General features: G+C 36.9%; 6 protein-coding genes and 1 long non-coding RNA gene across 8 annotated transcripts in view; 4 read left to right on the forward strand and 3 right to left on the reverse strand.

Annotated features, from left to right (window-relative positions):
- Positions 1-20,090, forward strand: part of LOC103519362 — a 21,645-nt gene extending 1,555 nt beyond the window's left edge. The window contains exons 2-5 of the mRNA XM_026830902.1: positions 9,550-9,653; positions 13,066-14,517; positions 17,318-18,001; positions 19,394-20,090. Of these exons, the coding sequence (XP_026686703.1) occupies positions 9,550-9,653; positions 13,066-14,517; positions 17,318-18,001; positions 19,394-19,991 (2,838 nt within the window). The 3' untranslated portion in view covers positions 19,992-20,090. The remainder of the gene's footprint in view (positions 1-9,549; positions 9,654-13,065; positions 14,518-17,317; positions 18,002-19,393) is intronic.
- Positions 20,091-34,275: 14,185 nt separating this feature from the next.
- LOC103519259 (protein lingerer-like) lies at positions 34,276-38,795 on the forward strand. Its single transcript, XM_008484348.3, has 3 exons — positions 34,276-34,404; positions 36,349-36,529; positions 37,853-38,795. The coding sequence occupies exons 1-3, from the start codon at positions 34,396-34,398 to the stop codon at positions 38,596-38,598; spliced, it is 936 nt and encodes a 311-aa protein (XP_008482570.1). The 5' UTR covers positions 34,276-34,395; the 3' UTR covers positions 38,599-38,795.
- Positions 38,796-48,776: 9,981 nt separating this feature from the next.
- Positions 48,777-80,073, forward strand: LOC103519268 (mRNA decay activator protein ZFP36L1-like). Its single transcript, XM_008484356.3, has 2 exons — positions 48,777-49,108; positions 76,926-80,073. The coding sequence occupies exons 1-2, from the start codon at positions 49,052-49,054 to the stop codon at positions 77,601-77,603; spliced, it is 735 nt and encodes a 244-aa protein (XP_008482578.1). The 5' UTR covers positions 48,777-49,051; the 3' UTR covers positions 77,604-80,073.
- Positions 80,074-84,446: 4,373 nt separating this feature from the next.
- On the forward strand, positions 84,447-85,629 carry LOC113471599. The gene is made up of 2 exons (XR_003394233.1): positions 84,447-84,742; positions 85,251-85,629. It is a non-coding gene; the product is annotated as an uncharacterized LOC113471599 (long non-coding RNA).
- A 647-nt stretch (positions 85,630-86,276) lies between these two features.
- Positions 86,277-91,979, reverse strand: LOC103519280 (sialomucin core protein 24-like). Of its 2 annotated transcripts, none has more exons than XM_017448248.2 (5): positions 91,564-91,979; positions 90,474-90,512; positions 89,972-90,031; positions 88,834-88,974; positions 86,277-86,959 (listed from the first exon to the last, which is right to left on the reverse strand). In XM_017448248.2, exons 1-5 carry the CDS (start codon positions 91,616-91,618, stop codon positions 86,865-86,867), a joined length of 390 nt encoding a protein of 129 aa, XP_017303737.1. In that variant the 5' UTR covers positions 91,619-91,979; the 3' UTR covers positions 86,277-86,864. The 2 variants fall into 2 exon arrangements, with proteins under 2 accessions (XP_017303737.1, XP_008482587.1); XM_008484365.3 differs by lacking the exon at positions 90,474-90,512 and adding an exon at positions 90,603-90,641 and having other exon boundaries at positions 91,564-91,977.
- A 12,770-nt stretch (positions 91,980-104,749) lies between these two features.
- LOC103519373 (protein jagged-1b) lies at positions 104,750-109,566 on the reverse strand. The gene is made up of 3 exons (XM_017448178.2): positions 109,024-109,566; positions 108,518-108,679; positions 104,750-104,903 (listed from the first exon to the last, which is right to left on the reverse strand). The coding sequence occupies exons 1-3, from the start codon at positions 109,503-109,505 to the stop codon at positions 104,771-104,773; spliced, it is 777 nt and encodes a 258-aa protein (XP_017303667.1). The 5' UTR covers positions 109,506-109,566; the 3' UTR covers positions 104,750-104,770.
- A 1-nt stretch (position 109,567) lies between these two features.
- LOC108253708 (prolow-density lipoprotein receptor-related protein 1-like) lies at positions 109,568-115,549 on the reverse strand (the record flags this gene model as incomplete). Its single annotated transcript, XM_017448183.2, is given in 4 exon segments — positions 109,568-110,080; positions 110,254-111,233; positions 111,236-114,490; positions 114,610-115,549. Coding segments are annotated over 4 exon segments (5,634 nt in total), but the record flags the coding sequence as incomplete, so codon positions are not given.
- Between the last annotated feature and the right edge of the window lie 7,211 nt (positions 115,550-122,760).

The following is a 122,760-nucleotide window of genomic DNA, read 5'->3' on the forward strand; positions in this document are numbered from 1 at the left end:
TGTATCCTGCTTTAAATGCTATTACTTACGAATAACAAAACAACTTATTTAGTACAGAACTTGGATTTAACAGCAGCCACTTCATATTGGGGCCATGCCCATGGCTTGATTAGGTACTAATTTTTCATATTCCGCCCATACCAAGATCTGACAGACCAGTATGCCAAAATGTTGGCATTCATTTATTAGGGGGAGGGTCCGCATTATTAGGTTCAAGAAATTGATATGAACTGTTCTAAATATGTGTAAGCTTAATGTTTGTTGAAATAATTGGAGCTAAATTTGGACTTGATTACTGTGCAATTTTTTAATGTTTCAAGAGGCTGTTGTACCTACTGTTTATTTAAGCTGATTTTACTGTGGAGAAAAGTAATTTTGTTTGTTCCATTGGGTTTTCTTTGTCGGGTTTAGAAGAGCAAGTTTTGAGTTGTATCTACAAGAGATAAATAAAATATCTATCTAACTATAATTTTGAAGCCACCAAAGTCGACAACAAGGTCACTTTTAAAGATCTTCTGTGTCCTCTTTTTCATCTAAAATAACTTGAGCAGACAGTATAAAATAGTTGACATGCACATAGCATAGTCTACTGATGTTTATGTAGGTACATTAATTCTTAGCACCCGCCGCGCGCCGCACCGTTTAAATTGTGGTGTGCAAAAATGTGGGCTCGACGGTGTACAACAGACCCATAAAGAAAGTAACCTAATCTTATTCAAATTAGCACGATGATTATTAAATTTAATATCGAAAGAAAGTCTACCACGCTCTAGATTATTTTGCACCCCTGGGGCGATTTCACGGCAAAACCTTGACAGTGACCAAGGCAACTTTGAGCTTGAATTCCTCAACTCCTATCTTTCAATTATAATTATCTCAAAATTTTTACTCAACCGGTCTTGAAGGTAGGTTGATTTTTTTCTCTTTTTTTATGTTCTTTATCAAAGTTCTAAGTTGAGAGTTCTTTAGACTGAGTACTTCCAAGTTCTAGGATTTCTGGTCTTTACATGGTGTTTTCTCGGTGTCTTGACATTGCATGGCTGTGATTTATTTCATCGGACTGTCTTGTGCCTTTCTTGAGGACTGTCTATATTAGTATTTCTTGTGCGTCTGAAATGCTGTGATAGTTTTACTAGGTTGTCGTATAGACTTGGATTAGTTACCCGATGTGTGTGGGCCGTCAGCGCCAGCTATCTGACTCTGAGGGACAATAAATTGTCTATGCTAGGGTTGTACAAATGTACAGTGTGAAGATATCAGTAGGATGCAATTCGTCAAAGTTAATGCCGGTCTGATGCATTTTCTACTCACTATACCTTGTTTTTAGCATTTTGCTGGTGTCGGACCGCAGTTTTAAAAAATTGATGTTATACTCAAGAGCAGAAAATACATCTTTTTTTTAATTTTCCCTGGGACCGCAAAGTACTTCCTCACTTTTCGCACACACACATTTCAAATTACAAAGAAGATACAAATTCGGGAACATTTCGTACACGAAAACAAAGTCCCGGAAATACAGCCATGAATCGGTTTGAAATCTCATCCCGATGACAATGACCCGAATATAATCGCATTACACAAATCCTAACCATGTCCTCCATACAATTTGACGTAAGGCGCAGGACTTGAGGTCTTAAATATACGGAACTTTTAGCCTCTTAAGTCGGACATTCAGTGATAAGAGGTAAAATATGTGACCAAGATACTCGCGAGACTCAATAAATAACCTAGGTACCTCTCTAAACCTAAGTACCTATCTAAACCTAAGTACCTATCTAAACCAAGATATCTAGGTACTTGGAATGAAGTTGGACATTCTTCATAGACCCTCCTTTTTCTTAGAGTTTGAACTTGTGAATTTGACGAGACTCAAGTAAGTGAAGTCAGCCAACAATAATAATTTATTATAATAATAGACTCTTGAGTGGAAGGAAACCGTTGGGCAGTGTTGACGCCTGAGGCGTTCTCTACAACCTAACCCTTAGTAGTCATGTATCTATTACGTGGTAAAATTCTTGAATAAATAAGGATAAAATGGCTCGGTTAGGGTTTGAACCTGTGTCTTCCGATTTACCAGTCCAACGCCTAACCACTTGGCGTTTTGGACAGGCTTATATCTACACAACCCAGATTCTGGGGTCCCAGAAATACCTTATACGTACTTTAGGTACTTTGTAAAAGTTGTGGTCATGTAATTACTTCTTTATTATCATAGAAAATGGAAGTACGGAATCTGGAATAAACCGAGGGGAATACACGATAAATCATTGTAACGCGCCTTAAGGACTGAGCAGGCAAATGTAATTCCTTTATCACCGTGATGAGATTTTTAATGTGAAATAATACTTGGGCTAAATGAAAGATAGGATATGAACAGAGCCTATGGCAACCAACAGCTGACCGGAAGAACAGTTAGAATATTGATATGTTCTGTCAATAAATAACTCAATCTGCTGAATGACATTAATGAATGGAATAGGTGAATGAATTATGTTAGTAAAAATGTTCTTCACCTCTTCATGAATGAAGTTTGACAGAGTGTGGTGCCAGATATAAACATAACGTATTGGATAGTTGATGAGCATAGTTTTATAGTAAAAGAAGTTTTAGATGTCTAGGTCTTTCAATCATTTTTCTAAGGGGTATTATTCGTATTGTGCATCTAGATTTGAGAGAGAAAGAACTATTTTTTAGTAAATGAAAGAAATGTTTTCTCCCACAGATTACTTCTCTAGAAAACCGACAACTAGGAAGGGCTTAACGGCATTTTCTATTTTCCTAGTACCTGATTACCCCTTTCCCTGCTCTAAGTTCCTACGTAGATCAGATCTGAAAGACTAAGACTATAAAACAATATAGATACCGGTACCGTCTACCGTATATGAGTTGTGCGGTTGTGCCTGAGTATTTTCCAAAACGGATTATTCAGATTTTACTTTGCTGAAGATTTTAAAGCCTGCTGAGAACTCAATTAACAAAGTGAGAAGCTGAGACGTTCAATAATAGTGAAATGTTCGATATTAATAACAAAATCAGTCCAGGTATCACTTGACAGCTGCGGTCGGTTGACTATTTTAATTATCGTCTAAGTGTAAAATCTTTTCACATTTCCGACATATTCATACTTGTAGTAATAGTAATGTATATTCGTATTATTTTTAGTAAAATTGCCTTCACCAATGGATCAGCTTAGCAGACTCGATAGATCTTAAAATAGGTATAAATGAGAATATAATGTAAAAGAAGACTAACGAATGTTTTACATGAAATCATATTTTGAAGTCTGTATTACCTTCCAGATTGCAGAAATAGCGTACAACTAAAAGTTAACTTGAAAGTAAAAATCTTTAGCTTTGAGCAGGCTTGAATTCAGGTCTAAAAGCGAGGCTAGTTTTAGGGTTTTGAATTTCAGTTTGATCCTAAATCCCATTTGGGCTGGATTCGGGCTTTCAAATCTTTGAGTTCAGACTAGGTGTTTAGATTCAAGCCTCAAAGCACGGTCAGAATCAGGCTGACATCCTTTATTTGTGCTCACTAACTTTCATTTTAAAACCTGCAAGTCTTCAAGTTCAAACGATTTTCTCCAATAAGACACGTATGCTAACTGATACCCTGACGTTGATTAATGAAGTAATGATACCAATATCATCCAATAGTTAGGTATCTTCCAATAAAGAGTCTATTATTATTGGACCACGATAACGCGTATAACGAGGTATGAATTTTTTTACGCATAGGTATCATATTCAGAGAATTCTTGGCCAATTAAGAAATGGATTTAAAACGTCACTGAGTTCAGTCAACTTTGTGCTATTTGGATTTGAGGAAATTAAAGAAAGTTTAGTTTATATCGTAACCAAAGCAGGCAGATACCTTTAACTAGTCTATCTAAATGCATATAAAATGCCTTGAAGTAATGCCACACTGCGCCTAGGCACTCTAGGCAGTATTAGGAGTTCCATAAAAATAGATACATAATATAATATTAATAATATTGTGATTTTTATTTATTTTTTATTCCTGCGGACAACGGGACAGAATCAGTTATTTTTTCGAAATTTTGATTAGTCGGATTTTGGATTTTCAAGCAAGCTGTATCCGTGTTTGACTCTCGTAGCGGCTCCAGAAATTCGAGCATTAAAGAACTTATTATTTGGCCGAGAAAGGAAGAATAAATTTGACCAAGTAGGTGTATTCCGTACGGTCAGAAATATAAATTTCAAATCTGGGATGGTAGAACATCGTACGTAAAACATTCTCAAATAAGGAGAAAAATGTAAATCTAAATTTGAACTCAACCAGAGAGACACTCTGGATATGGGTTTATATTTTATGCATACTGGGTGACAAGAAAAATAGCACTTTTTCTTGGAAATTCTAAATTGGTACGTTTTGGAGATCTGAACTTTCGTGTTAAGAAAGAGATTTTCTGAGTAGTTAATTCAAAGTCGATCCACAATAAGACAATAGTCCATGAACAAAATAGATGGGTATTTGGGCACAAATGGGTTAAATACACACCATTCTGTAGAATTATTTAGAAGGCTGGGATTGAATACCTCAATAGAGCTCTAATTAGTTCTTTTTTTTTCACCCTGTAAATAAATTCTACAAGACTTTATGCTAATAGTCTGGAATATTGACTGGTGCTGAACTTTGATCAGAATTTCTTGATTTCTTGAAATCAGAACCAAACTCTCCTGCAGTTTATTCTGTAATTAAGTTTCAGTTTATAGAAAACGATGCAGTGTTTCAATATTACTTTAAAGTCAATTTTCAACATCTAGGTACCTACGAAAGAATATCAAAGGATTACGAAATCGAAAAGAATAATTATTACTAGATATAACCTAATCTAAATTATTATCTTTCTATCAAATATATATTAGAGATATTTTCAAAAAGATTAGCGGTTCTATTCGAAAATTTTACCATGTTACTCTATTACCCAGATATGATTGAAAAGTTCCTTTCGCCCTAGATGTCCACATAGGATCGCTTGTATTTCACAGATAAAAGTAAATACCTAGGTACAAAGTTTACCTATAAGAAGGTAGGTCTGGTCGATAAACTTTGTATCTGGTACCAAAGTCATCTTTGCGCGGGATTATAGCTGTATCTTTGACATTTATACAAAAGACTAGATCTAGCGATTTGAATGTGATTCATAATAATACAGGGAGCAATGTCCATTTCATTTGCTCTTGAATATTGTAGTATTTTGTAGATGTTGTTTTTTGGTCACCTTGTATCGAGTACCAACAGAAGTCATAGCATAGCACTCTAGAACCTGATGATATCATTGGAGCTACTCTTATATGCTTCAGATGCAGAGGATATTATAATAAATAGTGTATTTATCACAATACCTATAAGGAGATTAAATTGAATTCTGGGTAGGTCACTGGTTATATCTACCCACAAACTTACTGTTATTTTGAGTTTTTTTTCCACATTCAGAATGTTTATGTTTACGTTGAATAGTATTATGTTTATATTGTTTATATCTGTTTGGTTGAATCATTTAAATTTTTGTCATTGTGCGTTCCTATGTTACTAAAAGTGTAGAGTCTGTAGAGGTTTACCGGTCAAGTCTTTGCCATTCATGTGATCTACATATCAATCAAAATAACCGCTTTGAGACAACGTTGTCGCAAACGGAATCATTTTAGGAATCGGTAAAAGAAATAATGAATTTGGAAACATACATTATTTGTCCTTATTTCAATTGTTGTACATACCTACTTGTTAATGTTGATCGGTCCATGTTCAATGAAATTGTTAATATTCAATATGTTTCAAGTTCAATTGTAAATGTACCTAATATCCTAATAATCTTAATAGTTTCTACTTCATATTCTTCTTCTTCTCCTCCTCCTCCTCCTCCTCCTCCTCCTCCTCCTCCTCCTCCTCAGAAATATTTCTCCATATTTTTTTTGTGGTCAATATTAACCAAGATATAGGATCAAAATCGACAGGTGTAACCTTTTGCTAAAAAGTAATCTTGATTTTGTGTTTTTGTTATCTTTCTGAGCTTCCTTCTTGTTCCATCAGTCAACTTTGTATTTCTTCTCCAAACACAAACGTCATCTTGACACAACACACAAACATTCACAAAATAAACAAATTTATAGTTTATGCTTCTCACACATTTCAACTTACAGTGCAAGAGCTGGTTGCTTTTAGTTTTAGACATGAGCAATTGAGCGCCCGTTGCTTTAGTTTTATGTTTTCTGGTCGTATAACCATAATGATAAAACAATAAACTTTAGTCTTCACCTCTTTCATTATTTACACTTTATGCTTCTTGTCTTGTCAGAGAATAATTTTTATTTCAGGAGTTTCTTTTATTGTTATGAACGAGTTATCACAATGTATTGCCAGTAGAAGTCTCAATTTGTATCAGTTGGGTCTCATATAAACCAGACCAACTAAATTCCATTCTGCGAACTTTCAGCGAATGGTATTGTGTTCTAAAAATCCCGAGTCCCAGTACTAAGATGTCTTTACAGTTAGCCTTGCTTTAAAATGTCTTTTAGAAGGCAAATTAATAAATCTGTAACGACCAATGATAGGGACGAAATGTGAATATCAAGCAAAGTAGTCTCATAAAAAGTAAAATGTCTTGACACTCTCGACATACAAATCAGTCACATACGATTCTAGACATGTACGATGAAAGGTACTCATGTAAAAATAAAAATTATGCTCATACTTGTACAAGAAATAACTTTGTTCTAAAAAATCCCATGTTCACTGAAAGTCGAACGATATTCTTTTGGGATTTTGACGAATTTTATCTCTACGAAGGCGATTTTGATCTGTACGAGTAAAGAAAAAAGTTGAATACGAAAACGAAGAATAATTATAATAAGAATAATGGTTTATTTCTTGTAGGTAACTCAAACAATCTCTTTCTGATGTTCCTATATAAGTACACATTAGTACTTTTCAGGAATGTCCTAAATTACATAGATACCTATTTTTACTCGTACACATAGGTACTCCTAGATGTGGTCCAAATTGTTTAAATTTTAGCAGAGTATTTGAGTGTATTGACACCGTAGGTGAATACCTTTTACAACTTGGTGAACTTGGGCGGTAGATTATTAGATCTCTATCGATTAAAAATTAAAATGATAGAACTAATGATTTTCTTCATCTGCCTACATAGAAGATACATAAATTTTGTCACCAACATTCAAGATACCTTACAAGCAAAATCTCGTGCAAATTTCCTTTTGTAGAAAGTGAACTTAGAAAACAGAAGATTTTTTTTTTTCTAAATTGAAAAAATAACGGACTTTTTAATTGAAGGTTTTAAATTTAAAGAAATGTAGGAAGAACCTGTCGTATTTCAATTAGAAACTTTACAATGACATTGTAGATTGTTACAGCTGTGCTCTGGGTGCCTGAGGTTGATGCTTGTGATGAAACAATAGACCCAAAGCTCCATGCCGGTAAAGCTATTGCTATTAGCAAATTGTCATTGTGAATATTGCAAATTGATAATACTCATTGTGATGATGATGTTATTTCTCTTCTTATTGTTGTTGTTCTGCTCCTTCTTCTCTTCTACTTCTTCTTCCTCTTATTCTTCGTCCTCTTCTTCTTCTTCTTTTGCTTCTCCTTTATCTGCGGCGAAATGAAGTAAAACAGTTATAGAAATGAAAAATAGCTTTGTAAAATATTAGCGGATACTTCCGAACATTCGAACATCTTTAGCTGCATGATGCATTTTTTTCTTTGATGTTTTGCTCTTTCTCGGATATTTGATTTTTATTATTTTGATCTTTTACGAGTCAATCTTAACTGACATTTCGTATTACTGGAGTTCCGGGATCTTCGATTCGCCAGCGGTTGAAATGCCCGAGTAATCTGCAAAGTTAGTGTCTTTTACTAAAGGCTGTGGCCTGTTGAGATGGTCATTGTTCTTGTAACTTTGACCTTCATTGTTGTGTGTTGACCTTCATCAGGGTCATCAAATCCTTCAAGTAGGTCACCTATGAAGATCTGGGTCTCTCCTAAAAAAATTGCTAGTACGTCAACAATATTTCAAGATCCATTCAAGAATGATGTGACGAAATCTGGCGTTTTGAACAGAATTCTTTTGAAAACAGGAGAACACTGTAAACAATCTACTATCCACATCTTTCGAAATTAATCTTGGTTCAAGCACAGGTATCATAGAAACATCTTTGTTTTTTATGTGATTTCTGTTGGGCATGTACGGGATTTGTTTTTAATGGGAACTTTAATGGCTACGATTGAAGTTTCTTCATAGAAATGCCTATCTTTGAATCCGAAAGATGGCTTTGTGTACCCCTCACGGTATTTTTATATGAATGTGAAGTATGAAAACAGTAATTAGAAAGCTAATATCTGACCTCAGGCTTACAGGTTATTCAGTTCCTTCGGTTTCATTTCGAGTACATATTTCACGTAAATGTCGCTCTTTATGTTTCTGCCTAGTAACCGGAGTGTTTGAACCATTGCGTGTTCGCCTACAACACCTTATCTATGTCAGATTTCACTAATTAGTTCTTTAGTAGAAAATAACGCATAGATCACAAACTTGGAACTTTCCAACTTCTTGAGCTCATTGAGAGAGATTTTTTGCAGTTAAAGATCTGCTCTATTAGATTCGTTACCTGTGGTATTGGTAAACCACGCTCATAAGAAGGGCGAGAAAAGACACAATAAAATTGTAGAAGGCAAATTGGCGAGATTTCTAAAATCTAAGGATATGGTTTCTCCTGGGATGATGAAGAAGAAAAAGCAGAGAAGAAGGATGAAGAAGAAGAAGGAAAAAGAAGAAGAAGGAGAAGAAGAAGAAGAAGAAGAAGAAGAAGAAGAAGAAGAAGAAGAAGAAGAAGAAGAAGAAGAAAGAGTACGATTAGTACGAAGAAGAAATTATCAAAAGGAATTAGTATGAAGAAGTGATTAATCTTGTTGGTATTGGTTATGCACGCCGAAGCCTCACAACCTCTTGGGAGCTAATGTGCTGATTATGTTCGAGATGATTTATTCATGAACCATTTGTAAAACCTTTATCAGGCTGAATTTTTGGGTTGGGCTGGATCTGAAATTTTTAAAGAGCTTATGTGGTTCTGAGCTTGTGTTTCAGAATGGTTCTCGAGAATCATGTCATAGTCAGGACAAGATGTTCCATTATGCGAAAAACATCCGATGAATCATGTCATTGACCCGTCCCTTATTTTACATATTTTTTATCGAAATAATCGAATAAGTAGCTGCTTTTCTAGACTTTTTGTCTGTATCACATTAAACTCTGTAACATGTCCCTCGTCAGTTGTTCATGTCAAGACTAATACAATCAGCACCAGAAAGTAACCCATACATATTCGGGCATTAATTGCTATCGAAAAAGGTACGATTTTTTTTTTTGAAGAAGAAGAAGAAGAAGAAGATAGGGTAGAGTGGTGGTTTGTTATCTGTGCTATCAAACTACATCTCACGAGTGCTATCCAAAAGAAGCGGATTGCAGCAAATTTCATGGTCTTGTCATTCATTTTCTTCCTGTTTCAGATATACTGTACTCTCTTAGTCATCATATTCACAGCCTACGTCAATGCAAAGCCCGTAGAACGAAACTTCGACAATCAGGTCAATGAGGACGTGAGATTCTCAAAGTAAGTCAAAGAGAAAATGTTCAGGCCAACAAATTTGGGGGTTCGAGATGGTTTTTCTTTGTTTATTTCGCCATCAAGTTCCTATATCTTGAGGAAGGAGGGAGGAATGACGAAATGAAGCTTGGAATTTTGTAGTGATAGTCGAATGTTAAAAAAAAAGTTCTGAATTAGATTTGATCTCATCAATTTTAGCAATTTGAAAAGGAGAACCAAAAGGCATCTATATTTTACAGAACTTCAAAAATATTATAGTTTATTTTTAAATTAAAAGCCTTCATGTTTCGGAGGCGCTCCCTCAATCATCAGGGCTACACAGAACACTTAAACAACGAGGTACACAGAACACAGAAGAGACTAGAGAAAACATCACAGAAAGAGGGTAGGTATAAAGTTAAAATTATTAAAAAATATTAAAATCTGAAAAATATAAATCTGGAGATAAAATTTTGAAAGACATTTTAGCAATCCGAAAGTACAAGTAGGGTTTGTAACCCTCTTACTGTCCCAGTAAATGAAATGGGCTACGGACCTGATTTTCGTCTAGCGGGTTTTGCCCCCCAAGAGCTGTACAAGAAGACAAGAGCATCCGCCTAAGAATGAATAGATTACGCAAAGTCATAAATAAAATCCATTCGGCTTAGAGCAGAAATTGGATCTTAGATAGGTATCCCTTCAGTCTGATAGATAGTAGAAAGAAATGCTCTAGGCTCTGAAGTTGTCACATGTGGGTTGTTTATTGTAGGTATAATGGATATTTAGAAGTCCATAAACCTATAATAAACAGGAGTTAGGTGCGCTAATAAATACGTATCTTAGAATCGGGTTTAATTTTATTTCATAGAATTTATTTCCTATCTTACCATGGGATCTTAATAGATTTGATAATATGAACTTAAAACGTCCCGCATGTTCAGGTACAAACGCTGGGAAACGGTTAGCTTAGCGTAAAGAGGGAGGGGCCAGAACCTACAGGATATGTTGAACTGTCCTGAAAATTGGTTGAGGTTATCAAACAAGACTACGAGTATAATCCAAAATAACTCACGGATTCCAATGAAATCAAACAGACAATATATTAACTTGGCCAATAAACTTGTATCTTAACAAAACTTAGAAATTTGCCTTAACAATGACAACAATAACACCTTAACTCTATAGTTTTATACCCTTAACACTGCAATAAATAGGAATTAAATGTACCTCATTAACAATTAACCCCTAATAAAACTTACTAAGTAGATACCAAAAGTTATGAAATTATCAATAATGTTTGTACTTTTTGATTGATTTCTTTATTATTTAAATTTGTTTTATCAGGTCACCTATTTCCCTGTCTTAATTAGGTAGGTATGATCATTGTATTCTCTTAGAGGACTCCGTATTTTTGTACTTTAGCTTTAAGTAGGCTGTAGACACCTAGAGATATGTATTGTTGTGAATTAGGGTTTTGATTGGAAAGTTAGAGTACCTACCTATTTTGAACACTTTATTATTGTATTGTACCTACTCCTATATTGCCTTGCCTACACAAGTACCTACACATACATATAATAATATGAAGAGTTAAATTATACATTCAAATTTATTGGAGAAGTTTAAATAGGTACCTGTACCAAGTGTATCATAGGAAGAGCAAATTTTCGATTGGTGAGAGAACCGAGTAAACATAACACGTACAGTAGGTGCCTATTTCATGATTATAACTTGTAATCATAAAATAAGCACTTACTGTAATTTAGTTTTTTTTTTGCCTGATGTCCCTAGTACCTACCAATTTATGTACACTTTATTATTTTCTTTTAGCTGGTTAAAGAGGTTTTCATGTAAAAATGAAGATCTTTCGTGAAAACATAATGTTAGTGGAGATGTCAAGTCTCCACTTTCCTGTTGATAGTTGAGACGCCAAAACTCTAACTTAATACCCGTGGAGTTCAAGTTGTCACAATTCGGGCGTTAAACTTAAATCTCTGAAGGAAGATCATGCATCCCATCCATAATATTTCCTCCAACGCAATGAAAAGTGACCTTAATCCTGCAATCCTTTTATTGTAAGACCACGACCTGACCTATTAGTTACCTACGGTTCTTTCGTCCTGAATATGTTATTATTTCTATTTTATTTCTTCATCCGGTTTGCTTCAGATCTAATAAAGTTATCAAAGAAAACGCCAGGCCTGTATAAATCACTATAGGCTCTAGGTTGAAAGCGATGTGTGTGTAATTGTATTATTATAATCATAAAAAAATAATTTGTTTTATATGTCTACAGCAAACTTTTCTGTAATAAATTTATTAGTGGAACATTAACTTTATGCTCCAGTATAAACCTGTTAATAGGAAAGTAAAACTTTTATAATAGTTATTCGGAGAGGAATACTCAATGTTTCTGTCTGCAGCTTTGCTTTACAAAATAACCATAATTGCAAAATTACTCTTTTACGCTTTTGGGTAAGTTTTCACAATATTATTATACATATTTTAAATTTAACACTAACTCTGGTTTGGTTTGAGGAAACATATTATATTTTCCTAATCTTTATTGTTTTTATTAAATACAGACATATTTATGTTTATAGCTTTCTGAAAATGTGTCACAACTTTCATTTAAATTTTATTCTCGCGTTGGAAAAGAAATTGAGGTTGTCTTTTTTGACGTGACTTGGTGAATGATGAAACTAGTTAACACGTCAAAGAGAGTCAGATGTCAGATGGTGTTTGTAACTTATAAGAATGGTCATTAGGAAGTAACCAGAATTGTGATGATCTCTGAGGTCAAAAGTTATGTTCAAAGATTTGCATGAGTAACATATGGCATGTACGTTTATCACGTGATGACTTTGACATCATATTAACCGAGAGTGTAGACTGTTGAACCGTTTTTTTAATTGTCCTAATTTGGATATTTCTAGGAGTGTAAACTTTAACAATAATTTGCATGCTTTAGCAATGACCTTCTTATCGTTCTTACTCTCCTTTTTACTCTAACCATTAGTTTGTTAACCGTATGCTAAAATTTGATCTGTTTGTTTGTATATTGCTGACATGATCATCTCTCTGCTTAATCAAAATTAGAAGTTGGAATATTAAATTTTCTCTTGATGTAACACTTTTTTAAAACCCTGTATTCCTCTTCGAATAAAACACAACATTTGGAAATAGACTACAAATTTCGACATTATGAAAGAAGACAATATTTAGATTCTAGAAGAATTCAGGACCAAAATTCAATTCCCCTTTCGTAATAAATAAACCTGGAAATACGGTTAGCACTCAAAATCGTGAGTAATCTAGTCCTGTCATTTACATTGCTTGAAAGTTTGAAATTAGTTTTAGTTCTGTTCCATCAATAGAAAATGTTTGTTTCATTCAACCGCGACACAAATTGATAATGTTCTGAACTATTTTGTTTCAGAATGAACTCAAACACAAGAAAGTCCACAGAAAACACACCACCTCGGAAGAAATTTTCGGAAATGCTAGATGCCCTAAAATCTCTCGCCAACACAAGAGTTGCGAAAATTAAACATCAAGAAGAAGATAGTGAATCTTTCAATAATATTATGGGGAATGTTGATATGAATAACGTCAAATGGATAAACATGGACAAAAATGATATGCATTTAAACCTGGGTCAAGACGGAGAAAAGCCTTTTCAAATTGTGTATGATGCTGCAAGGAAACCAATCGGGTATATTGCAGAAGCTCCAACCCCTCCTCCAAAACCAAACAATGAAAACTATTACATAGATTCCATTTTGAATTCTCTAAACTCGAAAAATATGATCAGACAATCTGAGAAAAATCAACTGGAAAAGCTGAAGAGACCGAATGAATTTAACGTGAAAACAAAACGTATTGTAATCAGGAGGGTTCCATACAAGGCAGTTGACATGAATCCAAGCCTTCTGGCAAATGCTCTTGGAACTCCTGAAGTTCAAGAAACAATCATAGATCCAGTGAAGAGAACTGTTACAACCATATCGAAATATCCTCAATACAATGAGAATGACATTATGAGTGCTCAACTCAGGAATCCATTCGCGTCATTTTTCAACCAATATTTTCCGATAGTCATTCACGATCCATTCCAATCATATTATGACTCGTTCAGCAATTTCATTGAATATGGAGAAGAGGCTGATATTTGTTCTAAAGCCAAAGATCATGTCAGGCAAGGAAAAGACGCAGTCAGTGATAGCCAAACTTATGAATCTAGTGTAACTGAAAATAATCCAGAGGAACTAAAAGAACAAGAAACCAAACACATTGACAGCCATAGTAATGAAGATCAATCTCATATTTCTCGGAAGCGGAGAAGTACTTATGCTTATTTTCCAAGCAAATTTGACAAAGACCCTTATTCCAAGTCAAGGCGAGTGAACACCAAAGCTGCCACGAAGTTTAATATTAAGAAACCATTTGGTCACCCAAATAGGCACAAATTAACAACATCAACTCTAAATAAAATCAAGCAAAACAAAGAGAACTTAGTACAAAATTCTGAAGCACCAGAGGGTTATTCAGGCACTAATATATCAACTCTTAAAGTCAGGAAAGGAGGTGTAGCCATAGCAGGACCAGGAGGTATTGCCACAGCAGGCTCAGGAGGAACTGCCATATTGGGAGCAGGGCAATCTGCTTACACCACGGCAGATGGAGAGAATGGCCGTAAGTCAGGTGGTGTTGCTGTCGTGGGGCCTGCTCACAAAATGATTTCCGTTCCTGACTCTCGGGAATCTCATTTATTAAATCTTCCCCCAGGAGCCAAACTCTTGACAACAGGGCCCATTGTGTACATGAATCCAGTGGACAAAACTTCATCCGAAGATTCTTCGTCCGAAGATTTGTCAACGGAAACATCTTCATAATGTAAAGGCACATCAAATGTGTGACAAGAAATGAGATCCGAGACTGTATTTCTAGAATATAGATATTATGTATTAGATATTCTGCCTGAATTATTTTCCATAAATGTTTATAGTCATCTTGGAAGGAATTTTAAAAGTATCCTCTGCGAGGAATTTTATTACATGGAGTTAATTATGTTAATCGTGCTATCTGTGTAATGTGTACTCCACCTCCGTAGTAAAGGTGTTTCAAACTTTATTTATTATATTTCTCGTCTCTACAAGTACAAGTACCTATTTCAATGTCTTCAGTCTACATGAAGTCTTCAGTGCATTGAAGCGCTGGGAGGTATTTGTCTATTGTTTTATATTGTCTTTCTAATTTTTGTTCCTAATTTACTGTTTTCAATATTAATAAAAGATATTAATTTAATTTTAACTTGTAATTAAAACACAAATGTATTTGTTTTGTTATGTTTGTTGGATTACGTACCCATCACTCTCCAAATGATTTCGTGGCAGAGCATATTGGTGGATATGTCAAAACTCCATTGCTCACTTAATACCTATACGTAAATCATTAGTGGAGATGCCAAAAATACATTCCTCTTATTTTCCAAATTGATTTAGATATTTATAATACCTTCCTTCTAAATTTACCAAAGTCCAAAGATTTTATCACAGTTATTATTATTATTCTCATCTACGTAATTTAAGTTCACTCTTTTAACCAGCTATCAGAAAATAATTTAGGTATTGTGTGGGTATGAATGTCTGTATGCTTGTCTCTCCTTCCCTTTTATTTGTAAATATTATTTTATTCCCCACATAAGATTTCTTTGCTGTAATCAATCATGTAACCAACGCTTTATTAATTATAATATTCGTAGTTATACTCGTGAAAAGGAACTTTGCAGTCCTAATATAAGCAGGAAAAACCGAGTACCTACCTAACGGATATTGTTTATGGCCCTCCGTCACAAAGCATAAAACATTTTATGAGGCCAAAATAAAAGCCATTGTCGATGTCGGTAACTATTTTTTTGGCACCTAAATATACAGTTATTCTATTGAAATTTTGGTACTTCATCTTAACAAAATGAGTTCTAAGTTAGTTGGCTCCGAATAAGTGATGAGTGTAACATTGGGTACTTGCTAAATAGTGAGCATACGAGTAGTGTTAAGATAATAGATACCTAGGGATATGTAGCAATTGATTATGCGTGTAGTTTTAGAAGTACGTGAATTACAATAACGTGAATGTCTAAAAATTCAAAACATGAGTAGGTGCCATTAAGAACGTCCAAATCTCTTAAAAAAGCAGGAGCTACGTATATAATAAAAATCGAAATTCTCCCAAAGATTTGAAAAATAATACCGAAAATGAAACCAATTTCCTAGAGTGTTTCGGACAACAAAAGAACCAGAAGGAAATTTCTTTGTTGTAATCTATTTATTCAGCCTGGATCGATTTTTGGATTATGAGCAAATCAATTTGTTCTAGTTGCTTTAGATGGGTAATACGTGAAGACGTAGGATCAAGGTTGCCTGGCGGTTCATGACAGGTATAGCCATGCAAATTTTGTTTCGTGTCCAATAATATTCAATATTCCGTGATCCAGGATCCTGTCCAAAAAAAATGAGAAACAGAAAGTAGCTAACAAAAAGGTGATAGTGAGTGTAAATCAAGCCCTGAGGTCCACTTGAACTCACCCTGAGGGGATTGAAAAAAAATCATTAGTCATTTAGAAAATAAATCCAGTCATACTCGAACTTTATCACAATCTATACTATACGAAAAAAGTAAAAATGTTGAATGGGATATTGAACAAATTTCTAATACCTCTAGTTTGTCTTGTAAAATGCCCAAATCAATCAATACAGGGTATTTGCCTCAAGTTATCAAGAACGTAAAGTATGCCCTTCTGACCAAAAGAATTTCAGTCCTTCAAAGAGTGTCCATTTGCCTGTAAAATTGCATACTGTTAGTATTACTAGTTACGTATAGATTACGAGTGCTAATGTCCTGTGTAGTAGGTACGTGTGTCTACATACTTACTTTTTTTATTATCTACTAACTGCAATGCTACGAGTATATCTAACTACATACTATGTGTTCATAGGAAATAATGTTTATTAAATTTAATAGAAACCAATACCGTACTTTATAATCCATAAGACGTTATTATGTACACATTTTGAATAAATATTTACCGAGTTTTCTCTCAATGGAATATCCTCTTGTTATAATTTAATGCCTGTCGAGTTTCTAATAGCTTAGATTGATCGTTTTAGGATCATGTCCACTGAATGGGAAAAAGTGTTTTTCTTTAATCTCCTCGTTCCATTGTGTGAGAATAAGATGTTATTGTACGTGTAGGTAGCAGGCATCACTCATTAGGTTCTTTATAGTTCACAATATGTTACTGTTACTGTCGCCACTTAAGATTAGCATATAGGATCAGAAGTATGTTACTAAAATAACAAGGGTCAGTTGCAAAATGGTTTTTAGAAAGGATTTGACAAAATATCACGTCCCACAAAGAGTTTGAGGACGTTGTACGAGTAATGTTCATTTGTCTTCATTGCATAAATAATTTCTTTGCAGCTTTCTTTTCTTCCCTTCACTTGAGCAAATTATTTTGGTATCATTTTATCATTAAGCTTTAAAGCTCTACAGAATACCAATAGATGTTTACCAGTGTAGCGAGCAAGGGTTTTAAGTAGCTCAGATTTATCCTATAGATAATTAAGATTAGAATTAGCCAAGGATTTCTAAATGAAAACTGATAAAACTGAATTAACGTTTATCAATAGGTGGATGCAATGGTTCTGGGTTCCCATCACGTTAAATTCTCAACAAGTGTCAGATTCCCGTGCTTACCCTACAAACAGGCAAAGGTCTTGGGAATATCATCATCCTGCTGGGAAACAAATGTTCTACCCAATATTACCATTACCTTTGTACAAGGTTATGATTCCAAACACGAGAAATGAAGAAAGTAAAAATGAAGAGTTTGGCGAGAATTCTAATGAAGAAGAGGAAGACGCTATCGATGAATCTGCAGAGGCAGAAGAAGAAAGCAAAAGAGAATTACTGAGAACAACTGTCAAAGTGAAAAATCAGAAACCCATTAGTAATGAGATAGTGCCAACAGTTGCACCTAAACAAATGACACATGTTAAGAATAACACAAGTGGGCGACTTATTATTGAAAACCTGGGCAGAAGTCACAAGGTTTTGATCTATCCGCTGTCGGATGATCCAGAAGTATTGAGAAAGAAACCTGTGACAAAAATAATATTAAAACCTGAGTCAAAAGCTATAGCAGGAACCAATGGTACCGCAATAGCATCTCCCATATCCAGAGCAGTAGTACGACGAGGTGACTATGTAGAAATTGACTATGCACCCAAGTCTATGGCTGTTGTGGGTAGTGGAGGTACAGCCCAAGCAGAACCTCAACTAGTGATAACATTTCAAGATAGAAAACGACGAAAATGACCTTTATTGTCACGCTCGAAATTCAAGAGGTAAACTTTTAAATTTCAACCATAGTAGATTTGAATTTATGAGTCGTATGAATAAAGAATCAGCGCGTAATAATATTCTAGCAATGCATCTCTACATTTTGATAATCTCTTAAAAGTAGTTCTGTTGTGTCATGAAGGGTCTGCTATTTTATCAAGAAAATTTCTTACGAAGAACATAAATCATGAAGACAAATACGCGACTATGTTATGATTTATTGGTAAAAGTTCTGAGTTACAAATCTGCCGATTACACTGTCAAGCAGATATGTAGACTTAACGTTATTTCCACATTGTTTTGAATGTGAAGATGTCAATAAATCATTGAGTGAAGTGATCACTTGTAAATATGAATCTTGATCACCTGTCATCTCACAAACGAATTCAATGTTTTTAACATTACCAGCAACTAACCTGCTAATCAAGTATGGATATTTCGTATGAGCCGTTTGAATAAAGTCATGTCATTATTTTAGTTCATTCAGTGTTAGTAAACTCCATTTTATCCCTGAAAAAGATTCACGTATCAGAGACAACATCTTTACCAAAACCAAACCAATTTTGAACCTGTTTTATTGAAAACTTACGTGACTCAAAGTTTAGAAGCAAAGTACTAAAGTTCAAAGCACTTAATCACTATTATTTATCTAGCTAATACTCAGGTAGTCGTAATAAATCTTTATTCATTCGACTCATAATTCATTCTCTTGCATGATCAGGTGCTAATGGGATGGGTTATCTGAAAATTTGCATGCTTAACTTTGACCCTTTGTAAACTCTTGCCTGTATCTACTTGAATTTACTAATGAATAATGACAGTAAACATGTAACTTCTCAAGTCCGATACACCTACCTGACTTTTTTTTTTTTCTGCTACATATCATGTGCCTGTCATATTTTGTTATGACAGATAGAGGTTTATAATATTTTATAAGCTTTATTGGTTATCGGTTTTTTCTTGCTTTTTGTTGAAGAAAGAATTCGATTAAGACAAAATTATTAACAGTTTATTCCCATGATACCTACGAAGTTTCTTCTTCTTCCTGCTATTATATCCAATAAATCGAACGTTTTATGAAAAAAGGCTTCATATTTCTTCCGTCTTTCTAGACTTTTAGCTCTGTACTACTGCTCACAGCTCAGTCATGTTTAGGCACCTAGTAGCTACTCTCATTTCTGCTAGCAACTTTCTTGTTATTGTTTCTTTTGTTTTTCTCTCAGACGCGATGCTAGGTCACTATCAATGGTACCGATGCATATCTGTGTCATGTTGAACCAATTTTATTTGCTGTACAGGGCATACGATATTCTAAAATGTATGTTAGTTGAAAACCCTATAATTTCGTGTTGTTTTATTTGCAGGAGTATTGAAGTACCAGCGGACTCCTTCCAATACTATGGTGGTGCTAACAACAGGCGTTACCTGTTGATTCACCCGTCAGGCCGTACTTCAATCTCATCCAAGAATCCCGTCCTGGATGGGAAGAAAGACGACAATGATGAGAATGACGATGACGTAGGAATGGAAGAAACTCCTGAAGAGAACAATGACGGGTCAAGCAGTACCGATGACGGAGTTTCCGTTCAACTTCCGCCAGATAATGCTTCCGTCGCTGAAGCTAAACCAGTGGGTCTTGCCATCGCTGGAGTAGGTGGCGTAGCCTCTTCCAAACCTACAGGAACCGCAGTTGTAGGACCAGGAGGACTTGCCCTCTCCCGACCGGTAGCCACTGCCATTGCCGGGGTAGATGGAGCAGAGGCTCTGGTTGGTATTGTTGGAAGCAAGAAAGAGAAATTAGCGGCTGCTTCGGCGTTGAAACCAACCACAAAGCCCACTAATAAAGCCGCCACCAAAAAACATTCTGACGAGCAAATTCAGTTGTACAATTTGGCTCTACAGAACGCCATGAATCAAAACTCGAAAAAACAATTGATATTTTATCCACTCAATGAATCGTAAAATCAGAGAGAAAGAAAGAATAACAAAAACACAAAGACGTAACTTTTTTATAAAAAGAAATCCAATAAATAATGTATGATTATTTCTATCAAAGAGAATGTTTTTGATGTGTATTAATTTGTTCTTTATACTAGAATGGGTAGAAGTGATTATAGGAACCGAATTCAAAAATAAGCGATTCTCAACTTGATCACAATTAAACCTGGGGGTCATTTCGGTGTTTCGAATAGTAAAATTCATAGGGATTTTCTACAATACGATGGAGAAAAGAGAGAGTTTTAAATACAGACGAAAGTTACGTAAGTAGGCTCCCTCAGGGGCATCCTTGATTGATTTCTAATTTAAATAAAGCTAACAAGAGAAGATAACTAGACTAACTAATTCGGGTTATGCCTAAAAGAAATTAAAACACTAATATTGGCTTTGAAGTCATTGTTCTTTAGGTACAATAGGCACGATTTGATCATAGGCTAGTTATTTATTGTTGTCCACAGCTCTGCATGCCGATTGTTTCCAGCTATATCACAGCAGGGTAGATAATACTGAATGGAGTCTCAGGTGCTCCGGTCTTGAGTCTGAAATACGAGATGATAATATCTTTCTGAAATGGAACACTTGGACATGTCTTACCAGGAATAACACTGCTACTTCTTTCTACACTTAGCACTTACATGTACATAAACAAATAGGTAGTTTAGTTTAGTATAGTTATTTAAACTGTAGACTTGGATCAGATTTACGTTTGGCTATTACTTTGACATTATACCTGTTGATCATGCCAGTAGACCTTACACAGGCTCCAGGCGTACATTGAAAGGATGAGGATCTTGTACTTACTACAAGATTTTCCTGTAGTTCATGAAGAGGCAGGATTGAACTGAAAGCAAGTATAGATGAACCTATACTTTTTTTCGAAAGACTTAATAAAAACCTTCTATTTCATTTAAGACAAAATTTCCTTTTTGACTAGGGAAAATTACAAAAGCATTTATTTGAGCTGCAGAGCTCGGGTGGCCTCTAATGGACCGATAACATGTTATCCTAACCAGAATTCAATAAACATCCAAAGTTTATTCCAATGTCTTTAATTTAGAATTATCGAAAACTCAAACTGCAGACAGACGAAATCCAAAATGCTCCATTTTCAAAAAGATCTTCACTGGGCTCTCGGGTAAATTACTCTCAAGAGATACCTCCTCTGAGAATACTACTCTAGGCTACTCTTCTCTTTTTCTTCTTCTGGTCAAAAATCAAGCGTCCAACTTGTATTCTGAGGCTCACAAAATGTAGTCTAGATTAATTTTCTTTATCCTATCTCCCCCTTAGGTGGAATCCGCACTCATTATCTTCCGTTAACTTTTAAACCATCCTTCTTTGATGTTTGCAGAGAGAAAGATTTTAAATAGTTGCAAATAAAATATAATTATACTTCCCAGGCAGATTATGACGGTATTTTATTAACATCATAAAAAATTGGATAACTACCTATTAGTCCAGGCAAACCTGGTACATGGTTACTGGTTGGTAATCTAAGAGCACCTATATATTGTACTTGTACCTTGTTTGTATTTTACATGAGGCAAACATAGTCAATTAATAATAATTGTTACAACCGATACATGTGGGCATCGATCCTCGTAATTTTGTATTATTATGGCAGTTGTTAGTTTAATAGCATTAAAAAGTTGTGTACATAGTACCCAGTTATTGGAAAATGTGCTCTCAGTCACTCACAGGTAGCATAACACGGAATAGCTACATAACTATTATAATACTCGGAGATTGTATGGTGGGAAGGAAGTTGGAGTCTGTTTTATTGCTATGAAATAAAAAAGACAACACTCCTCTTCGAATTTGGTGGAACATGTTCGAGCTACGTGGTGAAGGGACACCATTTTGGAGATGTAAGGGTAAGTAAGAGTAAGTATTAGTTATAAATAAATAATTATGTATGATTATAATCATCGCCAAAGCCATATTTTCTCGAAAAATTGTGTTCAAAGGAATGAGTAGAAACAGGTAACTCTTTTGGGGTGCGCTAAGTCAATAAGTCAATCGTCACAAGGCTAGATGCACCCATATTCCAGGCACAGAGCCGGAAAACTTTGATTCTCCCAGGAATCGAACCCGTGATTTTCAGTGTACATGATAATAGTCAAGAGCATTTTTGGGTGACAATATCGAAGTCAAACTTACCTATACACGGAATGGGTAGAAATAACTCGTACATTGACGTTTTGTATTCAAATAAAACGCCTGATAATTCTACCATGAATGAAACCAGTTGTCCTCCAGGCCCGACTATCTTCGTAAACAACCGGTTTTCAAAGATATGCAATGTGCCGTGATTATAAGATCGAATAAATCTAGCGTGTAGTCTACTTCTTAGGCGCAATTATGGGTAGGTAACAGCTAACAGATTATGTGATGCTGATTTACAATTCACCTGTCAATTATTCAGTATACCAAATGATTACTCAGTCTCGGGATCTATTCAAATAAGATATTGGAAAGTTTTAATCCCTGTTTGCATATTTCTTTTTCAGATCGTTCAAGATTTGATCAACTTCTTGCTTCAAAAAGAGGAGGAAAATGAAAAAGAATATAGTAGTTTGATTCCCCGAGATGAGGTAATGTTCCACCCGTACTTTCTGATTCTCAAAGGTCACCCGTTCACGTTGTATCCAAGCTCGGCGTTTCTTGAGCCACATGAGGGCCGATGTTTTCAAAATGACATGAGCCAAGTATTGAGAAAAGTCTATGACCTGAAAACCAGAATACGCAAATCTCGGGTGAATCACAATCAGGTTTTCAAGAGAGAAAAAAAAGTCACCTAAGAAATAATCACTAACCCCTTCAAGCCCAAGAGGCCAGATCAATCAATTTATTTATTTATATTTACGACTTTTTCTGGATGACTGAGAGCAATAATAAATGATTTGCCTACTGGCAAAAATCATTACTAGTGGGTAAAAAGCCTGGATAACCTGGATTCAAATTGGAAATTTGAATTGGAAATTACTCGTACTTTACATCTAATTGTACCCAACCCTATAATAAACTAGACTTTATCGAAACTGCTGACGAAAAGGGGCTCAGTCCTTCGTTGGCAGTCTAAATAAAGAATTTGTAATAATTGTATTGAAATCACAAGAAGTAAACACTTTGTGCGAAACACTTTATCAGAAGGCATTAAGGTTTATCTGATAAACCTGATATAATGGGTTAATCAGGCAAGATTAAAATATAATAGGTACCCATTTCTTATATCCCCTTAATTTGCATAAGTAGAAAAACACGAGATCTTTGAAACTGATGTTTTTTCCCTGTGTTTATCGGTCTCTCTTGAGACCAAGGGAAAACAGGTTTTAGCCACTCGTGGAAAGTTCTTTTCTTTTCTAAACCAGACATTATGGCGACTTTAAATCTTGAATTCGAAAGAATAATATTGATTTTTTTTCCATGGGTGGTTCTGTAATCCTTGATTGACAGGCCTTCTGAGCAGATATTTTGTTAAACAAATATTCTGCTAAACAGACATTTTCTAAGTTCAGATAAATCGTACAGTATCTGCCAACATTTACAAGGTTCCTAGTCCTCTAATCCTTTTCAATGCTCTGGTGTTGGCACAAGAAGATGTTCGAAAATACATAAAATACCTCATAAATAAATGAAATCTTTAGCGTCCTCGAATGTTAGCCTACAAGAAGGTTCCTAATTAGTTCTCATGAAGCTGAGTGGGTCTGAAATTTAGCCTAATCCCGGCACTTTTTGAGCTATTTTACTTTAAACTACACAAGTACCATTCACTTGGTATGGTAATTATGTGACGTATATGGTATTGTTACCTGATATTGTCGATTAAGGGCCTTTTTCGGCCTACTAAGGGCGATAAAGGGATTGAGGTCTCAATGATGAGACACTTTGTCGTTTTGCAAGAATTAGAACTAGCTCCTCGGTTTTTTTCGTCGTCAATTTTTCAATTTTTATATTTTTTCAAAATTTTGGAAATTTCATCAAGTTTTATTACCATCATCTTTCTTAGCAAATACTGGTTTGCATTTTGCATAGGAGTCAAACATTTGCATGAGTTTCTTCTTCTTCCTCTTCTTCTTCTTCTTCTTTTCTTTTTTGTCTCTTTTTGTCCGATCACTGCCTTCCACGTGACTTCTATGCTCTAACACAGACACATGTGCGATCATTTGCATAAGATTAAAACGGATTTATTTCATTTGATTTTTTTCTTCTAAAATGTACTTCTGCAAAAACATCAACAATAATTAACCCCTTAATTAAATTTTCTCAGAGTCAGTCCTTTTCGGTTTCAAAGCTTAACACACGAATTCACCAATCAGCCTCATTAGGCGGTTTGAATTTTCCATTGGCGGAAAAAAAAAACAAGACATTGAATCTTTTTAGAGGACAGCCTAATTTTTCAAACCAGATTCTGGTGGTCCATGAAACCAATCAAACGATCTTTGTAAATTGTAAACCCGAAAAACTTTGTTTCTGTTGGCAATTAAACAAATACCAGTAATAAGGAAAAACGGAATAAAAATCAAAAGACCTTAGAAAAACAACATTGCTAACCACTTGGTCTAACATCTTCCAGAAGACAACATACTCCTGATTCTCCAACAACTGCCCCTTTGGATGGCCAGAGAAATTTTCTGAAGCTATAACCTTTTCTTGGAAAATGAAAAGTTCTTTTTGTTTGGCCTGTTGAGCTTTGAGCTAACGTAACTTTTGTGGTCATCATCATTCCAAGACGTTCCAGTTTCAAATAAGTATCTCATTTTCCCATTGTACTAGGACCATAAAAGGGTGAGCCAAGTTCATTGACTTATCCTTTCGGTGAAAGATAGTGATTTTCATGAAAGATACTAGTAAGCCTACAACTCTCAGCACCTGTGGATCTTCAACCTTGACATTCAGCCCAACTGGTTTGTTGTGATAAGTGCCATAGAACTGGTTACAGTGGTGGAGAGATTGGTCCAGAGTTGTATGCCGAATCAAATTCGTCCTTTCTAATATCTGGACGTATGACGGATGACACTGTGAAATTTTAAGTTTTTTTTTTTTTTTTTTTCAATTTATATTCCTCTTTTAATATACGTAGGTACCTATAGGTATTATATCGGATTCACTAAGGCCGGTACTTCCGAAAATCCCTTAAGAGTTAGTCTAAGCTTGAGGGCTTTCCCTATGCTTGTGTACAGTCGCTTAGTCCAGTAAAATCAGCCTGAAAATTTTCATTCCTATTATCTATTACGGTAGATAGTAGAGGTACCAACTAAATCAAAATATGTAACTAGATGGTCGACTATTCTGGAACAGATTGGCACTCTAAGAAGAAATTCCCAAGTACGCACTGAGTTTTGTACACCTTAATAAAACAAAATTGGATCATTAGTAATTTAGTTTAATGATGGGAGATTTTACAGCTAATGGTAGAAGGAAAATAAAAGACGATTCTGCAGGTAGCCAAATGACAAACAAGGAGCTTAATTAAAGTGCCCACTGATTTTGGTTTCTGAAGCTTTATTAGCTTTTCTTATATATGACCGCTTGTTGCCCCATCCTTTTGTTCCTACTATCTTGGTTTATGTGGGTCTACACTACAGCTGAGCCGATCGAAGCCCGTCGACTGGAACCAATATAAAGTAGGTAAGATCAAAGGATTCTTGTGCAGTGGAAAAAAAAAAAAAAAAAAATGGTGAGGGACGTGTTTTAGGCGATGTCCATCGACCACACAAAGACCATTAATTTGCCGTTCTGGAGCTAAAAAAAAAAAAAAAAAAAAAAAAAAAATCATGCCTCGATCAGGATTGAACCCACGCCCACCCGTTTATCAGGCAATCTACCATTAAACACCCAGGCGGGTAACACCTAGTTGCCAATATGTACCTATTCGCTTTCGCTTATCTCGTAGGAAGGACAAGCAGAGGTCTAAAAGTGTCAAAACTTTCTCTCTCACTTTTTTCACCAAAAATCACCAAGCTGATTTGCATAAGTTGTCCTCCGAGAATCATCATAAATTGAAAAGAAACGAATTAACAAAACTAGAAACACACAACCAAGTGTTGAGTGGACAGTTCCTTGTTTTTTGTTGCCATGGCACTGTTACGTCCAAAGTTATGACAAAGTTACCGTAGAAAAATTTCAATTGCCAAGGCGCGAGGCTAGATTTTGGAACTTAATTTGCGGCATATTAAGTTTGGTTAAGGATCTATGGACTAATGGGACTATTTATAATGGAGAGAGATAAATATAAATAGAATGATAGAAGATAGAAAGAATAACTATCACTAAGGTTCCTATAATATGTATTTCTGGTGCGCAATATTGAACTTTTGGCGTAGCAGGGCTTCTAGTCTTACCTGCGCGCTGTAGTAAAAGAAAACACAATATCATGATAGTTCCAAGCATTATTATAAGATTGTTTAATTATTATAGAGGAGTACATTATTATAGAGGAGAGGTTCTTCAGCCTTATTATGTGAGTTTTCAAGGTTTATTTTTTATAGGTACCTATTCTTTTTTTCCACCTTTTGAGCGATTTGTTTTTTCTGCTTCTGTTTTTGAATGAGCTTCGAAGTGCAGGTTCGGGAAACACATCTCCAGACTTCTCCAGTGGAATTGATAAGGAATCTCCAATTTCCAGTTAGTCATATGTATCTGACCATATTTTATTGAATCTGTCCAGAGAGTTCGGAGGAAATCCAGTTTCTCTGTAGCATGGGATGATTGGTTAGAGCTTGCCAAATCCTGTGGTTTTATTCCGCTCCAACATGTATCAAATGTAAGGGGTAAAGCTGTGTGCTAGGCCAAGTTTGAGGCGGCGTCCCGCAAAAGGTGTACAGAGTGTAGCATGGCGTAACAATAAGATTCGTACCTAGATCTCTAACTTTCAAATGTTTAAAAATTCACAAAGCTCAAAAAAAAAAAAAAAAAAAAAAACAAAAAAAAACAACATTTTACAAGCAACAATCATAAAACGAATACTTTCATAGTTAGTGTGCTGACTGTTTGCCACTCACCTAAATATCGGATGGAAGATTTTAAGAACTGCTGAAAGAGTGATCTTAATAAAAATTTGACTGGGTTGGTAGGTGCCAAGTTAAAGACTCAGGAGAATCAACTTCAAGAGAACAACCAAATCCTATGCAAACGTTAGCTTGTGACGTTCTGAAATGAAAAATAGAATGAGTGGAAAGTTTTGAAGATTCGATTTGAAATTTAATTTACAGAGCTCGTCCTTCTGTCATGTTTGTTATTTTAGCAAGCCCAGGATACAAACCTTAAATGTTTTGGACGCCTCTCAAAATCCAATTTTATTTTTATAATTTTATTATTAGCGATTTTTTTCTTGATTGCGGACAAGAATATTCTCTAATGTGTTGTGGTAAATGTTCTTGGCACACATCATGCATATTCTGACAAGGAGATATTGCCTTCAGCATCAGTAGTCTCCCTCTAATCATCTTCAATTGGTGGATATCCACCATATTCCACTGTTTTGACATTTCAGTTTTATGTGTCCACTAACGTTCTTAGCCTTGTATTTTGAAAATCAGATAAAATGAATAAAAACTCATATAAAACCAGGTTTCTAACATTGATATATCCTTGCAGTTCCACAATTGTCATGGATTTATATTTTAGCTCTTTGGCCTGCCTGCCCTCACTCTGCCGAATTTTAAATTGTGCATCTGAACATTACCATTACTTTTCTGTAAATTTAAAATTAATAAAATTTACCCTAAGGGTCAAAGTCGTGTTAATGACCTAAGAAGCAATAGGGATAGCGAATGGATATAGGCTCACACAGAAACTTGTTTTCTGCTCGTATCTGCTTTATTAACCTAGAGTTTTCTCAAATGATTTTTAAAACTATTTAGTTGGTTATAGGTATATTATTTCGATGTTGTTACAGTTTGATACTTTTAGGGGCCATATAATGTCAAATTTATGATTATTGTCCGAACAAAAGCTGGAAACACTTCACATAATAGCCATAGTGGTTACCACCACTAGTAATGGCAATCTATCAAAACACAGGCCATTAAAATTTGAAATTTAGTATAAAAAGAAACATCGCCTGCGGCTTATTTTCTTTGGATGCTTGCTTTTAAAGGACTGAACTCATATTCTTTCCTCTGTAATTTATATCCTTCTAGAACAATTTTTACAAAGACACATCTGCTGAAGTTGGATCCTGATATCTGATATATTTCTCGTGGCGATTAATGGTCAGGTAGAGGTTGCCTCGTGTAGATATCCCGCCGAGACTTGCAGGACATACCAGATTGCAGCTTCATTATGTCTGTTTCCAATGAAAGGAAGATAAATGTTACATAATTTTCACATCTGTTGCACGTTGGAAGGCTCATTTTTCTTGTCTCTCAGTTTCCAGGAGATTGGTAATGTCCCAACTTCTAGAAAGTCGATGGGCAAACTATCAGCAAGACTTACTGATAGTAAAGGTAGCGGCAAAAACACCACTCCACCTACTCCAGGGGGAATTGGGCCTACAAAATTATACGTCCGTCTGGCTGGATGCCCCTTGAAAATAAATCCTTTGATTAAATTTTACAGGGCTTTACTTTCTTGGCGATATTGGAGATATTAGACGTATATTAGAGCTAACAGAATGTTCCTATTTTCTACTGTTTCCTATATTCAATTTTTATTTATGAGATATTTCTTCGTTTTTTTCCCCTTTTCCTACACAATGTTCCTGTCCTGAATACAAGCCTGCATGCCACACAGACGACAAATCTAATTGATCATTTAATTAAAATATTCTCGATTTGATAATTATGTCATAAGTTGAGCTGCTTCTTGTTATGTTGGTCCCAAGCTTCGCAACTTGTTACAGGTATTGGAACTGCCTACAAATTCACCCTTAGCCATTCGTTCATTCTGCCTACAGATTGTGCCTCTTTTCGCCCATCTGATGAGGGACATACTACGGGATTGGCATGCTTCGACATAGACCACATGAACCTAATCTTTATCCGAGTCAGGTCTACACTTCACTGAATGACTAGTAAACCCTCTGCCTTCCCTTTTCGTAGATTAGTATAGGCTTAACCCATCTTTCGAGGCTGTTTGCCTACCTCGGTGGTGTAGTGGTCAAGGCGCTCGCCTGGTAAACAAGAGGGCGTGGGTTCAATCCCAGCCGAGGTATGGAATTTTATCCTCAACATAATTTGAGAATTTGACCACAATAATAGTAGTAGCCTACTGCTGGAGTAAAGGGACTTTACAGTCCTAATATGCGAGCAGTATAAATAAGCACTATTATTATTATTATTATTACACCTAAACCTCACGTATGAAAACGTACTTCCTTAGGCCAGCCACTCACTATCAGGTAGTCCTGACAGGTACACCTGATCAGATTCGCCTGTCAGGTCTACCTGATGCCTGATAGTGAGTGGCTGGCCGTACTTCAGGTCCTCTAGCCCATGCCTCTCTCTCGTCAGGCCTGATCTCACATGTTTACAAAACTAAATTGGTGTTTAAACGGTTGTTTGCCTTTAAACTTAAAGTTGCTTCAAATTCCGAGCACAGCATAACATAGGACAAGTCTGAAATCTAAGTTCTCATTTCCTGTTCCTACTCTGACATAACCAGAGATAACTTTACGCTACAGATCTAGTCAGGCGCACTTCAGTCGAACGGATTATCGTAAACTTCCTAGCGTGCTAAAGTCGACAGCAGAAATGAGTATGAATCGCTTGAATAGCCTGCTGAGAAGAGGTTACCTAATTATGTAGTTATGAATAGGAGATTAACAATTTGGAAATAGGGTTCTAACATTAGGTATGGGTTTAGGCCGAATCTGATCAATTTTCAATATATTCAGGTAGGTTGGCCGGTTTTGTTCGTATTTTAAAATTTCAGCAGATTCTTTGGTTTGGTTTTTGATTTAAGCTAAGGATTTGGTTTAAGTGGTTGGCTAAATTTCATATTTTGCCAGGCATTCCGTTTACGACACCACTTACACTAATGTTTAGTCAGATTTTACCTTTGTCCATTAGATTTACGAGCAGGTATTTATTCTGTCGTGCTATTTGGTCTTACCTTCAAGCCGGTAAAACCCTGATGGTTCAAGAACAGACAGAACCAATTTGATTCGTCTGAGTGGAAAAATCAACACCTCCCAATCTTCAATCCCCCCGTTTATCTATTATTAATGATAATTACTAGTACCCCTAGCTAGGTTCTGTTCGGTAGTTATGCTCGCAGAATACATTAAGGATCTGAAGTTCACTCTACCCTTGAACTTAGACTTAAGACAAAACTTGGTTTACTTGGCAATCAATTTTTACTATCTTTCACAATGTATTTGAAACACCCATCTATGCTTAACATCGTGAAGTTCTCTGTACTTCTAATAATGTACGGAAAAAGGACTTCTTAGGCAAAGGCGGAATGAATTATGAATGAACAACAAATTTACATCTATCAATATTAATAAATCAATAGTAATTATTTTCATCAGGTTGGATAGAGAAGTTCAGGCCTCCTTATACCTTATAGCAGTCATAGCCAACTTAAGTGCTGGAATATTATTATGACTTGACACAAAAAAGCTCCCGCCAGCCTAATTAGCTTGGTTGGTGGCGCGTCTGCCTTGTAAGTGCTAGGCCGGGGGTTCGATTCCGGCCCAGGGCGGATTTTATCCTGATGGGATAATGTTCGTTCTCGGTACGGCTGGCTTTCCTCCTATCCTGTCTTCCTTCTCTCTTCGATTTCGGGACGATAAGACCCTAGCAGTTACAGTTCCCCTCTGTCAAACCTCTTTAAAAAAAAGCTTCCATCAATGTCTCTATCGATATCTATGTAATCCTACTCATTAGTGCCCCAATGAATTATATCACACAGTTGAATAGCCAGAAGATACATGTGCACTTTATCTTCGAGTACATCTGTTGGAAAGTGAAGTAGGACTTTTTTTTTATTCTAAAATATTCCGAAACAAATTGTGTCAATATGAGTTTGATGAACAAAAGTAAAAGTTCCAAGTTCCTTATACTTCAAGTAGTCAATTTTGATCATAAATAACAGATTAAGAACTAAATTCTCTTGGTGGTGCGGTGGTCAAGACCCTCGCCTGGTAATCAGGAGGGCTTCGGTTCAATCCAAGCCGATGGACGTAATTTTGTCTTCAATATAATTTGAGACTTTGTTCACAATAATAGTAGTAGCCTACTGGTAGGGTTAAGGGACTCTTTTGTCTTATTGAAGATGTATAAATAAGCACAAAGTATTAATAAAATTATTACTATTCGATTTGTTGCAGATTGCATAGCTCAGAGGAGTTAAAGGCCAATCGAGAGGTACCAGAAGACCTCATAACTCAGTTAATACAAGAACGAAATCAAGGAAAAAAGCGTTTATAAAAAAAAAAAATCTTGATAAACTTTTATCACGTCAATATACAGTTAGTTACGTCAAATCGTATATGAATGTCACGGATGTGTGGGTTTGGAGAAATTTGTGGGTCTTCTAATTGAAAAGAATAAAGATCCAGAACAAGTTTTTTTTTCTTCTTCAATTATTTATTGTTCCGAAAACTTTACGAATCGACTGGAACTTCGGAACAACATAAACAACTGTTATACTTCTTTGTTTTGCACGGTTAAGCAGTCATAGAGCAAGCTGTAAGAAAGATTTTTGTGCCCAGCTGCAGACCACAAGCATTGTATTGATGGCTACCATGTATTTTGTCTTTTTTTTTTTTTTTTTTTAAAAATAAATGTTATTAAAGTTCTGCTTTAAAATCAGCATTTTTCTTTGCGAGCAATTAGGTATACGTCGGTACTAACAGTTAATTATTTGCTTCTTCTTCTTCTTCTTCCTATTAAACGATTAGATCAAACTTTATTTACAGAATAAATATTTACAAATGGTAACATAATGTACATATAAATACAAAATAAAGTTTGATCAAGGGTGGGGTTAATGCCTATGGCATTCTCTTCTTCTTCTTCTTTTTCTTCTTCTTCTCCTTTTCCTTTTGGAGCAATGTTCTTGATTTGGAGATACAAGAAAGCTCTCTTTTAGGCTCAATACTTGGACCAGAATGTAACCCTTACAAATAAGTGCAATCGAATTATTACAAATGCAATTTTTACTGACTGACCGAAATCTGGTACCTGGTAAGCGAATCTGATCCTTATGTGAGTGAAGCAAGCCTGATCTTCATGTGAGTGAAGCCAGCCTGATATCCTCCTGAGTTCGGAACCTGCGGTACAGATGTAGATCACCTCTGTGATTGACAGTCCATCGGAAAAGGTCATGAAACAATGATTTATAATGATGATTTATCTCTCAGATGTCGCGCAGTGTGATACTATCACTACTATCTCCAAACAAACATACAATGTTGCTATTGTTATACATCCGGCTGGAACTTTAGCCGGACCTTGTATATACATACGTAATATACGATCTCTTCATCAAAACCGGTTCCACTTTTTATGTCAACTTAAACGGTGCTGTACTTACAAGTTCCTTTGAACTTTAGTGCTTTCTGTCTATTTCTTTGAACTTCCAAGTACAGTGTCGAATAAATTGAACCCATCGTCCGAGTACTTTCTTTGTAACGTGATATACGTACTTAAACAGTTTCTGCAACCAAAGTTCACGAGAGCAATTAATTTTTACTGATCAGTATTTTTCTCGTCTGTGAGTACTGGTACTGTCAAGGAAAGATTCTGTCTGATATCGAATCTCAGTTGACCTTACAGTGGATTATGTAAAGGGAAATGGAACTTGAAACTTCAACCATGATGGTCGAGATAGCCTTATAGCCTATGTAACTTAAAGGGCGTTAGCCTTGCACGCAGGAGGTTCAAGATCGATCCTCCACATTTGCGACAAACTTTCGAAACCTGACGGATCTCTTTTAATTCTTCCTGAATATTCTCCCCAAAATTACCAGCAGGGGGAGGCCCAGGGTCTTTTGACAGCCCTAAAAACTGGTACTGATCGCAAGGTACCCTCATAACTTCACATTTTCTGTCCGTCTGCCTCTTTGTCTATTTATGTGTCCTGATGTAGGTATGTCTGTCTTTCTGTTTGTCTGAAGATCTGAAGATTGACTCACACCCTCATAAACATAATTTAATTACTTTAACACACATTAGTACCAATATCAAATTCTCACATAATTTCAATACAGAACGCATTTAGGTATTGTGCAATAGCCAATCCTACCCTTATCAATGTATTTTATTACCACCAATAATACCCAAAGTAGGTATGTCAATACCAAAATACTTGCAGGTATTGTTTACTTTGCTGATTTTTATTCGATTACTCACGTAGGTACAAATATAAGTTGACAGATATACCTACCTACCTACTTACGAGTAAATATTTATATGTGTATACCGTACGTATATGTATACGAGTATTATTAATCTTAAACTTCAAAGACTTCAAACAATGTAAACGTTATGGCTTCTCGTAATGTAATATTCACGGCAACACGTGAAATACTCGTTGTTGTCTGAAGCAAGTGATTGGCTTGGATTAGGTCAAGATCGGAAAGTCTGGGTCAGAAAATGGGGTCGACATTTCTTACTCCGAGAAGTGAATGGCCGTGGGTTTAGCATGGCCTGCGCAGGCCGGCCTCTGGGCCGAGCGTAAGGCCAACCACTCACTATCAGTCTCATTCTGGCAGGATAAACAAGGTATATTCTATTCTATCAGGTAGACTTGGCAGGCGGACCTGATCAGGTGTACCTATCCGGGAACCGGTGTAGAATCAAAATTATTTTAGCCTGAAAGGCGATGAGGCCTTTAGGGAAATCCATGATGAACTGAAAACACTGACTGCTCAGCGGAGCGTCTATATATGGGGGCATCATGAGGCCTTTGGCCTTTGTCTTACCATTGGGAACGATCTAAGAGTCAAGCTCACTCCTTCTTTAAAGAAATCGAATGGGAAACTGGAAACTAACAACGATCTTCGTGAAGAAACAAATAAACAAAAGATAAAGTATAGAGAAATCGTTTTTATCTATGGAATAAAGACGATTTTATTTCTTTTGTAAATTAAACGTAAACATCTAAATTGAACTAAATCCTAAGTAAAATGTCTAAATAAGGATGAGTGTAATAATTTAATTTATTATAATTTTGATGATACCTACTCAATGTTGATAACACAAACAAATAAATAAGTAAACAGTAAAAAAAAGCAAGCTTCTGCAGTTAAAAGCCTGAAAGAAAAACATGGCTATAAGAAACTGGTTATTTTGCAAAAACTTGGAGAGTATAAGTAAGGTATATAAAGTCGAGCCCCCAATTGATCACTTCATTGTAGTGGGATCAAGCGTTAAAGTATCTTAGTCTTAACTTACAATCCATATCAAATCTCATCATGAACTCAGTAAGTTTACATTTTTATCAGTGTTATCACAGAATTTGATTTTTAAATTTAATTTTAGCTTTTTTTCGTAAATTTGTTTACTTAGACAGTAATTTTATTATTTTCTTAGTTTTATCTTGTCTTGTGTTTGAAAATCTCCTTTTTTACTTTGCTTTCATCCTTTTTCTAGTCTTTTAATAAAACTCTACTACTAATACCCATTTCCTGAAACCTCAAAAGTCATTGCCTACCTAAAATCACAGCTAAGCTTTTGTGGCACTAGGACCAAAACTTCCCATTTTTAACAAAATTTGTGAAAACTGCATAAAAAGATCGTGCTTCCAATAAAAACTTTATTATTAAAATATTCGAAAGCTCCAACGCTACTTGCCAGCGATGAATTTCCGTTCTCTATTTACAAGATTGGTACCTAAATTGTTATGGTCGTAACAATTTTCTTTCGTCTAGAAAATTTCAAATAAGATTTCACAATAAAAAGCTAATGCAAAATTTTACGTAAAAGGAACCAGAATATGTCTCAAAATTCAAATGAAAGCTATAGAATCCCATAAATTCTCGACTCTCAGTCCAAATCGCCAACCGAAAAAAATTGTCAAACCTAACAGGTTCGTTAACATAAATTCAAAAATCTTTGTAGTTACCCGTTACTTCTCCTGAAAAAAAAGTGCAACACTAGCTACGGGCTAAGAATAAAGTTGGGAAAACGGGCGGAAAATAAAACGAACAAAGAAAAGAAAGTCTATTGTTTACTTTCTTGCGTAGGAGCAATATTCTTACGAGAAAAAGTACTCAAAGCTAGGTCAGTGTTATAGCATTGGCATTCAAGTTTATAAGTTCATAAACAAGCTGCATAGCTCAAAGCGAAATTATTGTTCCATAGGTACTAAAAATGATGAGTAGAGTAAGTGAACTTTGTTTTTCATTGAAATTATAGGTTGTGAAGATCAAAAATAATTTGCTGGTCGTCCAAGGATGGAGCCATCAAATATCTTTGATCTAAACATAGCTTTAATGAGATTTTATCTACCGCGGCCTTCAGCAAACAAATTGTTTTGAACGTAAAATTATCCGCAGTAAAATTTATTTCCTAATTAGAAGTCTCGTCTTTATACTAAAAACTGATAAGTTCTGCATTTAGGAACAATCATTGCGAGATTATCACATTTAAATGTGTTGAGGAAGATATTGTTAGGCAATTTTGAATTCTCGCTGAAGTATGAAATTGACTATGATGAATTCGTCACCACTTTCAATTTGTCCCTAAATATCCAACAGGACTGCTTCCCTACAAATTTCTCAATAAATCGGACTGAAAACAATACCTACTTTCCCATACCCCATACCTACATCCCTTTCCCCCCCCCCATTTTATCCCTTTAGAAAGAGTCCCTTACCTACATACCTAGTAGTCCTAAGTTCGATTTATTAATAGCATTTATCAGGTTGTTAAAGTTATGGGCTTGTTAAATTAGCATTGATTCAAATGTGTTTTAATTGGCTGATAATTCCAATAGCCCCATAAAAGCATTGATAAACCGAATCCTAGTATCCTTCGAGTATTTTTCGGTTCAGCTCTTACAATCATATTTATGGACAAAAATTCTCGGTCTCAAATCAGTCTTAAGCAAAATTTGGCCAATCAGATGTTTGGAATTGATGCTTGAGCTCTTGAGCACTTGCTGAGAGCCAGTATTTTTTTCATAAATATGGGTGTTAGTTTATCACCATCCATTTCAATACGTATTTCCACAATTTCTGTTTCCAGTTCATTTGCGTTGCCCATATCCTATAATATCCCCCCCCCCCATATTTTATCCTTTTACAAGGGTCCCTTACATACAAACCTAGTAGTCCTAGTATCCTTCGAGTATTTTTCGGTTTAGCTCTTACTTTCCCATTATGATCATCAATTTGGATACTCATTTCCACAATTTCTGTTTCTAGTTCATCTGCGTTGCCTTGGCTTTGGCCGTAGCCTCCGTTAGCGGAGACGTCTCTCACCTGCCAGGTATCAAAGACGCTTACGTCCACTCCACCACCGCTGCCCCCGTTGCCTACACCTCCAGCCCAGCTTACAGAGCTCAATACTCTCCGTCCCCAGTCATCTCTAACAGAGGAATCATTGGTGAGTAAAGTGGACCGCTAATACAGCTAAATTTATTTTTGGCCAGGCAGAAAAGTCGGTTTGCAGAAAAATAGGACTGAAATCTATAGAACTCACCCAAAAAGGGCCCCTATATACAGTGCTCTTGAAGTTCCAAATTTCCCATTTGGCCCCAACACGACCTTCTAAAGCTCAAATGACCCAAACTTTTTTGTCAAATTTCATCAAAATTGGACAAACCATTTGAAAGTTATGGTGGAAAAAACAGATGAAAAAGTCATATTGGGCTTTATCAGGATATAATTATCAGTTTTTGTCACCTTGCTTTTTTTTTCGCTGAGACTTAAGCTCTTCAATTATCCTCACGAGGCTGAGTGCACCCCGAATTGCTGGTGAAAGCGAAAGCGGAATTAGTTATGAAACAAATTAATGAACCAGATAGCTACTAAACGCAACAATCTACCAAAACGCCAGATCAAGCTACTAAAAAAACATCAACTCAAACAGTTTAATAACTAGTTCCTTGTAATTATACTAAAATCCTCTTCCGATCTGAGAAATTGTTAATCATGTGCCAAAAATTTACCAAAACTTCCCTGGTATTTGCAAAGTAAAATTTTACCTCTTAACAAACCATCAAAAAGGGTATCTTAAAGATATCTCAGACACCCTTTTCTCTCAGGAATATTTTTTCAAATTGTACGCAAAACTTCCTTTGAGCCAAATTTCGTCAACTTCTATAATTTTATTTTTTTCTTGAATCATTTTGTTTATTTTTTTTTTCTTGAATCATTGGGACTGAAGAGGGAAACTTTGAGATCACATAACAATCAAGTTTTATCAAATCAAGAGCAACGGTTGTACTCCGGACGCCAAGTAATTTGGACCATTTAGTCATAAGCTCAGACGGGAGAATTGAGCTGACAAACTATTTGTCAAATCAAACTATCAAGCTATTTTATTTGATTGGCATAAAAATAAACTCGAAAACATCAAAACAAGAACTCTCGACAGTTCCTAATTTCATTGCTTCACGTTCTTAGATCTTGACACTACTTTTTTTTTCGCACAAAATGTTTTTGAAGGCACTTTTATTTACACTTTAAATTATTAATCTTTACTACACTTTAGGAGGTGTAAAAGTACAACTTTCTTCTCTGATTGGACAAACTACTTCTTAATCACACAAACCCAGAGACTAGATAGTTTGTTACTTATGAATGAGAGTCAGCTTTTTATGGACAAAATTATTTAAATGATATTTCTTTATTCGATTGTTCGTAAGAGTGGTTTAGATATTTTCACTTTTGACTGGTTGCTCATTTGTATTGTTTTATGTTCCAGGACAACAAGTGCCAGCTTCTTACTCCGCCTACTCTGCCGGAGCCGCTGCTCCAGTTGCCTACAACCAATACTCCTCCGCTGCCTACCCATCTCTGTACAACGGAGCTTACAACTCTGGCGCCTACAAAGCTAGTGCTTACAGCGCTTTCCCCGCTGCTGGAGCTTACTCTTCCTACGCTGCCCCATACTCTTACTCTGCTTACTCTGGTGCTTACCCATCTGCCTACTCCGCTTCTTACCCATCTCCCTACTCCGCCGGCAGCGCCTACCAAGCCGCCTACCCAGTCAACTCTGTAGCCAGCTACCCAGTCAACGGTGTCTCTTCCTACCCAGTCAACTCCGTGGCTTCCTACCCAGTCAACTCTGTTGCTTCCTACCCCGTCAACGGCGTTTCTAGCTACCCAGTCAACTCTGTAGCCAGCTACCCAGTTAACGGAGTCTCTAGCTACCCAGTCAACTCTGTTGCCAGCTACCCAGTCAACTCTGTTGCTTCCTACCCAGTCAACGGTGTCTCTAGCTACCCAGTCAACTCCGTGGCTTCCTACCCAGTCAACTCTTACCCAGTCGGATCTTACCCAGTTGAGACCAGCCAAGTGTCCGGCCAATACACCCAGACCCAGACCTCCTCTGTCAAGCCCCATGGATACTCCGCCGGATACTCTGCTGGTAGCTACAAGGGAAACCAATACAGCGCCTCCAACACCCATGAAGTCACCACCCCAAGCCCAAGCTACAACAAAAACTAAATCTCCACACAATACCAATTGAGTAACAGTTCTATCAGCTCCGGGGTGAAGATCCTCGCGCAAGCAAAGCTTACACAGCTTATACTCAATGTTTGATGTTCTACATTACGAACAAACTATGTAAATGTATGTAATACACAAATTAAGACCAAATATACGATAATGTTTGCCCATCTGCATTAACAAAACACAATAAATCGGCTTTCTTTATTATTAAAATAGGTAATGTTCATATTGTAAGGTTCAAAATATGAAATTCTCCATAATTTAGCTATAACCTATAACCAATCAGTTACTGAACGATTTATACTTGAAGACGTTTTATCTTTTTCGATCCACAACTTAAGGCCACTAAACCACTATTTATGATGATGATGATGAAGACAAGTCAATAATATTTGGTCCTTTGGCACAAGAATGATATCCTCTCTTCCTTTTTCTCTTCTAAAAGCCATAAAAAAGAGTTGAAAAACAAACCTTGGCGGCTTCTGATCAATGAGATCAGAGGGTAAGAATATTATAATCCCGAGTAAAAAGTTAAAGAATTAGCATTGGAAATCGAGAGTCTAGTTGGGGGGAAAAAAGTTACTAGACGGACATTAGAGAAGCACCTAATCCTGTAGGTACTTACCCTGTCGTCTTATAATTTAATCTTAATACAAGGAATTGGCAGCTTCGTAAAATGTCGGACTTGAATTCAGTCCTGGCATGGAATTTTATAAATGAGAATAAAATTCCATTATGAGAAAGCAAGTAAGAAGTTGACAAAATAAATCTTCAAAGAGTTTAAGTCGTTCGATATTGCCTATAATAAGTGATGCAGCCAATACAGTTGGAGAGCTTGTTTTCTAAGCAGAAGAAAATGGGTCTATCCCGACCAGGATATAAAATTCATAATAATATACATTATACAATTATCTTTACCTATTTATTTTAGAATTTGGTGATAAATGTCCGAATAGATGATAGATTTTTCAACGCCATTTTGAGCTAAGGACTATAATGTTGTAGAAAATATTAAAATTATGTTGGGCAATCAAAAGCCCCATGAAGGCCAAGATATATATAATGAGCTAGTTTTCTGTTGGACATTTTTGCCAAATTTCATCAAATTTGAGCGAAACCATTCGAGAGTTAATAATATGATGAACCAAACAAACTAAATTCAAAATCGATTATATTAGGTACATCCTAGTAGGATAAGGAAAGTAATAGTCGAAGTAAAATTGAGAGCTCACTTAGTTCATTTAATTTAAATATTACGTGATATTGCTTTCTATTATTATCATTACAAGCAGGTAGGCAAGTGATATTTAACCAAATCGTCACCATTCAGGTAGGCAAACTAGATTTGATTACAAAATTATTTTCTTTATATTAATAAAAATATCTAGCTAATATTCCTCTCTCTCTGACCAGCCACATAATAATTAGCTATAGGTAATTATATAATTAGGCAGATATTACATAATTTTAATAAACTAGTACCTACCTAGTTTTGTACGAATTGGATGGACAGGCTGCATAATCTCTGACGTTTAAAAGAGACACTAATTTTTTTGGTCGGCCATAAAAGATAACTTTCATAATCATTTTCCTACTATCTAAATCCACAGAATAAGGATTTTCTACAACAGAAAATAGTGAAGAAATTTGAAAAGTGGAGAATCGTAAACCCTCTGTTAAAATAGAATAATCGATAAATTATTATTTTATTGCACATTGCATACCTAAAATAACTACACGGCTTACATACAAAATTTACACACATTTCTCATAAAGCAACTAACTTTGCCAATAAAATTATGTGTACGCCGCATTATCTGATCATGTATGCAATACGCTAAACTTTTGGGATCGGAACCTATTCATGCCATTTTTCTTCAAGGCGTTTTAAGAAATACTAGTAGTCAAGTGCTCAGAGATCACTTGGAAGCGGGCCCCCTCCAAAGAACTCGAAATACTATAAGGGCCCAAAAAAGTAATGAGAAAATTTTCTTCTTGTGGGAATCATCATTATCATTAGCAGATAAACTTTAGAATCTTGATATATAGACAGACATCTTGGACCTAATTTTGGGTAAAAAAAAATGTAAAAATTTTGTGGTCTGCTTTCAGATAAGCGGTGAGGCATAGGAATCATTGGATCGGTTTAGTTCAGTTCTGTCACCTCTTGACCACCAACCATCTCCCAATGTCATTAGCAGCCTCGAACCCTGACCCCCAGATTTGGAGACCACTATTTCACTCGAGTTTTTTTGACAGAGAACGCGGAAAACAAGGTAGCTCTGACATAGGTATACTTCCTAGTTGTAGAAACAATGTATATATTTTCCTCTTCTGCTTCTTCTTCTTCCTCTTGTGGGCGGAAAATGAAATAATGGAAAGTGAAAAATTCGCGCAACATGTCCGTCATCGGGGTGTTAAATTTAAAACGGGGTCAATGTTTTTTTTTTCTTTTTTTTTTTCTCACAAGACTCCGCGCGGAAATGAAACGCCAAAAATAATGACATCAAATGACCTTTGTTTCGAAATTTGTTGATGAGTTTTCGTTTTCGATTTTTTTCTTCGAACTGCCGACGCTACGTGCCGACTTTTACCAGTTCGCTTTGCAGAGCTTTCAATTTGTTCAAGCCAAGCTTGTAATTTGATTACGAAAAAACTCTTACAAATGTCTACCTCGGAATGGCGGAACTAAATTTCATTTTGCCGCTGGGGGGCTGGGGATAGAACCCAAGCTCCCGGATTACGAATCCCATATGTTTTACCTCCGAGGACTAAAAAGAAAAGGAAAAAATCTTTCTACTTTATTTTCATATTTCATTTTCAAGATCGAGACCTATTTGATATTATTCTTGTATTCATATTATGTATTAATGTATTCTTGTATCATGTCTGAGTGTGTAGGGGCGTTACGTTCATTTCATTCTTTATTGGATCCCCACGAACATTCGTCGCTCTGAGTAAGCCATGAGGTTAAACTTGAAGATACAGTTTTTCCTTTTGCCAACTGAAAAGCAGCTCAGTTTTGGTAAGGGTCAACTTTTGATCGGGTTTGATTATGCTATGGCAGTAATCTTCCGTAGCCTTCCGAATGGGACAAAGTGAACCAAAAGCTTTACCAGAACACAGGACGATTTTTCCCTTATAGAAAGCCTCAGGCTTTTATTGTAGAAAAGTTTTGCCTGCGGCGCAATAGATAATTCTTTACTCTCTTATGAAAATGAACAAAGCGAAACTAAAGAGAAAAATAGAAAGTAAAAACAGAAACCAAGTTGATTTGGCCAAACGAAAAATCGACTTTGAAAATGAAACTTGAAAAGAAAGTAAAACATTACTTTCCTTCCTATAGGATAAGGAAAGTAAAAAATGTCCATTCACATTTCGCGTCCACGAAAACCTTTCCTTACGACTAACGAGTCGCCAGCTGCGTGCAAATCGTTTTTGGCTTGGAATGGAAGGGTTATTCAGAATTGGCAAAGGACATTGGTATTGAACTTGTGAGTGATGAGGAAATGTGACATCTAACCTTGACTGACGAGGAAGTGTTGTGAAATCAAGGTAACGTTCTAGTGCAGGGGTTCCCAACCGGGGGTATGCGTACCCCTGGGGGTACGTGAGAGACCTTGGGTACGCGAGAAAAAATTGTGTAATGGCGGACAGAGGCAATTTTTGAATTTTGATGGGTTATCAATGCACTACAGTCCTGAATTTTGACCTCAAGGTATAAAGTACTGATTTTTTTTTTTTTTTTTTTTTTTTTTTCATCATTTACTGGCAACCCAACTGTGGACCCCACTAAGAATAAGGGACCTTACGGTGTCCCGTAGGTTACGATAAGGGTCTCTGCTCAGAATAAGGGTCTCCTCTGGGTTGCAAATTGCAAAGTCTCTGAAGGAACAACGGGAACGGGACCCACAATCAGCTAATATCGTTCGCGTGTTGAAAATTTTTGCCAAATTTCATCAAATGCGTTTCAGAAAATCAGAAACCGTGGGGGGAACGTGAGAAAATTTGCGTTGGGGCTTATGAACCATTTGGGAAACAATCAGACAATCTAAATGAAAGATAGTCGAGTTACGAATTTGATCGTGGATCTCTCTACGTTCATTCTGAAAGCTGAAAGTGGATTTAATAAAAGACTACCAATTAGATACCTCTTCTACGTATCTGGAAGCTGCTCCCTATTTCAATTAATAAACTTGGATGAAACTCGTTTTTTCTTTCGCGTCATAACATTTGCAATTCTCCTGGTATCGTTATTTATTTTACAGAAAAATATCGAAGAAAACTAATTTTATAGTTGATCAACGTATCTGAATACGTCTTGAATCTCACCCAACTTTTTAGCCAGCGGCAGTAGCATGAACAATGGTTCTCTGATAGCTACAACGCTCGCCTTGGATTACTCAAGTTTATACAACATTGCGAGAGGAGAATTTGGCTCTACTTTACTGACCAATTAATTCGAGAAAAACTCACTCCTTTGGAAACAATCACAACCCGTGTGTCTCCAAAGCTGTGTACACACATAGTCGACCGGCCGTCGATCGATGTCGACTGAACTGTCCACACAACCTCGACAACATAGATTTATCTCGTCGATCGACGACCAGTCGACTATTTTTTTACACATCTTAAAGCTGTGTCCACACATAGTCGATGGCCGTCGACTACGTGTGGACACAGTGTAAGGCACTGACGTCTCTGGCTGATTGTCTCTAAGGCACTGACAACTGAGGTTACTCAGAGGTAAATAGATATCGGAACGTATATTCGTACATAGGAACTGATCTGTGCAAAACATTAGACCGATGACCTTTTTTGGCCAACAATGACCCTGATCAAATTTGACACTTCCTGAAGATAAGAGCGATACTCGAGCGAACAATGTGAAACTCAAGTACTAAACGTCTCAACCTTATGAGTATCTACATTCACTAGCAACTCACTTCTGGTCATTCTCGTGTTTTCCATAAGACATTTCATAAGTGCAAGGTGTCTCAAGACACTGGGAGTTGGTTCGTATAAGATCAATCATTATGACCACCCTAAAGCTATGATTGTCAATGTCATGGGATATAATTAGTGGTACTTCTTGGTCACATGTGTTGCTTGCAGCAGGAGTGACCAGGTTGGAGTGAATTTCCAGTATTGTTCTAAGGTTATAGTACAAGAAACCATTTTCTTGAAACAGTTTCGATAATTGGTTATTGGTTCAGTGCCTGTAACTGTGGTTAGTTGAGTAAATAAATAGGTTTCTTGCACTAGTAGTATGTTCAGCTATTTGTGGCTTGGAGATCTTCATATCCAAATTCTTCCTGCCTTTGTGTCTTCTCGGACGGGATTCAGTTCCTCAACGTGATCCTCAAAGCCCATAGTAAAGAGTAATCACTAATCACGTATTTCCTACCCAACAACAATCATGGTTTCCGATCCACACAATCACCAAGCTCAACGCTCCTTATCTCCTGTGATCCGACAAGAACAAATGAAGAATCCAATGTGGTACCTAGAGATTACAGTAGATGTTAGTTGATTGAACTTTCAAAGAAGACATAACAGAATGAATAGCTCGAAGACATAGGCGGTTCTTGCCTAAATTTTTGGGGGGGCTTGATTTTGAAGGTACACCTGATTTAGCTTTATGTAAAAAATCTGGTGTGAACGGTACACATCAACCTAGGTATGTGAAACCGGTACTCATCATGATGGTGGCGGGGGTACGTGAGATTAAATTCGGGTGCCCAAGGGGCACGCGGGCGAAAAACGGTTGGGAACCACTGTTCTAGTGTGCCGAGCCTTATGCTGCCGCCACCGTACATAATAAAGAGCGGTCGTTCTGTTACGCCAAGGCGGCCAAGGGGCGGAATATCGAGAAATACTCGGGTGGGTATTGTTTAGTTGAGGTGTCTGGAATGAGGTCTTATTTGGGCAATAGAAATGAAGGACATTTTATTATCTTTATGACTTATAATTCTGACTGTAGCGGATAATATTTTCTATTTTCATTTCTATTTTCAAAATACTTTTCCTTTTTCTTCTTTTCTTGGCGTGTCACATTTTCGCTCCATTGATTATGGATGGAAGGGAAGTCAGAATTTTCCAGAGGTTATCTGTCCTGACAACATCAAAAACCCTTGAGAGAAATCAGTGAACTGTGGAGTCTAGGGTTGCCAGATCATTTTCAGCCCAAAACGGGACAAGCGACCTAAAACGTCAAAAAAAAGGGATTTTGGATGAAAATACGGGACAAGCAGCTTTTTAACCCCCCGCCCTAGCCCTCACCCTGCAATTTTTGGAAGAAAAAAAAAACATTCAATTTTTAAAAAATCAACTGTTTTTTCTTCACTCTCCTGTCTGTACTAAGTAAATAGTGTAGGTATATTTATAACTCTGTGGTGGAATGGTTGGTTAAGGTAAGGAAGAACAAACTAATGATATGATGATGATCACGATGCGCCATGATCGCAGAAACAAACACAGAAGTCGGAAGTTGAATAGTTTATCTTTGGCGAAAGACAATATTAATGATCTACCTACATAGAACATGTTGTGATAGTGTGTCCCTTGATCTTACGGTGTTATTACGTCTTGGGTCAAAAATTATGAAGCAAGTACTTACACAACATGTTAGTTCTATTGAGTATACAGTATACCTATGTAGGTATACGTAAGAACACATTTAATTTGAATACCTAGTTAAAGCGTTTTATACTCGCACGATGCAAAAGCAGGGTTCTTTGTGACGACATCGTTGATGAGAGACCAATGCCATTGAAGATGTTCTCGAGAATATTTCTGTCCATTCCACTAAATTTTAATTCGTGTTCCTCGTTAATTTATATGTTCATTTCAGTGTCAAGTGTCATATCTATTATGTTTTTGTTTGTTTTCATTTGTCTCTGTTATTTCGCTCAAAAGGGAGACATGGTTTTCTAAAAATACCAAAATTGAGGTCAATCTGAAAATAAATGAGTAGATAAATAAATAAAGTTCTTTTATTAAACGAGGAAGACACTCGTGGCCTTGCCAATGAATCCAATGATTGTGGAATGTATGTTTTTACATATGTTCAGTGTGTAATTCATATATAATTTCCTGTTGGTTTTACATATGTATGATCCAATGAATGGTGGAAATTGAGAATCACTATCACTCCTACTCTAGTCATGGGTACTTATGCTTATGCCTTTACCATTATGCTTATGGCTCATATCAACTATGCTATGATTAATATTATAAATAGCATGTTATGGACAATGTATTGAAATCATTCTACATGAGGCCCATACCCCATATATTACTAGTGTAATGCCTGGACACTGGACAAGACGGATAACAACTTGATTAATATGTTTTGACTTTATCTTTATTTATCACTTTGGCACAGCACTATGGTTCCGGAAGTGGACTAAAGACACTAAAGTATCTCGCGAGAGTAGTTAAAAACTGACCGGGTTTGGTCTGGGCCAGATGATACAGATTAAAATTTGGCCCCTAGCAGTTGGCTTTTTTTTCAGACGGACCTAGTTCAAAAATGCTCAAGTCCCTGACTAATCTCCAGGGCAAGATGTTTCCTCAAAATTGGAAACAAGAGAGCAGAACAACAGCAGTCACACTGAGTGGCCATATATAGGTAGGTACTCGTTCTACCTATGTTCCTTTAAAAATCGCCATTGATAATAAGTTTGACCTTTGATCAAGTTTTCTGAAAGTAAATCGTTCACACTCAAACTACTAGTGGCTTACCTTATTTTCTATTTGACTAGGGCCTCAAATTCCGTTCTAAACCCACCCATTACTATTAATGGGTGAGATTTAAGATACGGGTGACCAAGGTCCAAGCACTAGCTAATAAAATCTTGATTATCATAGGACTATGAACCAATATTGATCTTGAAATGGAATATAAAAATCAATCACAATACAATATTTATAGCTGAAGGCTGACAATCAATAAGTAGGTACTTAACTACCAATATGATAACTGAGCATAGTCGATATAGTCGTAGAAAAGTGACGTTTGACAGGTACTGGGAGAGAGTGATCTAGAGCGAAAAGATTTATATCTTACAAATTTTATTTGTTTGACCTTGAGCCTATCAGAAAACCTTCTTCCTAGCCAACATACCCTTCTATGGAAACTTTGGACCCTAGGTTCCCAACCTAGGGGTGATTCCCCCCACTAGGGGTTATTTTTCCCACTAAGGGTACAAGTGTAGTGGCGTACATACTTTCTTTTTTGGAGCCCCCACAATGTTCCACCTCAGGGGGCCTCTTGGTCAATCAAGAGGACAGGGGGAGATAGAGGGATGAATATTTCAAATTGTAGGCATTTTGGGGCCCCGGATGTGTCCCACTGTCCCTGTGGGGCCCATAAACGGGCTTAACGTGTGTGGTGAAAAAAGCTAGAGACTAGAGACCCAGGTCCGTCAGACAATCTGAGCGTGAGAGGCGGGCACAAGTGGTAAAACTCCTAAACGAATGGAGTAGGTTTCTCATAGACTCTCTACTTTAGCCATGGTGTCCTTCTCGTTTCGACCAACCCCAAGTGGTATGAGGTGTGATAGCTAGCGGGTGGTTAGCGACCTGGAGGTAGCAGTTCGAGTCCAAGTCAAGTCATTAAATTTATCAAGGTGTATTAATGCGAGGGACATTTGTGACAAGTATCTACCTATTCATGCTTAATCCAATTCAAATTCCTTTCTTTCTTGCTTATATCCAAGTTTCAGTAGGTACCTACTCATTACTTACGTATTACTTGCCCCTTTGGAACACCTTTGTGACAGGAAAAATTTGGGTGTGCCAGAAGCTGGAAAGGGGAGTGTGTCTTTCCAATCGAGTTATGTAAGCCCTTAAAATTAGGTGAATATTGGTAGTTTATTTGAGTTAAATTAGGCGTAACATACCATTATACACCAGCATTGTTTGAACTTTGAAATGCAAGTGACCGTAAGTAACCAAGAAGTAACTACCTGTGTGACCTTCTGAAGGTATGTACCTACAGTCTCGGAACCTATGTTTATGAGTTTATGTCACTTTTGTCTTTCTTCTATTCTCCCCCTTTGAGTTGGCACAGGAAAATTAAGGCAGCAAAGGAATGTAATCTGTTTGGTATGACCTTATTAACAATTTCATTGGTGTGGGTGGTGTAACCTCTGGCCCTGAAAAGGACCAAGTTTCCGGAAACCTTACTCCGAAATATCGGCCTGTAGAAGGAATGATTTCTACACATAAGTACCTACCTACACATTGGGGGATTGAGGCAAAAGCCGGCAGATGTCCCCTTTCAATCGTCCACCAGGGGTGGATGGAGGGACTAGCTACTTTAAAAAAGTACCTACAGACACATACCTACCTTCCTACTAAGTTTATTAAGAGCATATATAAAAAGTAGGTACCTATATCTACCTACTATTTGTAGGTAGATATGTATTTGTAAATTTAGTAGGAACTGTGTAGGACTTTCTAGGTAGGTACCTACTCTACTTTCTTTTAGCCCCGAAAAATCGACCTGTAGAAGTAATGAACTTTACAGACCCTATATGTATTGTGTTTGTGAGTTTGTGTCTCACTATTTCCTCATTTTTGGACGAACATAAAATCGGAAGTTTGGTCGGTAGGTTCCAAATTTATTTCCGTAAGCCCCTGGCTCCTGGCCCTGGATACTCAAAAAACTACAAACAGCACAAAATCTCCTCCCAATATTCTAGAGCAGGCTTGTCCAACCCGCGGCCCGCGACCTCATTTTTGCGGCCCGCCTAAAAAAAAAAAAAAAAAAAAAAAAAAAAAAAAAAAAAAAAAAAAAAAAAAAAAAAAAAAAAAAAAAAAACGAAATGAGAAATAACAGTAAATATACTAAATAAAATAATTAATGCATGAAAATTTTTCTAATTTATAAAAATTATCCAGTTTACCTTACAAATTTCATAGTTAGTTTTCATAATAAATTATAATTATATTATAATTACATTACACCAGGCCATCCCCCCCCCGTGAGTTGAGTTTTTGCGGCCCGCCAACTCTCTACCTTGGTCTCTTGCGGCCCTCGGGTGCCCTAAGGTTGGACAACCCTGTTCTAGAGCCTGACCAGCCCCAGCTTTCTGTGTTCACGATCAAGCATGTTTGCCAGTGGTTCCAACTTCCCAGCCTGTGTATCGTGTACCTATTTGATTCAGTAAATTCAGTTACACAACGCACGCTGTACTGTTCGCTTCGCAACCACGTATCGGAGGAAATCAAAAGTCAGTTATTTTATTTTTTTGAAAAAAATAGAATAAAATCTGAGAGTTTTTTTGTTGCCTTCGATAGCTCTATTGTTTTTGCTAAAAGTAAAGAAATTATAGAATTTATTTTACGCTTTTTGATCATCCAAATTTTCGTGTTTTTCTGTGTGTGATAAAGAAAGTGTTTTTTTTTTTTTTGTCACCTGCAAAAATTTGATGAAAAAATGATGTCTTCCAAATCTATTGTTTCCCTGAAAAATCCGAGCTCAATTTTGAACCAGGTAAGCTTTTGTCATACTTTGCCTTATTCATTATTCTCTTGGATGGATACCTGTGCATGGGAAAGGTGAACTTCCACAGTGCCAAAATTTGGGGGGTGTCTGGGGTTCAGGGACAGAAAATGTCTAACAAAACCAGCTTATCACTTATCACGTGGTTTTTATCCCCCCCCCCTCGTAATAAACTATTTTATCATAGGCCTTTTCCTGATCCATGCGTATTATTTTACACTTTGAGTTCTTAGTTTAAAATAAAATTGGTGTCCTGTGACCTAAAGATGATTAAGCCAGCGACCTACCTCAAAACGTGTTTTGGAAAATAAAGTCTAAAAACTGACCATCCAAATTTTCAGCTGATTACATTACTTTTCTCCCAATAGGGTCAGGGAAGGAAAAACGTGTTATCAGAGATCCCCGTGAAAAATGGTTCAAATTGAACCAAACACTAAATTATTGTAATTCTGTGGATTTGTCATCAGAAAGTAGGTACCTTTTAAATCTCCCTAGTTGGGGTGTCACTGTCCCTTAAGGACAACAAAGTCCAGGAAAAAAGGCGTGCCCTAACGAGCACTGGAGCAGTGATACCACAACCCAAGTTAAAAGGCATTTCACATGCCTTGTGGATATCACATTATCACGAGCCCAATTCTTCTCCCCCTGGTTATCATCAAATTCAAAGAAGTTGTCCTCACGAGGTTGAGTCGCTCCGAAGTCCGAGCTCAGAGCCGACAAAACTTCGACCCTTCCGGGAATCGAACCCGGGACCTTTGGTGTTCATGCTTCCTAATTTCCTTTCCCAACACGTAGTCCCTGAGTGTGTTTCAAGAATGGAGGGAATTTGCTAAACACATTTGTAAAAAAAAAAAAAAAAAGTGTGTTTAAAAAAGGGGGGAAATTTCTAAAAAAAATTTTAAAAAAAAAAAAAAAAAAAAAAAAAAAAAAAAAAAATACAATATGAGTATGAGCATGTCATAAGTCGTTTTGTGTAACATATTGTAGTTCTGTCATTACGCAATTTGGCTTGATTATCCTGTGAAATCCTATGTCTGGTCGAACAATATTATCAGAGCAGCCTAGAGTAACAATAGGTTTACATTCTAATAACGTTTTGTTCCAATTGTGATTTTTTTTTTTTTTAATTTCCTCTTTTTGTAATAGACTTTATCTTGAGTGGAACTTAAATGTGCTGAGGTTAATGCCCGAGGCATTTTCTGCCACCTAATCCCTAGAGGCCTACAGTTTCATGATTGGCTGGCATTCAAACCCGCGCCCTCCTGTTAACACCTTGTCTATTGAAGTCCGAAGTAGCTCCCAGGTCTACAGTCTCATATTGAAAGGCTCTTTGGGTGTATGCGCCAAAGTAGACGCAAAACCTCCAAAAATTAACTTTTACATAGAGGTAACATGCAACTGTAAGCCTGGTTTTACATAGAGGTAACATGCTACTGTACCTCGTAAGCCTGGGAGTTACAAGCAACAGCTGATATGCAAACATTGATTCTCGACAAGATGAGTTGGTCAAAACCCTCTTGAAAGTCTTAACAAGCTAACACCATGTACCTAAACCTATCTCTCAAATACGCTTGTTAAACGTTGAAAATTGGCTTCATAATATTCCAAGCATTTCTCACCCACCTGCTGACTTCAATATTTGCACATTCCAGCCAATACCCGGGCATAAGAGCTCTTTTCATAAAGGTTTAGAAGCACAAGTAGTGCTTTATTTAGACCAGGGGTGGCCAGACTTTTTTCGTTGCGGTTCCCTTCTTAACTTTCAAAAGTGTTCGAGGTTCCCCCCCCCCCACCCACACCCAAAGAATAAAAAATAAACTCACCAATTTTTGTTGCTAAGCCATTTTTCTTTAAAATGGCATCTGCCAACTTCTGGAAATCCACTTCATATCGAACCCTCGAGCGGTCAAGGGTCAAGCGAAAACTAAAGTAAAGGTAAACCCCTTCCTCCCTCTCGCTTTGCTTTCTTCTCTTTCCAAGAATCAGTGAATTTCTTTTTACAACTTGTTTCCGTATAGCTGCGTTTACCACACTTCAAACCGATGCCGATGGATAATAATACCTATGCAGTAGGTACCTATGTACCTACCAAAATATTCAAAATATCTCCATTAGGTACTCAATAAGGTATATTTACACTTTTATTTTTTTCCATTTTTTTTTTGGTTCCCTCAAAATAAGCTTGCGGTTCCCTTAAAATGGGCTCGCGGTTCCCAAGGGACCCGCGGTTCCCGGTTTGGCCACCCCTGATTTAGACTGTCAGCTAAGAACAAGATGTCCCATTATGCCAACAGTCGAGCAGCTCTTTATTGATATAATTTTCGTTACGACATCATTTCGATTTGCTGATAAACTCAATAACTTTGCTTAATCCTTATCAATTTCCCTCCAAATCATGCTGATTTTGCTAAATCTTGTTTTGTCTGGGAGTTTAGCTCTGAATGAGATATTGAGATGCTTGTCTCGGACTCAGCCAAGTTGATTATTCTTGTGTCAGGTTTCTCGTATTGGTTTTAACATAACATCACAATTAAATCGTCTACGTGATGATCGATGATACCAGAATGAATTGTGTGTTGTAGACAGTACTTATATTGTTTCGATTGGGAGTTGCACTCGCAGCGAACGCACAAATTGCACATGTTCCCTCCACCAATGGGGAACCGAATGGTTGACTGCAACTGTTCTATTATGGAGATCAGTGTTTCCCAACCTTTTCCCCTTTTACCTCCACGCTAGGACTGAAAAGGCACCTTTTGTGATAACGTGGAATTTTAGATGAACTGTCATCTGCATTTTGCGCAGAAGTCGTAATGCCAACATCAATTCAGACCCGGGAGTGAGTGTGAATGTTCACAATCACAAAACTCTGGAGGGTTTCTGTTTCACCATTATCACAAATTTTTCGTGATTTGTGATTTGAATCGCATTCATTTACCGCTCCAGACTTTGTCTCATGAGCAAGCAAGTTTAGAAGGAAATGAAGGAGCCAGTGACTAGTTTTCTTATCAGTGATAGGCTGATAGCATGCAAAATAGCTAAGTACTTTTTACTTTCTATTACTAATGTATAGTGAAGCTATATGTACTAGTTTCTTTATTTAATCTAGTCACTAGATTCTAGTGCGGCTCGGAGGAAGAGCAGTTCTACCCTAGCAATCCTTGCAAAGTGAGCCATTGCCTCAAGCACTAGGTTTAGGCCTGAACAGGTTAAAACCTTATGATTGAGCGCAAGCAAAATTAATACATCCTGAACAAATTTTTGCATGTGATTAATCCATCATTAATCACTACGTACATAAAACTTAAACCCCTTGGCCTCACATGAGTGAGAATCGCATTCCTTGACAAGTGATTGCATCATTTTAGTTATTGCGTGGACAAAGTCTTCGAGATCTGAAACTTACGGCCGTGTCTGCAGTCTGATGGTGACATTATGTGCCAGGAACAGCACTATAAAAATAGTAAAATAGAAAGTAAAAATAATGCATCTTGAGCCAAAAGAATTAGGGATTTTTGACCAATCAGCTAGCTAGCTGATCCGATATAGATTTAACCACTGAGATTGTAAACCTGGGCGTAAGTGCTCAGTAGGTCTGGTCCCCATGAAACACCGAAGTTGAGCACCGTTGAGCCTGGTGTATACTTGGATGGGTGACGGAATATGTAGCATATTCTGTTGGCTGAGTTGGCTCCTTCAACGTGCTTTTGGTACAATCCGTATAATGTACCCTACCTACATAACTGCATACTCATTACTTGCTCGTAAGTGAATGGTTTTAAAACATTTACTTAAACGTCATATTTTGAGGTGAATTGGTAACATTAGATGTTAAGCCACTGTTAGCCACAACTGAAACATTCGATGACAGCGACCAAGGGTTACACTTGGTTTGTAACAACTGGATTGTGACAGTTAAATTACTGGTCACCAATGTCAGATTTGACATATGACTATACATAATACATTTATTGATGACAATAAATCATAATGATACCTACATCTATTGATATCGATGAACCCTTGAGTGGAAGGTAACCGGGTGAGGTTAATGCCTGCGGCCTTTTCCATCACCTAACCCTGATTTTACACCTCTTTAACACCTATAGTTCTATTGTGCGGGGAAAAAATCAGATATAAATGCGTATAAAACTCCAGTCTCGACGGAGTGTGAACCCTCGTCCTTGGAATTACTAGGCTTTCGGTCCTAAAGTGAAGACCACTTTTTATGGAGCCTAAAGATCTTTTTAATCGTGTTGTATGGACATTGCAAAGTTAGCTCAGTTCTCAGTTATAGTTAGATACGTTTATTCGTACATATTACGTAGGTACGAGGTATGTAAAAGTACATACAAATTCTACATATAAGTAGGTAACTGGGTACCCACTACTCTGTTAATTAAGTACCTACCTATACATATTTTTGTAGTTTTAATACATAGTTTTCCTTAGAATCGAGTGATCTGACGTTGTTCATACCTATGTACCACTATGTATATTTTGTGCAAAAAATTATTTATCTTATCTAGCAGGTAGATTCTAGACTCTTCTAGTGAGAAATAATGATTCAACCATTGACCATTGTCGATGACGGTCAATAATTGTGGCGATAATAAGATTGGTTTTCAATGTATTCTTAACAATAGGTTCAAAATCCATATTTTTTTTACTATAATTATATTGCTAGATTTATTCTTCTTGCCTACGTTTTGTTCAGTCACGTTGTCTTAGCATGCAGGAGGTCCGGGTTTGATCCCAGACATCCAGTATGACATTTTGGCATACCTTTGGCATATCACACATAATACTTGAATTCACACAATGCTTTTTCTGCTTGTTCATCATTGTCGTTGCTATCTGCTGGTAGGTAACTAAATTTTTCATGCTCACTTAGCGACTTAGCGACCAATTTGACGGTCCACTACTAATCATTTGTCTCTCTCAACATGTTGTCTGTTACCAATTCATATGTTAGTCTTGGTTATGTGTTATGTAGTAAGTAGGTACTAGTAACCTCCTTAGCTTGGCACACAGCAATTACTAGGATATGAGGTTCAATTCCGGTTTGTAAAATAGTTACTACTTCTGGTCAGAAAATATTATGTATTCATCTTGAACCTGATCAATGTGCTGGCTGAATGTGATTGTGTAATTTTGTTATTTGTTTCATTAAAATGACCCTCATTCACTCTCACTATCACTTTTTATTAACAACCCAAGTCTGATGAAACGAAATGTCTCGAATCTAATTTAATTAATTGTATTATTATACAAGTTTCGTGATGCTGGAGGAGTATTGTCACTACCTACGTACCATGGAGTTCGTGGTGTAACGTTGCTGGCATTTAGTTGGATTTCATGCCCGTATTTTAGCAGTTGCATATCGGGGTATATCTCAACGACTTGTGGTTATCTTTTGCGCAAGGACAAGGTCTTGTGTCAAGTTAAAGTCACTTGAGATATGCTTAAATAGCTGATAAACAATAATGTGATCATCTTTGAAACGAATGCCCACATGAAAGTAATAGAGGTCGCAATTTTCCCCGCAAATGTTCGATAATTACCTACCTTACCTAGCAGTCTAACTACAGAATTTAACAATGAAGCGAATATAAGCTAAGCTGGGAGTGTTGGGTATCATTAAAGGTACTTACTTACCTAGTAAAAAATAAACACAAATTAATTTGTGTTTCTTGGTTATGGTCTGTGAGAATGTGGTGTCCTTATCTAAAATGCTTCGTAGGGGTCACAAATTCAAATGGCCAATATTAAACGCTCATTTTCGCCACAAATTAAAAGAATTTTAAATTTTCGAAAAAATATAAAGATATATTGAAATGATCATTACCACGTTGACCATACCACAAGAAGCAATGATATTAACCATCTTGCAAGGTTACACCTGGTGAAATGTACGCAAGATTCATAAAGTTAAGATTCTGTACGAAACTCCTAGTGTCAGACAAACCACTAGTTAGTGTCTGGAAATTACAACACCTAGAATGTTTTCACAATTTTTCATCTTGAAATAGACTCAATAGCTCAATACCGATTAGTGCGAGGTTAGACTTTACCCGTGCTAAATTATTGGGCTCTTTCAGTAACCAAGTGTTAAAACTAAATGAAACAGCTTGTTAACTCAGCAGTTGCAGCAAAAACGGACTGAAATCTGAAACATGCCTATAACTGGATCGAATTATTGTGTTTTTATGACGTTTCAGTTTACAGATATACTTTTGTACCTACTTAAAAGGTTCATTTGTTTGCTAACTATGACCTCCATGTCCCTATGTTGTTAAGTATAAGTTTCTTGCTTATGTTTAAACGGTTTAACTTTATTAGATAAATTAATATTTTCTTTAAAATCATTTCATTTCATCATAAATATGTAGAGAACTATTCAAAAAGCTTCAATTAATTAAGATACTAAATCTAAAAAAGTAGGTAGGTACCTAAAAAAGAACAGTTAAAAACAAACAAACAGATTTGTTGAATGAACGTACCAAATCTAGGAAACTACCTAGAAAGCTTCAATGAATGTACGATTGACTATTCTATGAAGGCGGTTGTAGGGAACCCCTCTGTGTTAAATAACCTCACTTCTCTCATGATGCGACAGAACACAACAATTTCATGAGAGTATGAGAGTCCACACTGTGCAGTAGATTAGATAATTGTTATTTTACATGACACTTGTCATGTACAGGGTGTCATGAGGCACAAAGTTTTAGAGTGAACTGAACCAAAGTTTGCACAAAGTCAACATAAGACTGTAGTCCCGACCGTGAGATCAATTGCATAATGCGCGATGTTTATCTTAGCAGAACCTCCGGTACTCCTGAGGATCTTGGTAACCCACGCAGTGTTTGGTTCAGAGGTTAGCCACCTTTGAGGTTGACAGAGGGAAATGAAGAGAGGTTATTAGTTAACACTTGTAACGAGATATGTTCAGTTGTTCAGGGTGGGACATAATCGAAAGTAAGGGACACCGGTGGGACGTTTTTATTTCGTAGCAATGAAAGAACTGCTACATTAGACGCATGTGGTCTGTGTCATAGTATGCCCCTCGGTGGTGTAGTGGTCAAGACGCTCTTCTGGTAAGCAAGAGGGCATGGGTTCAATCCCGACAAAGGTGTGGAATTCTGTCCGATATTTTCAGGGTGGAACATGAATTACGGTCCCCAGCAGGCCGAAGTTCCATCGGATAGTACTAGATAGATACGATTTCTGGTCTTACAACGACGCGCGGTCGAATCAAGGAGTAGTCTAGTAAAAACAGGATTATTGAAGCATGGTTATGTCAGCCAGTGTAGGATTAAGCACATGCCCACATGTGCTAGACTTGTCATCTGGTTAGGTTAAGCTCAGGACAGACTACAGAAACGTTTTACTTGTACACTTGTTGTATTATGTTGTATGGATGCGTTTATTTGTTTATGAACAAGTAAACTAGACAGAATAGATGTGTGTGTTTAAAATGTACAATTGTACATAAGGATAACTAAGGTTGTTTAAGACTTGGAAGTCCTATTACTCCAACATAATATCAATTGAATTTTATTACTTGGCAAGCTAAGTTTAAGTTGGTGTTCATGGATTTTTTTTTCTTATCTACAGAACCTTTACCGAGGTAAATCTTTATTACTGGCAATCTTGTCGTTTATAATTTTCATCCGTATTCTATTGAATGGATATTATGTTAAGCTGGGGCATCATTGTCTCATAAGAGCAACTTTGTCCATCTCCCTTTCCCTTATTTTTCGAATAGGTATGCCCCAAAGTCGTACATCATTGATCCTTCCTTTGAAAATATTATGTATTTCTTTGAAAATATTATCTAAGTATTTAATGTGAAGTACGAGTATTTACCTACTTAAAACCTGGATTTTGCAGAAAGACTTCTAGCGTTTTGTTATAGCGTCCTTTCACCAAATCATCTTTTGTAGGTCCAGCCAGGCATATTTAGGTAATAAGGAGCACTTTTATGTAACTATAATTTGCCTGTTGGTTGTGACCACCATATAGGTACGAGTACTTACTGGTTTTATACCAATAGGTGTCTTGTGGTTGCTAGGATACCTAACAGGAGTACGAACCCGTCGTTTTATAGTCAAATACCAAGAGCGTTCAGCGCCAAAGTACTTAATTACCTAACTTAAACCGCTCGTTATAAAATAATAAAAAACATTCACATAGAATACCTACATAGATGCATGGAATCTTGAATCTTCCTTGTGTCATTACTACATAATACTGTACGTTTTACACCGCAGGCAAATTACCTGTGGATTCCCATTGTGAAAATAAACTCATAAGCGTGACCGGAATCACTTGGGAGGTTGGGTGGAAGAGCTACAGGAGTTTTTTTGTTACCTATTACACAATAATAGTGAAAAGTAATAAGGAACTAAGTATCTATATCTTCCTAATACCGATATTAATATATGGGAGAAATAACAAGAAAATAGAAAAATGTCCGGTGTTACTCAATAAGTAAGAATCTAGAATTATTATAGAAAGTAATAAGTGCATAATAAAAAGGAGGAAAAGTTATACTTAGAAGGATTTAAAATGAGCCATAGCCTGTAGCGCTCGGACACTGGGCAGAAATTTTGATTTTCACTACTAAAAGCACCTCAAGGCTAAGCTCAAAGAAGATTTTGTATCAGGCTTTAATGAAATGCTCGTAACATATTCTCGAACTCTAAGCAAGAACCTGGCTTGGAAGTTACTTTTCATTTCAAACCCCATTTCACGTTCTCATAATAACAAGACTCAGCGAATTCTGATCGCGCCTTAACCAAGACCTTGAACTTGGTTATGCCAAAATCTTGTTTTCATTCCATGCTTCCTCGATGTATGTAATAGCTGTGGCTTTGGAACGTATAATTGTTGCGCCTTCCACGATAAGCATAAATTATGCTGACAGTGGTAGGAAGTTCTACTACGTTTTCCATTCACTTGGTTCGTTTCGCGGCGTATTTTTTAGCTCTTTCAATTGTGATGCCTTCTAGAATGCGAAAAATGCGCAACACTGACAATGTCCTCGGATTTGTTGACATAATGCTCGGGATTCTCGGGAATTTCTCGATAGGTACTTGTCCAATCCAAGTGTTGCAAAGTAGACCTTGGTCATGGATTGCGAGGGTGAAGGGACTTGTCAGTCCTTAGTCGTATAGGTAAACAGGGTGCCTTTCTCTATGAAATTTACATAGTAATCTCATGTTACCTCCGTCAGTCACATGTTACCTCTGACCATGGTCGGAGACTTCTCCCGAACGTTCTCAGGACATTCTCAGAGGTAACATGGGAATGTAACATGAGATTGTAAACCCTAGGACAGGGTTTCTCAAAGTGTGCACCAACCGCGAGACATTTCCAGGTTTTTTTTAATATGTAAATTCAAACTTAAGAATTGAAAAAATTCAGGAAAAAAAGTACCCCCTGCCCCACCCCAGCTCACATATAAGTTAGGCATTGTAGGGGCACCGCACAACTTTGAACGGTCATTTAGGGCACCGCGGCCCAAAAAGTTTGAGAACCCCTGCCCTAGGATATTCAAAGTATGATTGTTACGCGATTTAACATTTTGATTAACAAATTTGGTCGTGGTCAAAGGCTATCATTTCAATTTTGGTAGCGATAAAAAGAAATCATTAATTTATTCATTACCCTTCTCCCGTCACGTGATAAGTGATACTGATAGTGATAGGCCACGTAACTCCTAAACGGCCATATAGAGACCTTCTGAAGTGACTTTGAAACTTTCTGATACTTGCCTGCCTCGGTGGTGTGGTGGCCAAGACGCTCGCCCGGTAATCAGGAGAGCGTGGGTTCAGTCCCAGCTGAGGCACAGAATTTTATCCTCAATATAATTTTGATACTTTGCCCATAAAAGTCGTATTTAAGCTTACTGCTGGAGTGAAGGGACATTTCAGTACTTATCGAGAATTATAAAAAGTAAAAAGAACCATTATTATGTACCATTTACTACTCACCTAATTGATAAATAAATATTTGTATCCTATTCTGCAGGGGTAAAGGGACTTTTCAGTCTTCTCCTAGCAGTATAAATTATGTATTTTGTGTTCTATTATATTGTCAATGATAGTTATCAATCACCACAAGGTTCTATTCTGACGTTGATTCTTCTCGGATTGACTAGTTAGTCAGTCAGTCAGTCTTTTGTCTTATTGTGTATACTGAAATGACGAATGCCTAGAGTCCTAGACAGTAGGTAGGTAATAAAGCAAGAGTTATATCACATTTTTTATAGGCCACGTGGTTTGAACTAAGTGGTCCAGACAGCCGCCCGGCAATCTAGGGTCCCGAGTTTCAAACCCCAATCGAGGTAGAAAATTTATGTGGGAACTTATGTTTGAAATTCAATCTAGGTAAATTATGAAAACTTTTTCCTACAAAGTAAGTGGATGTACCTATTAATTCTATTGAGCGGGAAGAAAAACTTGTGAGTAAAAAATTAAAATATTGCATACTTTATTTAAATCTTTTACTAAGAAAAAAATATTTTGTACGTTTGTAGGTAGGTATCAGTAAACAGATAGTCTGTTTTGATCGTTTCGAGTTGAAACAATTAAGTGGGTCTAATTATCTCAAATTAGCGAACGCACTCATGATACTTAAGAGATAATTCAAAAAACGATCTTGAAATATTCTGTCTGTTCTCGTGGATATTCATAATGACCAATGACGAAAGTGCTTGACGTCACAGCATCTAATGAGTCCAGATGTGAACCTAATTGATAGCCAACCTGTTGTATTCACAGCCAACCTGTTGTACTCACGTGGTTCAATTCGCGTCATTCCGTACGTGGACGATTGTTAAATCTGGTGCACACCACATGTCTCCTAACTTGGTCTTTCGACAGATCTTCTAATCTGGTCTTTCGATAGATCATTCCGTGTGTCTGTGATATTTTGGCAAATTTCTCGTGTTAGGCCGGCCACTTACTATCAGGTAGACTTGACAGGTACACCCGAACAGATGCGCTTGTCAGGTATACCTGATCGTGTATGGCAGCAATAATAAGTCTCTCAGGTGACATGTCAGGTCTACCTGATATTGAATGGCCAGCCTTGGGTTTAGGACTACCAAGTTCCCTTAGGTCTCATCTCTGCTGATGAGAGCCAAATGCTCGAAACATCTGTCCAGGGATATTCTAACACTAACCCAGGGGTCAGCAATCTTCTCCTTCACTCGAAAACCTTAACTCGGGCCACTCGGTCGAAACTCGCATCAGATTTTCAAAATATTCACTCGGTTCATTTCGCGCGTCTGACGATCTTTCCCGATCCACCCTACTCCTTTTCTTCTTCAGTTATTTCAGTGTATTGTCGATGGTCACGATGTCGACTATAATATAATATATTTATGTGGACACAGCTTTGTCTCTGTAGTCCCTTCCCTATCTATAGTTCACTCGTACAATTGATTTACTCTCGTGTGGTTATTGTTTCTGATGGAAATAAATTCATAAACGTGTTAACTGTTCGAGCTAATAGAGACACACGGCTAGTTTGTTGCTGATATGCCTGCCAGTTTAGACTCAAAACTCTTCAGTCACTTCAGTAAGATTCGCCCCCATTTATCGTCCCCCTTTTCGTTTTTTTTTTGATCGTGAGCTCACGTACCGTGAGGGCGGTGTAGCTATCGTGAACGAGAGGACTTTGAACCACATCTTTCCGACTCCCCATGAGTTCACGTGACGTGAGGGTAGTGTAGCTATCGTGAACGAAATCACCTACTATACCATTATGGGACAACTTTGAACCACATCTTTCTGACTCCCCATGAGGTCACGTGACGTGCAGTTGTGTTTCAAAGTGTGAGACATGAAGATTTCTGCTGCTTAAAGCTAGCGCAGTAGGTTTTTAAGCTGCGTCTGTAATGCTCTACAAACTCGACATTGAATGAAATGTCTTCGATAAAGAGGAAGTCCATAAAAAATAGAGGAACACAACAAAGAAAACGGATAATAATGGTCCAGACCAAAGAAAAAATATAAAAAAATAATTTAAAAAAAAGGGGGGGGGGGAGTAATGGAAGAGCGAAATGATAATGTTGCTCCTAGGAAGAAGTGTAGATTTCAAGGCCGCTAAATAATTTCCGTGTAAAAAAACAGTAGAATGACCATGAACAGCCAGAGCAGAAATAGTCATAATGAAGTAAATGTGCTGGCTGGTGGGTAGGTATTGTATAGGAGACACTTGTACCAAGTGACTGACTGGTAGCTCCCCAGATTTGATTGGAAGATAACCAATCTGCTGGGGGGTAAAAAGAACGTACTGGAAAGGAAAATAGGTTTGTTCGAGAATTTGAATAGAATATACCTTGTTTATCCTGCTCGAATGAGACTAAAAAGTCCCTTCACCCCAGCAGTCTAAACAAGATCTCGTATATTTTATGGGTTTAAGAACATAGTTGCATAATGAATTTGGTGTTTTGAAAGCTATTTTTTTTTCTGGTTAATTTTAGTTAAATTGGATTAATCATAGTTTCTCAAAATTTTGGAATGAAAGTTTTGGTTTACCTTTGTTGAAAACGTCCCTAGCTCCTGGGTTTATAACCCAGATTTTGACATCTGTGCATGTGAAGAAGTGCAAAATTTTGACAACGTATGACTGCAGAGCCAAGGGACTACTAAATGAAATATTCGAACGTAGAAAATGATTTACATGTGTAGTTAATTAGTTATCAATAGTTTAGTAGGTACCCACCATTATTTGACCTTACAAAATAAATTACAAAAAATTACTGTGCGATTAGGCACGTCCGCAAAAAAGTAATATAACAGTTTGATGGGCAATATAATTGGCGGGATTCTTATCGCAATTCAATATTGACCTTTTTGCAATGAATTCGCGCCAATCAATATTCCGGAAGTCCCGAGGGGGTTTTGGGTGCAATTTTTCTGCTAGGGAAATAATCAATTATTATTATTATTTTAACTCTGATAAGTTGTTTTTTTTTTTGCAATGTCTAGCAGCAGAAACTTTGTAGAAGGAAATACTCATGTAGTAGGAAATAAAAAGTGAAAGTGAATTCAAGTAGCGCAATAATGATATCTACCTGAAAACCCAAACCTATGAAAACTGACCTCTCTACTTGAGATCAAGTTGGTCGTCTTTAGTGCTTTTAAAAGTCCCTCCACTTTGCTGCAAATATTCCAATATGCGAGAGGCCTAAATTACTCTTCATACTTTCTAGTAAAGTATACATAACTCATGTTAAATGGACCCATTCGTCTTTCACGACGTTAGTCTAAACTGGGCGTTATCGCTTGGGCAGCCTTATCACTGTTGTTATGAGCTTTTTTCATTAACACGCGGTCTAGGACGTTCAAGTTTTAGGTTATCTCTAGCTGCGTATTTTCTGTCTACAGAATCTACAGAGTGATAATAAAAATGTCTCCACTCGATTTTTTTCGATTTTGAAATCCAGCATTCAGAAAATGTTGACCGATTCCAATACCTACCTGGGCAGGTAGAGTTTGTCCGATAGGTAGTGTGATAGAAAGTTATGCTAACCACTCATACTCAGACCGTCCGTGATCTGGGTTTGTCAGACGGCCTGATTGAGGCTGGCCTTAAGCAGCGTGCAGACTGATCATACACTTCCAACACTTCAGACATTTCCGACAAATTTTGTATTTTGCTTCTTATATTAAGTAATGGTAGTATGTCGGAAGTGTTGGAAATGTCTGATACGGATAGGTGTGCGGACTACCATTACTTAACATAGGAAGCAAAATACAAAATTTGTTGGAAATGTCTGAAGTGTTGGAAGTGTATGATCAGTCTGCGCGCTGCTTTAGAAGTAACAGGCTTTTATTCCAAGAATGGAATTTTACTGTCTAGTTGTCATATCTTCGAAGAAAAAACTGCAACAATTATCTCTGCGGCCTTTATTCAAATCTACTGTGACGAAAAAAAGTTCCACAGTTGAGTCACTCTTGTACTTTCCCCCCAACTGTTTTTCTACCGTTGTTGTCGACTTATCAAAGTCCCTTTCTGATAAGACGGTGAACTTTTTCAACTTTTCCCATTTTACAACACAGTTGATTGATATTGCGAAATGTGGATTGAATTTGGGCGATGAAACGTTGTAACTCGTGTTATGAGGCTCCAGGATTGCAGTGGCGTAGACTGAGATGTCCACAGAATTCGTATAAGCTTAACCCATCCTTTGGGGGCCATTGTCTCAGCCTGAGAGTGGGATTTTTGTGTCTGGAGTTAAGCTGTATTCACAGGATTACAGGACGTCTACAGGAAATTTTCAAAGGCAGCTTCAAATGTTGGGGTCGAGTGGATTGGAACACATCACGTTGCCTTCAGGCACACTCCATTTGTCAAGGGTCTAGGATTACCTTGCCCTTGGGATCAATTTACTTCTTGTCTTGGCTTGGACTTCGATACCTCAGCGCCTTAAGTAGTAGGGCGTAGGTAACGAAACATTGTTGAAATTTTCTCCAAGGCCCTCAATACGTTCACATTCCAGGAGGGCACGGCCATTGGAGAGGCCTGGATTAATCCAGGCCTTTTCGGCGTAAAATTGAGAATCTGTTTGAAGTACCATCAGCAAAAAAGGCAAGGTGGCATTAGGGCCAATATGACCTCAACTGTTGATAAAGTTGCCCTTACACGCTATAATGAGAAGTAAACAGTTAATAAGTGAGTAATTGAGTATGTTAGTAAGTATGTTGTAATTTGAATGTTCGAGAAGTATGTATGGTGTTTGTACGAGTAGATATCGTATTTGATGTTTGCTTGTGCACTGATATATTTGATGCAAATCGGTCTTGACTCTTGGCATGACTGATAAGCGGAATGTTCTAATTTCAAGGCTTTTGATTTAATTTAATAAACATCGGGAGTCTAGTGTCTAACTCTACAGTCTACAGGGATATCGGATAACGTGTGTCAGGATCTCCAGGTTTGTTTCATTTTAAAGACTTGATCCATCCCATTCTATAATTTTTATTTTTATTTTAGGGACTTGATTCATTCCATACAAAAGAAATCTATTAATTCTTATTCCAGGGACTTGATTAATCGCGGTAGGGACCCCCTACCGCCCCCAAGGAGGGGAATCTTGGTCTGGGAGAGTTACTGTCAGTAACCGATTGTATTTTGATACCTGCCTCGGTGGCGTAGTGGTCAAGACGCTCGCCTGGTAATCAGGAGGGCGTGGGTTCGATCCCAGCCGAGGTATGGAATTTTATCCTCATTTATTTGAGAATTTGACCACATAATAATAGAGCTCTAAGGGTTAGGTGGTAGAGAACGCCTAAGGCGTTAACCTCGCCTAGTGGTTACCTTCCACTCAAGAGTCTATTATTATTATTAAGAGAGAAGGAATTCGGTCTTCTACTCTCAAAAAATTTGACGTCATCGGTACCACAACTATATGACAACAGAGGACTTTTGGATCACACTAAATGAATTTCTGCCTTCGATTGTTACACTCACCCAAAGAAAGAAGAAGAAGAAGAAGAAGAAAAAAAATCGTAATCAGCATTTTGTAAACACGACGCATTTTGATATGACAGCTCATGCTTGAAGGCAACATGACGTGTTGGGTTCGTACGTGAGAAATTTAGGTGATCAAATGAACTACCTGTCCTACCTAGATTAGTCGATTGTCTAAATAGAGCACTTACCTACTTGGAAACTATGCCAGCCACTCACGTTTAGACCGTGTGACAGACCAGACCGTCGAAATGGGAGGAAAAATCCCGGGCGAACTTTTTCGTTTTCAGAACGTCTGACTTTCTCCTAAACTGTCTGTCCTCTCTTCGATTTCAGGACGCAAGACCTGTTGTTACAGCTCCCTCTATCATCAATACCTTCTTCGCTCGTTCAAGCAGGTTGAAATGAAACCCTGTTCATGACTGAAAGTGCTTTTATTTACGCCTAGGGAGTGAATAGTGTTCCAAGTAATTCCCTGTTTCTATAGAACTTGCAACTCTCTACTGTTTCTTTGCAATGGGTGACGGAAAGTCCGCACCCATTGGTTATCTTTCAATAGAGGCCATTATATTAGCGGAGTTCATTATCAGTTTAACGTCCTTCGAGAATACTTGAGTTCAAAGGGATATTACGTAGTATACAGGAACGATCGAGACCAAATTATCTCCAAAAATGACCTCACCCTGATATGTTTTAAAATAGAAAATTTGCGGGCTCTTTCTTTTGACCAAAAATTAAAACAAGTCAGCTTTTTTTTGGACCATTGATATTGGTGCCGCCTTGACTCTAGGATTAGTAGGATTGCCCTTTATTGGGTGCCGACAACTGATGATTTCTTTTCATATCTGCTCGATCAAACATGGTTCTTATTTTAGCTTACTAAGGGCAAAATTAAAATCTAGCACCTAGATCAAGCGCTAAATCGTCAACTTTTTTGCTGATCTAGCAAGAGCTCATGAAGAATTATCAAGTTTTATAGATGTTGGTGGTAAAGATTGACGATACCCCAGTGATATGGAGTGATATCGTGTTTTATTTTTCCGTGATCTAATTACCAGTAATGCGTAATTTATCTTTGCGATTAGACTACAATCACGGAGGTAAATGCTGGTGATTCTCGTGAATTGCTGAATTGGATTTTATAAGTTAGGTTGGTTTGACGTCATAAAATCAATTGATCTTGTAAATTCTACTCTCGATTGTGTGTCATGTAAGTTATTCAAAGATATATGATTCGAGTCCACTCTTTTGTAAATTACTTAAGGAAAAAAGGAATTAATTTATTTGAACTCAATTCTATTAGCAGTTTTCCTCTGAGTCAATATTTTCGTGTCCTTCTAGGACTCAAAACGCAGCCCCCTAGGTTATGAGTTCAATGCCTTAACTGCCCTAACCCTAACTGCAATACTAGGTAACTGGGACTGTTTTCAACTGTTAAAAGCTCAAAAGTTGACTAAAGTTCCCAAGAAATTGAAAGGCGATTGATACCAGTTTTCAAGATGGTCTTCCTACTACGCTATGTAGGGAGTTTAGAGTATCCCTACAACTGTAATATTCTCTAATGGGCTCCCTACAACACTAATCTAATGACCCAACATAAAGAATCCGACGATATTGACACTCACAGATCTTTAAAACAAACACACTCAACCATAAAACACGTTTTCTGTATAGGGAAACCTGCAGGTGATTCAGGTCTTTTAATATTCCTCAGTTCATCTGGAAATTTCAACTGGTTCCCAGCATTGACCTTCATCAATATGCGAATATGTTTTCAGTTCATTAGCCAACAGATATCAAACAATTCAAGTTCAACACAAATCAGCCTGGCCACTCCCTTATACGTTGGGTTGCCCAAAAGAAATTTAATGAGTTTTCATAATTTATTAACCACATGGGGATCGATTTTTTTCCTTAGAATATTTCCTCCCAGATTTTCCAACTTTGTGGGTAGAAGGTGTATAGTCCCGATTTGATGACGATTTTGGTGCCAGAAACCTTAGAACCAAAATCCTTCTTACGTTCGCATCATTTTCAGGTGCAAAAAATCACCTATTTTACTGTAATACCTACCTACTAGAGTTTCCGTGGCCGTGAAATTGGATTAGTGATCTTACGGTCGATAGTTGGGGTATTTACAGGAGTATAAAAGCCACAAATGTCAGGGCTGGGCACAATATTTATGAAACAGGTCTCAAGTAAGGAAACGTATGACTCTAGGGCCTCTAGGCACATAAGTTCCGTACAAGTCCGGTCAATGTGCATACCTCCATTACATTATCTTAATTCTGCTAGCTCGGGTGATCTTTTACACCGAAGAAGTAGGACATGCAGTCCCATTACATCAACAAGTTTGTTGTTACGTGGTCACAATTCAACGTAACAATTTATACAATTAGTATGACGTATGGTATAGCCGCTCGGTAACCTGTCGTTAGAACTGTGGCATTTTAGCAGACTCGATTGAGATGAAGAAAAACTTCATTTTTTTCTTCTTTTACATCTGGTTGACCTTGGGTGAAATTATCAACGTTGATCGTTCAAACATGGAACGTATCAACGTATTGTGGCTGGGACATGGAGGAAGACTTGGTGTCGCATGTTTCTTGTTACCATGAACCTGTACCTTGGAATTCTCGACTTCTTCAGGGCGAACGAGAAAAAGAAATGGGGGAAATAATATTAACAAATTAATTTCCACCTTTTCTGTAAAACTTTCTTTTGTGAGACTGAAAAATCTGTGAACATCATACGGCTTTCCTTATCCTTTTGAATGTTGCTTTCTTGGGAGTTTTAGGTATGGTTTTGGAGGGGTCCCATCACTTTTTCGATATCTCCTACCGTTTAGTCAGTAGAGCTAATAGCCCTGTCACATTTGAGAGTTCCATACCAAATTTAATGAGACATGTTTCATGTATGTGTGGTTAATTGGTTATGTAGGAGTAGAAGCCCAAACTGTCTCAGTAGACCTGGGTGCTAAATCACATCGAAGTGGACCTAGCATTGAAGAGGTTGATCAAATGGCAATCACAACATACGAATGGTTTTTCTTCACGTGATCGCTTTACGAAACGTCTGAGATCTTGCTATGCAAATATGTGTAAACGTGTGCATATATTTGTCAATCTTGCTCTTGTTTGTTGCGGCTCCACTTGCCATTGGTCGAAGAGCGGCCAGAAAATTTGAGAGCCAGACGGTCTAAAGGGGAAATAGGAAAGAATATACCTTGTTTATCCTGCCAGAATGAGACTGAAAAATCCCTTTACTCCTGCAGTATAAACAAGGTCTTATATGTAGGTATATTAATTTCATAGGTAGAGTTTACAAATATGTAAATAAAACCTTCTTTAAATTATACAAAAAAGAAAGAAGAAGACATGGAGCTCGATTGTAGATATCTATCTAGTCATTTTAGATCAAAACAGACATTATGTACATACTTAGATTTATTATTTATTTATTGTTATACTCATAGATCATTTTAATCACATTTTATTTACATAAACTACACCCAAGTACCGACTTTGTCAGGATTTTTCTAGATCTCTTCAATACGGCGATAATTTCCTATTTATAGCTTATCTCGAGATTCTAGAGTTTCTTAACAAGGTGCTCGTCTCACGTATTATTATTAGCTCTTGAATATTTGCTGATCTTCAACTCGAATCTGATCTTGAAACAAATTGAAAGATAAATGGAGATGGAGAGTGATTTTTATTTATATTTACGGACTTGTTATCGTTTTCTATTGTCGAGTATCCCGGAATTACATTTGAATATTGTCTGCATTTCTTCGATGTGATAATTATAATTTTGTATGTGTTGTTCATGATAAGGATCGATTACTATACCTATACGCAAGATTGAATTTTCCTGATGTTTATATCTGTTGTTTTTCGTCAGACAAATAATTTCATTAATTTCTTATCTTGATAATTTAGCAGAATCACTCATACGAGTACTAAGGAATAGGTATCGAATTCCAATGTTTTTTTTTTTTTTTTTTTTTAATTACAATCAATAATTAATTGCTTTGCGATAATTTTTGACAGTCGTTAGAGTACGTTAAACTCTTTATATCTGAAGTTAATCTTCAAAATGTATTGATACTTGATTCCGACTCGTGTCCCTCGTCTTTAACAACTTGTTTAACATTGTACTTAGGATGCTTTCGTAATTTGTCTGTGGACATATTAGACGAATATTCATTGGTATTGTACGTAAGATCCTGGTCTAGCTGGGGGATCTTAAACAGGGAGTAGAACAACCTATTAGCCTGGTCTCCTCCAGACACTAGACTGGAGGATAAAGTCCCCCAATCAGACTAGGCTGGTCTAGCCGTTTTAGTACTTTTAGTACTGGCGAAAACCTCAGACGGTAAGCCCATTCGTTATCTTCCGATAGTGCCATTTTCATTTCAATCATTGCTAATATTCTCGGGTCTACTAGTGATAGGAAAATTGGTCTCAAATAACACTTCACGTTTCCAGATATGATGGCTTAGTCACTAGATACCCATCGCTTTGTATATTGTGCGGTCAGTATGTACGGAAATATACTTCTGTTTATTCTGTTTGCATTTCTGATAGCGCATATCATTGTAATACTTTGCTGTGGGTCGCTAAATCTACGAGTATTTCATACTTGAGCTGTAAAATTGAGTGTTTGCTCGGAGTTCCTTTTCTGTATCTAAAGCTGGACTGACAAGTTAGAATAATATTACGTTTCAGGGGAAGAAAAAGGAATTTTAACTGTGTTAATAAATAGGTATACTGTGCTAAATTTCATGACTACTTGGACTCGAAGTTCCAACCTCCAGATTTGAAGTAACAACGGAGGTTGGAGGAATATGATCCATCCATTTCTTTAACCATCAGCAAAATAAATTAGGTAGGTATTGGCCTATTGGAAAAACAATAAAATATAATGTCAAAATATGTAAATCTGCAAGTTAGAAAATGAATGCCTCTCCAAAGAGATGCCAATACACCTTGTATGAAAATAAACTGTTTGCTCATTCATTTTAATTGGTACATTACATCTGTCCAGGCCAATTATGTAGGTAAATGAATCACGTTGAACTTCATAAGAAACCGAAGAAAATCAGTGGCCTTGATAACACGGTAGGGAAGCTAAGAGATCTCAGTGTGTTTTTCCGTTCAGGTTTTGTATTTCAAGCCATGTCCATTGGAAAATGCAAATGCTAATCCCAGGTTTGTGACCTTTAAATTCTTCAAGTCGCTGATCTCTATATTTGGAGACTCAGGTGACTAAGATGAAGGAAAATATTGAACATTATTGATAGTGGCTCTCAGTGGTGACATAAAAACTCGCTCTATCCAAAGCAAAACATGAGAGCTCTCAGTTTTCCTGGTACCTAAGTACGTTCTTCCTGGTACCTCGTAAATTTCACAAGATCGATAAAATTTTATTGGAATCTTCTACGTTCTACGTCACGTCAGCAACTTGAGAGTTTCCAATGGAAAAAATCCTGAGGAGGCTGCTGAAATCCAACTTCATTTTGTAATACTTTATTCTAATAGGAACAGTGTGTCACAAATTAACTAAGTAAGAAGGTAATTTAGTAAAGTTCTTGCATTCTTGCACATATTGACTGGTCATTGGCGTGGCGTAAGCGCGTAAGGCAGGCGTGACCTGGACGGTAACGGGGTTTTGCTCACGAGGCATTATTTTAATATCCTTAAAAATCTAGACGTTACCCTCGGTAAATCTTGGATATTACACGATTTCTTAATGGAATTCTGAAGGTTAGATGGTTGAAAATGCCTCGGGCATTAACCTCCGGCTGTTATGAATGAAAAAAAAAAAAAAAAAAAAAAAAAAATCCTAGCGGTCTTAAAAAAGGCAACCCAAACCTTCTTTAAAAAAAAAAAAAAAAAAAAAAAAAAATGCTAGCGCTGCTATGAACGGTATCCCAATGCTTGCTTAAAAAAGAAGTTCTTTAGCAGAAAAGAACAAAATTCCTTTACTTGTTGGGCATTTTGACAAAATTTCATCAAAATTAAATGAGCATTAGCCATTGCAAAGAAATATTGGAACAAACGGGCATACAGAGAAAGCAAAATCGTCCAGTTAAAAATATTAAACCTTTTTCGTCTGTTCCTTAATTCACACCAAAGAGAATTTAGCTAATTTTTCCTTGGGGTGTTGTATTGGAAGGTGTAAAAAGGTAGGATGAAAGAAGGTCACACGCCAAATACAGATAAAATTCGGAAAAGGTACGGTATTAGAAGAAAGAATGCCAAATATCTCGTGCCAAATCCCTTACCGTCTCGTGTGCCTTACTCCATAGTAAACGTGTACAATGGGCAAGCACGAGTAGGTGAGTGGACAGAGCGGAATTCATTTGTCATTGTTACTCGCTGTCAAAACTGGCCTGTACATTTGCATTACGAGCTCATGAAATATTGCAATCACATTTGAGGACTCCATCTAACGAGATTGACTGATCTTTTATCTTCTTCGCCTTTTCCCATGTTCAGATGGGGTCGGCGTTTGTCGTCGGCCTCTCAATCAGCTTTAGAGTGATCGGTTTGAAACCAACTGGTTTTGGCTGAACAAAATTTTCCGAGTGGATTCCCTTCGCACTCAACCTTTGCTATTTGGTACTGTTTGTCCGTACCGTACGGGAGAGGATTGGCAAATCTTTTATAACATGGGAAGTTACCAACACCCGGCTCTACAAGGCCAATGTGTTGGGCTTTGAGCATGATAGGAGACCATACCCGTACAGTCTCCAAGTATTCTCAGAGGTAGGTACTATGACGTGACTGTAACGTGAGACGTGTGACCGCAGATCCGGATAGTATGCCATTTGACGGGTTTGTTCCAAATGTCTCTGCCTCCAACTCTTCTTGGTGGTGAAAACTTATCGAATATGAAGAAAGTTCAGATTGGAACTCGAAAGAAGAGACTTCTGAAGCTTTTGTTCTGCAGTTGATTTAGGATGCATAATATTGATAATGGGTTGACCAATGTCCGTCTGAATGATATTGGTGATGAAGAGTGTTCCTATTGGTTCAGTGACACTTCCTAAGAGGGATTTTCACTGATGGGAAGTTTGCTGACAGTTTACGGTCTCAGTGATGATGCTATTAAAAGAAAAGTCTCGAGGCCCACAGCCCGGAAGTTTTTGGAGGCAAACATTTTCTTAATAGCTCGAGTCTATTACACTAGAATTTTTTAGAGGTCTGCACATCAAGCGCTTCATTAGCTGTCAGTTTCACAACGAGGCAGTAGTTGTTTTAATGGCAAACAACTAAATTTATGTTATGTGTTTACATTGTGAGTATTTGAGTAAGAGATTTAAATTTTATTGGCCTGTGATTCATGAATTGTGTGACCTTCGCAGCAATTTACGAACTCGAAAAGTGTTCACATTTCCTCTGTTCCTAATATATCACTTTTAATAATTTCATTATTGTTTTTTTTTTTATTATTTTCTCCGCTGTCTTCTTTGTTTATGTGTCGATTCGTCAGAAGTAAGATGATAATACCTATCTCTTATTCACTTTCTTTGTGTGATTTTTTTCTGATTTTCAGAAATTTCTGAGTTTTTATGAACTGTCGATGTCACTTCTATGGAACCACCCTGCTTCCTCTGTGAGGTGTCATTGCCATTTAATCTTCAATACTTTTCATTTTGCTTCTCTTAATTTTCTTTTGTTTTTAATGTCGATGCAATGTGATATTTATACCTATCGATCTTTATCTTTAGTTCGATTTCCAACTAGAAGTTGACAAATTCATAGAGCATATCTAATTTTGAAAGACGAGTGCACAAGCTTGGAAGTTGAGGATGGTAATTTTAATGTTCACACAGGCTTAAAAGCACTACGAGTTTTACGTAATGCAATTAAATGTGAGCACATTAAACACGAGATTATGTTATCCAATAGCGAAGAACCAATGCGATAAAAGAATCTCCATTCCATTGAACCCCATCTAGCATTCTAGTGGATTCAGTGATTTCAGTGGCATGTGGTGGATGTGAGATTTTAAACTTTAATCTATATCTTGAAGAGAGTAGGTCAGTAGATGCAGGCAGCATCGTGTTTCACCAATTTGTCTGATGATTGATGGATTAGGCAGTCGTGTGCGTTCATCTTGTCTTGTACGAAGATCTGGAGTTCGACTTCAACCAAGGTATGTATAAAGATTAGGCGGAATAAAATGCTTTGAGCATCGATTTCGTTTATTACTTTCCTCTGTAAGAGTCAGTAATAAATATTGTGTCGCCTTCAATATCTGTCCAGTGTCCATGTCCACTGCTGCACAAAAATCTCTTTTGCATTATTTCACCGAGTTTTATCCTTTGCTTTATTACAATCATCAGCAAGGACAAGGGCATTCATGATTTATCTACTGCTGAAAAAAGTCCGTGTTATCTTTTTGCCTATGAATTTGTCCTGCAGATATTTTAATCCAGTCTTTACTCAGTCAAATGGTCTGCCTCTGTATTCCCGTTTACTGGAATCCTATCCAAAGTCGATCTATATTCCAGATTCCAGGCCATCTCCCGTCCATTCTAAGCGCGATATGCCTGTTCTGACTATGACTTATGTATGAATGAATTAGAATTTATTATTTCTCCGAGGTGAAGGAACTTTGCAGTCTCATCCAGTGTTATTCTGTGTTCTCTTACGTTTTATTGCAAACTAAACAATGCAAATCCTTGCTTTTCTCGCGTTTACTCAACACCTTCTTTTCACTGCCAGCATAAAACTGAAAAGCCCCTTTAATAACCCTATCTTTCTTATTTGAACTAAATTATTACTGCGAGTCCTATGGGACGAAAAAATGGACGCTACGCTTACAATTTTGCGACGGGCCCAAGAGTCTATTTAGATTTAGACGCACGGGTTGGTACAACATCATCACGTCAAGTCGCGTCACATCGTAAGACTGGAAATCTGATCCTGTATAACCGCAGCCCTGTTCGGACAGAACAAACAAGGTATATTCTGGCCTAGCCGATTCACCTACTTATCAGACACCCAACCGTCACTACTGACTTGACAAATGGGATCAGATATATGCAACCCTTTTCCTCAATAAAAAACCTTAGAAAAAGATGCATAAAATAAATACCTACCTAATATGTGTTACTCGGATTTATCTCTGATAAATATAACTATAATTATCACTATTAGTATCATTATATCTTTGTAAAAAAAATAATAATAATAAAAAACAGCAAGGTGAAAGTAAATGTCTTCAAGATAACCCTTTTACTTTTGAAGACACAAATATTGTACAGTAAATTCTTAACGTGTTCTAGTAATGTTAGGTTCTGTCTTACCTAGTTTATCTCCTTATTAGTTCTTCAAAATACTTGCTCCGAAATTGTGAGAGTAGGATCGATCATTTCTACAATGCCTTCACAAACTTCTTGTAGATTAGAATGTGGTTGTTTTTTTCTATTCTTCTCTTCCTATCTTTCCTGTGGTCTCATTCCTCATCTTGAAATTCTGTCTTCCCAAGACTTCTGGTCGCTGTTGTCCTAGTCAAATCTTAGATCCCATAGAACAGGGGATGATGAAAGAAGGATTTAACTCATTAACATTGCAATAACAAATAATTACCCCAAAGAAGATTTACTACTGTAATAATCTGTTAGTACCTACTCCTTTAAGTGCAATTTGTTGACACTTGAATGTTTTCGCGCCACTTAGAATGCGGACCTCATTCATCATCTCATTAGTAAAGAACTCGATTTTTAATTATTATTTATTTTGAACTGTTTTTTCCTCTTTCTCAAACTTGTGAGTTGTGACCTATATTAGAACGGGTTCTTGGTTTTATAAACAATACCCATCAGGACAGAAAGGTTAGAATATTTATGTAAGACCAAAGACCTAGGAAAGTGAAATTAATATTGCGTAACAATCCGACTGACTGGTTGGTGTTATTATTATTGTTACTCGCTGGACTATACCACTGTAGGTTATATCTATTGGAGGACTATGAAGGTATTGGCTAGAAATAATATAATCTTTTAACTATATAATTTTTTATGTATGTATTCCATGTGTTATTGGCTATTACTGTATTACACACGATGCTGTTCCTCTTCAGGGCCCATGGAGCAGGAGAGTATAAAGTAAGGAAGTAGGAATTTTATGGAGGGATGAAGAGGGAATAGTAAATAGGGGAACAAGACTGGAGGAATGTTTGTCCAGATGAGATGGTTTTGTACTTGGACGGACAATGGTTCATCGATACTTGTGAATCTTGTGATGTTGTGTTGGTGTAGGATTTTGCGGTGCCGTTTCAACCATCTGGGAATAATCTGAAAGGGGATGATTTTGTACCTTTACAAGCAAATGCATATTTTTCCGAACTTTGGTCTTCCCCATAGTTCATTCATTAGAAAGATTGCATCCATTTCACGAATTGGTCCTGGCTCATATTCATATGCATCATTTGGTGGACCCCTTCTTGGCTCAATAACTTATTCTTCTCCCTTAACAAAATTACGAATACCAACTCAATATCAACGATTATTGGTTATTCAGTTTAGGTCGACAATAATGGATAGTATTGTGTTTACCAAAATTATATCAGTGAATGACCCATCTACCTAGATATCATTTATCTCTACAAATTGGTCTGTTAGGTGCTGTAAGCTAATATTGGCTCTGTTACTATTGAAATGCTGTTAGATAACAAAGTTCTAGCACGGAAACAAGACGCCCAGTCTTCAGTTCAATCACAATGTAGCAGGAAGAAAAAAAGAACATAATTTATCTAAACGTAAATATTAATACTTTATATGTGTTTAAGATGCTCTGTAAATCTGTAATGGTCAGGTAGGTGATATAATGTATATGCTGTAACAAGAACTACTTTGCAATTCTCGTTACCTATATCCCACATGATTTTATCTGTCTTATTATCTCATTTATGCTTAAAAAAAAAAAAAAAAAAAAAAAAAAAAAAAAAAAAAGGTTTTTTTAAAAGGAAAAAAGGGGGGCTCCTTCTTTTTTTAAACCAAAAAAAAAAAAAAACTGAGCTTTTATGAATGGAATGAATGGGTGCTCGTTCAGTTTATAACACGTGTCATCGCCTGTTTCATTAGCAAAATCTGGTAAACAGGAGCTAAACTTGAGCTCCAAGCTCCGACACATCCCATCTAACGCATGGAATTTTATTACCCTGATTTCTTTAAGAACTTGACCGTAGTCTTCTACAGCCACCTTATGCATGACTAGGTGTTGTGGTTCAGGAGATTGAATTTCCTGCTAGGTGTCAACATTGGAACTCTAGTTGAAAAAAAGTAAAAAAGTCTGCTCCTGTATCCTTTTCTCGGGGATTTATGGAGCATAGAAGTCACAGAAGTAGAGTAGAGTGATCTTATTGGCATGTTAAAATACTGATATACTCGTAGTTATTAATGAGTATGATGCTATTTAGATTCATTTACTTACTAGATATCACTTCTAGCGTATCACTTCTGTAATTGAATTCTCGGCTTATCGAGTGCTTCAATCTTGATTAGTTAGCAATTTTCAGGTGGATACACTCAAATAACAAGTTGTGAATTCATTTAGCAACGTTAAGCAATTAAAATCGCGAGATATTGAACTATGGTGAATTATAAACAATCTTGGTGCAGAATGCAGTTTCTACCTGTGTAACTGAATGATATGTATTTAATCTCATGTCTTCAATTGTTTTTAGGCTGAAATGTTATTAATTTATTTATTAGAAGATCAGCCCAATCAAATATTTTAATTCCTAGTTCAGAAAAAGATTACCCAGGTTTAGTTCGTAAACATTTTGAAAACATGGTACTAAACGTGTTACGTAACTCAACAAATTCTGTGTAGGATATGGGTACTCGTATGCTACATGATCTATCCGACCTAAGGTTTTTTAGTTCTTGCATCTTAGTTTTACTTGAGAGTAATAATACATTTAGGATTGCGATAAGAGTTCAAACAACCCGCGTCATCACAAAGGAGTCTTTGTTTTGAATCTGATTAACGTTTCTGTAATTATTATTCAAGCCAATAGAATTCCTCCTGACAGTGATTCTTGACTTTTTAGTTCAGGATTCTGTAGATAGACAATGCAATGAACTTCATCTATGAAAACAATTGGGCTGGGTTAATGATGTTCTAAAGAATCGATTTTGTTAGATCAGAAGATAGAAAAAAAAATCTGCAAACTGCACTGTAGCTCGAAGATTTGTTGTAAACCAGATGTTGCTTGGGCAAAATTATTAGATTAATCATGAAAATGATCTAGATACCTAATTGTCATTAACAGTTATTTCTATTTTCCTCTGTTGCAGGATCTGGATGATATCCTAGACACGAGATATTTCCAATTTGGCCGAGATGCTCCCATGTCCAGACGCCCATCATGTCAGCGTAGTGGTTCCAACAATTCTCTCTTAGTTAACTTCTTTGCTAATAACTCCAAGAAAGACCGCAAATTATCCCGTACAAACTCTGATTCTGACGAGAAAATCGTTGTGGGCAATATCTACTGTCGCTATAAGACTGAACTGTGTCGGCCATTCAAAGAGAAGGGAGAATGCAAGTATGGAAACAAATGCCAGTTTGCTCATGGAGCACATGAACTCAGATGTACTCTTCGTCATCCCAAGTATAAGACAGAGCCATGCCATAAGTTCCATACCACAGGTTTCTGCAACTATGGACCACGCTGCACCTATATTCACAATGAAGAAGATGACGAGATGAGTGGCAAAGTAAGCAGCCTTTCCTCTGAACCGTCATCCTCTCCCACCAGCTTCGGCAGTATCTCTCCTCCACCCTATGCTGCCAATACTGCATTCTCCTTCGCGCCACTGGTCAGGCTTCCTTCATCCTCCTCGTCCTCAGATTCCAACTACACCGAGTCTCGTACAAGCTCTCCTCTCTCATTCGAGGGTAAGGAATACAACAACTTTGGAGCCTCTCCTTACTTTTCATTTCAGAGCTTGAGGAACCAACTCATGACGTAAATATCCTCCTGATCTTATTTGCCATTGGAAACCGTTGAAGTGTTAGAGCATCTTATTGTTCATTTATCTCATCAATCTAAAAGCAAATCAAAGTGATTTTGGTGGTGCCGTACCCGTGTTATTGTTTCGTCATCAGGAGTGCGATTTCTGAGTGGAAAAGATTCATGGGCAGAATAAATTGGTTTACCTATTCAAAATTAGTTATTTCTATTTAGTGACAGAGAAATTTGACAATAAGTGTTGAACATTCTGACAGGATTTCAATGTGAAAATTGGTTTTGTATTGATATATTTTTTTATACATATTATAATTTTGTGATGATTACTTCTATGCTTTTTGTACAGTGTACATTGTATTTATTTAATTTTATACGAGTAACGCAGTTTTTTTTCTTTTATATTATATACCTGTTTATTTTCAGTAGGTTTATTATTACTTAGTCCTTCGTTAGTTATTATTCTATTGCTCATAGTAATAATATGTTATTTTATTCAAATTGTTACTACCCTGTTCAATTATTATAATGTTAATATGCTTTGTTGAAGACTAGTAGTTGTTCTCATGGGACAAAGGTTGCATTACTTCTGGTTCGACCTAAGTAGTGTGCATGTCATTTTCCGTGATTTATGATTTTTTTTCGTATTATTTTGAGTAACTTTATAAATTTGAGATTACATTCCCTTATCATTCGTTTATGTTCTTACAATATTTTTTTTTGCAATATAATGTTCACAGCTTTTACATAATAACTAATATTTCAACCACCAAATAAGATAAATGAATTTTCTTCAATCGATTTCCATTTTATTTCACATTAAGGAGAATATTGTTAGTTTTTTTTCTGGAACAAATTTATAGTCCACCTATACCTACTGTCTTTACTTACGTAGCTACTTCCATCTATTACCTACTTCTTGATCTTTTCTATAATAAATTTTTCAAGCCCTACATATTGATAGAATTTGTGTTTCTAATGAAATATCCTTTTTCTAATAAAAGCATCCCCAATATTATTTTACATACAAAAATTGGCTAAATTTTGTTGAAACAATAATATAATAAAATTGAATTTCCTTTTTTTTTTTTCTTTTCTCGGTTTATACATTTTTGTGGATCTTATTTGTTACATGTTTTCTTTATTTTTAATCAAATGACAAATTGATTTGTTCTATTTTCCCCTCCATGATACATTTGATACAAATTGAAAATATTGATGCCTAGCGAGCGTAATATTTGTGTAATGATTTATTATTATTTTTTTATTTTTTTTTTTTTAGTAATAGTGTATTTCTATAGTAAATACTTTGATAAAACATACCGTTTGCATTAACTCACATCTACAAAATTTGTATTTTTGTAACCCTAAGCATGACATCAATGCTCTACATACAAACTCTCCTTTACTATCAACCTTATGAAGGAGCTTCTTCGTCGACCTATTATACGTACCTACGTGAAGTACGTAATTCTCAAAAAGTAGGCACTAATTTTGGAAAAACAGATAATATTCCGGTGCTTCGTACCTACTTACATGTATAACATGATAACACCCTAGCTAGTAGTTATGACAATATCAGCTGATGGCATTTTTAACTAATTCACAATAATATTTCTATCTTTAAAGCTCCAAAAATGTCTACCTCTACTTTATTTTCCTCAAATGCAATTTACTTTAATGAACTTACAATATTTCACTTCACTTTTTTATAATTTTATTTATTTTTTTAGCATACAAATTTAGATGAAGGTTTCCATTATTTATTTATTTTAATAAAGGTGTGTGTGTTGACTTCAAGTTCTAATAGTAAAAAAGGTACAAAAATCTCTATCCAACAATATTATGCTAAGTGCATGTTTATCGACCAACGTCTTGCCATAAAATATAGAGTAAAATAACAGTGAGATTCATCTACCGTATATCAAACAGGGATTAATTAAAATAATTGCAACCTCATTGTAGTTCTAATAGACCCTGCTTACAAGTTCGCATGTCCATTTATTATAGCACTCAGCCATCAGAGGATTCCATACAGCCTCAGAAAAAAAACATCTTGGCAAAGTTTTGATGTGAATTATTTTGTAAAAGATCAATTTTTAATTTTTTACTATCCATTGTTTTTTGTTCTTTCAAATCCGCCAATAAATCACAATCAGTAGGTACTACGAATATTATTAAACAATGATGGAACTTAAAATAATAACAACCGTTCTTGTTGCACTAACATTTTGTCCTCACTACCCACTATTATTTATTTTAATTAGAACGAAACTTTTTGTCATTATTTATGCCTTTTTGATTACCAATTTTAGTCATTTTTATTTATTTAATTTTTGTAATTTGATTATTTTTTCTTCAATTAAGTTATTTGTGAAATGATTGTAAGCCGTTTCTGATGAAAATTGCATTATTATTTTTGTTTTATCGAAACAAAATATATTTGGAGTATTTTTTATCCGTAAATCAGTAAATTGGTCGCATTTCATTTTATTTTCACAAGATTTTTTTTTTTTTTTTTTTTTCCCCTAAAAAAGGGGGGGGGGAAAAAAGTTTCGTTGTACAACTCATGCAGTGATTTAAAGGATAAATGTTTAAAAAAAAAAAATCATTCAGTTACCTATAGAGTGAAGACGACATATGCTGCACTCTGGTGGGATTTCTAAATACTCGATGTAATGGTGTAAGAACCTCTTCGAGTATCGGGTTTAAATACTAGGCTATCTAATATAATAATATTTATGTGGAATAAATAACATTGTTATCCTCAAATGGCCAAAAAAGTCAGGTACTCTGGTAAAATGATGGGATTTTGACAGCTAATCCTAATAATTTCTTGATCTAGTCGATTTAAAATTTGCTCGAAAAATATAAAACGAGCGACATAAACCATTAGTTACTTAGGTTGAAGACATTATGGTGCAGATATTATACAAGAAAAATATTACGAAGAACTTATGGAGTTATAAAAAAGAACGTGTAGAGATCAACAAGGAAGTAAGGATCGAAACCAAATCGTACGTCTCGACTCTGATTGGTCCAAACATGACGATAATAAATTCCTTGTCTGTCCTTGATTTTTTCCATTCAACTTGAGTCGTATACCTATCTTTTGTTATTATGAGCAGAATTATTTTTAAATTCAGTAACTGGTTGCCACTATCTCGTGATCACGTGGTGTGCCAGAATGAGTCCCTCCGGAGAAGTTGGTTGGGATACTCGCCTGGTAAGAAAAGGTGAATTTTCCTTTCGGGAACGGAACCGGTTGCTTTTTTGGCTGTACTAAACCGTAGAAAATCCAATTTGGCGCGCCATCGGAATCGGTTCCGTTTCTGAAAAGAAACCCGAAATCTACAAAATCTACTCACTAAAAACGAAACCATATCACATCACCAAGTCTTGGTGGCTTGCTTGTAAAGGTCTCTGTTTCCCAATCCAAGGGTCTCGGGTTCAATCCCCAGCTATGTCCAACTGATGAAAAAAAAATAAGCTAGTTACATTCAGTTACCTATAACCTCTTCGAGTATCGGGTTTAAATACTACAACGAAACCATATCACATCACCAAGTCATGGTGGCTTGCTTGTAAAGGTCTCTGTTTCCCAATCCAAGGGTCTCGGGTTCAATCCCCAGCTATGTCCAACTGATGAAAAAAAAAAGCTAGTTACATTCAGTTACCTATAGAGTGAAGACGACGTGTAAGCTGCACTCTGGTGGGATTTCTAAATACTCGATGTAATGGTGTAAGAACCTCTTCGAGTATCGGGTTTAAATACTACAACGAAACCATATCACATCACCAAGTCATGGTGGCTTGCTTGTAAAGGTCTCTGTATCCCAATCCTAGGGTCTTGGGTTCAATCCCCAGCTATGTCCAACTGATGAAAAAAAAAATAAATAAATAAGCTAGTTACTATAGAGTGAAGAAGACGTGTATGCTGCACTCTGGTGGGATTTCTAAATACTCGATGTAATGGTAATGGTGTAAGAACCTGTAAGAACCTCTTCGAATATCGGGTTACTACAACCATATCTGTTTCCCAATCCAAGGGTCTCGGGTTCAATCCAACTGACTCTCACACAAATCACAAATCTGAACTATTAACAACAACATCACAAATCTGAACTATTAACAACATTAACAACCGTGCCCCGGGAGCGTGCAGCACGCTCCGTATGGTTTCGTTGTAGTATTTAAACCCGATACTCATTTAGTATTTAAACCCGGTTCCGGAGACATAGCTTACAAGCCACCATGACTTGGTGATGTGATATGGTTTCGTTGTAGTATTTAAACCCGATACTCGAAGACAGCATACACGTCGTAGCATACACGTCGTCTTCACTCTATAGGTAACTGAATGTAACTAGCTTTTTTTTTTTCATCAGTTGAACATAGCTGGGGATTGAACCCGAGACCCTTGGATTGGGAAACAGAGACCTTTACAAGCAAGCCACCATGACTTGGTGATATGATATGGTAAGCTAGTTACATTCAGTTACCTATAACCTCTTCGAGTATCGGGTTTAAATACTACAACGAAACCATATCACATCACCAAGTCATGGTGGCTTGCTTGTAAAGGTCTCGGGTTCAATCCCCAGCTATGTCCAACTGATGAAAAAAAAAAAAGCTAGTTACATTCAGTTACCTATAGAGTGAAGACGACGTGTATGCTGCACTCTGGTGGGATTTCTAAATACTCGATGTAATGGTGTAAGAACCTCTTCGAGTATCGGGTTTAAATACTACAACGAAACCATATCATATCACCAAGTCATGGTGGCTTGCTTGTAAAGGTCTCTGTTTCCGAAAACAACGAAACGAAACCATATCATATCACCAAGTCATGGTGGCTTGCTTGTAAAGGTCTCTGTTTCCCAATCCAAGGGTCTCGGGTTCAATCCCCAGCTATGTCCAACTGATGAAAAAAAAAAAGCTAGTTACATTCAGTTACCTATAGAGTGAAGACGACGTGTATGCTGCACTCTGGTGGGATATCTACTTGCACTGTATACGCTCGTGCACGCTGCACGCTCCCCGGGGCACGGTTGTTAATAGTTTCAGATTTGTGATGTCTTGGGTTCAATATTGGGTTCAGATGGTCCTTGTTAATAGTTGAGATTTGTGTGAGAGTCAGTTGGATTGAACCCGAGACCCTTGGATTGGGAAACAGAGACCTTTACAAGGTGATATGATATGGTTTCGTTGTAGTATTTAAACCCGATACTCGAAGAGGTTCTTAGAAGATTTAGAAATCCCACCAGAGTGCAGCATACACGTCGTCACGTCGTCTTCACTCTATAGGTAACTGAATGTAACTAGCTTTCTTTTTTCATCAGTTGGACATAGCTGGGGATTGAACCCGAGACCCTTGGATTGGGAAACAGAGACCTTTACAAGCAAGCCACCAAGACTTGGTGATGTGATATGGTTTCGTTGTAGTATTTAAACCCGATACTCTTTTTTTTCATCAGTTGGACATAGCTGGGATTAAACCCGAGACCCTTGGATTGGGAAACAGAGACCTTTACAAGCAAGCCACCATGACTTGGTGATGTGATATGGTTTCGTTGTAGTATTTAAACCCGATACTCGAAGAGCTTCTTACACCATTACATCGAGTATTTAGAAATCCCACCAGAGTGCAGCATACACGTCGTCTTCACTCTATAGGTAACTGAATGTAACTAGCTTTTTTTTTCATCAGTTGGACATAGCTGGGGATTGAACCCGAGACCCTTGGATTGGGAAACAGAGACCTTTACAAGCAAGCCACCATGACTTGGTGATATGATATGGTTTCGTTGTAGTATTTAAACCCGATACTCGAAGAGCTTCTTACACCATTACATCGAGTATTTAGAAATCCCACCAGAGTGCAGCATACACGTCGTCTTCACTCTATAGGTAACTGAATGTAACTAGCTTATAAATCGTCCAGCTTACACACAGAAGGATTCCGGGGTAATTGTTCGAATGCTTGGAACACCATGACTTGGTGATTTGATATGGTTTCGTTTTAGTATTTAAACCCGATACTCAAAGAGGTTCTTACATCTTTCTTCTTCAGTCGGAAGTAGCTATCTAAATGTTGTGATTAGTGTGTACCCGGCTTACACAGATTACAACATAAACATAACCTAAAAAATAATGTCAGATTTTCAGATCAAGAAAAATGTGAATCTCCAGAATTTTCCTTCTGTTCTTTTTATTAAAATAAAACTTGTTATTAATTGCTATTCCTGAGACTTTGAAATGAAGTGAGTTTTCCTTTTTTCATCTCTAGTTAGGCCTCAAAGGTCAGTACATACAACACTAAAATAAAGTCAAAAGACACCAAAAATACCACGCTATCTAGTAGACAAAGAATACAACATATGTTTTAGTTTTGAAGAAAAATGTTATAAAGTCAAAAGACACCAAAAATACCACGCTATCTAGTAGACAAAGAATACAACATATGTTTTAGTTTTGAAGAAAAATGTTTTGTAATTCAATTAATTCAACAGAAAAAAATACAAAATATATTCAGATCTCGTACAAAAGAGAAAATAAGTCAAGAAATAATTTACAGTAAACAAAATCTTGTTTCATTTTACTAGGATGGACTTTCTTCAATTTTTAGGTGCATGAGCTGGATACCTGATTATTTGTAAATTAATTTAAACCTACCTATATTTTTTAAACCCAAATGTGGCGCCAAATTTGTTTTCCTAGAGTTTGGAGAAGATATAAAATGAGTTTCAGACACTTTTCACTGGGCTTTTCCATTTTCTTCACTCTGCTGAGTGCACACTGTTTAGCTCGCAGTGCTTTACTTGTCCAAAAAGTCCCCCGTCCAAATAGTGGCGTCAAATTTGTTTTCCTAGAGTTTGGAGAAGATATAAAATGAGTTTCAGACACTTTTCAGCTATTCTGTTTAGCTGGAATTACTGGGCTTTTCCATTTTCTTCACTCTGCTGAGTGCACACTGTTTAGCTCGCAGTGCTTTACTTGTCCAAAAAGTCCCCCGTCCAAATATTTGCCACCCTCGATGCTGTCCAACTCAAGTTGCACTATTAGGGTATAACAAATGTCATTAGCTGAATACTAAAGAGAGTGAAATCGAAATAAACCCACCTCTAAAGGACTTGTCAACAGGTTTACCGAATTTGACTACAAATTATTTGAAATAATTTAAATTCCCCCAAGATTAAGAACTTTGTAACAATTCCTGGCCATCAATCAAGTTAAGCATCATGAAAGATGTTTGCTAACTGGATGAGGGACGGGTAACCGTGAGGGGCTATTAGAAAAAATCCCAAGCTGCTAGGAAAATCGGTTGTCTCTCGAGGACAAATGAGGAGCTGTATACAACAGCAGTGGGAAATGTAGGACATATTCACAGCTAATTGATAGGCTTGCTTTTACATGCCAATAAAAAACAATGTTAAAATGTTAAGCATTCAAAAAAGCTCAAAAAGAAATTCAACTGGTTATTGTCACTCCACGGATACCCTGGAAATTCTCCAGTTTCATGTGGTCAATCGGTCATCGATCAATGTGAATCGACATTGATCGATGTGAATCGACATTGATCGATGTGAATCGACATTGATCGATGTGAATCGACATTGATCGATGTGAATCCTAAAGGACTTGTCAACAGGTTTACCGAATTTGACTACAAATTATTTGAAATAATTTTAATTCCCCCAAGATTAAGAACTTTGTAACAATTCCTGGTCATCAATCAAGTTAAGCATCATGAAAGATGTTTGCTAACTGGATGGGGGACGGGTAACCGTGAGGGGCTATTAGAAAAAATCCCAAGCTGCTAGGAAAATCGGTTGTCTCTCGAGGACAAATGAGGAGCTGTATACAACAGCAGTGGGAAATGTAGGACATATTCACAGCTAATTGATAGGCTTGCTTTTACATGCCAATAAAAAACAATGTTAAAATGTTAAGCATTCAAAAAAGCTCAAAAAGAAATTCAGCTGGTTATTGTCACTCCACGGATACCCTGGAAATTCTCCAGTTTCATGTGGTCAATCGGTCATCGATCGATGTGAATCGACATCGATCGATGTGAATCGACATTGATCAATGTGAATCGACATCGATCGATGTGAATCGACATTGATCGATGTGAATCGACATTGATCGATGTGAATTGACATCGATCGACGGCTGTCAACTGTTTGGACCTTTAGAGCTACCAGGATTACCGGGGAGTGTTGACAGTAAGATGAGTTTTGGACGGAGGTGAAGAAGGTTAAAAGAAGTTAAGAGCATAACCTAGGTAGGGCCCACAACTCCACGGTAGAGTTCATGTTATAGTGCAGGGGTTATATTCATATTATGGTACCTATGGTCAGAATATCTAATTAATACAAAAAACTAAATTATTTCTTCAGTTTATCATTTGATATTCTCCCTCCATTCGAATGCATTCCAGTAACTAGGTATTTCGTTTTCCAAAAAGGTTGTGATACACACTTTTCTCTTTCCCATGATTTACTCTTAACCTTTGAGATTTTTTTTCCTTGTGAGAGACTGTAGACCCAGAGGTTATATTCATATTATGGTACCTATGGTCAGAGTATCTAATTAATACAAAAAACTAAATTATTTCTTCAGTTTATCATTTGGTATTTCGTTTTCCAAAAAGGTTGTGATACACACTTTTCTCTTTCCCATGATTTACTCTTAACCTTTGAGATTTTTTTTCCTTGTGAACTTTTCTACTATCCTAATGAACACCAAAATAATTTAAATATTTTCCCACGATAGGAAATGGTTTAGGCCTTATTTTAATGCCATACATACAATGTTGATCTCACATTGAGTAGATATCACATACAAGGTACCTTATTTAGTAAAGTATAGTGACTGCTTATCTAAATAAAACAACTCGAAAGTTTCCCCAGATTTTCCTTCATAGTAAGGATGGGATAAAAATTCCATAACTTTCAATTGAAACAAACAAATCCGATATCAGAAAAGTCATTTATTTCCATTACATAAACAAAATTTGCTACTGATTTAATTTCGTTAAGCATATTTCATTTCACAAAAAAAGTAAATACAAGCACAAAGAATTTTACAAATAGTTAAGTTTGTAAAAAAATTAACAGTCTTCATTTAAATTTAGAGAAAAAAAAGTATATTGTAGGTATAAACAGTATTCTTTGTTGTCATTTTTTAAATTACTTCTGTATAAATAAATTACCTTCACACCAATTTAAGATTTGAATTGCATTGTTAATACTCGAGAGGCTTACAGAGTGCGGTATGTCAGTTCAACACGTGCTTTGTAGAATTTCCAGGAGACGAATCCAATAGCAGTCAATCCAGCACACAAAACTATGCCTCCTGAAATATTATAAACAAATGTAAATTGTATTACCAGTTTGCTCAGCTATAAGTAGACTAATTCAGTGACTAACTTAGTTTTTCTCGATGATTCATTGCATATCACTCTCATGATAATTCAGTGCCATACAGTTTGGCTCCAGTGGTTCTAACCTATACAACCAACCTATGAGTCTATTTGGGATGATTAAATTTTCCTTGTAATTCACCAAAACTAATAAAAGTACTGCTCATTTAGGTACAGAGCCAAATAAACTTTGACCCTGCTGGGAATTGAATCCAAAATAGGTCAGAGTTGGTTTGATTTACTTCTCAGAGAGGGTTTCACCAAACTAATTTTTATCCTGTAACAACCCTAATTCCATGCTAGTTTGCTCAGCTATGAGTAGACTAATTCAGTGACTAACTTAGTTCATCGCGATGATTCATTGCATATCACTCTCATGATAATTCAATGCCATACAGTTTGGCTCCAGTGGTTCTAACCTATACAACCAACCTATGAAGCTATTTGGGATGATTAAATTTTCCTTGTAATTTACCAAAACTAATAAAAGTACTGCTCATTTAGGTACAGAGCCAAATAAACTTTGACCCTGCTGGGAATGGGGCTCAACCACTTTTTTTTTTCTTCGCTGATAAAGGAAGTTCGAAACACGCTGATTTCAATAGAAATGCTTAAAATTTCATTTGAGGCTTCCTAAGAGGAGAAATCTTTGTTGGAAATTTCTGATTTTTGAAACGCACAAAATTTTCGCGGGCAGCCATTTTTTGTGATGACGTCAGTTCATGCGAGGTCGTAAACCATGGCTGCTTCAACGTTATTTTTTTGCGACCTTTGAGCGGATTTAGGGACCGTTTTAGATGTTTTTGAGTGCGCCAATGCACTTTTTGGGTACTTTTACATCGGAATAGGACTCTATCTCGAAAAAAATTGTCATTTGGTTGAGCCCCATTGAATCCAAAATAGGTCAGAGTTGGTTTGATTTACTTCTCAGAGAGGGTTTCACCAAACTAATTTTTATCCTGTAACAACCCTAATAAACCTATACAATTCAAATAGAATTTATCAGGCTATTAGCTAACAGGCTTTCTAGGGACTGGAAAAATATTGGTGAAATCTCCCCTTAGCCGTTCATATGGATCATATGGAACAATAAAGAGGTGCTCTATTAAAGTGTTAATATAATGGAACAACTTGTTCTAAGCTGACAGTCTAAATAAAGTGCTACTTATACTTATATGGATCTCAACTTACCAATGAAGCTGGCACCATCAAATTTGTGTTCCGGTACGTAAGGAGCTGCTGTGGTTACAGGAGCACTGGTAGTGGTAGGAGCAGGGGAGGTAGGTGGAGGGGGGAGAGTGGGTGTTACAGGGGGTTTAACACTAGTAGTACCTGGAAACAGAAAAAAACATGTTAAACAACAATTCAGAACTGTATTTAGGGCTAGGCCTGAATTTCATAAAAAAAAGCTTCATACTTCACAAAATTTATTATTTAAGGCTGGGCCCGAATTTCATAAAAAAGCTTCATACTTCACAAAATTTATAAATGAAGCTTACATTTTTTTCCTCCCCCCAATAGGTTCTAAATACCATTTTTTTTTTTTAAATCCTCATCAATGATAAGGGTTCGTCTAGTTATAGTTAGTTTTTAGCCCGTCCTTCCTTTATTATGACAATAGTAATAAAAAAAGGTATAGTGGACTATTCACTTTGGTGTTGTCTGTCACTCTACCCTTAGCCATTCATATGGATCATATGGAACAATAAAGAGGTGCTCTATTAAACTGTTGGTATAATGGAACAACTTGTTCTAAGTTGAGAGTCTAAATAAAGTGCTACTTATACTTATATGGATCTCAACTTACCAATGAAGCTGGCACCATCAAATTTGTGTTCTGGTACGTAAGGAGCTGCTGTGGTTACAGGAGCACTGGTAGTGGTAGGAGCAGGGGAGGTAGGTGGAGGGGGGAGAGTGGGTGTTACAGGGGGTTTAACACTAGTAGTACCTGGAAACAGAAAAAAACATGTTAAACAACAATTCAGAACTGTATTTAGGGCTAGGCCTGAATTTCATAAAAAAAAGCTTCATACTTCACAAAATTTATAAATGAAGCTTACATTTATTTCCTCCCCCCAATAGGTTCTAAATACCATTTTTTTTTAAATCCTCATCAATGATAAGGGTTCGTCTAGTTATAGCTAGTTTTTAGCCCGTCCTTCCTTTATTATGACAATAGTAATAAAAAAAGGTATAGTGGACTATTCACTTTGGTGTTGTCTGTCACTCTGTCAGTCAGTCTGTCTGTTGTCTGTCCCCATAGAAGGACTTATCCAAACCTGGTTGACCTATATATCAAATTAAAGGTCTTTTTACCAGGAACACAAAAATGGTGGTGCAAATTTTGTCCAGAGAGCCAAAAAAAGAAAAATGGTTTTTGGGGGATTTTTTTTTTTTTTTTTTCACATTTTCTCACACAAATGAGCTCTGATCTTGAAATTTGTTGCAATGACCTATGAACTCAAAGTGAGAAAGTTTTAGATAACACTTCAGTTGATCATCTAAGACCGGTTTTAGCATCACCTATGTTAAGCTATGCCAAGCAAGGCCAATAAATGGATGGGTGACTTAAACTTTATATTGGGAATGAAGGGAGAATGGGCTCTAGTCTTGCTTTTAAATCATTACATGAAAGTAAAATCAAAAAATCAAATCAAGAATGATAATAAACTGAATATTGAACAAATTAGGTCATATGTAGGTACTGATTTTCTCTAATCACTACGGGCTAAAAAATTCCCGGAGGGACGGACCCTGCTTGTTTAATTAACGTACTGGTTTTCTCTAATCACAATCGAATAACCTACGAGCTAAAAAATTCCCAGAGGAACGGGCCCAGCTTGTTAAACTTTAGGTAACAACCTCTTTAGAAATAAATTGAAAACCTTAATAAATATACCTAGGTACTTGGTATAGGTAATAAATATAGGAAAATATGAACTTACCATTCTGTGGTACCATTTCATATTCACTTAGGCTAGGTTTGCTAGTATGTTGCAAAGCACCTGAAAAAAGAAGCAAAAAGGGGTTAGGGATCTCAATATTTTTATTTATTTTTTCTAATCATCAAATAGTAAATTGCCAAACTACTTTCTACCTGTTATACTTAACTACTCAGTAATTATTTTAATCATAACTTTCAACTTGTAAGAGATTTATCAAATCCTGTGCTTTTTCAAACTGTAATTTTTCCCTATTTCCTCTCTTCCCTCTAATCATCAAATAGTAAATTGCCAAACTACTTTCTACCTGTTATACTTAACTACTCCATAGTTATTTTAATCATAACTTTCAACTTGTAAGAGATTTATCAAATCCTGTGCTTTTTCAAACTGTAATTTTTCCCTATTTCCTCTCTTCCTGTTATCTTTCTTTTTTTTTTATATTTAAATATGTACCATGTCTCTCTAATAACCCAGTCTCTCCATCTCAATGTTAAAAACTTACTTCTGTTACTGGGTAGCTGGACTGAAACTGATGCTGCATCTGAAATTTGAAGAACAAAAATTGTATATTAAAATATGTACCATGTCTCTCTATTAACCCAGTCTATCCATCTCAATGTTAAAAACTTACTTCTGTTACTGGGTAGCTGGACTGAAACTGATGCTGCATCTGAAATTTGAAGAACAAAAATTGTTTTGAATAAGCATACCTACTTGTTTATAACAGGATAAAGCTTGATTCACACTATAGTGCCAGTCAAGGTCCAGTCACGGTCCAGTATCGGTCCGATCAAATGATTGTTGAAGGCAAGTAAATGCGAGTGTACACACTAGACGTTCTAGTCAAGGTACAGTAACGGTCAGCTCACAGTCAAAATTTGGAACATTCTCGCGACGAATCTTTTTGATCGGACCGAAACTGGACCGTGACCGGAGCGAGACTGGCACTATAGTGTGAATAGGCAGCGATCAAGCAACGATCAACATTCCTTCGTTCAATTTTCAAAGTACGATGTTATTTCGCGATCGTGTTTTTTAATACCTAAAACTCATAATAAATTATTTAATTTCTTATTCCAAATTTGTTTTCTCTCTTTCATTTATTTTATTTATTTTTATCACTTTATTTATTCTTTCTTCATTTATTCTTATCAAAAATGGGTTAATCTAATCAATTCCTTGAAACAAGTTATTTTGACAGTAGGAATATTCACGGGTTCCTGAGATTTACAGGTCAAGTTTAGGTATGGTAAATACTTGCACATGTTTCTAGCTAGGGGTTGATGAAATGCACCAAGAGATCACATCCATGGGGTCATGAACTTTGAGAAAAATCATCCCAAAGGATTTTAGGTCTTTCCCGATAAAAAAGATTGGTAATTATGCAGAAGTCACGTCCGTGGAAAAGGAAAGCTTTTTGTATTTAACCTAACCCTATAATAACACCAATCACTGCTCCAATTGTGAAAACTCCTTCTTGCATGTAACCTAACCCTATAATAACACTGGTCACTGCTCGTTTGTGCCAGTTCCTTTGGTAGCAATATTCCAGGGATGTGACTTCTGTACAAGTACCAAAAGATTATACTCACCAGTGAAAATGATGTAGGGGAATGCGAAAACAACCAAATGGACAAGACTCTGCATTTTCTCGGTTTTATTTTATCACAAAAGAAAAGATTAGAATTTGAAATGGTGGGATCCTCGGTTGCTTTCAAGTTTCAACTGAAGTTTTCTAATGTTGCATAATATGATACACCAAACAGAAATGATTTTGCCGCTAGTTCATGTACAAACGAAGAATAACTTTGTCACTAATAAAAGGAAATGAGATAATGAATACTGATTATAAACGTTAACCGGGACAGATTAAACACGAGCACGACAGTTTTTCGGATTATCAAAAGTGAACTTTCAGCTTTTGGGGTCAAATTCTAGATTCTAGTACCTACATCGGAATCATCGGATTTCGGATTGGATTAAAATGATTGGCAACATATCAGATGTCAGCGATCAGATGATTAAAAATGTAAACACACAGAGAATTTTTTTTACTGACAGTGTTGCCAAGTAGCTCAGTGGGAAAAATCGTACGATAGTGTTATTACCGTACCTACTTATTTTTTAACTCCAACACGTTGGCTGTCACAGCCCAGATAAAAGACAGGAATTTTTCCATCAAACAAATAAAATTTCATTCAGAGGCCCCTCCTTCAGATAACCATTTAAAATACATAAGCGTCCCGTGGCAGTCAATGTGGTCGCGCTATCACGCCCAAAGAGGAAAAATTCCAACCATATCCAAAGAGGTAAATTGGGAAAGGACCTTGACCTTCAGACATTCTTGACAAGGTCGTTCGAGGAGGTTCAAATAAAATAGATTTCGTAAAGTGCAGCTTAAAAGTTAGGCACCTGGGGGTATTTATATTAGAAATATTAGGATATAAATGAAAAAGCTCAGCATTAAAATTCTTTCATGTACCATATTTTTATTATGATAATTATATTGCTTACAATATCAAATCATATTTTAATTTAAACTACACTTTCTTCTCGCCTTGCATAAAAAAGAAAAATCACAACACATGTAAACAGGTAGGTACAAATGCTTTTAAACGCAACTTCATTCAAATGTTAACAGACATTCAAGATGATTTTTTGTTGTCCTACGTTTTTGGGGTGATAACTACAAATTCTACAACTACCACTTAAGCTGACGTTCAGTCAATTTAATAAGTTCTACAACATAGTTGATAACTCTAATGAGTTGATTAGGATATAAAATAATAGTACATATTTATCTAGGGTAGGTACCGTATAATACGTTTTGTCAAGGGTAGCTAACCTAATACAAACGACAGACTATATTTATAAGTTCTTTGTTTTATCAAAAAATTATTTACAAATATTCCAGAAGCCTAATACAATTTTTTTGAGAAGACATTTTGTCATGGAACTGAAAGTATGTCTTTACTGTAAGTTACTAACGAGTACACAAATTATATAAAGCACACTGCCTAAACTTGTGATTGAAAATTTTGATCAAACCGAGAGACTAACTCAGAGATCTTCTGCCTGCTAGGTTCGTGTGATAAGGAATTATTTTCGAACTATCAACGCAAGTTGGATATTAAAATACTTTGATCTACCTAGAGTACCTAGACAATAGTTTAGCTTCTATGTATAGCAAGACTAGGGACAAACCTTTACAACAAAATAAATACGTAATCCAGAAATAAATTAAACTAAGGGAAACAACAAAAAACAATTATAACTGTACATAGTTAAGCAATGAATTAAAGCAAAACTGACTGTCAATGAATCGTTACTACGATATGTATATTTGATCATTTCATAGGAACTTTAAATAAATTAACGTATACTGAGATAGAGAGAGTAAGAGGCGAGCAGAGAATAAATCAATACTGGTTTATTAGAAAAAGAAAGAAAGAGAGGAAAAGAAACATTTTGATCATTGTCTTAACAGAAAGAGTGACTGAAGATTATACGTACGATTCCTAGCATAAATGATTGCGGTAAAGGAAAACTTGTTGAGATTCACTAGTTCACGGCAGAAATAAACATAAAATAAAGTAATGGAAGCCCATTGGAAAAGTGGAAAGAGAAAATATGTGAGATTGTAAGAAAAGAAAGAAGCGAGAGGATTGGTGAAGATATCGGACTTGCTAGTCTAGTACTCCGTACATCAGTTCACTCTATTGCTCACAATCACCAAGATCCAATTTTCATCTACATAAATGGGTGGGAAAATAACTTAAAGCTTAAAATATTACCTATATAAGTTTAATACGTGGGAAATTGTCAATTCATACAATACTACTTTACACATACAACGCAGTGTATTATTTTTATCTCATGCTTACCTATAAGTTAATAACATTTCATATTTCTCTTAATAGCCTCATAACTGGTCCAATTAATATTAATTATTAGTAGAATAAAGAATTAGTATACCTAATACAGGTGCTTGTTATCTCATTATTTTCTTGGTAATTATAATTATTGATTATAATTATGAAAAGTTATTCGATTCCAATGATTTTTGTGATTGTTGGTTTACTTCCATTTCCATTTGCTTCTTTGACTAGGTATTGGATTTATAGTGCCCATAAATAGTTATCATCCTAACTACCTGTACCTACCTACTACTTACTTGCTGACCATAATCTGTTATTATTATGTATTACATTTATTACAATCATGGTATCAATCATAGGTGCACCCAAAATAGCCAGCAGCTCGTGATTAGTTCGATTTACAGGATTTTCTCTCTCTGTCTCTCTCTCTCTCTCTCTTTCTCTCTCTCTCTCTCTCTCTCTCTCTCTCTCTCTCTCTCTCTTTGTGGGGGGATGTGTATACAGGGTGAATCAGATTTTTGGGGTGCACTCAGTGATCCCACTTGAGGAGCTGTTTGAACTTACAGTGTTAATTTTATTAAGAAAGTTGGAAAAATCATTAGAACCTAGGTATTATTATGTAGGTATTTTAAATTCCCCCAAAATTTCATTTTTATTAGGTAAATAGGTAGTGGTTCAGTGTAGGTACCTTAGGCTGAGAGTCCGCGGGGCAACGCGACACTTTGAACTCTTGTTGATTCTCGGAGAAACATTTTTTTAACACCCTGTATATTTTGCGGAGCGTACGTATAGGTAATTATTTATATTTGACTCATTAGTTTTGCGTTAATTAACTTTAGAGTATTGGAGGTGCATATTCACTCAGAATCAGAACGAAGCGCTCCTCGAAATAATAGCATAGACTTTTTGTGTTAAGTGGACTTGTTTATGATTTGTTTAACAGAAATCGAATATCAATATTAATTTATCATAATCCCTAGGTATTATTATGTAGGTATTTTAAATTCCCCCAAAATTTCATTTTTATTAGGTAAATAGGTAGTGGTTCAGTGTAGGTACCTTAGGCTGAGAGTCCGCGGGGCAACGCGACACTTTGAACTCTTGTTGATTCTCGGAGAAACATTTTTTTAACACCCTGTATATTTTGCGGAGCGTACGTATAGGTAATTATTTATATTTGACTCATTAGTTTTGCGTTAATTAACTTTAGAGTATTGGAGGTGCATATTCAGGGTGTCTCAGAACGAAGTGCTCCTCAAAATAATAGCATAGACTTTTTGTGTTAAGTGGACTTGTTTATGATTTGTTTAACAGAAATCGAATATCAATATTAATTTATCATAATCTTTCAAATCTTGCTATCTAATTGTAATCGATTTGTAAGTACCTACTGTATAATAGAATTGAACCTAGACAACGTAACGATATTAGAATATTTTATTATTCTAATGTAATCAAATCATTCTAATGAACCCAATATGAATAATTCTAATGATGTAATAATTATGTATGACAGTAATGACACCCCACCCTGTAAAATTATAATTACGTACTTCATTACTTCATTTTGTTTTTATCAAAGTGGAAAAAATACAACGAAAAATAATAACAATGGGTCGGTTGTACGAAAATGGTGACTGTCCACTAATATTGTAAAGACAGAAATTTCTCCCTTTAAAATGCTGTTAAAATAAAAATAGAAAGTAAAATGGTAAAATGGGGCACGGTTGGTCCAGTGGTAACGCGCTTGCTTGCCATGCAGAAGGTCCCGGGTTCGAATCCCACCATCGACAAAAATTTGTAATGGGTCGGTTGTACGAAAATGGTGACTGTCCACTAATATTGTAAAGACAGAAATTTCTCCCTTTAAAATACTGTTAAAATAAAAATAGAAAGTAAAATCAGCTGACCCTAGGGTACGCATGATAGTCACCTTTTACTTCGAGGGCCAAAAGAGATTATACGTGATTTGTGATGGATGTGAGATAGTTGCACATTATTTATGTATTGAAAAAGGGAAATCTCAAGAAGCTCTAGAACTCTAGTCTAGAGCTTTCAAAAAAGTGCTCGCTGGCAGCCGTTTAAAAATTCCTGCTCCATACCTCATCCAAGTATGACCTCTAATTTAATATAGTGTTTGGTGATTCAGACCGAAACCACTGTGACATAAAGGGTTAAAGGGCTGCTTCTTATAGGCAAAAATTGAATGAGATAAAGCACTGCGGCCAGGGAGGTATTATTACCATCTAATAACTTCGAACTGAAATTTCCTTCTATCAACTGCCCCAATCTAATAGCAATATTGATCTCAATCCTAAACTGTTGTGATTTCACAATTATTTTTCTTTTATCGAGGGTCAAAAGAGATTATACGTGATTTGTGATGGATGTGAGATAGTTGCACATTATTTATGTATTGAAAAAGGGAGATCTCAAGAAGCTCTAGAGCTTTAAAAAAAAAAATGCTCGCTGGCAGCCGTTTGCAAAATTCCTGCTCCATACCTCATCCAAGTATGACCTCTAATTTAATATAGTGTTTGGTGATTCAGACCGAAACCAATGTGACATAAAGGGTTGAAGGGCTGCTTCTTATAGGCAAAAATTGAATGAGATAAAGCACTACTTATGGCCAGGGAGGTATTATTACCATCTAATAACTTCGAACTAAAATTTCCTTCTATCAACTGCCCCAATCTAATAGCAATATTGATCTCAATCCTAAACTGTTGTGATTTCACAATTATTTTTCTTTTATTATTTTTATCTCATACTTACCTATAAGTTAATAACATTTCATATTTCTCTTAATAGCCTCATAACTGGTCCAATTAATATTAATAATTAGTAGAATAAAGAATTAGTACCTAATACAGGTGCTCGTTATCTTATTCTTTTCTTGGTAATTATAATTATTGATTAATAATTATGAAAAGTTATACGATTCCAATGATTTTTGTGATTGTTGGTTTACTTCCATTTCCATTTGCTTCTTTGACTAGGTATTCGATTTATAGTGCTCATAAATAGTTATCATCTTAACTACCTGTACCTACCTACTACTTACTTGCTGACTATAATGTGTTATTATTATTACATTTTTATTACAATCATGTATCAATCATAGGTGCACCCAAAATAGCCAGCAGCTCGTGATTAGTTCGATTTACAGGATTCTCTCTCTCTCTACACTCTTTGGCACGCAGTTCTTCCTGATGAAATAAATAAAAAATTATCGAGAGTTATTCCAAATAGCATTTCTATTTTTTAATTAAAATAATTTGCATTAAATTAGAAAAAAATAGGAGTTGCTAATGTATGTATTATCGTGGTAGGTACTTGTACTTATTCTATTCTGCTAGTTTTGCACATTAAATACAGGGTGGATACAGAGAACTGACACACTTTATTATTCAATAATTAAAAAAAAAAAATCATTTTTAAAACAGTAAATGGTGTATTCTAGTGGATTGGAACACATCACAGATCCTCAAGTACATTCCTGTTATCCAGTTTGTAGGTTTTCCTTGCCCTTGGAATAAATTTCATTTGAAGGAACCATTTACTGGTGAAAAGTTCTAAAGAAACATCAAGTTCGTGCTTAGCAGCATAATTCAAAAAGTCCACCTAGAGGCTCAATTTTAGGGACCAAGGTTCCCAAAGGCGTGCTAAGTTTGACGAATCTACTTCTTCTTTTGAACAATTTCCCTTGGTCTCATGCCAAACGAGACCTCATTTACGGCCACCCTGTATATCTCTACACGCAGGTTTACCTGCATACCAGCTGACTCATGACTAAGGCCAGAGCTATTCACTTTATTACCTGCAAGTACTTCATTTCAAGTAACTCACTAAGTCACTACTCACACATTAAGTACGCGACTTTATTATGCGGACTAAAATAACATGTCAGTGCTGTTATTGTTATTAACAATGCCTTAATTATCATGGCTTAATTACAGGGTGACCCGGCTGTGTGGTCATGCACTGAAAAATTCCAAATCAAAGCACCTACAGGGGGAAAAGAAACGACTTAGTGAGCTTTTCCACCCAATGACAGCTCTTTCATTACATCAGAGCGGTTTTTAGTTCATTACAATAAGGGTGAATTTCACCAATGACCTTATGAGAGATTTTATCATTTCACCAATGGAAGAATTTTCAATCGTCAAAAAAAGAATTTTGAATAATCCAAGAAGGATTTTTTAACTGTCCAAAAAGGAGTTCTTAATTATTAGTAATCAAAATGGAGGAGTTTTTAAAAACTCCTGTTTGGATCATCAAAATCTCCTGTTTGGATCATCAAAAACTCGTTTTTGGATCATGAAAAATACTCCCATTAGTGAAATCTCTGATTTATTACAATAACTTTCTTAACAAAATCCCTTGAATACCAAGGAATTTCAGGGACTTTGTGAACAAGGAGCACTCCTTACAGTGCAATATAGACTCAGGTATTCCTAGACTTAGAGGAATAAGGTAGATAAAGATGTATGTACCTAGGTACCCATTAAATTATAAAATTGTATTTACCGATTTCAAATCCATATTTTGTTATTTACTTTTAGGGAGAGAAGAAGAATTTGAAGAAGGAAAAATGGAGAGAGAGAGAGAGAGAGAGAGAGAGAGAGAGAGAAGATCTTTTTGAAAACTCCTGTTTGGATCATCAAAAACTCCTTTTTGGATCATGAAAAATACTCCCATTAGTGAAATCTCTGATTAAGTCATTAGTTCATTACAATAACTTTCTTAACAAAATCCGTTGAATACCAAGGAATTCCAGGGACTTTATAAAGAAGGAGCACTCCTTACAGTGCAATATAGACTCAGATATTCCTAGACTTAGATGAAGGTAGATAAAGATGTACCTATGTATAGGTACCCATTAAATTATAAAATTGTATTTAGTATTTACCGATTTCAAATCCATATTTTGTTATTTACTTTTAGGGAGAGAAGAAGAATTTGAAGAAGGAAAAATGGAGAGAGAGAGAGAGAGAGAGATGGGAAGAGAATTATTGTCAAACTGAACATATACATAAAAGAGAAGAGAGAGAAAGAGAGACACGAAGAAGAAATTTCCAAGATATAAAATCCATTAAAGAATTGGAATGGAGAATAGATAAAGAGAAGAAAGAAGGATGAAGAGAGAGAGAGAAAGAGAGAGCGAGAGAGAGAGAATTCAATAATAATTGAATACGATGAGAGATCCAAGTGTCAGATTAAATAAAATAAAAATATAAATGGATAAAACGAGAGAGAGAGAGAGAGATATGGAGAAGAGAGAGAGAGAGAGAGAGAGAGAGAGAGAGTGAAGGAGAGATGGCTTGAGAAGATAGAGAGGTAAGAACGCTCTCTCCTTTGACTGCAGAGGAGAAATTTTCATATCCTAAACATATTTATTTGGAGAAATGGAGACATTTATACATCCAGGCTCTATGAATTAGATATTTTTTCTGTCACTAGTCATTTTGTCACCTCATGTTAAGAAACATTGGGCGTGGTGGGTTTGCAAACTCCAAAATAGCAAGTTGTATTCGACTACTCATGATGTTTCAAACAGTCCGTTACGTTTCAGATCCGTTCAGGCACAATCCATTTTCTTAACTTCAGTGATTCGCCGTTAACCATATCCAACTATCGAGCATTTTATTAATTGAAAATTCAGTTTCATTGATCCCCCTCCATAAACTCCCGCCCCCCCCTCCAACCATTTTCCTGGAAAGCTCCTGGAAAGCGTCTGATTGAGGGTAGACACGTGTGTGCAACTATGTCATGTATGTACATGTATATATGTATATAGTATATACTGTGTGTATTATGTACGTGCTCATTGCAGAAACGGACTGCTTCCGTGATCTGTACAGGGTGGCCGAAAACAGGTCACCTACATTTTACTCTCCGTTCGGCGACATTACCGACAAGATACCTACTCCTACCTCACCCAGTCTGAGTGTGGTCAGGAAAAGCCTTTTTAAACGAGTAGTGTGCAATACCTAAAACGTTCATAATCAAGACTGCTCCTAGTCAGTGGTTGGGTGGAAGAGCTTGATCTTGAGAATCCTGCCAGTTAAACAAAGAGAGAGAGAGAGAGAGAGAGAGAGAGAGAGAGAGAGAGAGAGAGAGAGAGAGAGAGAGAGAGCAGCTCGAGAGAGAGAGAGAGAGAGAGAGAGAGAGAGAGAGAGAGAGAGAGAGAGAGAAAGCCAGCAGCTCGTGATTACCCAGATGATCATTCATCTGGATACCAACAGTGTGTTGCTTATAACTGACGTGACTTTCAATTAGATCGTTAGCGTCAAATACCCTGTATACCGCCAGTTATAAAGAGTCACGTGACCGTTCCGATTAATGTGGTAGATTTAACACCCCCTTCTCCCCGGTATATATGTGATTTTGTTAGTTTAGTATAATTTATAATAGAAGTTCTCATTTTTCCGTCGAAAGTGTGCCACCCCCTCCCACGCCACAAGATAGTTATAATACCAATGTGGTGTGAATGGAGAGATAAGAGCTCTTCTTCCTTTCCGAAAAGAAGTGTGAACTCAAATAATGAGGGTGATGATAACTTATTGAAATATGAAATGATAATATCCACCTCCATACGTATTGAAAGAAAAAATATGTATGAAAATGATTTTTCAATAATGATGTACCCATACTAGTCATTCATATTGAGTTGAATTAATATATGGGAGGGGGGGACCTAGATATCTTATTAGGTCAGGGGTGACAATGAAAGAAGGAGGAGGAGGAGGGTCGTTTATTAAAAAAAAAGGAGAAAAAATGATCGCAAAATGTGTAATGCTAATGTTTTCAAACGATTTAACATTGGTATGCCTCATTATAGTTTCATATGAAATTGACAGGATTTATTCACTTTCCAGTAAAACTCCAGTGATTTTTGAACTGCCATTCTTTCACTGAGTCTAGTAAAGTTCAACACCAACATGTAGGTACGTAGTTACAGATATTATCATGAGCTAATGCAATGCAATGCATGGTTCTCTACTGAATTAATCCGGTCTCAACTTTATTGTCTCCTGACCACCTGATCTGGGCAGAATAAAATGCATCTACTCATAATATATTCTATCATAAAACGCAAATCTAACATATATTATCATATCTTTTCATGTCACCTAAGACCTGATATGAATAATCAGTGTGAGAACAAAGGACTGGGAATTGTCTTGAAATGCACTTTTTTAGCTGTCTTAAGTAGTAGGTACTTTCAATTTCTAGATAATATATCGTATTGATACCTTACAATGCTTAGATCTTATTACCTAGATAGGTGTATTTGGTACATTGTCTATTGATATTATAAGCCTAAGCTTACCTAGGCAGATAGACTGACCATTGATCTAGTCTAGTGTAAGCCAATACGTGTGATACGGATACAGGTAAGTCACTTGAGCTGTAAGCTGTAATCTCCTTTAGAAACCTATACTTAGGCTGATTTACCATATACGCCAATAAAATCTTACATCTATGCAAATCCGTCATGGGACCTATACTTGGGCTGATCTACGCCAGTATAATCTGATCTGCAGGCAAATCTGTCATGGGAAATGCGAACGAAACGTATGAGTCAGCTAGTCACCTCTAATCTGAACAAAGCTCTGAAGGTGTGTCCAAACATAGTCGACCGTCGATCGACGAGGTAAAACTGTTGTCGAGGCAGTGTGGACGGTTCAGTCGACATCAATGGACGGCTGGTCGACTATGTGTGGACACACCTTGTTGAATTGATGATTTAATAAAATAGATGTTTAAGTCATTGTAGGTATATAGATATAGGGATGGTTTGGTAAAATTGACGGGGAAAAAATCAATGACATCAACAAAAGAGGAAACTTCTATTAGGTCCCGGAAAACCCGAAATTCTTTCCTCCTGACTACTTCCCTGGAAGAAAAAAAGTGTTACAGACTCATACAATATGCCAAGCAATAGTCTATTGTGCTGATAAGTAAGTAAACAGAAGTAATTATGTTTGTTGATGCATCGCAAATATTCGCGAACGTAAGCAAACATAGCGGCGTACATAATTGCCCAAAATGCAAATTAATGTATTGCTACCTTATGCATGGTTGTTAGTTGCTATCTACTTGTCATTACTTATACTTATACTTGTACTTACCCATCTCAAAATTTATAAATTTAATATACAGCCAGAACCCTATCTCCGTTCGCAATTAGGTAATAAAATTGGCCATTTGTCCGCTAGGCAAAATCTCATTATGTATTATTTTTCCAATTCATGAATGAATGTAATGTTAAGTTAGGCCTAATGATTAAAAAAATACCTAATAATAAAATAATAATTAATCAGGTCTTCAAATTTTAATTAGATAGGTTGCATGGCTTCCTTATAAATAAATTTAACAAGTATCGAATTAAGTGAATAAATCTATTGGTTAACCCTTAGTTGTTATGTACCTCTTGTTTAGAAGTCTGGTTAAGAAAACAAAGCTGTTTAACACCCACCATACACGTTAAGATTAACGTAGAGAGAGAGAGGGAGAGGGAGAGAGAGATATGCTCTTTCTTGAAAATGGTATCTTCCTTTTCCCCGATGATCAAGACTGTTTCATATCGCGCGAGCAAATACCCACCTTGCAACCAAGGGTTAATTGACAGTTGAAATAAAGTTATCAGGTAATGCGTCTTATTACAATAGTAGTTTTCTCATTAGCATTACTATTATTAGAATTATATCTAGGATTCTAATTTTAATTTTATTTGAATTTATTGCCGTGCGTATATTCAATTTCTCACATTTATTTATTAATGAGCTAATTACTCAAACAAGAAGAAGAAAAAGAAGGAAGAAAAGATTAAATAATAATAACCAGGTTGCCTTATTAGGTTATTATTAGATATTTTATTTTATTTAGATTTATTATAGTGGGTTATTATTATTTTTTCCTCCTCTAATTGACGTTTCGGTACAGGTAGGTAGGAACTACTAACAATTGAACAAATTAGTAGGCTATGCAAATTACTGTATATTGTTTGGAAATTATCGGTCTGTATATTGTTTGGAAATTATCGGTCTGAAATTAACAGTAAACTGAGTCAAGTATTCATTAGAGGAAAACTAGGGCAATGGAATACTCAGCAGGATATTTTTGGCTACTAGGGTCAGCGTCAACAGTAAACTGAGTCAAGTATTCATTAGAGGAAAACTAGGGCAATGGAATACTCAGCAGGATATTTTTGGCTACTAGGGTCAGCGTCAGCTAGGGGTTAAAGTAGCACCTGTCTTTTGCTGGACTTAAAAGGCGCCAGCGCGCCGCGGCGAAGCGAGTAAATGTAGAAACACGTGAGTTCACGTGACGTGATAGCAGTGTGTTTCTACCTTAAAGCTCCGTAAGTAAAAGTTGTAGACAGAGATGTCCTGGCTGAGTGGGTGTATGATTGAAACAGTAAATAATAGATTTTTTTTTTTTTTTTTTTTTTTTAAAAAGGCCGTCTAAAAAAATGGCACTTAAAAGATTCAAACCTACTTGTTTATAACAGGATAAGCTTCATTATCAAAAAATGGGTTAATCTAATCAATTCCTTGAAACAAGTTATTTTGACAGTAGGAATATTCACGGGTTCCTGAGATGTACAGGTCAAGTTTAGGTATGGTAAATACTTGCACATGTTTCTAGCTAGGGGTTGATGAAATGCACCAAGAGATCACATCCATGGGGTCATGAACTTTGATAAAAATCATCCCAAAGGATTTTAGGTCTTTCTCGATAAAAAAGATTGGTAATTAACTAATTATGCAGAAGTCACGTCCGTGGAAAAGGAAAGCTTTTTGTATTTAACCTAACCCTATAATAACACCAATCACTGCTCCAATTGTGAAAACTCCTTCTTGCATGTAACCTAACCCTATAATAACACTGGTCACTGCTCGTTTGTGCCAGTTCCTTTGGTAGCAATATTCCAGGGATGTGACTTCTGTACAAGTACCAAAAGATTATACTCACCAGTGAAAATGATGTAGGGGAATGCGAAAACAACCAAATGGACAAGACTCTGCATTTTCTCGGTTTTATTTTATCACAAAAGAAAAGATTAGAATTTGAAATGGTGGGATCCTCGGTTGCTTTCAAGTTTCAACTGAAGTTTTCTAATGTTGCATAATATGATACACCAAACAGAAATGATTTTGCCGCTAGTTCATGTACAAACGAAGAATAACTTTGTCACTAATAAAAGGAAATGAGATAATGAATACTGATTATAAACGTTAACCGGGACAGATTAAACACGAGCACGACAGTTTTTCGGATTATCAAAAGTGAACTTTCAGCTTTTGGGGTCAAATTCTAGATTCTAGTACCTACATCGGAATCATCGGATTTCGGATTGGATTAAAATGATTGGCAACATATCAGATGTCAGCGATCAGATGATTAAAAATGTAAACACACAGAGAATTTTTTTTACTGACAGTGTTGCCAAGTAGCTCAGTGGGAAAAATCGTACGATAGTGTTATTACCGTACCTACTTATTTTTTAACTCCAAGTGTACAGACGGGGTCGGCGTTTTTCGTCAGCCTCTCAATCAGCTCTAACTAGAGTGATTGCTTTGAGCTTGACTTTTGGTTTTGGCCACAAATTTTACGAGCGGATGCCCTTCGCACTCAACCTTTGCTATTTCTTTAGCAAGGGAAATTCAGGCTGGTATCCTCCCTGTTTAAAGTCCCCTAGCCAGACTAAGCTGGTCTAATCCCTGTTTAACGTCTCCCAGCCAGACTAATGGAATTACTGACCGCGGTTTGTCAGATCATCCAAACGTGTGGCGGAAAAAGCTTCAGACCTAGGTCTTTCAGATGGTCTGACAGCTCTAGGTCTCAAGACTTTTCGGCCACATACTTTCCGATTGTCTGATGGTGAGTGGCGGGCGTTAGCTTTCTCTTCTCATCTTACCCGGTCTGTATCGATGGCGAAATTCCGTTCTAGAATATCTCCTTCGTCATCAATGTCTTCGCGGAGATACATGGGGTTGTTGATTTCTATGTTATCCGGCATACGAACGTGCATAAATTGTGACCTGGGAGAATAACAGAATAGATTAGAAACAAGACAGTTTATTTTAATAAGATTCAAACCATTGAAAATATCATTTATCAATTTTAGGCTAATAATTACATAGAGAAGCTTTTTGTCGGGTTTCCTCACCAACTTAACTGGAGGTTAGCTGAGTTGCATTTTTTCATTAACAGTTAAGTGCTACAAAAAAAAAGTGGATCAAAGTCGGGAAATATCAAGTTAAAATCTCATAAAATAAACATTTACTCCTCTAGTTTCAGTTTGATTTGTTGGACCCATTGTTTCCGAATGCAAAAAATGAACCAATACGCCAGCCTAGTTAGCTTAGTTGGTAGTGTGTCTGCCTTGTAAGCGCTAGGCCGCGGGTTCGATTCCCGCCCGGGGCGGATTTTATTCTGATATAGTGTAGTGAAAAAAATACCCAATTTGAGTCTAAATTTGTAAATAAATTTACCTTATCATTTATAGATCTGTGAAAAACCCGTGGGAAAGTATGTGGCCGAAAAGTCTTGAGACCTAGATCTATCAGACCATCTGAAAGACCTAGGTCTGAAGCTTTTTCCGACACACGTTTGGATGATCTGACAAACCGCGGTCAGTTATTCCATTAGTCTGGCTGGGAGACGTTAAACAGGGATTAGACCAGCTTAGTCTAGCTAGGGGACTTTAAACAGGGAGGATACCAGCCTGAATTTCCCTTGCTAAAGAAATAGCAAAGGTTGAGTGCGAAGGGCATCCACTCGTAAAATTTGTAGCCAAAACCAAAAGTCATCTCAAAGCAATCACTCTAGTTACGGCTGATTGAGAGGCTGACGAAAAACGCCGACCCCGTCTGTACACGGGAAAAGGCGAAGAAGAAGATAAATATTTATTCCTTATTTCTTCCTTCAGGGCTGCAACTTTGAGAACCCAGTGTACGAGTCAATGTACAACGCCAAACTACCAGGCGCCAATGAAGAGAAGAAAGGCCTCCTACATGAGCTACAAGAACGCGTGAGAGATCCCCTAACCAGTAGTGCTGAGAGGTTGTGAAAGTTAAGTGAACCCGTCTTTATTAAGAAGAAAATTTAGAACCAATTTGAGAAGAAAATACAGAACCAATTAAAGAAAATTAACCAGAGAAGATCTTGTGAAATGATAAAAAAACCAGTTCACATTAACGGTGCGAACGACCTACTGTCCGTAGTGTTAAAGCGCCCAAAAGGAACAAAAACGAAAGTTCGTCATTTTATTTGGCCATTTTATTTTGAGATTATCCTTTTTACTACTTACTGACACGATGCATGACAAAAATCTGTGTTTAATTTTTCAAAGTGAAAATCATTCCGTTAGGTATACCTATTTATTTAGTTTAGGCAATGGTTATTTGTACCAAGAGAAATGAGATATTTCTGGTACGATTAGCCACATTTTTTTATTTTCTGTGACCCAGTGAAATATTTTGCTCTCTAATGAAACAGTATGTCCTGACTTTCCCGTTAAATATGTTATTTTTTACCTGGTTTCATGCTTTGCTTATACTAAAGGCTGTGGTTCCAGCGAGTAAAACACGCGACGATCGTGCGATTAAATCAATACTACTTGTGATTGCTTTCGAATTTTTCGTACGCTGAATCACATAGAGGTGTTATACAAGGATGTAAGACTAAAAATCGCGTCTTGCCTTATCCAATAGAACCGCAGCCTAATTTTCCCATGTGTGATTCTGGATTTCCTATGCCCTAACAGAATTTTCTTGTCAGTACTGACGTTTAGTGTCTTCTATTTTTTGTGAGTAATGAACAATTTACGTCCGTTTTTGTATATTGTTTTACATATTTTGAGTTATTTTGTATTATGTAGAAAATGTAGGGAACCCTATTTATCTTTTTATTTATATGAACCTCAATAACCTCATTTTTGTGCTCTTTAGCGAGAATAAATTTCTTTTTTAGGTATGAACTGATATGGACACTACTTATAGGTTTGGTATTGCAAACAACGAAAAAAAAAAGGTAACTGTAAATAATCATATGTCGAGTGATCTAGGCCGAACTCTTATTGCTTTATGAGTGCTCTTGAGTGAGTAAAAGTATTGGTAATTCCCCACTCAAGGACACAGTTGAGTGTTTTCTTAATGAGATGTTTCGGTCCTTAGTTTTGACTTTTTTGTCAAAGTGAGCTAAGTTCAAATATTTGATAGGATTATGAGTTTGTTTCTTGCATTGTCTGACATGAAAATGATGGAACATTTTCTTCTATCCAGTCTGCATAAAATAGTTTTTGATCGGCTGACAAGTGGCTACAGGGTTTTTCACAGATCTATAAATGATATGGTAAATTTATTTACAAATTTAGACTCAAATTGGGTATTTTTTTCACTACACTATATCAGGCCCTTGATGTCAGCTTGAAACTTCAGTATTCTTAGATTGACACTGTCCATTATACCTCCTCTTGCTTTAATCTTTACTAATATGCCGATCTGATTTTACTTTTCCTGTTGTAGAAACAAACAAAACAGTCATTTTAATGTTAGTCACTATTTATTTTAGTTAAGATTATATTTAATATTGTTATTTGTGATATTTTATCAATTCTATGTTGTGAATATGAATTCTTATCTAGTTTAAGTGTAATATAAATTGTAAGGATCAGAAATATCGGAGGTGTGCTAATAATCTCTATTGTAAAGGATTTTTTCTATATGCTAGTAGTATTCGTAATATAAATTGTAAGGATCAGAAATATCGGAGGTGTGCTAATAATCTCTATTGTAAAGGATTTTTTCTATATGCTAGTAGTATTCCTATTTTATTATTACTGCGTTGTATGTGTAAAGTAGTATTGTATGAATTGACAATTTCCCACGTATTAAACTTATATAGGTAATATTTTAAGCTTTAAGTTGTTTTCCCACCCAGTTTATGTAGATGAAAATTGGATCTTGGTGATTGTGAGCAAAAGAGTGAACTGATGTACGGAGTACTAGACTAGCAAGTCCGATATCTTCACCAATCCTCTCGCTTCTTTCTTTTCTTACAATCTCACATATTTTCTCTTTCCACTTTTCCAATGGGCTTCCATTACTTTATTTTATGTTTATTTCTGCCGTGAACTAGTGAATCTCAACAAGTTTTCCTTTACCGCAATCATTTATGCTAGGAATCGTACGTATAATCTTCAGTCACTCTTTCTGTTAAGACAATGATCAAAATGTTTCTTTTCCTCTCTTTCTTTCTTTTTCTAATAAACCAGTATTGATTTATTCTCTGCTCGCCTCTAACCATTGAAAATATCATTTATCAATTTTAGGCTAATAATTACATAGAGAAGCTTTTTGTCGGGTTTCCTCACCAACTTAACTGGAGGTTAGCTGAGTTGCATTTTTTCATTAACAGTTAAGTGCTACAAAAAAAAAGTGGATCAAAGTCGGGAAATATGAAGTTAAAATCTCATAAAATAATCATTTACTCCTCTAGTTTCAGAGTTTGATTTGTTGGACCCATTGTTTCCGAATGCAAAAAATGAACCAATAGAAAGCCTTGACCAAAACGATATATATATATATATTTTTTTTTCAAAGGTTCTGTCTCCATTGGAGGATATGAGGAAATGTCTAATGAGTCCTCTTACCTCATTTTGATGCGGAAAATGTAGTAGCCAATTCCGCCCACAGTTATGAGCAGTAGAATCAGAATGAGAATGGAAGAAATGTGCGAGTTGACGTAGCTCTGCTTCTTCGATATGTAATGAACGAGAGTCTGGCATCGAACCCCGGCGTAGCCTCGGGGACATCTAAAATCAAGACGAACAAGACAGACTTTAGTATCAAGATGGGAAAAAAAATCTTTTAGTACGAGTATCAAGTAGAAAATCTTTTAGCTATGTAGCGTAATCTGAGAAATTAACTATTTGCACGGTGAATACTAAAGTTTTAAATGACCTTTCTGGTTTAGCGCCCCCGCATACATGTCGGGCTGACATATTTAGTTTCAGTAACTATTCAGGGATAAAAGTAGTTCCCTTTGTTTAACCCATCCTTTAGGGCTGTTTGCCCCTACACCTAAGCCTCGGACTGGGTTTTTTGTGTATGGTGTTACGAATTACAGGAATAGAGAGCGCGATAGATTGATACTCACATGCAGATAGGTTTGAGATCAGGATCCAGGCTGTAGTTTTGTTCTCTACAAGTTCCTCCATTGAAGCAGAAGTGAGCGCAAGATACCCTCTCTGAACAAGTGATGCCAGACCAGCCATTAACACATGTACATACAGGCTTGCCTTGCTTCGAGTAGGAGCACAAGCCTGCGTTATCACAATAGTTATGACAGGAAGGAGAATCTTCCCGCTCTGTACACTGCTTGCCACTATATGGAGGTAAACACTTGCACGAAGGTTTGCCTTCTATGAGAACACAGGTGCCGTTGTTAGAGCAGTAGTTGGGTGTACACTTGTTAGCGAGGGAGGCGCAGCTTGTATCACCCACTGCACACTCACAGCGCCTACCAGTGTATTGAGAGGGACACTTGCACACGTTGTTCTTGGAGTTGGGAATACACGTGCCGCCATTGAGACAAGTACAGGTATCACACTTCTTACCCGAGTATCCCGGGGAACACATACATTTCGGTCCGCTGTCTGTAATACTACACTCGCCATTCACACAATAGTTCTTGCATTGAGAGTACCGCCATTGAGACAAGTACAGGTGTCACATTTCTTCCCCGAGTATCCCGGGGAACACATACATTTCGGTCCGCTGTCTGTAATACTACACTCGCCATTCACACAATAGTTCTTGCATTGAGAGTACTGACAATTCTTGCCATAGTAGAACTTGGGACAGTCACACTCCAAGCCTGTGGTCTTGTTTACACAGACACCACCATTCTGACATTTCAAGTTGAGACACTGTTGACAAGTATCTCCTGTGAATCCAGGCGGACATACACATGTCTGTGTGGTAGCAATGCAAGTGCCTCCATTATGACATTTGTTCTCACAGATGCGAGACTCACAACGCGCTCCGGTATAGCTCGGAGCACAATGACACTTGTATGTGGGTTCTGGGTGTGTTAGATCCGGATAGCACATGCCTTGGTTCAAGCAAGGACACATTGAGTTGTTCACTTTCTCACAGTATGTTCCATAGAAGTTCTCCTGGCATATACAATGAGGATCAAAGTCATCGTCAAACTCACAAGTACCGTGGTTACAGTCTAGATAGCAGGTACGCGCTGGGGCTACTTTACAACTCATCTTGCCTGAAGTAACATTAAGTTCCTCTGTGAGATGGTCAGGACATAGACAGGTATGAGAGGATGGTAGGTTTCCTGGCATATACAATGAGGATCAAAATCATCGTCAAACTCACAAGTACCGTGGTTACAGTCTAGATAGCAGGTACGCGCTGGTGCTACTTTACAACTCATCTTGCCTGAAGTAACATTAAGTTCCTCTGTGAGATGGTCAGGACATAGACAGGTATGAGAGGATGGTAGGTTAATACATAGCGCACTCTGGTGACAGGGTTTGTCATCACAATGATTGGTCACATTGTGAGCTTGTTTGTTCTCCTGTAAGATCAGAACATCACTCGCTCGGTTCAAATTATTCGCCAAAACATTGAAATCTGAATTGCCGAATTTGTTGATTTTAAGAATATTATTTGTGCGGTATGTGCTGAAATACAAGTTGTCTTCGAAAACTTCCAACTTGTAAGGCTTGTATCCATTGTCTTCAGTATGATAAACTACAAATCGATCCTTCCCGTTCAGATTTATAGACTCGATTGTTCTAGCTTTTGGATCTGCCCAGTATAATCTTTGTGAAGGATAATCGATAGTAATTCCAGTAGGCCATTGAATGTTGTTGTCAACGAGATTGAATTTGTTCTTTCCATCGATGGAAGCTCCTGATATTCTAGGTTTGATACCTAGCTCAGTCCAGAACATACGACCAGACAGAGGTTCCAATGCTATGTCATAAGGTTCATTGAGACCTGTGTTGAGGAGAGTTCGCTTCTTTCTACCTTCCAATGTAGACACCATGATGTTGTTACTAGATCTCCCCCCAGCATCTGTCCAGTACAAGTTCTTGCCTACCCAATCCACTGCTACACCACGTGGATCATGTAGGTTTGACAACACTGTCTTTAAGTTCATTTCTCTCTTCACACGAGTCACATTACCAGAAGATATAGACGCCATCTTGATAACCTTTGCATGTCGATCTACCCAGTACACCATGATATTGTTACGATCCTCATACAGCAAGTCCACGGAATAGATCTTAGTGGCGTCCAGATTGAGAGGGGATATTTCACTTTTAGCTCGCGACGCATAAGGATCTACAAGTTCATTTCTCTCTTCACACGAGTCACGTTGCCAGATGATATAGACGCCATCTTGATAACCTTTGCATGTCGATCTACCCAGTACACCATGATATTGTTACGATCTTCATACAGCAAGTCCACGGAATAGATCTTAGTGGCGTCCAGATTGAGAGGGGATATTTCACTTTTAGCTCGCGACGCATAAGGATCTAGAACTTTCAATGTGGTATGTGCTATTAATAGTAATGCAGATTTCCCATTAGCTACACATGATGAAGTCTTGTTCTTTCCATGAACCATGTGGTAACCTTCAGCACAATGACATGAGAAAGTCCTCTCAGTATTGCTGATTTTCTTCTCAATACAAATTTGAGAGCAAGTTCTGAACTTACAGAGAGGAGAGTCACATCCTTCCTCATCACTATTATCTCCACAATCATTATACTGATCACATTCTAATTCCTTCTTGATACAATTGCCATTGGCGCATTTGAAGTTGGCTTCCGAGCATAGTTTGATGCTAGGGCAATGGCTCTCATCTGAATTATCTCCACAGTTATCAATACCATCACACATAGCATACCTATGTATACACTTGTTGTTTTTACATTTGAATCTGTTGGGTTCACATGCTAGACCTGCACAAATGCTTTCTATTTCATCCGAGTTATCACTGCAGTCTGGTTCACCATCACATCGCCAGTTCAGAGAAATACATTGATGATTAGCACAGGTAAACATGTTAGGTTTACATTTAGTAGTGCAGTTGGCTTCATCAGATCCATCCCAGCAATCTGTATCTCCATCACACACCAAGTCAGAACTAATACAGTGAGCAGGATGAGAACACTTGAACTCGTTCTTAGAACAGGAAATGTTACAGTTTATTTCATCACTATGATCTGCACAGTCATTCTCTCCATTGCATACGTAGTGGGGACGAATACATTTACCATTAGCACATCTGAACTCTGACTCTGAGCAGTTCCTAGGTGTACAGTTCTTTTCATCTGAACCATCACCACAATCATCATCATAATCACAATGCCAACTCCCTGGGATACACTTGTAGTTGTTACACTTGAAGTAGGTAGGATCACATGTGTAGAGATTAGGATCTGCACAAGATGGTGGCTCGTCCTCTCTATTAGGACAATCAACATCGCCATCACATTGCCAAGTCTTGGGAATACATCTACCAGTATCACAACGAATATAATCCGGACCACATGTCTGACTAGTACAATCAGCAGGCTCATCAGAGCGATCCAAACAGTCAAACACCTTATCACATACCAATGCTAAGGAGATACACTTGACATCACATTGGAATTCATTAGCTGTACAATTCTTGGGCATACAATCATGTTCATCTTCCCCTAGCGGACAATCCGGATGCCCATCACATCGGTTTAATAAAGAAATACAATGGTCTCCAGTACCTTGCGCAGGATCTCTTTTACATTTGAACTGAGTGTTAAGACAAGTATAATCCACACAATGCAGTTCATCAGACATATCCCCACAGTTGTTCACACCATCACAGATAGTATTAGGATGTAGACATTTGGTATTGTTACATTGGAATTGTCCTGGTAAGCAATGGAACTGAGGACATTGGTCATGCTCATCTGATTTATCTCCACAATCATCTTGAGTATCACATTTCCACCAGAATGGTATACACTTCATAGTTTTCTCACATAGGAATTGTCCTGCACTACAGTTATGCCGACATGTTTTCCCATCTGATTCTAAGATGAAGTTATCAGGACAAGCACACTGACGATGTCCATTAGGTTTGAGTAGACATAGACCTTGACATCCGCCATTGTTTTCACAAGGATTATCTTTCAATGGTGTCTGCCTGTAGGGGTGGTACACACGCAAGTCCATAGGTTTATGAACAAGATTCTTTACTACTGAAGTGCAATTCTTACCGGTGTATTTGTCACATCTCTCAATTGATTTCATTTCCCAATCAGTCCAAAACAAGTGATCTTCAAACACAGCTAGAGCAAATACATGATGAAGATTTATAGTAGGGTCCATTCTTCTACTCACAATTATTTTGATATTTTCTCCATTGAGATCTGATACAGCGATATAGTCTTCATGAGCATCTCCCCAGAATAATTCATTTGTTTCGTAGCTAATGGTCAAAGCGTTTGGCCAGCTCAAGTTCTTACTGATGATCACTTTTGGATTGCTACCGTCCATTTTAGCTTTTCCAATGTGAGCATTTTGTCCCCAATCTGTCCAATACATATACCCGTAGGCTGGATTCAGGGCTATACCTCTCGGTTCTTGCAGACCTTTATTGATTAATACTTTTCTGAATCTGCCGTCTAGTTTGGCCACTTCTATTGTATCGAGACCTTTGTCACACCAGTACAAGTTTCGTCCTACCCAATCCACCGTTAATCCATCTGGACTGGTAGCAGGAAACAGCAACTCGGGTTGTGAATTGTTGCAAGATCTCCTAATGCTGCTACCATGCATAGTGACATCGGACCAATACAAACAATTGTCAACCCAATCAAAATCAAGACCTACAGCGTTGGTTTGGTTATGTATTCTGATTGTCATGACACCAGCTTGAGTCACTTCTCGGATGTAATATTTGTTTGTGAACAGAAGGTTTGGTGGGACATCAGATGTAGCCTTACAGCCATGTTTATCAGAAAGCAAGGCATAGCCAGGAGCACAGGAACATGAGTAAGAGCCCAAGGTATTACGACAGTAGTGACTGCAAGGTCTATCCAGACATTCGTTAGTATCAACACACAGATGTTTATCTTCTGGATGAACTTGGTAACCTTTTCTACAGGCACATTTGTATCCTATCTTGAGATCTATACATTCATGTGCACATAATTGACCTCCATGGCTGACGTTACACTCATTGACGAAACACGAGAATTCATCGCTATTATCACCACAGTCATTGATATCATTACAAGTAAGAGTTTCATTAATACAAAGACCATTGCTACATAGGAAGTGACTAGGGTGTTTACACAAGTCTTTCAGTGATCTACATTCCGCATGGTTCATATCTTCATCTGAATTATCATCACAATCATTAACACCATTACATAATAGTACAGACGGGATACAGTTGCCATTCTGACATTCGAAATGCGTCGAGTTGTCACAATCAGTCTTAGGACATGAGGGGGGTTCATCACTGTTATCTCCACAGTCATTCTCTCCATCACAATAATAATTTTCCAGGAGACAACGACCGTTCAAACACTTGAAGTAACCTTCCATACAAGTTTCCACATTGAGACAATAGGTTCATCACTGTTATCTCCACAGTCATTTTCTCCATCACAATAATAATTTTCCAGGAGACAACGACCGTTCAAACACTTGAAGTAACCTTCCATACAAGTTTCCACATTGAGACAATCCTGACTATGATGTTCATCTGATTTATCAATACAATCTGTAACACCGTCACATACCCATGTGATGGGAATACATTGGCCTGTAGAATTACATCTGAACTCAAACAGATTGCATTCCGAGTGAGCACAATACGTTGAGTTCTCATCAGATCTATCTGTGCAGTCATAGGTTCCGTCACATACCCAACTCTTGGATATACAGGTCTTATTATTATCACATTGGAACACGTTATTATTAGCTTTACAAGTGCTCTCCGTGTCACAGTTCATTTCATCTGAGCTCAGACCATCATTACCATCGTTACAGTCATTATCTCCATCACAGCGCCATCTGGATAGTATACAGTTTCCATTCCTACATAGGAATTTGTCTCCTGAACAATTCATCTTGGGGGACACATCTTTGATTTGATCACAATTCTGTTCGTCACTCATATCAAAACAATCATTCTGACCATCACAAATATAAGATTCTTCAATACAAGCTGAGGTAAAGTTACAATGGATGGGGTTTGTCATGAGAGGATATTTCTCTGTACAATTGGTCATGGGACAATGCATTTCATCACTAGCGTCAGGGCAGTCAGGGTCTACATCACAACGTAAGGCTTTATGAATACACATGCCCATGTCACAGTGGAATGTATCATTACCACAAGTAGAGCAGTCAGCTTCATCCGAACCATCTCCACAATCATTGATATTATTACATGTGTGAGAGCTTAGGATACATTTGTTATTATCACACTTGAAGTAGCCAGGTCTACAATCACGCATTGCACAGTATAGAATGCCCTCATCAGATTTGTCGTGACAGTTGTACACACGATCACATGTTTGGTTGAAAGGTATACACATGCCGTCTGAACATTTAAAGTCGTGCTCGCTACATACGGTATTGATAGTACAACTCCTGTTATCCTGTCAATTTATCACATTCCCTACTGAATCATGGCAAAATATACAGAGTACAGTCAGGGTTGGGAAACACCCTGTCTATTCTATCACCAGCTCATTATTTATGCTATGTATGTAGGTGATAAGATAATGTAGAATAATTTATATCTTCTTGTTATAATTAAAATAATGAACCCCTATACTTCATGACTCTTGACTAGTACCTAATGCCCTAATACTTCTTCTAGGCAGTACCTAGGTTTAACACTTGCGGCAATACGTTCGTTAAGGTTATAGGTTAAGGTGCGTCCACAGAACATAGACTATTTAGGCAGAGTGGACTTAAATCGCGGATTCTGTTCCCGCCCGGGGCAAACCTTATCAGCGCTTACAAGGCAGACGCACTACCAACTAAGCTAACTAGGCTGGCTCATCAAACCTCTTGGAAATAAGGAGTGTAAAAATCCAGTTTCGCTTTCCCTGCAGCTAAAACTGTCTTCATTAAAATAATTATTGAGGAACAGACGTCCACAGAACATAGACTATTTACGCAGAGTGGACTTAAATCGCGGATTCTGTTCCCGCCCGGGGCAAACCTTATCAATTTATCTTAAACAGATAAGGTTCGTTCTGAGAACGGCTGGCTTTCTCCAATCCTGATGTCCTCCTTCTCTCTTCGGAACGATCAGACCTTTGTTGTTACAGTTCCCTCCATCAAAACTCTTTTTTTTAAGAGGTTTGACAGAGGGAACTGTAACTGCTATGGTCTTATTGTCCCGAAATCGAAGAGAGAAGGAAGACAGAATAGATTGAGGAACACATTTTGGGGGGAGCGTTTTCCATGAACATCATTTCGCCAAAGTCTCTCAGCTCATTAGTGAACGCACATACGATTTTGTAGTTGTTGGTGTTGGTGTTGTTGATAATAATTATTTTACACAAACTGTAGGTATTGTTGCTGCTGTTGTTGTTGTTGTTGTTGTTGTTGTTGTTGTTGTTGTTGTTGTTGTTGTTGTTGTTGTTGTTGTTGGTTGGTGTTGTTGATAATTATTTTACACAAACTGTAGATATTGTTGCTGTTGATAATTATTTTACACAAACTGTAGGTATTGTTGCTGCTGTTGGTGTTGTTGATAATTATTCTACACAAACCGTATTGTTACTGTTGTTGTTGTTGATAATTATTTTACACAAACTGTGTGATGTTCTAGCAACAGCATCTTCCATGATGATAATGATTACAAAGCTTTTCTTTTCTCCTGTTCGTAGTACTTATTAACAAAAGACGTAATTGGAGGCCCGTGCTCATGATGCCCTAAAACTCGCTGTAGTTTTCGTGCATCCTTAAAACTCTTAAAAGATTAGCGTTTTATTTCTTCACCTGTTAAGCTAGTTAGCCTTATTAGCTTTGAGGGTAGCGTTTGTTTGCCTTTTAAGTGCTAGGTCGCGTGTTCGGTTTCCGCCCTGGAGAACTTTATCCCTAAAAGATAAAATGGAGCAGTTGCAAATGCTCGGGACATTTGATGTGACGTCATCACCTACGGGAGCGTATGCCGTGACGTCAAAGTTCACGATTTACCGGTATTTTTTTAATCGATTTATATCGGGATCTAGAATTCGTAGAAGAAAAAGAAAAATTCCGTTGGTCCTTATTTTTCCTGCACTATGACTTTGAAACGTCACCCAAGTAAGCGCAACTGATCTATTCGTTCTCTCAGAACGGCTGGCACTTTCCTATGCTGTCCTCCTTTCTCTTTGATTTCAAGCCAATAGGACCTCAGTTGTTACAGTCCCTTCTATCAAACCTCTTAGACGAAATCTAAGACCTTACTTACGGCGCGGCGTAGCAGCATCAAAAAGGCGCTATCAAGCGGGCCTTTAATATGAAATTTAATGAGTAGTGTAGGTAGAAAACAGAGAACAACAAAGGAGAGTGAAGAGAGAGAGGAGAGGGAGAAAATATTATTTATATTGTAACGGAATGTAACTCGTTACAGTTCCTTCTATCAAATCTCTTAGAAGAAATCTAAGACCTTACTTACGGCGCGGCGTAGCGGTATCAAAAAGGCGCTATCAAGCGGGCCTTTAATATGAAATTTAATGAGAAGTGTAGGTAGAAAACAGAGAACAACAAAGGAGAGTGAAGAGAGAGAGGAGAGGGAGAAAATATTATTTATATTGTAACGGAATGTAAAATATTTCCCTCGTTAGGAGATTATTAATTATCCTTGGGAGTCTCAATTTTAATTAAAAGAGAAAGCCACGCCCCTAGGGGAGCCACGCGCGACTTTCCATGCACCTAATTTAGTAAGCCACTCACTATCAGGTAGACCTGACAAATACTGCCGAAAAGGTCCGCCTGTCAGGTCTATCTGATGAGCACACACACTGTCAGGTAGACCTGACAGGCGGACCTGATCAGGTGTACATGTCAGGTCTATCTGATAGTGAGTGGCTGGCCTTAACAAGTCGGCCAGACTAGCAGGTAAAATGTCTTTTAGGATAGGAGGTAGGTATAGGATTTTTAATTGTATTAAGCATAAACGCTTGTCACAAATGTCGTTCCCCGCTTAAAACACTGCGCTGAATTTTATGACTTGACTTGGACTCGAACCACCAACCTCCAGATCCGGAGTCTAGGGCATTAACCACTACACAGCTATAATAGTGGTTAGCGAATAGCGACGCAATATAAATAATTCCTCTTACCTTCACTCAGTCAATGGGTATGACGAAGGGGTTAGACATGGATGGGGGTTTATACTTTATTCCGATAAAGGTTGTCGCTGATTAGAAGAAAGTGATGAAATTGTGCGTTTTGAAGTGTGAAAGTAGAGGAGAAGCAGAAGAAAGGAGAAATAAGAAGAAGGAGGAGGCTATAACGACGAAGAAGAAGGAGACGACAGAAAGCGGCGAAAAAGTTGAAGAAGGGAAGTATGAGGAGAAGAAGGAGAAAGTAAGGTAGTAAGAGATGAAAAGAAGAGAGAGAGAATGAGAGAGGACAAAAAGGGGCTAAGCCTTGGAACAGGAGGAGAGAAAGAAGGAGCAAAGAAAGCAAAAATTCAAGAAGGAAAGAGAAGGAGAGAGAATAAGAGAAAGGAGATGAAGGAAGGAATTAGTGAATAGGGGAGGGAGAAGAGGAGAAAGGAGAAAGATGGGAAAGAGTTGTGGGATGAAATTAATTAAACTTGAGAAATAAATTTCACGCCATGCCTCTCCGCTCTCTCTCTCTCTCTCCCTCTCTCTTTCTCTCATTTCCCTCCCTCTCTTCCCCTTATTCCCACTTATTTTTTCTCCATCAATATACCTAGGAACCTACAGACTACAGGATTGAATTGGATCCCAAATACCTTCCTAAAGTGAGAACTTGAGAAGTGACGTTAATACCTCCCTAAAATAAAAATTAAAAAGACAATTGAGTTTCAATGAGACATTCAACGAAAAAAGTTTGGTGAGCTTTCGGGAATACTCAGATTCCCACATCATCAGACCAAAAAGACGCGAGAGAGGTGTTTACTCTATACGAGCGCTGGAGTTGAAGTTAAAGTTAATAATTATTTTCATTTACCTCCCTAAAACTTAACTTTATTGAGACACCTGAAATTAGCAGGAAATGAAGAACAAAGTAGGTACGTACCTAATTATTCCCCCCTTAGTTACATCCTTATTCGTTTTCTCTTCCTTGTTCTCCCTTTTTTCTTCTTCTTCTTCTTCTTCTTCTTCTTCTTCTTTCTTCTTCTTCTTTCTCCTCTCAGAACCCTCTCTTTTCTTCCATCTTTCTCCAAGAACTCTCTCTCTCTCTCTCTCTCTCTTTCTTTCTCATTCGTTCTTTATCCCGCCCTCCCTTCTTTTCTTCTCTTTCTCTCTTCGACTTCATTCACCTTCCTCCTGACTCTCTCTTCCTTTTTCTCTCTCCTATCTTCTCTCTCTCTCTCTCTCTCTCTCTCTCTTCCTGTCTTGTTTCTTAATTAACTTACCTTATTATATTTTCTCATTCTTTCTCTTTCCTCCGTGTCACAGTTTATTATACTCTCTATTTTCATCTCTCTCCATCCATCCATCTCTCTCGCTCTCTCGCTCTCTCTCTCTCTGTCTCTCCATTCAATTTTCTTCCTTGTCAGTCCCTACTTCCCTCTCTCTCTCTCTCTCTCTCTCTCTCTCTCCCTCCTTTACATCAAATCGTATCATGTTCTCTCTCTCTCTCTCTCTCTCTCTCGTCTCTTGTCTTCTCTTTTCATTCTGGTGTGTTTTAAATTGATTTCGTTGTTACATAATTAACCTTTTCGCTCCTTATGTCCGGACTTGATTGGGACGAAATATTGTACGAAGGGAACTTTCCTGTGAACTTTCCTATTTTGGTCCATACGAAGAAAAAAAAACATCTATCCCACTTTTGTCATCTTGGAGAGACCAGTTACACATTACTCGAGAACTCCAAATTTCGAATTCAATCGTGTCCTGTAGAGGTCGCTCAAAACCTAGTTACCTAGAAATATGTATAAAAGCTAGTAGGTAGAAAAAATAAATAGGGAAAGCGATCTCAAGAAATAGGAAGAATTCTACACAAAGAAGCGTTCTCAAACAAAAACGTTTTCTTCTCGTAATAAAAATTTTTCCAGTCTCCCTGGAATGAAACCTAGAAATATGTATAAAAGCTAGTAGGTAGAAAAAATACATAGGGAAAGCGATCTCAAGAAATAAAAGAAAGAAGGAATAGGAAGAATTCTACACAAAGAAGCGTTCTCAAACAAAAACGTTTTCTTCTCGTAATAAAAATTTTTCCAGTCTCCCTGGAATGAAAGGGCGAAACTAAGTTTAATTTTATCATTGTTTTAGTATAATTACTTTTTTTAATTAATTTTATTTCATTAGATTATGCATCAGCGCCCTTTTCAGTACCTACGCTACGTTGGGGAGCTTTCAGCTTAGAAAGACGAGACTAAATTGGGACCTTTTTGTCCGTTTGGTGGCGACATGAGTCTTCTTAATCCTTTGTCTAAGGAGTAAAAATATTGACAAATATAATATCTATCTATGTAGATTATACACAAAAACATAATTTTGTACATAACATTTTTATTTATTTTTTTAAGAGGTTTGACAGAGGGAACTGTAACTGCTATGGTCTTATCGTCCCGAAATCGAAGAGAGAAGGAAGACAGTCCGCCGTGCCGTGAACCATCGTGTATAAACACAAGGACAAGTCTTCTTACTTCTAATGAATATCAACGTTTCGTACTCGAAATAATTAACTTACCTGGCGTTCAGGTAAATGATGGAGGGTTCGCGGAAACGTCCAAGTTAATTAACCTGTACCCCGAACCAGGTGTGTCCAAGCGTGGAGCTGGGAGAATCGCGGGCCACTGGGAGAATCACGGGCCACTGATGTTGGAGAAACACAAGGACAAGTCTTCTTACTTCTAATGAATATCAACGTTTCATACTCGAAATAATTAACTTACCTGGCGTTCAGGTAAATGATGGAGGGTTCGCGGAAACGTCCAAGTTAATTAACCTGTACCCCGAACCAGGTGTGTCCAAGCGTGGAGCTGGGAGAATCGCGGGCCACTGGGAGAATCACGGGCCACTGGTGTTGGAGAAACGCGGGCCGCAAGTTCATTTTGAAAACAGAACAGAATACTTGCTCCTTATTTTGATTCCTATTTCGTTTCAAATCTCAAATCGTGTCTTATTTTGTTCCTTACGTTTCCAAATCCTGATGAGAATGGAATGAAAAATCTGCTTATAGCTCCCCAGTCTAAAAATATAATATTACCAGTTAAATACCTAGGTATCTGCAATTTTCGGGAGTATGTAAAAGAATGTTATTTTGTTCAATATAACCCTTTACGTCTCTGAGAAAGTGATTTCGGGCATGTCCATCTTTTCAACAGCTGCGTCTGCGATCCCTCTTTGGGGTCCTAGTCTCCCAGTTTGGCCATTCTTGACTGTAATAGAAATAGATAGTAGAAAAAGAAGAGAGAAAAAACGTTTTCTACTAATGATGCTCGAGGAGAATATTGGCAAGACAGCATCAGTAATTAACAATCAGTCAGGTGAGGAAAAATGTACTCGCAGGTTAATTACTCAGCCCTAGCACAAGTCACAATGAAACAGGATAATTATTATTTCTCCGACCATTAACACAATAAATAAAAGGCAATTAGCCTGGATGTCGGGGTGTTCGTCCGCATGAAAGAGGCCAAAGGACCTACTCTTTCATAGACTCTACGCTGTGATTTTTTTTAATTTTTTTTCGAAATCCGTCCATCTTGAAAGGCTTAAAAAAGTCAGCTGCGCGCGGCGTTGGCGCCTTGAGAGAATGCATTAGTTCTCGATTGATCACTGAAGTTATGCCAAGCTAAGTGTCGTTGGGGTCCGGATGGTTGACCATCTGGAAAATCCTGTGCTGGCTTTTCCCGATCCCGCTCAGGCTGGGTGAGGTTAATGTGCTGAGTCGAGCAGTATGGAATTGATCTCTTTTTCGACTTTTGTGATACGTATATCCATTAGAAAAAGTGTATTTTAAGGAGTCCAAAGACCTAAGGAGCTCCCCTACTTACAGGTACCTACTCAAGGAGTGGTTTTTACAAAGAAAGCTATTTCGGTCGGACAGAAGAGCTCAAAGCAGTCAACGCTGACCTTAGTGTCCTCATTATCGACTCCTTAACCAACCTCAGTGGTGTAGTGGTTAGCGCGGTGGACTTCGGATCTGGAGGTTGGTGGTTCGAGTCCATGTCAAGCCATATAATTTAGCGTAGTGCATTAAGCAGGGAACGATATTTGTGACAAGCATTTATGCTTAACACAATTAAAATTCCTAAAATTCCTGTCGACTCCTTAAAGCCTCCATAATAGAGATCTCCATTCTCATGTTTGCTTGATCCCTTTATTGTTGCAATTGGATCTTTTTTTTTTTACGTTCTCTCTCTACCATGGAAGACTCAGGGACCTCTATCATCGAAGACTCTGAAGGAAAAGGGAGCTATCCATTATCCGGTGGAATAGTAATTTACACAATCATTTAATGGCATAATTAATTATGCAACAGTGTCTAATTAATTTAAATTTTTATCAAGAGCTTTTTTTTTGCAGGCTCCCAATTTCCCAGTTCGGATTATTCCGATTGTCGATTTTGAGCGGTGAGATTTTAAATAGGCTTGCCAAACGTCCCGAATTGGCCGGGACAGTCCCGAATTTCAGGGGGTGTCCCGGCGTCCCATTCA

Source organism: Diaphorina citri, unplaced genomic scaffold, assembly GCF_000475195.1.
Source record: "Diaphorina citri unplaced genomic scaffold, Diaci psyllid genome assembly version 1.1 scaffold64, whole genome shotgun sequence".
Taxonomy (NCBI): Eukaryota; Metazoa; Arthropoda; class Insecta; order Hemiptera; family Psyllidae; genus Diaphorina; species Diaphorina citri.

What these genes read in the sequence shown, in the direction of transcription:
- LOC103519259 (XM_008484348.3), top strand. An exon ending in CTCTAACAGAGGAATCATTG is followed by an intron (nt 36,530 to 37,852) that starts GTGAGTAAAGTG and finishes TTTATGTTCCAG; the next exon opens with GACAACAAGTGCCAGCTTCT.
- LOC103519268 (XM_008484356.3), top strand. Translation starts at nt 49,052, where the DNA reads ATGATGTCTTCCAAATCTATTGTTTCCCTGAAAAATCCGAGCTCAATT. An exon ending in CGAGCTCAATTTTGAACCAG is followed by an intron (nt 49,109 to 76,925) that starts GTAAGCTTTTGT and finishes CCTCTGTTGCAG; the next exon opens with GATCTGGATGATATCCTAGA.
- LOC103519280 (XM_017448248.2), bottom strand. Translation starts at nt 91,618, where the DNA reads ATGCAGAGTCTTGTCCATTTGGTTGTTTTCGCATTCCCCTACATCATT. An exon ending in CCAGCTACCCAGTAACAGAA is followed by an intron (nt 90,032 to 90,473) that starts GTAAGTTTTTAA and finishes TTCTTTTTTCAG; the next exon opens with GTGCTTTGCAACATACTAGC. An exon ending in TGATGGTGCCAGCTTCATTG is followed by an intron (nt 86,960 to 88,833) that starts GTAAGTTGAGAT and finishes ATAATATTTCAG; the next exon opens with GAGGCATAGTTTTGTGTGCT.
- LOC103519373 (XM_017448178.2), bottom strand. Translation starts at nt 109,505, where the DNA reads ATGTGTTCCCCGGGATACTCGGGTAAGAAGTGTGATACCTGTACTTGT. An exon ending in GATCTCAAACCTATCTGCAT is followed by an intron (nt 108,680 to 109,023) that starts GTGAGTATCAAT and finishes TCTTGATTTTAG; the next exon opens with ATGTCCCCGAGGCTACGCCG. An exon ending in ATTTTCCGCATCAAAATGAG is followed by an intron (nt 104,904 to 108,517) that starts GTAAGAGGACTC and finishes TTATTCTCCCAG; the next exon opens with GTCACAATTTATGCACGTTC.